This window comes from Chrysemys picta, chromosome 10 (assembly GCF_011386835.1).
Source record: "Chrysemys picta bellii isolate R12L10 chromosome 10, ASM1138683v2, whole genome shotgun sequence".
In the NCBI taxonomy this organism is placed as follows: Eukaryota; Metazoa; Chordata; order Testudines; family Emydidae; genus Chrysemys; species Chrysemys picta.
In genome coordinates, this window is record NC_088800.1 from 73,404,988 (window position 1) to 73,549,166 (window position 144,179).

General features: G+C 41.3%; 2 protein-coding genes across 3 annotated transcripts; one reads left to right on the forward strand and one right to left on the reverse strand.

Moving 5' to 3' along the window:
* Positions 1 to 17,418: 17,418 nt before the first annotated feature.
* BRI3 (brain protein I3) lies at positions 17,419 to 69,560 on the forward strand. 2 transcript variants are annotated; one of them, XM_005304682.5, is made up of 3 exons: positions 17,419 to 17,897; positions 22,938 to 23,046; positions 45,046 to 46,373. In XM_005304682.5, the coding sequence occupies exons 1-3, from the start codon at positions 17,729 to 17,731 to the stop codon at positions 45,176 to 45,178; spliced, it is 411 nt and encodes a 136-aa protein (XP_005304739.1). In that variant the 5' UTR covers positions 17,419 to 17,728; the 3' UTR covers positions 45,179 to 46,373. The 2 variants fall into 2 exon arrangements, with proteins under 2 accessions (XP_005304739.1, XP_042709117.2); XM_042853183.2 differs by lacking the exon at positions 45,046 to 46,373 and adding an exon at positions 69,343 to 69,560 and having other exon boundaries at positions 17,482 to 17,897.
* Positions 49,361 to 115,760, reverse strand: BAIAP2L1 (BAR/IMD domain containing adaptor protein 2 like 1). Its single transcript, XM_005304683.5, has 14 exons — positions 115,372 to 115,760; positions 103,109 to 103,184; positions 93,595 to 93,681; positions 72,037 to 72,098; positions 71,868 to 71,939; positions 71,263 to 71,400; positions 68,736 to 68,888; positions 68,005 to 68,172; positions 67,112 to 67,229; positions 63,131 to 63,338; positions 62,703 to 62,780; positions 61,830 to 62,007; positions 51,324 to 51,364; positions 49,361 to 50,249 (listed from the first exon to the last, which is right to left on the reverse strand). Exons 1-14 carry the CDS (start codon positions 115,420 to 115,422, stop codon positions 50,174 to 50,176), a joined length of 1,506 nt encoding a protein of 501 aa, XP_005304740.1. The 5' UTR covers positions 115,423 to 115,760; the 3' UTR covers positions 49,361 to 50,173.
* Between the last annotated feature and the right edge of the window lie 28,419 nt (positions 115,761 to 144,179).

A 144,179-nucleotide genomic window follows, 5' to 3' on the forward strand; every position in this document is an offset into this window, starting at 1 on the left:
CCTCATCTTCATGCCCATCATTCCCGATGCATGCTGTGCCAGTAAATCCCATTGTGATACAGCGTTGGTGAAGTGTCACGAGACCCTCCCCTGCCCAAGGGGATTTGGGGATCTCTGTGGGGTGAGGTCTGGGATTGCCCAGCATGCTGTGATATCCATACTAATGTCTATTCTGTTCAGGGCCTCATCAGCGTAGTGTCAGAGCACCTTCCAGTAATTTATTGAGTGATGTGACTAAAGCACATTGGAAATGTGGGCATCAGTCCCGCTACCTCTCACGTGTTAAGCAAGTGCTCTACCATTGAGCTAGCTCCCCAACACATCCCTTAGCAGTATTAGCTTGAGGTGGCTATCCACCATTAGATGTTGGTCATCTGCATAGGTTGTCTGACTCAGTCAAATATGTATCAGGCAGAGGAAGATCTTTGCAACAACAACAAACAATTGCCTCTGAAATGCGCTAGATTGAACAGAGGAATTTTAATTTGAATTAAAGCCTTGAGACCCCCCCTGCCTCACAGCTGAAGCCCAGAACCCTGAATGGGGTGGGTGGGGGTTCCAAGAAATACTCAATGAGAATTTAAGGCAGTATGATGAGACTGCCTCCAATGACATGTAGCTGATCTGCAATAGCTCCAACGGCTGGTGATGGGATACTAGATGGGGAGGGCTCTGTATTACTACAGATTCTTTCCCAGGTGTCTGGCTGGTGGGTCTTGCCCACATGCTCAGGGTCTAACTGATGGCCATATTTGGGATCGGGAAGGAATTTCCCCCCACGTCAGATTGGCAGAGACCCTGGTGGTTTTTTGCCTTCCTCTGGAGCATGGGGCATGGATCACTTGCAGATTTAAACTATTGTAAATGGTGAATTCTCTGTAAGTTGACATCTTTAAATCATTTGAGGACTTCAGTAACTCAGTCAGAGTTTATGGGTCTATAACTGGAGTGGGTGGGTGAAGTTTTGTGGCTTGCAATGTGCAGGAATTCAGACTAGATGATCATGATGGTCCTGTCTGACCTTAAAGTCTCTGAGGAGCCAGAGCATGGATTAGGACCCCATTGTACTAGCCGCTATACAAACACAGAACAAAAAGACCCTGTCCCCAAGGAACTTACAATCTAAGTATAAGAAAAGAGACAACAGATAGATACAGGCAGATAAGGAAATACAAGGAAACAATTAAACAATGTTGGTGATAGGCAGTGGTCACAGCACTCCAGGAGCCTAACTGTTGTCAATTTTTTTGTAGGGATCATGGAAAAGAAGAATTATGAGGAGGGGTTTGAAAGTGGAGAATGAGGTAGCTTTGCATGAGGGGCAGCAAATACTGAACTAATACTGCACTTGATCTTACGTCCTAATTGTAAAGTGGTACGCCTGCTTTGAGAAAGTAACGAGCTTCCTCTCTTGCAATGAGAAGCAGTGTCAGGTCAAAAATGAAAACTCAGGGAGCCTAATTGTGATTTATTATGTGCCATCAGTGTGCTTGGCCCTGTACAAAACACAGGGGAAGAAAATCCCTGCTTCAAGGAGCTTGCAGTTTATATTGAAAAGACGATGCAGTTGATATGGGATGATTGGGGGCTCAATCCTGCAAAGTGCAGGAGGTGAAGATGCTCAGCACCTCCAAGATCAATCCTTAGATGACAATTGGATCACAGACCATTGCAGGGAACTGTTCTTTTAAATAGTCACGTCTTTCTTTGGGGGATTAACGTTGAAAGGTTTTGTAAGTGACTTGTTCCGAAGAGAGGGTAAGTAAAGAGATTAGCAGTGAAGACATCGTTAGTCTCTTTTCTTTCTCCAGTTTTTATTCTTTCTAGCAAGACGAGAACAAGCAGGTACTAACAGGACAGACAAATAAACAATGGATTTCCGCCTCATGCTTTGATGTCCTTGACAGTAGGTAATGTTTCTGCACGTTTATATGGCCAGAAGCCATGCTACCTTGGGTTGTCCATTCACAGGGGAAGCAGAGACGATCCTGGACAGTAATTTGGGTAATGGGTAACCTGACTGGAAAATTCAAGGGGCTGAAGGAAGGGGTGCTGATGATTCAGTACTGTACTGTGTTTACTGCATTTCTCAGTCACTACAGAAGCAATGAGAGAGCATAATGTTAGGGGCTTTGTGTTGCTGGCAGTGCACAGTGGCAGGACCGTCCCTAGGGGGACGTGGAGCCCGGGGCGGAAGTGACGAATATGTCACTTCTGGGACTGACCCATCATTTCCAAGACTGACTGCACCCGGCACCGGCCAATCACACGGGCCATAGTGCGGGGCCCGGAGTGGTCGCCCCTATTTACCGTACCCAAGGGACAGCTCTGCACAGTGGTGCCATCCTTTGGACAAGATGTAAAACCACTATTCTGACCACTTGGTGGTTCTTAAAATCCCATAACACTTTTCATGAGAGTTGGGGAAAGTTGTACTGAACAAATTCCATTTTGAGTAATTCCATTCTTCTTTCATGCATTCCCATGAAGTTTAAATTGGATACAGGATGCTTCATTTCCTGTCCTAAACTATAGCGTACTGTTGCTTTGTGCTGTCAGACAGCTGCTGCGTTTCACTTAGTGAGACAGACAGTAGAGCCCAGTCACGTAATGCACCACATGCCCTGACAATGGCCATGTCTCTGAGCAATGCAAAGGAGAGAAAACAAATAAGTATGGTCTTTCTTCAGTGGTGGATAGGCCTTGAATTGGCCCTCTGCACAGTGGTGAATTTCTGCCTTGATACAGAAGTTCCAAACATGGGGTAACAAGAAGGAAGCCACAAAGATGTCAGTAGACTCAGGATACAAACGATTGTTTAGGCAGGAGGTTAGATAGGACTGCCGGCAGTGGAGTGGAACTAAAGGAAATTAGATCAGATCTGTAGGCAAGATGGAGCGGTACAGAGTCTTGAGAGGAAGGATGAGAACTTGGAACTAGCTGTCGTATTTAAGAGGAGACCAGTGGAGGAACCCACCCAAGGAAGGGACAGGGTCAGAACAGTCAAGCATATTTTTCTCTCACCTACACCTGTCTTCAATGGAGGTACTTCTGTGGGCCAGGGAGGCCAGAACTTAAAACCGCAGTACCAAAGAAAGAGGATTGTGAAACCCTTAACTTAAGGGGGCTGAGTTTGCAAGGCAGGGAGGCTGGGACTTAAAGCCACAGTCCCAAGAGGGATTGGGAAGCCCTAAACCTGAGGGGTGAGCAGAAAGGGGACTGAATGGCACTGAATAAATTATACCCCCAAGAGAGGGGGAATATTGTTTCAAAGACCTTGGCTGTGACTAGATTATTCTGGGGAAATGCAGGGGGGAAACTGAGGCAATGTGCCTTCAAGGCCACTCCAGGCCATGAGGGGATGATGTAGGATGCCACCAGTCTATATTGCGGAGGTTTAAATCTGGAAGGGTGGTATATGGCTACAATATTACCAACTAGTGGCCCAAATGAAGAGAGCACCTGGTTTCAGTCCAGTTCTGGGGGGATAACTGTCACTGAACACCAGCACAGTTATCACTAACTGTCACCCTTGCTGGCAGTCAGAGCAAAGAGACCAAGGATGGAATAGGTCTGGAAAAGCTTTTGGCCCAGAGTGGTGGACGGACATTTGGAGGCTACTAACTCATGCTCTACCAGTCCTATGGAAAATAGAGAACTGTGCAGTCCCAGGGTGAAATCCTGGCCCTGCTGAAGTCAATGGCAAAACTCCCATTGACTTCGGTGGGCCAGGATGTCACCCAAGTCTGTTTTCTGGCACATCTCGTGAGTGATAAATACACACCCACACACAGCACCCAACATAGTTTTGTTGTTTGTCCTCTCCTTTCTTTGTTTTATGCTGTCCTCGCTACTGAACATATCTTTCACATCTACTTATGACCCGCTAGAGTCCAGTTTTGTTTCATTTTAGTGTCAGTGGGATATCTCTTGTATAAAGCTGTTTTCTTGCAAAAGGTCCAATCCTGCTTTGTCCGTGGCAGGACTGGTCCCTAATGCACCATTTATATCTCTCTCTACCTGTCATAGTTCATGCCAGTTGTATGTGCATTTAATATATAATTCAAACTATTAATTTTAAAGAGAGTGTTTAGAAGTACTTTATAAATTGCTTTAGGAATATTTCTATGGAGGGCAAGGCAATTTAATAGTTTGAACTTCTAAAGGTGTCTAGTTTTCTTTCCAGATTGTAGAAGATCCAAAGGACAAGTGCAGGCTGGAATGCTGGCATAAGAGCCTAGAATTCAATTAAAAATACTATGCCTTTCAGGAACCAGATAGTCAGATACAGAATTATAGCTAGCTTCTGTGACTGACAACCTTGCAAACCTTCTTCTCATATTGTATGGACTGTACTTACTGTGAATCGTTATTACCCTCTGTGAAATGTAGCTGCTGAAAAAGGGATCTGAGCTGCAACATTTATAAATCGTATCCAGGATTGAAAATTGATTTACAGACAGCATCTGGGACTGAAAGCCATTCTCATAGAAACTGTTTTCTGTTCAACTATTATTATAAATGAAGAAAACAGAAACAGTGAAGTGAAGAAACAGATTGACAGAGCCAGAAGGGTACCCAGAAGTCACCTACTACAGGACAGGCCCAACAAAGAAAGTAACAGAACGCCACTAGCCATCACCATTAGCCCCCAACTAAAACCTCTCCAGTGCATCATCAAGGATCTACAACCTATCCTAAAGGACGATCCCTTACAGACTTGGGAGACAGGCCAGTCCTCGCTTACAGACAGTCCCCCAACCTGAAGCAAATACTCACCAGCAACTACACACCACACAACAAAAACACTAACCCAGGAACTAATCCCTGCAACAGACCCCGTTGCCAACTGTGTCTGCATATCTATTCAAGGGACACCATCATAGGACCTAACCACACCAGCCAGGGCTCGTTCACCTGCACATCTACCAATGTGATATATGCCATCATGTGCCAGCAATGCCCCTCTGCCATGTACATTGGCCAGACTTGACAGTCTCTACGCAAAAGAATAAATGGACACAAATCAGACATCAAGAATTGTAACATTCAAAAACCAGTAGGAGAGCACTTCAATCTCCCTGGACACTCAATAACACTTAAAAGTGGCAATTCTTCAACAACAAAACCTTCAGAAACAGACTTCAATGAGAAACTGCAGAACTGGAATTAATTTACAAACTGGACACCATCAAATTAGGCCTGAATAAAGACTGGGAGTGGATGGGTCACTACAAAAAGTAATTTTCCCTCTACTGATACTCACACCTTCTTATCAACTGTTGGAAATGGCCAACGTCCACCTTGATTACATTGGCCTTGTTAGCACTACAAAAATAATTTTCCCTCTCTTGATATTCACCCCTTCTTGTCAGCTGTTGAGAATGGGTCACTTCCACCTTAATTGAATTGGTCTCGTTAGCACTGACACCCCACTTGGTAAGGCAACTCCCATCTATTCATGTGCTGTGTATGTATATATATACTGCTTACTGTATTTTTCACTCTATGCATCTGATGAAGTGGGTTTTAACTCACGAAAGCTTATGCCCAAATAAATTTGTTAGTCTCTAAGGTGCAGGGCCGGCTCCAGGCACCAGCCCACCAAGCTTGTGCTTGGGGCGGCACCTGGAGGGGGGCGGTGCGGCGCTCCGGCCCCCAGGGGGAGTAGGGTGACCAGATGTCCTGATTTTATAGGGACAGTCCTGATTTTGGGGTCTTTTTCTTATATAGGCTCCTATTACCCCCCATCCCCTGTCCCGATTTTTCACACTTGCTGTCTGGTCACCCTAGGGGAGAGCGGGGCCACGGCCGGGCTCGCCGCCCTCCCCCCGGCGCTCTGTCCGCCCTCCCCCCCGGTGCCCTCCCCCCGGCCGCCGGGGGGAGAGCGGCGAGCCCTGGCTGGGGCTCGCCGCCCTCTCGCTGCCCTGTCCCCTGCGCTCTGGCCGCCGGGGGGAGAGCGGAGCCCCGGCCGGGGCTCGCCGCCCTCCTCCCAGGGCTCCGGCCACCCTCTCCCCCCGTGCCCTCCCCCCGGCCGCCGGGGGGGAGAGCGGAGCCCCAGCCGGGGCTCGCCGCCCTCCCCCCGGGGCTCCGGCTGCCCCCCCCATGGGGGGGGGGCGGAGCGGCCGGCGGCTTTTTTGCCTGGGGCGGCAAAAAAGCCAGAGCCGGCCCTGCTAAGGTGCCACAAGGACTCCTCATTGTTATTATTATAAAGGCACTATCAATAGCAACTGAGGCCAACAACTGATTTATGGACATACTCGGAGTTATAAATCATAAACCATATATCACGTTGTCTTTATGATACTGAAGTTTATTCTGAGGTTCCAGAACAATTTTTAATCCAGCAGTTTTAACCCAAGTTTTATTATTTCTCTCTGTATCAGATTTTTAAGGACTAAGTAATTTTGCTGAATTTTCAATGCATCAGTCTTTGAGATGACTTATTATCAAGTTTCAAATTTATTTGGATTATTGTTTACAAAAAGGGTACAAAAGGAGCTTCTCCACAATTGAATATTGGTACGTATGACCCATTGAGAGATCAGTTCAGATACTTGTACATGTGCCTAGTACTTCAATTAACTATGTATTATGTGGACTTAAATATGTAAACCCCGTTCTGATCTCACTTATACTGGTGTAAAACAACTCCATGGAGTTACACTGGTATAAAGAGATCAGAATTAGCCATAAAAAGAGCAGTTTTGGTCAGTGCCCAACAACATCTGCTGCTTAATACAGAACAAGAAAAACCGTAAATATCTAGTGGATATACAAACTGGAAAATAGAGGAAATGAAGTGTTTACAAAGACAGTAAAGATGATCTGGGGGTAGAGATAACTATTTATTTGAAGGGATTTTTTGCTTTGCTCACACTGTTTCTTATTTATGTGCTGCGCATACTCACTACATGGTTTTCAAATACCAAAAGCTTTGCTAAGTGTCATTTCTATTGTAATTTGTATGTACCTATCACAGTCACTAGACACACTTACAGAATTGAAAGGACACTGTGAGGGCAATTCATTTGTAGAATGAAGCTTTTATGAAACCTAAGACCATTACAGAAAAATGTCTGCACCAAATATAAAACAATTCCAGTGGCAAGTGTTTTAAGAGCAAAGCAAATAAATAAACATTCCCCTGAAGGCCTGCAACCCAAATGCTTGCAACAAACTAAGGCAGGAAAGTGAAAATGACTATAAACAGAGGTGGAACTGACTAGTTTAGTATCATTGTCCAGCAGGAGAGAAATGCAAAAAGTAAGTGGCATGAACAATGACCAGTAAATAAGGGATGAGATTTTTCTGAGACTCTTAAGTGATTCGGATGCTTGAGCCTCCAAATACCTTAGGTGTCTTTGAAAGTCCCGGTTTAGATGTACAAATTCTTTCAAATTGGAAAACATTAGGTGTCATTTCTGTACCATCTAAGGACTCCCCTGCATCAAGGAATCCTCAGCTATCTGAATCAATCAGCCTTACAATCTGTTTGCACTGCCAAAGTGTTGAAAAGGGTCATAGAAGGGGTCAGTATCTGGATGAATCCTGAGGCATATTATTTATAAACTCCTTTATAACTGTCCCCCTGTAAAAGTGGGGAATCTCCTCTTTTCTTCCATGGGTAACTGGAAAAGATCAGTCTAGCAATGCAATACAACAGCTCCGGAGAAAGTGGTTCGCAGGACTGAAAACAAAACTGAAAGCTAACAAGTCACAGGCTGGCAGGAAGTGATTTCATCCAAAGGCTCTGAAATGTTTGCCTTCTATGGTATTAAGAAAAAATACAGAGAGAGAGTCCAAGAGCAATTAGAGAGGGAGGCTGAGAGGAGATGACTCACCTTCAGGTCTTTGTTGAAAGCTCGATTTTCCTATCATGCCAGGCTTTAGGGAAAGCTAGATTCTAGAAAAGGCCTAGCAATGGTGCGGGAAGAAATGGGTTTGGACCATTTTCATTCTTTGTGATGCACAAAGAAGGCCTGAAAGGTTTTTTTTAATGAATTGGGGTTTTGGCTTGTTTGTTCCTGAAGAAATGTCAAGTCTTTTCTTACTACTTTTTGCTAGGAGACTCCTTGGAGGATAAGAGAAATGGGGTGGGACGTTTCTCAGTGATCAGTTGAAACTATGTGTATCTTTAAAAAAAGGGAGAGTTTTTCTCCTAAGTATTTGTTAGGAGTTTGAGATATATCGGTGTATACAAAAACAAACATATAAAGCATAGGGTGAGGCGGTGTTCTTTTTATTCACACTGAGTAATGCCTTACTGCACAAGGAGTCTTATCAACTTTAATGAGATTACTCATGCTGTACGGTTCTGTTTGCTGTGAGCAAGGGGGTCACAATATGCCCCAAGTAATCGAAATAAAATTTCTTCCCCTTTGTATTTGCTCACATTTCCATCTCTTGTCATTTCATAGAATCATAGAATATCAGGGTTGGAAGGGAGGTCATCTAGTCCAACCCCCTACTCAAAGCGGGACCAATCCCCAACTAAATCATCCAAGCCAGGGCTTTGTCAAGCCTGACCTTAAAAACCTCTAAGGAAGGAGATTCCACCACCTCCCTAGGTACCCCATTCCAGTGCTTTACCACCCTCCTAGTGAAAAAGTTTTTCCTAATATCCAACCTAAACCTCCCCCACTGCAACTTGAGACCATTACTCCTTGTTTTGTCATCTAGTACCACTGAGAACAGTCTAGATCCATTCTCTTTGGAACCCCCTTTCAGGTAGTTGAAAGCAGCTATCAAATCCCCCCTCATTCTTCTCTTCTGCAGATTAAAAATCCCAGTTCCCTCAGCCTCTCCTCATAAGTCATGTGCTCCAGCCCCCTAATCATTTTTGTTGCCCTCCACTGGACTCTTTCCAATTTTTCTACATCCTTCGTGTAGTGTGGGGCCCAAAACTGGACACAATACTCCAGATGAGGCCTCACCAGTGCCGAATAAAGGGGAATGATCACATCCCTCGATTTGCTGGCAATGCTCCTACTTATACAGCCCAAAATGCTGTTAGCTTTCTTGGCAACAATGACACACTGTTGACTCATATCTAGCTTCTTGTCCACTGTAACCCCTAGATCCTTTTCTGCAGAACTGCTGCCTAGCCATTTGGTCCCTAGTCTGTAGTAGTGCATGTGAGTCTTCTGTCCTGCACTTGTCCTTGTTGAACTTCATCAAATTTATTTTGGCTCAATCCTCTAATTTGTCTAGGTCCCTCTGTATCCTAGCCGTACCCTCCAGCGTTATCTACTCCTCCTCCCAGTTTAGTGTCATCTGCAAACTTGCTGAGGGTGCAATCCACGCCATCCTCCGGATCATTAATGAAGATACTGAACAAAACCAGCCCCAGGACCGACCCTTGGAGCACTCCGCTTGATACCGGCTGCCATCTAGACATGGAGCCATTGATCACTACTCGTTGAGCCCTATGATCTAGCCAGCTTTCTATCCACCTCATAGTCCATTCATCCAGCCCATACTTTGTGATGTTATTTGTGATGTCATGATCCCATTTGTTCTCCAGTCACCCAGAGAGTCCAATAAAATAGGATAGACAAGAGCTGGCGTGTGTAATAGGATAAAAAATCAGGAAAGAGACTTACAAACAAAAAACATTTTCAAGCCTTCTCTATGCATGTTAGTGACACAGTAAAGAGAGGTGTAAATTCAATTATTTTTAATTGCAAGCCACTTTCAAGCTGAACTGGAAAACTCATTGTAAACCTGAATTGGGCAGAATCCATCTGCCTTGCTCTCATACTCTAGTTGCGGTGGGGGGTGTCAGGGTCTGGTGTGTGCATGAAATGCTTTAGGGAGAAGACCGCATATAGCAGAGCCTTCCAGTTTGGATCATCACTCAGGAGACGCAAGGAGTGTCTGGCTGACTCCCTTAGGACTAAATTCTGATCCCATGGGAGTCAGTTTAGCTCCTGGTGGAAAAAGGTGCATATGAACAAGGGAACAGTGCTACAGAAAATGTTGGCCAAAAATGGGCACAGAAAAGTCATTCCCTCTCCCCTTTGCAGTTTACTTTTGCCTTGCTAGGCTTAGAGCTCCTCTTGTTTGTTTCATCTACGCGAGGCTTCGTATGTCAGACCCTCTGGCCATATCCACTATTTCCTGCAGGACTGATTGCCTGTAAAGCTTGTGTTCCTGAAAGATAAACTTCCCTGCCCTTGGGTAAAAATATGAACAGTACAACTGTCCTCTGTTTTAAACTGATCCTTTAGAGATTTTGTGGGGATTCATTCATATTGCAAAGTGCTATATAAAGATGAAGTATTATTTATATCCTCGAGTGTCATTCCTTGAGGTCTGTCGGAGGCTGTGGAACTGCTACACTTGTACAGTGTGCAGTATTGCCCAAGAAGCTCACATGCTAAGTCTGTGGCAGAGTTTCCTCTTGCTTGTTTTAAATTAGAAGTTCTAACTCCTAGATCAGTCCAACTCTCATTAAAGTCAGTGGAGAGACTCCCATTGTCTTCAATGGGAATGGGATGGTGCCCTTGTGGAGTAAAAGTTCACGGAGCATTCTCGTGGTTTCAAAATCCAAGACTGTAAGAAAAACAATGTCTCCAGACACGATCACATCCACATGATGCTAGTGTGCAGTATTGCCCAAGAAGCTCACATGCTAAGCTAACTTCAGGGAGCTGAAGTTTCCTAGCCTTTGCTCATGGAGGGGGATTGTTATTTAACTGTCTTCCTTCCTGACACCTGTCTTGCTGTTGCCCCTGCTCTTCAGAGCTACCAAGTCTCACTCACTTGGGAAGGTGACTCAGGCCTCATCTAGTCTGGAGATTTGCCCTGATTTTAGCTAGCGTGGGGCCGGATGTCGCTGTCAGCACTAATGTTCCCTCCGTGGGCAGGTGGAGGGAGGACCTTGGATGTCGCTCTCAGCACTAATGTTCCCTCCATGGGCAGGTGGAGGGAGGACCTTGGAAAGTTGAGAGTAACCCATAGTGTAGAAAGGCCTGGCCAATATTTGCACAGGAGAAGCTTACCCCAGTAGAAGTAATGGTGGTGCCTGTCTACACTAGGGATTGCAGGAACACTAATGGCTGTAATTGGGGGAAATCCCTCGCCAAGGCTTGAATCACATGGGGTTCACTTTAAGGCAGTTTTTAAAGTTTCTCCCTCATGATGGACTTTGCTAGGTGCCTTTCACAATTAAGACATGTAAAATCTTCTTCATCATGTGCTGGGAATCTTTCTCATGTAAATTTTCCAGGTTGAGGCAGAGCCCCTCTTGCAATTTAACAGTTCCAAGGAAAATGATTTCACTGAGGATGAAAATCTTGCAAGCACTATCTAGTTAGTTTCACTTCCCTCTTGTGTCTTTTCCCAGCCCTCCTCAGTTTCAATTCTTTAGAAGGGAGTCTTCTCCCTGCCATGTGACATTCATTTTAAGGAAGTGCCCTTGTTTCTGATGAGAAAGGATTGTGCTGTGTTCCTGTTTTAACGAGGCTTTAAAGTCTCACATAGCACGTACACACATACACACGAGCAAAATCCTTCATCACCCAGAGCAGGAAGGAGCCTGTAAACGTTGCTGCAGAATCACTGCTGAATTCCTCCTAATGAGTGAGGCTTGCAGGTCTGGAGCAAGAGAGGAAAAAAAGGCAGGCAGACCTGCATGCCTCCCTCCCCTGGTCTTAGACTGGAATTCAGGATATCTGGCCTCCATTACCAGGTGTGTCAAAGGTTTCCTGTTTGATTTTGCACAAGTCACTTAATCTCTTCGCTTTTTAGTTTTCCCAGCAATAAAATGGGATAATCCTTCCCTACCTCACAGGAGTGTTGTGAGGATAGGTCCTTAAATGTTTGGGAGCACTTAGCTACTGCAGTGATGGGAGCCATCTAGGTATCTGGACTGATGGAACATTCCCAGATGTGTATCTAATAGAAATTGATAGTGATTGATACATCAGGGGGTGGGGAGGGACAACAGTCAAGAACTCAGATTTCAAAAATAACTACTAGTAGTCAAAGCACCAAGAAATCACTGATTCAGATTACTATACTGGGGAAAGCAAGCAACTCCGTATTTGCTTCCCCCCTACTTTCCTTATTCTCTTCCAGCAGCTCACAGATTTTCATAGCTTTTAAGGCTAGAAAGGACCATTAGATCATCTAGTCTGACCTCCTATGTATCCCAGGCTATTAAATTTCACTCGGTTACTAATAATTGGGCTCAGTACAGGCGTGTTTGTCTAAAGCAGATCTTCCAAAAAAGGCATCCATTCTTGATCTGAAGACATCAAGAGCCAGAGAGTCCATCACTTCCCTTTGTACTTCGTTCCAGTGGTTAATCACTCTCACTGTTAAAAAATTGTGTCTAACTTGATTTTTGTCTGGCTTCAGCTTCTAGCTATTTGTTCTTGTTTTGCTTTTCTCTGTTAGATTAAAGAAGTGAACCTTTTAGTGCCCACAAAAACAACAAGGAGTCTGGTGGCACCTTAAAGACTAACAGATTTATTTGGGCATAAGCTTTCGTGAGTAAAAACCTCACTTCTTCGGATGCATCCGAAGAAGTGAGGTTTTTACTCACGAAAGCTTATGCCCAAATAAATCTGTTAGTCTTTAAGGTGCTGTGACGGGTTGGATCACAGAAACCCCCTTGGGAGCTGCCACCAGACGTGCCAAGACTACCCCTGCTTCTGTTTTCCCTGCCAGCTCAGGACTCCAGCACCCTGTCTTGCTGAGCCAGACACTCCTGTTTGGCTCCACACACAGACCCAGGGTCTGAATCACTTGTCCCAAAGCTGCAAGTTTACCTGAAAACAGCTCGCAGTAGTGCGCTTGTCTTTAGCACTCAGATGCCCAACTCCCAATGGGGTCTAAACCCAAATAAATCCGTTTTGCCCTGCATAAAGCTTATGCAGGGCAAACTCATAAATTGTTCGCCCTCTATAACACTGATAGAGAGATATGCACAGTTGTTTGCTCCCCCAGGTATTAATACATACTCTGAGTAAATTACTAAATAGAAAGTGATTTTATTAAATACAGACAGTAGGATTTAAGTGGTTCAAAGTAGTAACAGACAGAACCAAGTAAGTCACCGAGCAAAATAAAATAAAATGCGCAAATCTATGCCTAATCAAACTAAATACAGATAATCTCACCCTCAGAGATGTTTCAGTAAGTTTTTCTCAGACTGGACACCTTCCAGGCCTGGGCACAATTCTTTCCCCTGGTACAGCTCTTGTTCCAGCTCAGGTGGTAGCTAGGGGATTCTTCATGATGGCTTCTCCCTTTCTCTGTTCTCTTCCCCCCCTTTATATATCTTTTGCATAAGGCGGGAACTCTTTGTCTCTCTGGGTTTCCACCCCCCCTCACTGGAAAAGCACCAGGTTAAAGATGGATTCCAGTTCAGGTGACATGATCACATGTCACTGCAAGACTTCATTACTCACTTGCCAGCACACACATATACAGGAAGACTCACAGGTAAATACAGCCATCTGCAGACAATGGGAGTCATCAAGATTCCAAACCATCATTAATGGTCCACACTTTACACAATTACAATAGGCCCTCAGAGTTACATTTTATATTTCTAGTTTTAGATACAAGAGTGGTACATTTATACAAATCAGATGATCACACTCAGTAGATTATAAGCTTTGTAATGATACCTTACAAGAGACCTTTTGCATGAGGCATATCCCAGTTACTTACATTCACTTATTACCGTATTTTCTCTAAAACTATCTCAGTTACATTATATTGACTTATTATCAAGTTTTTATAAAACCATATAGACTGCACAACGTCACACCCTCCTCCTGAACTTACTGCCAGAGACTTGGACACTGACCATGGCGGAGGCAGTATACCTAAAATTCATTTTTGGGCTCCCCTATGGGGCAGACACTCCTGTGTCCCCCAAAAGGGAAAGAGACGCTGACCCAGCTGTAGGCTCACAGCTTCCAGCTATGAGGGACCTTTCGCTGGCCAGCAAAATCCCCCCCCTTTCACTCAGGTTGGGTTTGCTTCCAGCTAGAGTCCTTGGGGTTTGTTCCCACCGCAGCAGTCGCCAGGACCCCAACTTCCAGCTCCAGGATACATGTCTCTGTGCACCTCTTCCACTCCATTACAGCCAGGTCATGCTTCTGGGTCTTAATTGCTTTGTCTCTTAAGTCCAGGCTGGTGGGCAGCCTTTTCTTTTTCCAGGTCAGGCTTTCCCCAGGCAAATTGTACATCAATTTCCATTTGTCTTCCCTTGAGACCATCACTTGATGAGCTGGGATACCACAGAGAACACCCTCCTGCCAGAACAGGCACCCCTCCACTCCTGTCTTGCTAAATTAGACACCCCAGTCAGCTTCAGCACAGACAGAGGTTGGGCCACACCCATCTGCAGTTCACTGAAACTGAGATGCACTCAGCTCAGGGGCTTCTTAGTTAACAGAGACATTCCCAGCGCCCATTGTTCAGTCTTTCTGGGCAATTTGCAACTTGTGTAGTTTTAACTTCTTTTGATCTTCATTCTTACTTATTTTGCTTCCTTTTCTGTCCCTACTTCCCTTTCCCGAAATAAGCAAACAGAAAATAACAAACCAGTAACCACTTTGTCTGTTTTCCAGCCACCACACTTAAAACTCACTTAAAATCACTACCAGTATCTCAAAGCAATCAGCTGTGCACAGACCCTGCTCGACTACGCCACTGTGACGGGTTGAATCACAGAAACCCCCTTGGGAGCTGCCACCAGATGTGCAAAGACTACCCCTGCTTCTGTTTTCCCTGCCAGCTCAGGACTCCAGCACCCTGTCTTGCTGAGCCAGACACTCCTGTTTGGCTCCACACACAGACCCAGGGTCTGAATCTCCTGTCCCAAAGCTGCAAGTTTACCTGAAAACAGCTCGCAGTAGCGTGCTTGTCTTTAGCACTCAGATGCCCAACTCCCAATGGGGTCTAAACCCAGATAAATCCGTTTTACCCTGTATAAAGCTTATACAGGGCAAACTCATAAATTGTTCGCCCTCTATAACACTGATAGAGAGATATGCACAGTTGTTTGCTCCCCCAGGTATTAATACATACTCTGAGTAAATTACTAAATAGAAAGTGATTTTATTAAATACAGACAGTAGGATTTAAGTGGTTCAAAGTAGTAACAGACAGAACCAAGTAAGTCACCGAGCAAAATAAAATAAAATGCGCAAATCTATGCCTAATCAAACTAAATACAGATAATCTCACCCTCAGAGATGTTTCAGTAAGTTTTTCTCAGACTGGACACCTTCCAGGCCTGGGCACAATTCTTTCCCCTGGTACAGCTCTTGTTCCAGCTCAGGTGGTAGCTAGGGGATTCTTCATGATGGCTTCTCCCTTTCTCTGTTCTCTTCCCCCCCTTTATATATCTTTTGCATAAGGCGGGAACTCTTTGTCTCTCTGGGTTTCCACCCCCCCTCACTGGAAAAGCACCAGGTTAAAGATGGATTCCAGTTCAGGTGACATGATCACATGTCACTGCAAGACTTCATTACTCACTTGCCAGCACACACATATACAGGAAGACTCACAGGTAAATACAGCCATCTGCAGACAATGGGAGTCATCAAGATTCCAAACCATCATTAATGGTCCACACTTTACACAATTACAATAGGCCCTCAGAGTTACATTTTATATTTCTAGTTTTAGATACAAGAGTGGTACATTTATACAAATCAGATGATCACACTCAGTAGATTATAAGCTTTGTAATGATACCTTACAAGAGACCTTTTGCATGAGGCATATCCCAGTTACTTACATTCACTTATTACCGTATTTTCTCTAAAACTATCTCAGTTACATTATATTGACTTATTATCAAGTTTTTATAAAACCATATAGACTGCACAACGTCACAGGTGCCACCAGACTCCTTGTTGTTTTTGTAGATACAGACTAACATGGCTACCCCCTGATACTTTTAGTACCCAGTATTTTCTCTCTGTGAAGGTAATCAAATCACCTCACAGTCTTCTTTTTGATAAACTAAACAGATCGAACTCTTTAATTCTCACTGTAAGGCCTTTATCTCCGGTCCTCAAATCATTTTTTGGCTCTTTTCTATACCCTCTAGAGAATCTAGATTTGTCAACATCCTTTTAAAAATATGGACACCAGAACTTGACACAGTATTCCGGTATTGGTCTCACCAATCCCAAATACCGAGGTAAAATTATCTCCTACATCTCACTACTCATTTCCTTTTAGATCTTATGTCTTTTCTTCACTTACAGAGTTTTTCCTTAGAACAAATTTGCTATAACTGTTCATCTTTAGAAAATGTTTCCATTAATTCCCTATGCCCACAAATCTCTTTTTTTCTTTCTGGACTGCTATGGCACTACTCCCAAAGCATTAATTTAAGTATGTGCATAAGTCTTTGGAGGATGAGGGCCTTATTTCATTTCTGATTTGGTTTTGAAATCTGTACAGACCGATACTTATGCCTGCTTGGAGTCCAGCTGAAGTGATTAGAGTTCCGCATAAGTCTGTCCAAGTGGATCCAATTACATTTGCAGGATGGGGGAGGGTAGGTGGTCTTTGTCCTCACTCCCTTCCATTCCAATTCCCTGAGTCTTCTTGATTTAAAGAAACTTGAGCCTGGGTCCTGCTCTCCCTCCAGCTCAGAGTGAGATGAGAACCGTGGCTCGGATCAACTGGATAAGGAATATAAAGTGATGGTTTTCATTCTTCATTATGTTTTGGCAGATTCAGGCTGTCAGTTTGCAACGGGGGCAGGATCTCAGCTGGGGTTTGTTTGAGATTTTTTTAAATGGTATCTCAGCAAATCACACACACAAAATCCTACATCACCATAAAAACAAAACAAAAAAACCCCAAACCAAACCCCTCAGCTTTGAAGAAGACTCCACAGCCTCACAGTCTCCCTTCCCCAGGGGTTAGCTGTCAGTCTGTAGTGTTTGGTTGGTGTGTTTTTCTTACGGGATGAGGATTCATTGCTGGATGTGCTATTTTATTTCATGGCCTGTGTGCTCTTAAACCTGGCGCCAGGTGCCTGAGAGATTGGAACAAAGGCCACTCCCTTCAGCCTGACAGTTCTCCGGGGGACAGGGACTGTGTCCCCCAATTTGTCCCTACAGCACCGAGCACCGGCAATAGAAGGCATAATATTGATATCTGCCCAATGAACGAAGCACCCCACGTTACAAAATCCGCGAGCTGCTTTGTCTCCGACCCACCCGGACTGACTGACACGACGCTGAGCCCACAGGTCTCCATGCAAACGCGCCCGGGCTCCTGCCCCTCAGGCGGCTGCGCCCCGGCTCCCCGCTGCTGAGGACCCAGCTGGGCCGCACGCGCGCGGCGGCCCGGGGCTGAACAGGTGGGTGCCGCGCGCGGGGCGCGGGCGCGGGCGGCTCCTTTAAGGGCGGGTTTCCTGCGGCGGCCGGAGAGTCACCGCGGATCGCTGGGGGGAGCCGCGTCACGTGAGCTCAGTCTTGTGACTGGCCCGAGCGCTGGGAGCCGCCGCGGCAGCGGGCACGTTGCTGCTGCTGTCTGCCTGGCTGGGGGCGCCTGGGCTCCGTTCCTCCCGCGGATGCGCTGGGTGCGGGGGCGGCTGGCTTGGCGGAGAGCCCCTCTCTAGCGGCGCGCTCCCCCCCTCCGGCCGGGGGGCGGCTCAGGGAAAGTTGGGCGCCGTTTCCTCTCCCCGCGGGGTCTCTGCGCTGCTCCCCCCGGGGGCCCCTCGCCGCGTCCCAGCATGGATAACAAGCCTCTTCTGCAGGAGCGGCCCCCCGCCTACACCCCGGCCTCGCAGGGGGGCAACTACGGACAGAGCAACTATGGGGCCATCCCCCCTCCGCAGCCGGGCTTCCAGCCGCCTCCGCCCTACCCCTACCCCAGCGCTGCCGCTGCTGCTGCCCCTGCAGGTGGGTCGCTGGCCGGGCCGGGGGGCGAGGCCCGGAGCCGTGTGTTTGTGCAAAGGGCCCTGTTTGAAGTTTTAAGCGGCGTGCCCCTGGCTCTGGTCCGGGAGAGGTGGGGATGTGAGACGCAAAACAAACTTTGCAGAACTCTGCGAGGTGCCGTGTACAAGCCCCTCCGTGGGCTTGGTGTGTAGCTCTAATCCGGCGGGGTGGGGGTGTGTAGGGGGGTCTTTCTGGCGGCTGTTGCACTGTGTGAGTGAAAAACTAGCGGGGAAATGTGTTACTAAAGCCTTGCGAGCAAATAAATCCTCCCTCTTCCCTTCCTCCCACCGCCAATGAAATCAATCATTATAAGCCCGGGAATTGCTGTGCTCCAGAAGCCAAGGCAACTCTATAGAAGGCATTCTCTCGTTTGCTGGACTTGCAAGTCGAACAAACTCTTGTGTTAAAGTCGAGTTAAATATCCTACATGGCCATGCCAGTAGAAGGGCTGTGATGATCTGGTTGCTAGAGACACTAGATCTCTTAGAAAAAGTTTTGTGGCCTGTTAAACCAAAACCTAGCTGCTGGTGTATGAAGCCATGGCATTGGGCTGTCGCAGGAGAAATTCACAGTCGCTTTGCTAAACAGTTGTGTGCCACTTCCCTGTAAAAACCGTATGTTACTTTGCCCTCAGTGGCTTGGTTAATACTCAAGCTGGAGTAGAAAACAAGTTAGTCAGGAGTGCCAGATGTTCGAAAAGCTCCTCCCTTTCTTCCCACTTAAGACTGCTTGTAAGGTACAATGTGTGTCCTTTTTATCTACCTAGCTGTATTTGTGTTCTGCTGTCACTAACTACTGAGATACTGTACTGCCATTATTTTGAAGGGGGATGGAATTATCAGGACTTCATACAAAGATGCACACATTAGCACTTGGTGTTTGACTTCCTCTTCCCAAAGCTACAATTTACCATGCACACATTCCCCCTGTTCCTCTGATTAAATGTGGTGTTTTCTAATGTAAATTCACTGTTAGCTGCTGAAATCTCTCTGGAACTGAGTGTAACCCTTTCTGTTGACTATGAAATTAGTATGACTTGGATCTAGTTAAAGAAACAAAACTAGACTATTGGCAATTTCTCAGTGGAAATTCCTCTCCTCCTCTTCCTCCCCCCCCCCCCCCAACATTTGAAGAAAAACTAGTGCATCAAGTAGTACTTAACCCCAGATCCTGTAAAGACTCAGGCATATACCATATTTCATGCATTGTGAGTAGCCCTATTCAGTGGGACTATTCACAGTGCATAAAGTTAAGCATGTGCCTTTAGGCTTGGGACCATAGATATTTGATTACCATTTACTCAGTAAGTCAGAGCACACTTTCCCACAAAAACCCCAAGAATTATTTTTGACTTTTTCTTTACTAGTACACTTAATGGGTTTCCTGTGATTCCTTAAATTAAAGGAATTTATTCATTAAGAAACTCCCCCAAAACATCACAACTTGGATGATGTAAGGAGCCTGATGTCATAATAGCCCAGGTTTCAGAGTAGCAGCTGTGTTAGTCTGTATCCGCAAAAAGAACGGTAGTACTTGTGGCACCTTAGAGACTAACAAATTTATTAGAGCATAAGCTTTTGTGGGCTACAGTCCACTTCTTCGGATGCATAGAATGGAACATATATATATACACACACACACACAGAGAGAGCATGAACAGGTGAGAGCTGTCTTACCAACTCTGAGAGGCCAATTAAGTAAGCGCTACCAGCACTCCCAGCTATCTTCGAGACACCACTGACTTCCTGAGGAAACCTCAATCCATCGGTGATCTTCCAGAAAACACCATCCTGGCCACTATGGACGTAGAAGCCCTCTACACCAATATTCCACACAAAGATGGACTACAGGCTATCAGGAACAGTATCCCCGATAATGTCACAGCTAACCTGGTGGCTGAACTTTGTGACTTTGTCCTCACCCACAACTATTTCACATTTGGGGACAATATATACCTTCAAGTCAGCGGCACTGCTAAAGGTACCCGCATGGCCCCACAGTATGCCAACATTTTTTATGGCTGACTTAGGGAACGAGAGCTAAGGAAGCGTTGTTCTAACGCCCCTACTCTACTTGCGCTACATTGATGACCTCTTCATCATCTGGACCCATGGAAAAGAAGCCCTTGAGGAATTCCACCGTGATTTCAATAATTTCCATCCCACCATCAACCTCAGCCTAGATCAATCCACACAAGCAGTCCATTTCCTGGACACTACTGTGCTAATAAGCGATGGTCACATAAATACCACCCTATGCCGGAAACCGACTGACCGCTACACTTACCTACATGCCTCCAGCTTCCATCCAGGACACACCACACGATCCATTGTCTACAGCCAAGCTCTAAGATATAACCGCATTTGCTCCAATCCCTCAGACAGAGACAAGCACCTACAAGATCTCTATCAAGCATTCTTAAAACTACAATACCCACCCGCTGAAGTGAAAAAACAGATTGACAGAGCCAGAAGAGTACCCAGAAGTCACCTCCTACAAGACAGGCCCAACAAAGAAAATAACAGAACACCACTAGCTGTCACCTTCAGCCCCCAACTAAAACCTCTCCAGCGCATCATCAAAGATCTACAACCTATCCTGAAAGATGATCCCTCACTCTCACAGATCTTGGGAGACAGACCTGTCCTTTCTTACAGACAATCCCCCAACCTAAAGCAAATACTCACCAGCAACCACACATCACTGACCCAGGAACCTATCCTTGTAACAAAGCCCGATGCCAACTCTGGCCACATGTCTAGTCAAGTGACATCATCATAGGACCTAATCACATCAGCCATACCATCAGGGGCTCATTCACCTGCACATATACCAATGTGATATATGCCATCATGTGCCAGCAATGCCCCTCTGCCATGTACATTGGCCAAACCGGACAGTCTCTACGCAAAAGAATTAATGGACACCAATCTGACATCAGGAATCATAATATTCGAAAACCAGTGGGAGAACACTTTTAACCTGTCTGGCCATTCAATGACAGACCTGCGGGTGGCTATCTTACAACAGAAAAACTTCAAAAACAGACTCCAACGAGAGACTGCTGAGCTGGAATTGATATGCAAACTAGACACAGTCAATTTAGGATTAAATAAGGACTGGGAATGGCTGAGCCATTACAAACATTGAATCTATCTCCCCTTGTAAGTATTCTCACATTTCTTATCTAACTGTCTGTACTGGGCTATCTTGATTATCACTTCAAAAGCTTTTTTTTTTTTTTTTTTTTTTTTTTTTCACTTAATTGGCCTCTCAGAGTTGGTAAGACGACTCCCACCTGTTCATGCTCTGTGTGTGTGTGTGTGTGTGTGTGTGTGTGTGTGTGTATATTTCCTCAAAATATGTTCCATTCTATGCATCCGAAGAAGTGGGCTATAGCCCACGAAAGCTTATGCTCTAATAAATATAATAGCTCAGTTTCTCTATTTGGCAGGATATGTCATTGCGTAGTCTCTTGCTAAACAACAAACTTGTAGTTGCATTTCTGAGACTTATGTAATAATGATTTGCAAAATAGTTTGCTTTCTAAATACAGTTGTTAGAACACGCACAAGCTTGCTGGCCAGGTTGGGTCTTCCAAGCAATTTCATTTCTCAGTTTTCAAGAGGTCTCATCCATTTCTTTACCTCTACCTCTTTCTCTCCACTCCTGCTATTGTATATTAGTCACAGTTTAACTAATGTGGAAGTTTTCAGGCTGGCAGCCAGAGAAACACTGCATCCTGTCTCCACCAGTTTGGATGCCTAAAACTGAAAATTGTGACCTTTTGTTCAGTTAAACTGTTTTTTCATCCTCTTCTCCAGTAACATTAAAACACAATCTTTGAAGTTAATTATTAGCCTTATGTGCATTTTAGACTGTGAAATTGTATTAAATATTCAGGCCTATGAAACAGTTTTGCAAGGACATGTTAATTAGTAGGGCTGGCTCCAGCTTTTTTGCCGCCCCAAACAGCGAAGGGGGGGGGAACCAACAACCGAGATCAGCGGCACTTCGGCGGCTGCTCTACCGCGCTGCTTCATCCTTCGGTGGCAATTCGGCGGCCGGTCCTTCTCTCCGAGAGGGACTGAGGGACTTGCCGCCAAAGACCTGGACGTGCCGCCCCCTTCCATGGGCCGCCCCAAGCACCAGCTTGCTGCGCTGGTGCCTGGAGCCAGCCCTGCTCATTAGCATGTCCCCTTCAGAAGGATTTGTTCCAACTCTACCTCTGATTCAGGTTCTTGTATGTGTCCTCCCAAGTCCTGAGGAATACACCTTTGGGGCCACAGTCTTGTCACATACAATGAATTTTTTTTTAAGAGTCTTAATTCAGCTTACAGTTCTGTTGCTTTGTTTGTTAAGCAGATTTAGGGCCATATCTAGAAACTTCTGCCTACGTAGCTATGTTGGGTGGGAGGGGAGAGAAGAGATGCTGTGCTGGTATTAACCCTTAGTGTATGGATGGTAAAACCAGCAAAATGGTGCTTTTGCTTATATTCATCTCTACGCCGATATAACGCGACCCGCTATAACACGAATTCGGATATAACACAGTAAAGCAGCGCTCTTGGGGCGGGGCTGCGCGCTCCGGCAGATCGAAGCAAGTTCAGTATAACGCAGTTTCACCTATAACACAGTAAGATTTTTTTTTTTTTTTTTTGGCTCCTGAAGACAGCGTTATATTGAGGTAGAGGTGTAGTTTGGTTTTTTTGGGGAGGGGGTTAGTGGCTGGAATAAGTTAGAAAGCACAGTTTTGCTGGTATAAGAGATGTACACACCAAGAACTCATTGCTGGTATAGTATACCTATAGAACTATAATGGCAAAGTGCTTCTACTGTAGAATTGATCCTATGATATCCAGTGTCTTTCTGTTGTGGAAAATGAAATCTACCTTTCCAAGTTACCATTGTCTAAGGAATCATTGTGTCCTTTATCTGTTTTAAAAACAAACAAAAAAAACCCTGCCTTATGACTAGAGGTTCACTTGCATTTCTTTGTTCTAGGATATGCTGCACCACCACCGCAACATAACTATCCCAACATGTATACCATCATTCAACAGCCAGCTACCGCCACCTCCGTTGTAGTGGTTGGAGGTTGCCCTGCCTGCAGGTACAGTTCTCTCCAGTTATTTTTCAGCTTTTAATATAAATTACAGATCTCTGGTCTTGAAACCACAGACATCTTGGTTTTAAATATCAAAATGAAATTAGTTGAATATTTTATATATAAAGTAATGGTGGGATGTGCTCACTCATCCCATTCAACCATAACCAAACACAGAAAGTATCATTCCAGTGTTATGACCAGAGTCCCTTTTGTCACCTACCATTGCCATAGAAAGGACTCCTACCTACACAATACCCACGTTTGGGATCCTAGTCAGCTTTGTTGATTTTCCTTCTCTAGGTTGATGAAGAAAACCTGGGATTTTTTCCTTCCCTTGTACTTACTTAAACTATGGCTGAAGTAGTGGGCGGTGCTCTCTTGGCAGGGGTGGTTTCTTGTTTGTATTGGTACAATATTGATGATTCTAGGAGTGTGGAAGTCTGCTTACTGCGGAAGAGTTGGCAGATAACAGCAAGGTGTTATCCCAAGATAGAACATAGGAATCAGAAAAAACTAATTGCAAGTTCCTCCATTAATTAATAAGACAAAACTCTTTTTTTTATTTAAATCATTATTAAAGCACTGTTACTCACTGAAGAGAAGTTAGGATGCTCTAAAGAAAAGGATAGAGAATACTGGACATATGCCACCATATAAATTAATTATGCTTCCTCTCCTGGACTACTGCGTTCAATTCTGGTCAGCCCAGCTCCAAAAGAATACACGAGAGAGCATATTCACAAGAGGTGATGAGCTCAGATCATTTCTGAGGTTAATCCTGGGCTTTCTTTATGATCTATCTTAACACTTGCAATTGTGGGGTGCTGAGCTCCTTCAATTTCCACTGAAGTGCCTGAGAGTTGTACTTACAGGATCTTGCCCAGGAGCAGCACCTTGCAGGATTGAGCCTTTATTCAGAGATCTGTGCTTAGGAGACGGACCCACCAGAATAGCACAAGTGGTATCAAGCACAGTTGTGCTAGAGTAATGTTCTGAAGAGTCTCAACACAGTAATAAGATGATATGAATGAAGCATCCTATGGCCTTTGTGGAATGGAATTGTACTGTGGGGAATCAGAGCCTGCCTTCTGAGTCTGACCTCTTCCTAGAAAGGTGGGTCCAAAAGATGGAGGCTCTTAAAATGCTGTGTAATTGCTGATGCTGTTGAACTACATCAGTTTATGCTGAAATTGTAGGAGCTAGATAAATTCGAGCTAGATATTAGATGCACATTGTTAACAGTGAAGGTAACTAACCATTGGACTGCTTAGTTGGGGACGTGGTGGATTCTCCATCACTTGAAGCTGTTAAATCAAGATGGGAGGTCTTTCTAAAAAATGTTCTAACTTAGCCAGAAAATAGAGCTTGATAGAGGAATTACTAAGGCTAGGTCTACACTACCGGCGGGGGGGGAGGGTGTCGACCTAAGATATGCAACTTTAGCTACGCTATTCACGTAGCTGAAGTTGCGTATCTTAGGTCGACTTACCTGGCTGTGAGGACGGCAGCGAGTCGACCGTGGCTGCGCCGCCGTCGACTCCGCTTCCACCTCTTGCCGCGGTGGATTTCCGAAGTTGACAGCAGAGCCATCAGGGATCGATTTTTATCGCGTCTTCACTAGACGCGATAAGTCGATCCTCCATAGATCGATTGCTACCCGCCGATCCGGTGGGTAGTGAAGACGTGCCCTAAGTGACATTCTATGTCCTTTTCTATATAGGAAGTCAGACAAGAATGATCATAATGGTCTCCTCTTGTCTTAAAACCTCTGAATCTGAAAGGGAATTTAACGTGAAAATAGTGAATCTTCTGCACTAGACTAAACATCAGTGGCCTCTTACAGGTTTTTATGTAATTCTTGTTTCTCTTTCTGTTAGTAACTCCCTCAGCATGGTATGGAGGATTTCTTGGAAGCTTCAGATCTGAAAATGTAACCTTTAGTGCAAAATCCCTTTCTAGGCAGTGAAACTTACTTGAACACCATCCTTGTGCTGAGCATTGCTCAGGCTTTTGGAAGAGTTCACTGTTCGGTCCAGACGTGTAGTATGCTGGATGGTGGTGCAGATTTGATAAGATGAAGACTGAGCCTTGCAGAAATCAGTGTTAAGTCTTTGCTTAAATAGAGTCTCTCTTCATCAGAGAGGCATGGAGGCACTTTAGGACACATCTGATGCTCTGCATGCTTCTTTTCCACTGTCTGATTATTCTCTACAGAGGATAGGAGCAAGAAATTTTAGCTTTGTCTCCTCTGAGGTAGGATTCTGAGTCCCTTTCCCTCTAGATTAAAATCTACTGCTTCTGCCTTAACTCCTCAGGCTCTGTTTCAGCCTACAAAAAGTGACTGGGTTGGGAGGGAGAATATATTTACTTCAAGATGCAATGATTACTCTACAGGGCCCTTTTTAGCTTCTGCAAGATGCATACTCAGTTGTAGGAAGTGAACCCTTGGGACCAGTACCTGTATCCACAGATAGGCTGATGCCAAATCAGCACCTTCCTGGACTTTTTTAATGAAGTGCTTGAACTGCTATAGTGTACCTGGCATCAGAAGTGGTAAAAGCTGTGTAAATGTCTGAATGGGCAATAGAATACAAAAACTTGAATACTCCTGCTTTGACTAGCTGTGGGATTGATAGTCTTGTATTGGGATCTCTCCTCAGAAAAGAGAACTGGGGTTGTGTGCAGGGAGAAGGAATGGAAGCTCAATCCATTCTGGGAAGCATGGGGTATCAAGGAACTCCCACCATGAGACATAAAGGTTGCTGTCTTGTCTGAATCATCTGTGCCTCTAACTAACTTGGAAGAAAAGCTTTTAATCCTTGATTTTTCAAGGACTGTGCAGCAATGTTATTTCTAGGCCTGAAAAATTTATTTGCAGAGATGTTGTCTAAGCCAGTTATCAACTTTTCCAGACTACTATACCCCTTCCAGGAGGCTGATTTGTCTTGCATACCCCAAATTTCACGTCACTTAAACTACTAGCTTACAAAACAAGACCTAAAAATACAGAAGTGTCACAGCACGCTTGCTTTCTCATTTTTACCATATAATTATAAAATTGTGACGCGCCCCCCCCCCCCCCCCTCAGGTTGAGAAACACTGATATAGCATATAGAGCAGTATAAACAAGTCATTGTATGAAATTTTAGTTTGTACGGACTTGACTAGTGCTTTTTATGTAGCCTGTTGTAAAACTAGGCAAATACCTAGATGAGTTGACATACCCCCTGGAAGACCTTGTGTACTCCCAGGGGTATGCATACCCCTTTTTGAGAACCACTGGTCTAAGCTGATATGTCTTGGTCTTTCCTTGGTCCTTGAAAATGTTTGTCCCAGTTGCATCTTTTCAGTATCCTAAAGATGGCATAAATCAACAACAACCAAGTACTGTAGCATATGATGGATTGGAGAAAGAACCACAAGATCATGATGCTAAAATGAACATTGCTGTAATACCCTTGGCTGTATTGTTTGACTGAGAATTAGTCAGACTCTAGACAGGAGAAACTGCCACTGATTTTGTTACATTTAGTACTTTTAGATTTATTTTTCCCCTGCAATAGCTGGGAAGCTGAGTTTAAAACTGGTGTTATAGGAGTGTGAATGTGCTCTGATTAATCCAGTAATCTAGTTAGGATGTGGCTTTGGATATTTCACACACTTTTGATAGTGACTTTGTTCGGAAATCTCATAGTGGGCACACTTATCTTTGTGGGGTTTCATAGATACTGAACTGTGTATTGTGATACACTTGTTACACTGACTCTGCGTGTACTAGCACTACAAATTGGGTTATTGAGGCTCTAGAGACTAGCTTTAAATACCCTCATTTTGCAAATTTAAGACCCACATTTATGCATTTTAGCTGATTGTAACTTGTCTGAATTGGAGGGGATGTTGTATCCAATGTGTGTGTACATATATTACACTGTATAGGATGTGGGTAACTAATATAAAATGGTTTAAGGCAATTTTTTAAAATAAACCAGAAGTTGTATATATCATACAATATTTTTTACACACACTTACTTACTTTATGGTGGTTTAAAAAAAAAAAATCCAAACCCCACAAAGCCAGCTTTCCTTTCATGACACCTTAAGTCATGTTGCCAGGAAGGTCCTGCCATGTTAAGAGGTAGACAAAATAATTAATGTTTGCGGATTTGTCTTGCTTGCAGCTGTGGGGGAACATAATTTTATGGTGAGGGTTCTCACCATCCTGAGATGAATTAGCACCTTCAGGTATAGCTGTGGGATATAAATTTTTCATCGCGGTGTGGGTGTATATGTGTAAATGCTGCTTATCCAAACAAACAAGAGTTGCCCCTACCCAGAACACTTGCACTGTCAGAGGCCAGACTACTTCAGTGAGATCAGATACATACAGTACTTGTCTGCCATCTGGATATATTTTGAGATAGTATTTCTACTTATTGCCACAAGTCTTACTATCCTGAGTGATTATCATGGCATGGTAAGGTTAGCTGCAGGAAGGAAGGACTGTAGGCTGAAATTGTGAAACGTGTATCTAAAACTAGGCACCTCTCAATAAAAATGCCCAGATCTTAGAGGTGATTAATATGAGCAGTGCACCCAATTGGCCATAATGTGGGTGTAGTGTGTTTGGTTGGGTTGGTTGGTTTTAAGAGTAAATCAGAAATACTGCCACCTTGTGATGGGGATACAGATACTATTCCCAAACAGTGAGGTAACTCTTGTGTTTCACTGCTTGCCTTGGCGTGGTAAGTCATTCATTCCTTAATCAGGTCTTCAGCAGGATGCAGTGCTTGTGAAGCAATGTAGAACCAGCAGCTGCTAAGCACTGACACTGCAGTGCTTATACACACGTTTCCTAATGCGCATGATGGTAGTGCCTAGAGATCACCTTCCCATTGTGCTAGGCACTGGGTAGGCATAACTGTCCCTCCCCACCACAACCCCGATATCTAGAACTTTCATGAATACTGAGGAGAGTGTGTCATTCTTGGGAATCTGTTGTCAATCAAATTACTTACTGCTTGCAAATGAAATGTTCAAGAGGTACTGTCAATCTAGTCTTGCCTTTAAACCATTTTATATCTCCAAGAACAGCTTGAACCATTAAAGCTGCAAACTTTACAAATCTAGCTTCTTGCCATGCAGTCGCTCATTTGCCCTAAGAAATGCCTGTCTACGGTGCTCCTTGGACAGTGTGCTTCCCAGCATGGGTAGGCAAACAAGCAGTAGCTCCGTTTTGAACTAGCGCACAAAACATAGCAGCGTGGCAGTGGCGGCTTGGGCTAGCTGCCAGATCACAAACCACCCGATCCCCTGGGTGTATGCTCAAGCAGCTAGCCTGGGCTGCCACCCCCGCTCCTGCGATCACACTGCAGTTTTTAGCACACTACCTCTGCTTGAGCTAGTGGCTGTCTACTTGAAGGTGGAGGTACCTTCCCAGCTGCAGTATAGACATACCCTTAAACACTCTTCAGTGTCTCTACTTTCTTAGTGATGCAGTGTTTGGGTGGGACAAACTGCAAGGGGATATTTATTTCTTTTTAAAACAAATGTTAAGAAAACTAATGCAAGTGATTTTTCTTGGCCTAGTGTTTGCAAATGGTTGATTTTTAAAATCTGGGCCAGTAGGGGATTCCCTTGATGGCTTAGAGCTGGTGCTGCCAGCTGTAAACTGCCACCTTGTACTCCTGGGTACAGTGACCGTGAAAGATGTGCGGCTAGAGTACTACTGTCTGTGGTAATCACTGCCCAGTGAAATGGCAATTTGGGAGTTGTTGCAATTGGGCAAATATTTGTGCAGCTTTGAGGACTGTTTTAGGATTGGGTGATGGGGTAAAGTGGTATTAAAACCATATTAATCCTCTTCTCTGCCCCCCGACTCCTTGGCCTGTCTAGACTTGGCTGGACTGAAGGCTATTGTCCCTTAGGTTTTGGCTTACATTTGTTGCCCCTTTCACCCAAGTGCCTCCTTCCTGAGAGAGTGAATACCAAAATTGTACAAAATGGCATCTGATTGTGAATAAACTCAAGATTCCAGGCTTTTCTGCATGTTAACATCAGAAAGGACCCACTTTTGTGGCAAATCTAAGGAAACTATATGAATGAAGATTGTAAATGGGGGGGGGGGGGGGGGGGCCCTCTTTTCCCCAGCAAAAATGTATTCATTTATATTTAACACAGACATGCAAAAAAGTGAAAATAGCTATTAAGTAGAAAAATGGGAGAAGATTTATGCTCCTATTTTACTATGAGTCCTTTGCTCCATTTTGTGGCAAACGTGAATTTCATGAATGTGGTGATTATGTTGACGCTGGCAATGATCAACATGTTGTTGCACCTTGTAGGAAGTGAAGTCCCTTTGGAATTCTGAGATTGATGCTATAACCAGGAACCCAGTAGGAATAGGAGCTGGTGACAGAGGTTGCTGCAAAAACAAGACCCAAATGTGACTGAAAACTAAGTAAAAACAACAAGGAGTCTGTTGGCCCCTTAAAGACTAACAGATTTATTTGGGCATAAGCTTTCGTGGGTAAAAACCTCACTTCTTCAGATGCATCGAGTAAAAGTTACAGATGCAGGCATTATATACTGACCCCCTGATACTTGAAAACTAAGTAGCTCACTGTACCATATTGCACGGCATGCAGTGAAAATGTGCTGTGTTGTGTACACAAATTGCAGAGACAGAATTAATCCCTGTTAAGGGTTAGTAGTGGTGCTCTACTGTAGTTTGGTGGCTGGAGAGGTTAGGACAAGGAACGCACTAAAGTGTTATGTAAGCGCAAGTATAAAAAACAACAAAAATAAACACCTTGATATGGCAAATCTAGCAGTTGCCACAAATCTGTCATTTGGAGTTGTTGGTCATGACAAAGTTGTCCACCTGGATATTTAAAGTTTTTCTCAATCCTGTAAGAAAACTGCACTTGACTCATGACACTGGTAGAATCAAGCCTTCTTTCTGGGTGTAGAAAAGAATACAAAGGGGATGGTAATGCTCAGCAGGTTCACAAGACAGCTGAGCACAGATATTTCAGAATTTCCTGCTAGGATATTCATCCTCCTGGGACTGACTAGTTTGAGAGAAATAAATTTAAACAATTAGATCGCTTGCTAATAAAAAAGATTTTCAGACATCTGTCTTGTTAATTGCATGAGCGCATCACTTAATAGGCTTTTATAAAAATGCTTCAGTATTTTAGGTCCCAGCCTGTAGTGTGGATGAATTCTTCCTCTGTTCAGCCTGAGCTGATGGAGAAGTTGCTGCAATAATACATTATTTGTCCAGGTGTCTAATTGGTACAGTGTGCACAGGATTTACCAGTGGGGTAATGGGAGCTTGTGGTAAGGAAGAAAAGGGCTTTTCACCCACTGGACACTCCTGTAAATCTGGCTCAGGACAAAAGTGACCAAAGATCATCCAAGTTTGATGGCTGTACACAGGCTATGTGAAATGAATAGCTAAATCTCAGGCCTGTTCCTACCAGGCAGGTGTCCGCCTTGCAAAGATTGTCCTGGCCAATTGGCCCACTTATTGGCAGTCTGTGATGAGGCCAAGAAGTTAAACAGGCCACCTCTATAATGTCAGTCCCCACCCCTATCTAGAAGGGGGCTCAGCTGTGTCGTGGTTGTGATAACTTTTTCAGTACTCAGGATATTCCCTAAAGTCTGGGGAAGCCTAGGTAGCATTATCTGTTACAAACTCTGATATTTTGACTGGTAAAATATTCAGCCTAAAAGTGCCAACTGTGTGTTAAATTGTAGTAACTTTTGTGTACTTGGTATCTTTGATCGCTGCAGATCTGGCTCCTACAATGTGTTTAAGATGTTAATGTTCTGAGACTTTTCTTTCAAGCTAACATTTATCAAAAGGTTAATCATTCTCCTCAACAAGCCTTTGAACCTAAATTACTTCTCAGAACTGAATGAGCAGCTGTAGTGTAGCTTAAATGGGAGTCTCTGCTGTAGTATAAATAAACCTCCCCTTTTTATTTTTAGACCCTAGGAGTGGTGTCATTTTTTAAACCACATTAAAGCTGCTTATGCTGTAGGACAAAAATTACTTTCGGCTAGATTAATAAATCTTCACATTGAGTACAGTAACTCCCTGTAGTTTTTTATCTAAGATGAAGAGTAATTTACATAAGGAACAGACTAAAATATTGGTGATCTGTGACTCCTTTTAAAAGTAGCTTCCCCTTCTAAATGTAGTAACAGGCTAAGAAAAGACACTATTTGCCTAGGCATGTTCCATCTATGATTAGGAGATTACATGAACTAATGAATGCCACATCAAGTGTCCATGTAGTCAGGATATCACTACAGATAAGTTTCTGTTGTGGAAATTGATCCTGAAATGACAATCATGTTATGAGGAAGTCCCCCCCCCCAGCATGGTACGCTCCAGTATTTTCCCCATGTGGTAAAGTGCCGCTTGCAACTGGTTTAATTTATAATCCATGTTTCTCCTTTGTCCCTGGCACTTATGTTTTACTCTCTCACTGACTGGTTTGTCCCTGTGTCTGATGCCTGGCATGGATCGATGAACATTTCATTACTGGTAAAAGGTTGTACTAGGCATTTTGCACTGCCAAAAAATGTTCTCCAAATAACTTTCATGTAGGGGAGAAGGGAGCTCAAAACAACTTCTACTTACTGCATCAAGGACATCTGCTTAGTAGCAGAATTAGACCATAGGAGCTGATTCTTAAGAAGGTTAATTGTAATAGCTTAGGCTGCAGCCATCAACTGAGTTTGTAGCTGTTTAGGGCTGACCAGAAATACCCTGATTGGTCCTGCTTATGTATTGGTTTAATCGTAGTGTCTATTTATAAGGGAATAAGCAGCCTAATTCTGAGCTAGCCTTAAAAAATAAAGGTAATGGCCCATGGGTCACAGAGGAGGTGCGTGAGTGAGGGGGAGAGAGGGAGAATAAATTAGCAAAGTGTAGGGATAAAGGAAACTGAGGTTTCCTGTAGTGAAACAGGAAATGCATATATACAGGATGGGGACAGTGACTGTATGTGAATGCAAAAGATGGCATTAGTGTCATGCTAAGAATGCAGAGTCAGGAAATGCAAGAACCTTAAACATAGTGTGTATTAGATGCTTAAATTGTATAAATTTGAAAAAGTAATTTTATTTATTGACTCCTATAATGAAGCTTGACACTTGGTTCTCCAGAGGATTCATGCTTGTCCCCTAAAATTGAAGCACCCTAATTCAACAGTCTCTCTAGAAAATGTAGGGGTATATCATCATATTGCCATAAAGTTAGTGAGAGTGTGTGTGTGTGGGGGAAAAAGTTGCAGTTAACTGGGGTGGGAGAAGATTGAAATAGTGAACAGTAGTCTGACTTCCAGAAGTCCTGAGTTGGCTGCTGTTGATTTCAGGGTTGGGGAGTGCTTAATACTTCTATAAATCTGGTCAGATCCATGTGTAAGTACACATGTCTCAAACTTCAAGCACCTAGGCTTGAAGTTTATGGCCCTCTATTTCTGTGTTCCCTCTTTCCCCTTCCCTGTAACCAAGCTTTGCCCAAATAGCTATGGGATGCCTTTCTTAATACTTGACACATTAGCTGACTTTCCTCCCAAAAGATGTTCCTTCCAGCCTTGTGTATATGACAATTATGACACTCTTTACTGATTGTAATTAAGGAACTGGAACGGAATCGGATTACAGTGGGAGTTAAAGGGGACTGGACCCAGGGCAAAGATGTCATAGTGAAAGGGCTAACGTTGTACACAGACCTTTCCTCCTGTTACGTTTCAGGAGATGGATACTAAAACTCCACATCTCCTTCCAAGAAACATGCTGTGGACTTCCTAATCCCTAGTCGTAGCCCATTAAGCAATAAGTACATACAGTTTCTCTCAGTTGTCATGTCTCATAGACACTGTTTCTTAAAGCTGACTGCTGATGGCTGTGCTAGTGTAGACCTGATATTGGCATTTTAACTACAGCACTCCAACCTGCTCACAGCCAGTCTGGCCAACACTCAGTTAAAATGTCAGTGTCTTGTCTATAGTAATGCTCTTGCTTGGGACTACAGTGGTGGGAAATCTTAAGTCTCGTATAGACAAGGTCCTTTATTTTATTTTTTTAATTAAAAACATCTGCTGCGAAGTGCAGGAGGCTGCATTTTGCTGCTGTTGAGTAACACCCTCTGTGACTTCAATTAGGCTGCAGCAGGCCAGTTCTATAGCACTGTGCAAGTGCAGCAATTGTATTTGTTAATTACTCTATTTTAAACTTCCTGCTTACAATAAAAGGGCCTAGTCTATGTTCCTCTTACTGTCTTCTCTTCTCCCCCCCCCCCCCCCCCCAAATCTTGGACAAAAGCACAAGGTCCAAATGGTTCTTTAGAGTGACTTCTTAGAGATGTCTGGTGTCCACCTGGAATGCACTTTGGGTGCAGATTTGCACCAGATTCTTTTGTCCAGCAGCGTCTGTTGGGGTTGTGCCTGTGTCCTAAGTATCTTCATATCCTCCCTCTTCTTCCTGCCCCCTGATGGAAGGAAGGGTGGCGAACAGGCCCAATCATCCCTCAGTTCATAGGTGCCAACTCCGTGGGTGCTCCGGGGCTGGAGTACCCACAGGGAAAAATTGGTGGGTGGTTAGCACCCGCCGGCAGCTCCATTGCCGCCCTCCCCTCCCCGCGCCCCAGCTTGCCTCCGTCTCCTCCCCTGGGTGCACCGCGTGCCTGCTTTTTCCCCCTGGCTCCCAGCGCTTGCGCCACGAAACAGCTGAAACATGGCGTGCTTGGGGAAGAGGTGGGGCTGGGGCGGGGATTTGGGGAAGGGGTCCAATAGGGGCAGAGAGGGGGTGGAGTTGGGGCGGGGACTTTGGGGAACGGGTTGGAATGGGGGCGGGGTGGGGAAAGGGTGGAGTTGGGGCGGGGCTGGGGGTGGGAGGGTGTGAGCACCCACCGGTACTGGGGAAAGTTGGCGCCTATGCCTCAGTTCCTCTGGGATTCTGTATTGGCAAAGGAGTCTGACTCGGTAGTAGTGAGGAAGAAGGCTGGGTAGTGGAATCCATGTGGATGACCTTATCTCTAAGAGCCACACTAGCTCTAAGGGAAGCAACTGTACTTTCTTCTTCCAATGATTGTCCACGTGGATTCCGCTCTTGCTGATTTAACAAGCAGTTGTCTGTTTGCTGGAGGTAGATAGTAGGAGTTCTAATTTACACAATGACTGCAGGACAGCCTTAGCAAAATGGCCATCTGATCTAGAAGCCTCCACCGAAGAACAATGTCTTGTAAGTGTATGGACTGAGCTCCACAAGCTGTCCTCCTAATTTCAGAAATCGGGATATTCTCAAACAGACAACAGAGGCTGCCTGAGCTCTGATGAATGAGCTTTAACATGGCGAGGTGGCTCTAACTTGGCTAGCTCATAACGTTCTTTTGATGATCTCAGAGAGCATATTGCCTGACCTTTAACCCTATCAGCAAAGACCACAAACAGAGGCTCTAGGTGGCTCCTGAATGATTGTCCTGTTGATGATGTAGTAAGGGCACTGTCCTATTACCTTAACTGTATGAAGTTTAGCTTCCCCTGGAGTTGGGTGAGGCTTGGGGAAGAAAACTGGGAGATGGAAAATATTGGTTCATATGGAACTCGGAAACAACTTGGGGCAATAACTTGGATCAGGCCTGACCGTGACCCACTCCTTATGAAACACCGTATAAGGGGAGCACTCTACCTCTTTCTTCCCCCTCTTCTTCCCCCCCCCCCCCCCCCCCCGGGGTCTGAATCTTGAACCTTCCAGCTGCTGTAATGGCTACTAAAAAGGCAGCCTTCATTAATGGGTGGGATAGGGAACAAGTTGCTAAGGGCTCAAAGGGACCTTCAACCCTGTTAACGCTGTACTGAGGTTCCAAAACTGGAAAGGGGGTGGGGAAGGGAGAGACATGAATGAGTCCCTTAAAGAATTTAGCCACAGTAGGGTGAAAACCTAGTGTGGCCTGGGATAGGTGAGTAATGTGCAGATATCGCTGCTAGATACTCTGTGGAACTAATAAAGCCTAGATTGTTGCATAGTCCAGTATTACTGCAATTGGTGTTAAGAGCGACAGATGGTGCTGAGATGTCCAAATAGAAAACTGTTTTCTTTCAGCTTTGTAAGTCAGTCTAGTAGTCGAGGCTTTCCTGCTTTAGAGCAGAATGTTCTGAACTTCAGCTGAACAGCTTCTTTTGGTAGACGGCAGCCAGCCAGCATCCAGGCTGTCAGATGCAACAATGCTGAGGCTGGGTCTAGGATCTGACTGTTCTTTGAGATTGTTGGGCAGAGTAGGCAAAGTGATCGGGGGCTGTGTTGAGAGTTTAGCAGCCAGGGATTGCCAAGGAGTCAGAGCTTGGAAGCCCACGCTTGCTGGAGTCCTTGGCTCACTGGGACAGGAGGGAGGATTGAGCCTTAGCTATGTCTTTCTTCTTAGCACCCAAGCAAGCTTTCATGCAGTGCTTCTGAGTCTGCTTGGAAACAGAGGGGTTGACAGAGCAATGGTCAGGGATTTGCTCTTCCCCTGAACAAAAAAGCACACAGCATGTCCATTGAGGGGCATGTTTTAAATCTAGCTTCTGCTACTCTGGGGTAAGGGCTGGGGCAGGATTCTAAACCTACTAACGAACTATGGAAAATTATAAAAAAAGGAGAAAAATTAAAGCCCAACCGAAAAATTAAATTGCTGACACGGAGGGCAGGCCTACACTTAAAGGCTGCAGCAGTACAGCTATAGGGCATTAGTGAAGCCACTACCTATGCTGACAGGAGGATTTCTGTTGGCATAGGTACTCCACCTCCACGAGAGGCAGTAGCTATGTTGAGGGGAGAAGCTCTCTTGTCGACATAGTGCTGCCTACCCTGGGGGGGTGAGGTCGGTATAACTACGTTGTGGATTTTTCACACCCCTGAGTGACTTAGCTATACAGATGTAAGTTTGCAGTGCAGACCTGGCCTGAGTTGTAGAGAAGCAGGCAGATGCTGCAATGGCTTGGTCTCATTGCTATGGGCAGTAAGAAGGAACTGAGGGATGGTTGCACCTGCACTGCGCTTTGTGCCCTTGGTTTGGGGCAGCCAGGCACTGAGGGTGTAGGTTAGCCCCACCAGATGCTGCAGGCTAAAAGATTGCACCATATGCACCAAGAGTGGAATCTGTGTGGGCTACCACTTGTGGGACCATCTTTCCTTCTCACACTGTTCCCAGGGCGGAATTGCACTTAGGGGCGTGATGCTAGGAATGCCCCAAATAATTACTGCCAGCATTATCTCTGCTGTGGAAATTTTTTTACTGTGGCTGAGTCAGTCAGCTCCTATGTCATGAGTGCTTTCCAGGTGCTGATGTTGAATAACTTAAATGTTCTTGACATTTTGCCATTTAGGCACACTATGCTGCGTAACACCTAAAATGCCCCCGGGTTGTAATGCAGTTTGCGGTGGTGACGTGAGGGGGAACTAACTGCTTTTTCCTAAGCTACTCAAGAAACTAAACTTCAGTAGACACTGTAGGCAACAGAAGAATTGCCTGTGGACTCTGCATATTTTTTTTTTTTTTTTTTTTTTAGCTTTCCCCCCCCCCCCCTTCATTCCATTAGTTTAACTTGTACAATAGGTGCTTGTGATTGCCCTTTATCATTAGTGAAACCACACAGTTCAGCACCGGCTCCTTGCCTGTCAAAGAACGCTTTGACGCTACATTAAGGCTACTCCTTTTGGCTTTCTTTGTGCAGGGGAGTCCAAGAGGACACGCCTTGTTACTTCAAGTAAGTGCAGTTGCTAAATTTAGGGTATAATTTCAACCTATTTAGTGAAACTGACCAATTTACTGTTTCTAAATCTGAAAGTACAAGGCTCTCTGGCTGAGATTTTCAGAAATGATGTCATTTTTTTTGGATGCTCGGAGAGAACACTCTATATTAAAGCCAGGCACTAGAACTGAAAATCCTCTTATTCTCATTCTCTCTGCTGCTGACATCAGTAGAAAACTAGCTATAGAAATAAAAGCACTAAACCAAAGCCAGACGATAAACCAAAAAAGCACATCCAGTGTTGGAGAAAGTGCAACTGTAATGTGCCCACCCCAGGGACGATGCATCTGGGCTGGGTGGAAAACAGTAGCGGAAAGGTCCCAGGCAGTTCTATGACAAGTTGATAATGGGGGATAAGAACAGGAAGCACATTCTGAGCATCTGGATGTTTCTAATAGGTCAGCAGCAGAAACCGTTGTTGTTACAGTCATAGTTTAATCCATACATCTGAGACTTATTCCTGTAATTTGTGAAGCCTGCACATGGGCCTCTAAGGCCTTGGCTACACTTGCGAGTTACAGCGCAATAAAGCATCCCCAGGCGCCCTAGCTCGTTCCCCGTCCACACTGGCCAGGCACGTAGAGCGCTCTGACTCCGCAGCTACAGCGCTGCTGGTACTCCACCTCAGCGAGTGGAATAACGTTTGCTGCACCCCTGCTGGAGTGCCGCGGTGCCAGTGTGAACGAGGTGTTGCGTTACTGCGCTGTGATCAGTCTCTGGAAATGTCCCATAATCCCCTTAAGTCAAGTGGCCACTCTTGTCAGTGTTGTGAAACGGCTGCAGGAATGTGGAAATGCCCTTTCAAAGCTCCATTTTGGAGAAGTCGGCTCAGCTCCAAGAAAAGCAAACATTTACTGTTTGCTTTGAGTGAGTGAGAGCGAGGCGGGGAAGAGGGGGGGGTCTGAACTTACAAGACAGCATGCTGACACCCCAAAAACCTATTCTCTCAGCACCCCAAAAACCTATTCTCTCTCCCCACACATACACACTCTCTATCTCTCTCCCCCCTTTGAAAAGCACGTTGCAGTCACTTACATGCCGGGAGAGCTGCCCATAATGCACTGCTCCCAATGCCGCTGCAAGTGCTGCAAATGTGGCCACACCAGTGTGCTTGAAGCTGTCTGTGTGGACAGACTGCAGCGCTTTCCCTACTGCTCTCTCCGAAGGCGGCTTTAACTCACAGCGCTCTACATCAGCAAGTGTAGCCATGCCCTAAGATAATAGCCCTGTGTGCATTTGAGCTTTTTAATCCGCATCTCCCAAGCTGAAGTGTTGGTGATGAAGGACCTAATTGATTGCACATGCAAAACTATGAATCTTTTCTTCCTTGGTAATGCATCTCTTTCTGTTTCTCTGTGTGTGTGTGTGTGTGTGTGTGTGTGTGTGTCATGTCCCACAATGGTGGTAAAGCTGTATGCCAGCATTCATACCTCTTATTTTGTTTGTGGTCCGAACCCTAAGTGATCAAAGTCAATAGTCATTTGCATGTGACTTGTAATCCTCTTCTTTCTGTAGTGTATGTGTTCTTCCACATCCTCTTCCTAGAGCAGAGATGTGACCATTTCAGGGAGTGTGCAGGCAGTTACAGGAACCAGACATACCAAAAGCTTTACAGTAGCATGAAGCAATAGCTTATTTGAATGTGGCTGGCTTGATTGCTGACTGTACTAGCAGCATGGGCTACTTGCAGGATCATGTTGCTGTTGGGCTGAGGAGATTGCTGTGTGCTCCTGGATGCTCTTTCAGGGCCCAGCGAAAGATCTGATCTGTGTTATGTACTGGAGGGAGAAAGGACTTCTTTCTAGCTTGACTTTTTAGTCAAGAAGTGACGTTTGAAATCTGCCTCTCTTCATTGTACACTTACCTGGCTATTTCTGGCCTGGCTAGATAATACTAATTACGTTCCTTAGTAAAGTGCTCAGGGATGGATGGATAAGTTCCAAATATCATTTGTCCCCATGTTAAAGAGAAACGGAAGCACAGCGCCTGTGTCCAAGGTCACATTGAGTGAGTAGCAGATCTGGAAATGGAAACCAGATTTCCTGGAGGCAGGGCAGCATTCATGAGGCTGACTCCTACCAAAGAGCTCTAGTAGAGACTATTCCATAGTATGCTTCAGGGGCAACGGGAGGCTTTGGTGTCTGGCAGTATAGATCTGAATGTTACCAGCCATGAAGGGAAATGGATGTTTTTTTTGCATGGTGTGGCCTGGGCATCCTTGATTGCTTTCAGAGCTTCCAATTATATGATTGGGTCAAACTGTGACAAGGAGGACCATCTTTATTAAACTCTGCTTTGTCTAGTGGGGATTCCATATGGATGAGCTTTCACAGTGAGATGATGCACAGAGATTGGAGGTTGGACATAGGCAAGCTGAATTAAGTGGTTCCTAATGTGACTTAGAGTATTCTGTTTTCCTTCAGAGGTAATAAAGGCTTGTGAGAGCTCCTTCAGCCTGGCTGTCTATGTATGACTTGTGCTCTAGTTTCCAGTCTTCATACTTAATCTCTGTGTCTGATCTATGGGGTGCATCTGGGAGTGGGTTAGCACGCCACTGGATTGCAAAGCTCTAGTGGTTGTAGTGTTTAGACTGTCTAGTGTGATGTGATGCAAGCTCACTTGGCCTCTGAGCTTTTGGGGATGGGGATTCTGGTTGGTCTAGTTTCCAAATTGGAGCAATGAACTCTGAATTTCTGTTGTAAAAGTTGGTTGCCTGTCTGGGACAGGGGACAGATACTTGCTCTTCTCCCACTCCCAGCAGTCTAGGACCAGTATGAAGATGAATTGCAGCTGTGTGAATGGGGCTGGAGCAGGGGCGGGCAAATGTTTTTGCCCAAGGATCACATCTGGGTATGGCAGGCCATGAATGCTCATGAAATTGGGGGTTGGGGTGTGGGAGGAGGTGAGGGCTGTGGCTGGTGGTGCCGACTCTGGGGTGGGGCCAGAAACGACGAGTTGACAGTATGAGAGGGGGGACATGCTGCTGCTTCCGGGAGCTGCACGAAGCCACGGTACACGCAGAGCAGAGCAAGCCCCCAACTCCGCTCCCTGGCTGGAGTGCCGGAGTGGGGCAAACCCACTGGCGGAAGCCCGAGGGCCAGGTTAAAACATCCGACGGGCCAGATGCGGGCTGTAATTTGCCTACCTCGGGCTGGAGACTACTTGGACTAACCCCATGGTTTGTGTAGTGGGTATGAGGGCTTGAGCCTGTAGTATTAATTAACCAAACAAGTGTTCAGTTTTCTAGGATGATAAAGTTCTAGGTTTAATAGAATACTTTAAATTATGACTGGAAGAGCCATTAGGTGGCTGTACAACATGGTGGATTAATGCTTCACCTTTGTCTGAAGATTCTGAATTGATTATCTCTTTCCTTTTTGCATCTGAAGCTGGAGGAATATGCTAGTATGGTGTAGCTGACCTTCAGGCTTAAGGTGTGCTAGGATGGGCCAAAGGAAGACTAAGAATACCCAGTAACAACCCAATCCCTATTTTTCCCCTTTGGAATTTTTGCTGCAGTTTGGAAAAGTGTAAATGTATTGGAAGGAAGCTTGGGCACTAATTCCTCTTTGTGCCATTGGGAAATCTTCCCCTAAAGGAATTAAGTACAATACAACTGTTACCTTAAGAAAAATGACTTCAGTACTGCTTTTAACTGTGATATCCTCTTGTCATTTGACTTTTCACCAGGCTGGAAGATCACATGTCTTAAATGGCAAATCTAGATTTGTTTTGGTTTTATGCACAAAACAAATCTAGAAAAACATCCTTGTCAATCAGCTGACTACTTAAGATCTAAATACTGAAACCTCATGTGGTCATGTGCAACTTACTAAGAATATTTTCACGAGGACTGAATTGCAAGGACTGTAGGATACGAAGAGTGGCAAGGTTGAAAAAATTCAATAAAAATTGCAATAAAGTGCATGTGTCCCGTGGCAGGATCAATTAAAAATAACTTTGATTTTAAAATTTGAAAAACATTTTTAAATTAGAATTGCACATTGCTAAATTGGATGTCGAATACTCATTTCTTTAGTTTGCTGTGAGGTGGGAGGGTCCCAGACTTCAGGCTGCAGTCCAAGCCAGAACATCTACACTGCAGTTAAACAGGCTTGAGCCCGAGTCAGCTGGCACAGGCCAGCTGTGGGTTTTTAATTGCAGTGTAGACATTCCTAAGGGCACATCTGCATAGTGACAGTCATGAAAGTTAAAGCAAATCACTTAAGCCTCCTTGATAATCCCACTTTTCAGTACCTAACAGGGGTTCAGGAGCCCAATTCTATGCCAGTAGTTTTGCATATTTTATCCTGTGTGTATTTGGAAAAAAGTTCACAATAACTAATATTGAATGTTTAACTTTTCATTAACACTGAAGCAACTTGCCTTTGACAAAAGTACAATTTGTACCTGATACTCTAAATATACATATGTCTAACTAAGCAGGTAAATAGTCCAATTTGAAATCAATGGAACTATCCCTGTGAGTAAAGTTAAATATCTGCCTGAGGCCTCAATGGGTGGGTAGTAAAGTTAAGAATGTGTACAATAAGTGTTTATAGTGTCAGAACTTTTAACTTGCTACATTTTTGTTTTATGTATAATAGTCTGGTAAATTAAAATAAGGTTCTACTACTGGTACTGGCATTTAAAAAAAATATATAATGTAGATTAAAATGTATAATGAACTAAAGTTGCGATAACACTTTCAAATTAACTTTACAAAGCCTCAACTTGATTTAAAATTTAAAACCTTGATTTAAAAAAAAATCATTTTTAAATCACTTCACTGTGTTGCATAATATGCTAAGCTGTGATGTGTTTAATGCTTTATTTACATATGTGAACCTTAAACCTCCCTAAAACAGAGAGGGAAAGAGCATCTAAGCTTTCTGATACTGTGCAATTTCATTTTGTTTGGGAAGACCTTTTTAGGGATGACAGCTGGACTGCTCACACTGGCCTGATAATTTTGCATAAATTATCATCTTGGATGTTGTTGGTTTTTATAGCTGATTACATAGGGTGGTGGACACTGGTGTCTTGTTAGCTATTAAAGTAACAGTTTAAAGCCAAACTATAATGAAACTGAACAAATAAACACCTGGCACAAGCTGCTTAAAAATCAACATGTTACAGCAGAATTATTTTGATAGTATCTGCTCTAAAGGAATTGTGCACTGTGTCACATGCTGCTTTTTAATAATGCCCCTGATTATGCAAAGATTTGCACATGGGCATAACTTTAGGCCCCACTACTCATGTGTATGTAAGTCTTTGCTGGACTGGGGCCTATACTTGTTTCTCATTTTAGTTTCCCTGCATTTATGATTGTACCTGAGCAACAACTTGAACTCTTCTCTAGTATAACTGTTACACTTTCTCTGGCTGTCTTATGGCAATGTCTAATCCACATCTTTTTAAATTAATTCAGTTTGCTTAAGAGTCTGGTATGCAGGCAAGCTTCCCACCCCGCTAATGTCATTTACCTTGAATTAGCCCTCATGGATCAATTGCACTACTCTTCTTTGGGGAGGATAGATGGTTGTCTGGCTAAGATACTGGACTGGGACTGGGTAGATGGAGGCCCAATTCTATGGCTCTGCCATGAACTTACTGTTTTGACCTGGAGCAAGTTACTTAAGGGGAGATTTTTCAAAGGTACAAATGGCGGTTAAGAACATAATTACCATTTTGTGACTGAAAAATCTCCCTCTTAATCTCTGCCTCAGTTCCCGATCTGTAAAATGGAGATATCCACCTTCTTCCACCCCTTGTCTGTGTATTCTGAGCCCTCTGGGCGGAACTCAATGTGCGTACAGGGCCTGCCACAATGAGGCCCCCCAGAGTAGTACATTCCTGACCAACACATGGGTAAATTCTAATCTTGCTTCTGAGGTACTGTTGAGTAAATGGAAAACATGTAATAAGTACACCCTATCCTGGAAATCATTTGCCTGCTGCAATACCTGTGAATTTTTTTCAGCTATTGATGGTTAGGTTGAGGGATAGATGACAATACTGGACTCTAACAAAATACAAATGTATGGATTTGATTGCCTCCATGCTGTTTGTCACTTACTCTAAGCTCTCTAGAGGAAGATTTATGCCCCTTTGTATAGTTCCTAGCACTGTAGGGCCCTGATCAGGTTGGATGTTTGAGAGATGCTCTAGTAGTTTTAAAAGGAGTTATTTTGGGGGAGTTCTAGGGCCTGTTATATACCGATCAGACTAGAAGATCAGTGGTCCCTTCTGGCCTTGGAGTCCGGGAGTCTGTGGTTAGTCTATGGGCTCTACTGCAATATAAATATTTAATCACACACAAACTACATTCAAAGAGTATTAAGGTTGCAAAGTCAAGCCCTCATAAATTAGGAAATGTCAGAACTGAGACTGCCTGTGCAAACTTAATCTGATCTCTTTGTGCTCCTGCATTATAATAGATTTGTTAATTAGATGACCTACTGTTATTTATTTATTTATTTTCTACCCCACAGGACCCCTGCTTCATTCAGTGCACAGGATGGACATTGTTGACCTAATGAGCAGCTAGTCAATATTTTTTCCCCCTCGTTCAGTGGATGGCCCCATGCCTTGCTTACTGCACTCGATTCAAACTTCTTCAGAAGACCGAATTATTAATTTCCTCATGGATTTTTTTCCATGGTGCTCACCACTGTTATCTGAGTACTTCATGAACTTTTTTTCACAAATGTCTGTTAGACAAGGGGGTTTTAATCCCCATTTTATAGAAAATCTTTCTGTGCCTCAGTTTCCTAAGGTCAAACATTTCCAGTAATTTTGGGTGAGACACCTAGAACGTGATTCTCTTCCCCTCCCCCCCCCGAGCAGATGTGTCCTGTGCACTGAAGGAGGCTGGGGTCCTGTGGAAAAGTGTGGTGTAATTAGACTATTACAGTGTATGCTGATAGGAAGCCCAAATTTACAGTTACACAAACAACCTTAATGCTGACATTTCCTAACTTTAAGTGCTTGATTTTTTCCCTCCCCCCGCCAACTACATTCAACTCCCTAGCTCTGAAGCAAACTGGAAAAAACCAAATTCCATTGTATTGCACCATATTGACACACATGGTTCATCATCAGGGTTGGAAGCTTTAGATCCACTTCACAGACCTCTGCCAATTGAGCAAATGGAGTAACTGATAACAGTAGTAGGTTATCATCTCTTTGTGGAACAGCCCTGGAGTGGGATAAGATACTTTGCCAGTGGCTTTTACAGATATTTGGTAAAACATTGGTTTTTTACCAACAGCAGAGGAATGGTAAGACTTAAGAATCTTGGCTTCCATATGGAGTATGTTGTAGTAGGCATAGACTTTTCTGTCCATTTCCCCCCAAACTTGACCCCTTTTGACCTGTCCCATCTTTTCCCTGCCTCTGGCTCCTTGTCCCAGTGTCCTTGCTCAGCCAGTCCAGTTCTCCCCCTGCATCCATGCTCCTTATCTGTATTCTTCTCCCAGTTCACCCTGTTTTCCTTCTTGGCTCTCAATTCCACTCTCCTCTCCTTGGCTCTAAGCCCTGTCAGTTCTAGTCTCCCCCAAGTTCCTTGTCCTAATCTTCTTCTATGTCCTCCCACCCCGGTCTGGCACTTGCAGGCATCCTAAAGGACAAGGAAACAGCTGCTTAGGCCTAGACTGAAGCATGCCCAGCGTGGACAGAATATTTGGAGACTGTAGCTGCAAAGTTTCTACTAAGCGTGTGCAAACTGCAGGGTTTTTGTTCTCCTCTCCCTCCTCTCCCCCCCCCCCCCCCCCAGGGTTGATAACCCGGGCAAAATTGGGCAGATTTTGAAGAGGCTGGCAACAGGCACATCCCTAGCACAAAGGCAACCCAGTGCCAAATGTCAGGTCCCTGCTCCAAAACATGAGAATGCTATAGCTTCTCAAAGAAAAGGTCCTCCAGAATTTAACATGGGGAAAACTTTTTTTCCTTAGTCTTGTTCTCAGGAACAGCTGAACCATTTTGGCTGAAATTTCCCAGAACAATTCGACCTCAAGCAGACACCTGGCATGTAAAATTTCAACCCAGAGAGTTAATTTTGGCAAATTTTATAAGCAACTGAAAACACTTACTATGAACTGTGGGAAAACTTGAACAGGAAGAGCTGCCAGCCTTGCCTACAGTGTCAGCAGGCATTTTGTGACTTAACTCTTTTTCTTTCCTCCTACAGAGTTGGTGTATTGGAGGACACCTTCACCTGTCTTGGTGTCTTGTGTGCCATCGTATTCTTTCCAATTGGAATTCTGTTTTGTCTTGCTCTGAGGCAACGAAGATGTCCTAACTGTGGGGCAACTTTTGGTTAAGGGATCAACCTGAACAGGCTTATAGAGGCCACATCTATTGTAGTACTTGTTTCTAATGTAAATGTCATGTACAATCATTTTATCTGATTATGCTTCAGACCTGTTTTGTAAAGTGTGATGAAATTATAGTCTTGCATGTGATAAACTTAATCAGTTTTATGAGCATGTGCATTGCAAAACACGAAAACCCATCTTGTTTCCATGTTTAATGGCATCTTTAAACTTAAATAAAACTGCTTCTCTTTTTGCAATCTTCACAATTTGTGGCAAGACTGAATCTTGTATCAAAATATTCTTTCATGTCAGCTGGTTCTGTGTATGCACACTTTCACCATGTACCTTGTTTAACTTTTTTTTTAATCACTTAATGTCCTCGGTGTTAATAGGCAGATTAAAAACCATAAACTTTGTATGCATACAATCATACTAACTGCAGTGTTGTGACATTCCAGAGGTTTAAAGTAAGAAATCTAAAAGTAGCGATTCTAACCATAGAAGTGATCTATTGTTATGGAGAATATTGGGGCAGGTTGGGACTGAGGACCAGTGCTGGTCAACATTTTTTCAAATTTTGAAGGGAGTTGAGGGAAAGACTAATTCTCATGTCAACTTCTTGCATTTTTTGACCAACTATAGAGCTGGTCCAAACTTCTTGAAGTCTCAAATCATGTTTTTTTAATTTTTGTTTTGACTAGCTCTGACTATATATGCTCCACAGGATACAGCAGTACTAGAAACTTATTTCAGGAAGTTAAGATATGTAGAGAGACACTAACATGCACAAGTTGGAAAATTCTGGGGAAGTTCAAGACACCATAAAATATGCTGTTGTACTTCCTCACTTCAAAGACCTGAAGTCTCTTAGAATACTTTCTTTTTTCTACTTCTTGTAAACAAAATCTGTTAGACACGAGTAACAGAATGGATATTCACAAATATTGAGGTAGAGATAATACAGCAGTAAATGGATTCATTAAGTATGGTATGAAACTAATGGCACTGATTTTTAGAAATACATAACCTAACCTGTCAAAAAGCTTATCTGGCATGATCTGACCTATTTTAATCTCTGAAAAATGGTTGTTTGTAACTTGATATTGGCTCAATCTTGCAATTTTCATTGGCTTGCTAAGCAAGACTGGCAGTTGGACTGAAATAGCTGGGGCAATAAATGTAAGGTAACAAAGTGGAAAAAGCATCAGGTCTTATTTAATAACCTCATTGATATGACTGAAGAAATAAAAATTCTCAGTGCTTGATCCAAAGCCCTTGAAGTCCAATGGAAATGCTCCGACTGATTTCAAGAGTCGCCTGAAGTTCAGTGGGGAGGAGGAACGACAAATAATATCAAGGAAACAAGACAGATTAGAAACATGAGTGCAAAGTAACAAATCAGATTAAATTTTAGCTTGCATTTTTCTTTTTTAGAAGAATAATCAAACAATGGGAAGATACCTAGGTCTGACACCTGCTTTTTGCTACAATATTAAGTAGCATTGCAATTTTTGGCTGCAGAGGCAAATAGTGGAGTCTTACTATTAAATTGTGAGTTCCTCATAGCTAAACATGCAGGTCAGGAGGAGTAATAAAATCAGAGCCAGAGACTCATTTTAATCTTTCCTGAATGTCAGATGTACTTTGGCTAAGAAATGGGGGGAAGAATTACAACTATAAAAAATAAACACATTAAGAATTACTACTAGAGGTACTGCTACTTATAGAATGAGGTAGCATGTAGAGTAATGGGCTAAGATTAAACTTCCCTCAACAGTTTGACAGACATCTTTCAGGTGTAGGTAGAGGACACAGCTACTCTGGACACAAAGCTATTGGGCTCTCTCCTCACCCAGCAAAGAACTATCGCTTACACCAAAATCTTCTAGGCCCTTGTCTCAGGGCACAAATTTATTTGACACAAAACTCAAAGTAACTTATAACAAAGCTATTTCTCTGACCAAACCAGGCTGTAGGGCCTCTGAGGCTTTCCCCTTGCACCTCTCTGCCATGGAAAAAGGAGGATTCACCTTTTGCTTTAAACCTCTGCTGAATCATGTGACAGGCAGGCAGCCCTTAACCCTTTCCTGGTTTTCTTCCTGTTAGACACTGAACACCAGACTTCACAATATTCTAAGTAACTACAGAAAAATCTTGCATTAGTGGGAAAGGAGTTAATGGACCAGATTTTAATAGGAGGCTTCTACAGTGATGTATTTTCCAAGGCAGAAGCGCTAATGTCGGAGTGTACTTCATCAAGCTGACTATCTGATTGAGCAACTAAAGCTACCCCTACTGTGTTGCACTTGATAAAAATGTAAGCTATTTTAAAAGTGTAGTGGCTATTCAGTACTGTATTTTATTTGGTGCCTGAAATCCATAATCCCTGCAGGCAGTGCATTCTCTTGCTTATTAACATACAGTCATTGTTCAGGCCCATGAAATACACTGTTGCATCCATAACTTTTTAAGACCACCAACTGAGTATTAAAACAGATCAATGAAGCTTACTTCCATTAAGTTGTTTGCTTTTTCTTATATAATTTAACCATTTCTGAGAAATGGACACATGGAATAGACATGTTCAATATTTACAAAACTATACTTTTTATAAAGTACTCTGTACTCCACAAATTCCAAAGTGTTTCACAATTAACTAGAGTGTGGTGGCAATGATTATGCAAGCTCTAACTGTTAATGCTAGCAGAGGGCCTTTACCAATACTCAGAGGTAGAGTGAGAGCATTGGTCAGGACATCCACGTTAGCCCCTTCTTTTTGAAAAATTACAGATGATGTAACTACCTACAGACAGACACCAGAGATGATGCAGGGCCACCTTTGTACAAAAATACATTGTCAATGTTCGGCAAGAGCTTGATTCTGCAACCTTCTAGGTCACAAGTGAGGGTCAGAGATAAAAGGATAAGGCTGCTGATTAACAAAGCTTTAAAATGTTCATGTGGGCCAATGGTTTTTCAAGTGCTATGACATAAGTGGATTATCGTATGGTTAGGGAGTCAGACTATGGTCTAATATTGCAGAATTTGGTACAGCACAGCAGCTTTACCTCTGCTGAAATATTTGCGTATTGGCTATGATCAGACAGGGCAGTTTCTGGTGTTTGTTTTACCTTTCTGCCAGTTTCCCTCAGACTTTTCAAATAATTACTTATTGTTTCAAAGTTAGACAGCTTTTTATACAAATCTCTTTCCAGATCACTGTACCAGACCTTTTCAAAGTAGAGCGAATATCCATGAGGACAAATCCATCATCTTACATTTGTATAGCGCTTTTAATGCTGAAGGATTGCAAAGCACTTTACAAACTAGATATAAGAATTACTTTACCTAACTCTGAAATTTTAGCTATTTACAGCCTACAGAAACAATACATACCAATTTCTCAAAGGGAGTGATGAAACATGGTATCCAAGTGATCCTACATTCCTCTTGCAGTAACACAAAGCAAAATGTAATACTCAAGTTAGAATTGGACCAGTACCCTGGTGCAGATTTCCCTACTCTTGCAAAACATACAATGGGATTTTAATGACCAAAAGTAGTCAAATCTGTGTTTTACATATCTGGGAAATGGCACCTTGACAGTACTGTGCTGCTTAGAACTGTGGTGGATCACTGGGTCAACAGAGTTAGAGTGAAACAAACCATTCAGTAGGTGGCTACTGGCCTTTCAGCACCAGGGTTTTTCCTTGGTCATTACTTACCGGAAATGAGAAGGCCCAACTCTGCCTCTTTTAGGAGATTAGACTCTGGGGCAGTAGGGTGATAGGCACAGGTGAGGATTTAGGGGCTCAAAGTATCAGTATCACCATGATTAGAACTCAGTTTTCTGTGGTCAGACCACCAAGCCTGTAACATTGCTATTAAATATAACAATATAATACCCCTTTAAATACAATGTTCAGAACAATCCTGCAGTGGCAGGGGGATGGACAAGATAACTGAATTTCTGTGACTTAAAGGGGCACTGTTTACTTAGCTATAGGCAACACAATGTTTACTTATATTACTACCATCACTTAGGTTTATTACAAAAAATTAAAAAATCCAATTTACTTTTCACATTTCTCTAATTATGGACAAAAGTAAGTTGTCAGTTTCTGAGTGCTGCAATCTTTGGGATACACAGGGGGAAAGGTTGTTTAAAGACAACTGTTTGCACTGGAATTTGAAGAAAAATTATGGCAAAATTGTTTAATTTTTTTTTTATAAAACAAGTTTTTGACAAATTTCAGTAGACATGGTCCTCTTAAGGATAGTACTGTATTGCAAATGGGTGTCCCCCCACACACTTTAAATAGTTATTTCATTAGAACAATAATACTCCTTTTTCAGAGTAGAACATTACTGAACTAAAAGTCAGACTTTGTATAATTTTAATAGCTTTATGCTGACACTTCAGATCAAATAATTTGCATTTTAACATCAAGCAAAGCATACTACATTTGTCTAGCTCTTAGAGGATAAATATTTATTTATAACCTAAGGCATCTATCTTAAACAAAACAATGCAATACATAATCATTTTATACAGTCAAACTTCTACTCTTAGTATTAAGGCAACAGTTGCATTGTTCCTTTTATTAAAAAAAATCAGTTTTTTTTCTTTTATATATCTACTAAACAATACATGCAGACTTAAGCACAAACTTATCCATGGTATTTTCCATACAACAGAGAGAGAGCATTTTGATAAAATATTAAGTATGCAGGTAACTACAGTATTCAAACTTCCCCCATACTTTCACAACTGTCTTTCTTCCTAAAAAAAGCATGTAGTGTAAAATCAAGCCAAAATTCTCAAACATTTTAACCCAGAGCAATTACCTCATTTAGAAAGCAGATGGATTGTTAAAATCAGAAATCCACTCCAATATTCTCCTACTGTACACTAATTACATTTAAATAAACAGCCTTTGTAAATCATATTCCTGAACATAGTGTTTACAGGGAGTAAAAATATTTTCATGAATATTATATTCATCGAATTATTGGTGCTGATCTGTCATTTGTTACTGTTGGTCGGAGTTTCACAGTGGTAAAAGGATTTTCTCCGCTGTGAAAAGAAATAAAAAATTACTACAGTGTGAGGGCAAGACAAGGTATATGAGTAGCATGACTAAAAAGTAACTCTCATAAGCTACCATTCAGTAAAACACTTAAGTACGTACTTTTTGTGCTTATGTGCTTTACTGAATAAGGATGGATTTAAGTATATGCCTTGAGTACTTCGTTGAATGGAGGCCATCGTCTGCATGCACTTATTTCAGGGAGTTATTTGGATTTTGTTCCCAGGTTGAATTTTTAGTACACAAATTTCTATCTATTCAAAATACACAAAGAATTAAATGCTGCGGTAAAACTGTACTGTGCAACAATTTAAGACTAAAATTTACATTTCCTTCTCTGCACTGACCCTTACGTGAAGAATAAAATGAGTGTTTCAACTACAAGATACTTTGCAATTACTTTTTAACTTAACTAGAATGAAAAAAATTTTATGGGTTCAGTTTGAGGGCTCTTAACAGAGCAAAGCCTTTTTCATCCGTGTAGCCCAAGGAGCTTTCATTTTCCATATCTGGGACTTCCTTAAAACTGGTTGAAACAGGAGTGATGTTCTCATTGCTTTTTCTTTCCAATCCTTTGTTTTCTGTTTGACCCCAAACTAAGAGCCTGACCCTGCTGCCTTTCATATAATGGGAAAAATCCCACTGACTTCATTGGGGCTAATTTCCCTTATTTTGCCACAGAAGGGACCCACTATGCTTGGCGGGGGGTATACGGCTACACTACCATTAAAAACCTGTGGCTGGCCTGTGCCAGCTGATGCAGGCTCGTGCTGAGGGGCTGTTTAATGGCGGTGTAGATGTTCAGACTTGTGCAGGAGCCTGGGCTATAGTTCCCTGGACCCCACAGTGTTTTTAATTGCAGTGTAGACATGCCCTAAGAGTCTTCATAGGGGATCATCAGCCTGCTCCTAAGTGAAAGCCTGGTTTGTAATGTGTGCCTTGCTTTTTTACTGCTGCCCAGTAGGGGAAACTGCAAAATGGACACCTATTTTCCTTTTAAGATAACGACCAACTACTACTACATTAGCCTGTTATTTTAACATACGCTAAACAAAACATACCTTAGGAAAGGTGGTTTTATAATGCCATTTATAACAGGTTTCTGCAAAGGAAAGAAAGGCTGTTATCACTGTTATACAGGTTATCACATCAATTCTGAAAATTGTTTAGAAAGATAAGCTACCTGCTTGCAGGTGTTTGATAGTCAAGAATAAATTTATATTTATTTAAATTATGTATTCCCAACATTCACTATTCCACATTATTTGGCTGCACAATGAAATACTCAGCCAATAGGAAGGGACAATAGCAGTTCAAATGCAGAGGATACAGAGAAGAAAAACCAGTAAGACCAATGCTTGAATATCAAACGTAGAAATTTAAATAAAAAAATCAAATACATGGAGACCCACCGAGATCTTCACTGTAAAATACTACCCTTCTATTGTTTTCAAATGTAAGGTCTGCATGGGTTACCTGCATGTAACTGCTAGTTGAGCATATAGATCAAATCAGGAGTTATAAAAACACATGGGAACAAAAACATTAACCAAATAAGTAAAAGAAGATTCTAAAATAGGCTGGGAGAAATCTACTGATCTGACAGGTTAAGAATCCCAAGATGTTATATCTATCTATCGTAGCATATTACAATTCATTCCTCTAAATTTATGAGCCTCATTACTTGCAGCAGTCATTAACATAACACACAACTTGTAAAATGCTAGTGATTACAATAAGACACCAATGCATTAATGGCTGGTCTGGACTTGCTCAGTTGTAAGAATGCAAATACATATTTTAGATGTTATTTCTATGAACAGGATATAATCAATATATCTGCTTGATGCATTGTGAAATCATGTAAAAAGTAAAGACACCCAATTTAATTGCAGGTTTGAAATTAAAAACAGTAGGGCACCGATTCTGATCTGTTTTATACTGGTTGCACTCTAGCTGCATTTACTTCAGTGTAGCTACTGCAGAGTTGCAATGGATTGAGTTCAGAATCAGACCCTTCCATTACTCTTTTGCACTGAAAAAAATATCATTTTTACATGCATCTGTGCTTTCTCCACTATCTGTAGTAGTGTGATACAATAAAAAGGAAAGGATGTGAATAGCCATATCTTTACCATTTCATTACTATTAACGGTCACATATTTAAATATGAGACAAAAATATTACTGTCTGGCTAAAATTAATATCTGGTACTGTACATTACTTTTCCTCCTGAAATACATATTCAATTGTGAAGTTCAGATAATTACCCAAAAGATGGCAGTGTTGCACTGCCATAATGTTGTTATAATAGTCAGTTTTACAGCTGAGATAAGGAAAGCTATCGTAGCAGTGACATTTCAGACACATATCTGAAATGTTTTCTTGAGGCCATTAAACTAGTTCCCCTTTATACTGCCTATTAGGGAGAAAAATTATACTAAATCAACCGTATAAGTCAATGCATAAATCAGTTCAATAAATGTACACCGCAAAATAAACAATCATATTGCTTCTAACAGTTGTCAACCGAAGAACGAAACAGCAGTTCAAAGATGATGAAAAACTGCAGTTGCTAAAATGAAAAATTACTGTTTTATATTTGAACACACACACTTGAATAAAATTATAGGAATACATGATTGTCAACCAGTAAATGAGTCCTCATTTGGTTTACACTAAGCATTTCCTTTGCATGGGTATTCTAGGTGTTTAATTTTTTAAGTATACAACTGTTAGAAAGAAAATTGGATTGGTAAACAAGGGTTTACCTTTGTTTTTATGTACATTAAACAATTGTATCAATATAGTTAAATCTAGATGTGTGGTTTCTAATTTCACCAGTATGGGTGAAAAGATATTTAGGGATCCATACTCATTTAGGCCCCAATTCAGCAAGGTACTTAAGCATGTGACTAACTTTATGTGCATGAACAGTCCCATTGAAGTCAATGAGATTGCTCACACCCTTAAAGTGTTTAAATACCTTGGTGTATCATAGCCTGAATCATGGGTTGCTTGTTATTAAACAAACACGCCTCCCTCCCATCAAAATGAAGTATTTTTAAAATCTGGGCTGCTATACTAATCCTTTTAAATGTAATTGTTCTGTAAGGAACCTTTCTGCCACATGAAGTGAAATATCAGAAGGGTAGCTGTGTTAGTCTGTATCCACAAAAACAACGAGGAGTCCGGTGGCACCTTAAAGACTAACAGATTTATTTGGGCATAAACTTTCGTGGGTAAAAATCCCAGTTCTTCAGATGCATGGAGTGAAAATTACAGATGCAGGCATAAATATACTGACACAGGAAGAGAAGGGAGTTACCTGACAAGTGGAGAACCACTGTTGACAGGGCCAATTCAATCAGGGTGGATGTGGTCCACTCCCAATAATTGATGAGGAGGTGTCAATACCAACAGAGGGAAAATTGCTTTTGTAGTGAGCTAGCCACTCCCAGTCCCTAGTCAAACCCAAATTAATGGTGTTAAATTTGCAAATGAATTGTAGCTCTGCAGTTTCTCTTTGAAGTCTGTTTTTCAAGTTTTTTTGTTGAAGTATGGCTACTTTAAAATCTGTTATAGAATGTCCAGGGAGATTGAAGTGTTCTCCTACTGGCTTTTGTATGTTACCATTCCTGATGTCTGATTTGTGTCCATTTATTCTTTTATGTAGACTGTCCGGTTTGTCCAATGTACATGGCAGAGGGGCACTGTTGGCAGATGATGGCATATATCACATTAGTAGATGTGCAGGTGAATGAGCCCCTGATGGTGTGACTCATGTGGTTGGATCCAGGGGCGGCTCCAGGCACCAGCGCACCAAGCGCGTGCCTGGGGTGGCAAGCCGTGGGGGGCGGCCTGCCGGTCGCCGTGAGGGCGGCAGTCAGGTGGCCTTCGGCGGCGTGCCTACAGGAGGTCCGCCGGTCCCGCGGCTTCGGTGGCAGGTACGCTGAAGGCGCGGGACCGGCGGACCTCCCGCAGGCGTGCCGCTGAAAGCCGCCTGACTGCCGTGCTTGGGGCAGCAAAATACATAGAGATGCCCCTGGTTAGGTCCTCTGATGGTGTCGCTAGAGTAGATTTGGGGACAGAGCAGGCAATGGGGTTTGTTACAGGGATTGGTTCCTGGGTTAGTGTTTCTGTGGTGTGGTGTGTAGTTGCTTGTGAGTATTTGCTTCAGGTTGGGGGGTTGTCTGTAAGTGAGGACTGACCTGTCTCCCAAGGTCTGTGTGAGTGAGAGTTTTCATGAAGTGAAAGTAACTTTCATTGCCTCAGCTTTAAACCAAGAACACAGAAGCAAAACCCCAATACCTAAACCACTCAGCTATCCACTCTTTGTAAGTCAAAATACTTAAGTGAGTTAAATTGTGCTTCAGTATAAATTGCATTCTGTTGTATATTGTTCCATTTGAACACTAACTGAATAGTGCAGAATATTCTAGATCAGCCTGGTGTTACATGGAGGGAGGGACAGGCAGTAAGTAAGTAACTCTACATTGTGCTCCCCTTTTCCCTGAATACGCACAAGCTCCTCAGCGTGAGCTCCACTTGGTCTGAGTTTTGTGGGTTCTTTTAGGGGAAGGAGTTGGAGTAGGCAAGGGGCGTAGAGGAGGCATGACTCTCCACAGCTGGCTTCCCTTCTGATGTAAGTGGCAGTGATTTCTCTCTACAACTTCTATCCCTTCTGGAGTGGAAAAGGTCAGGGGCAGCAAGTGGGCATTGCAGAAATGTTGCTGTCAGGCCTTAGGGGCACCCCAGGCAGAAGTGATGAAGATCACATCCTCAGGAGCTGTGGAACTCATTTTTCCCTATGTACATTTTGTATCCACAGAGCTTGCCCGTAGTGCCCCTCTCTCCTTTCTAAGAGGCTATAAACCCATCTTTTCCTCTGAGGGAACATGTAGCTCTAACTACCCAAGGGGAACACGCCAGAATTTTACAGGTGATTTTGCTCTTCCTCTGGGTTTTTCCATGCAATGACAGCACAGGAGCCACTATCATTATGTTTATTAATTTTAAAAAATCACCTAAAATGAATAGTCTCTAAAAGTCACCAGAGGTAAATTAACCACATGAAAAACTACACAGCACAATTCTGCTGAGACAACTTAACTGATGCAATAATTTAACAGAACTACAGTAAGTCACCTCTTTCCCTGTCACATGGCAAAGAACTCACTGTACTGCTTGCTTAGCAACTTCCACTGTGCTAATAAATCTTTAAAACTATTGCAAATGTGATCATAGTCAAAGGACATGTTGATCTAGTAGGACTCACCAGTTAGCCACAGAATAAATGAACCAATATATAATTCTGACATTATATAATTGTTAAGGCTCATTTATTCTTCATCCAAAAATGAAAACGCCAAATGTTTCATAATGTAGGTGCTTCGTTCACAGAATTATTTTGGAAGTTCCTAGATACTTTGTCAAATCTTTTTTTAAAACTTTTCCAGTATTTTTTTTTGTTAAACACAATACTGTACTATATTTGCTTTTTTTCGTCTCTGGTGCTTCCTGATTGCACACTTCCAGTTCCAAATGAGGTGTGTGGTTGATTGATCAATTCATAACTCTGAGGTTCTATTGTAGTTGATTTACAAATTCACCCAAAGCTAGAATATAAATCTTATTTTTTTTGAAATCCGTTTTATGGAGTTTAAGAAGTTTTATTCTCACAGGAGCAAGCTATCCTAGAAACCCTACAAGGTAGTGAGGTCATACAGTTCTATGCAACAGAACTCATTACTTATCATTGTAAGTAAGTAAAACCACTTTTTGAAGTATGGCTTCAAAAGTAGCTTAGAAAATGGTTTGCTCAGAAAATGGTTTGCTCAGAGCACTCAATGAACAATCTGGAAGTACTCTTTTAGTAAGAAGGCGTCAAGTATGTATGGGCTATAGAATTTATGAATGACTTTTCTTCCTTGAAATATATAGCAGCTAGTCACATCTTCTGTTCCAAATAAAGAAAACATCTGGCAGGTCAGCAACAACCAGCAGTGCAAGTATGCCAGTATGCTCCGGTATGCCATACCAGCAAGCTATTTATAGCCGGTACAGAGTACCGGAAAGACACAGCAGCAACCCTGCCGGAGAAGAGGGCTGGAGGTGGGGCTAGAGGTTCTGCTCCTTTCCCCGCTGGGAGGGTCAGCACTGGGGAAAGAAACAGAACGTCAGCAGCTCCTCCAATGGCTGTACCGCCCGCCCCTAGCCTCGCCCTCCCAGCACTGTCTTCTTGTGGGGCTGCTGTTAAGTCTGTAGTATACAGACGGAGACACAGCTCCGTGGAAGGGCTGGGGGTTCTTCTCCTTTCCCCGGTGCAGCAGGAGGAGGGCAGAGCCCCCACTCCAAGTTAACATGGGATGGATCATGGGGACGGGATGGGGAGAGCGTGGGGGCCCTGGGCTGGGGCGGTGAGGAGTCACATGGAGGGTCACATGCCCCCCTTAGTTGGTGGCCTCCCCCCACCTCCGGTACTGGCAAGAAATTGATTTTATTTGCACCACTGGCAACAACAGCTGTTTACCACATCTAATAATAAATCCAAAAGCAAACAAAGTAATAGCAAAACTGTCTACAGAGTTTAACAACAAATGTAGTGTGGCTATTGGAAGAACATTTACATGTACAATATTAGGAGTTGTAGTCATGCTCAAGTATATAAATTGTTATTACACCCATTGAAGCAGTGGCGTTGGAACAATTTATAGTGGGTGTGCTGAAAGCCATTGAAGGAAACTATACCCTGTATATGATGGAAACCACTTCAAGCCAAGGGGTGCTCCTGCACCCCCAGCACGCCTGCACTGAAAGAATGGTCATGCATCCCAAAAAAGCAACGTTCATCCCTAAAGGAATATGTAAGCCAGGAGGAAGGAGAAGTAATGCTTTGATTTTTTTTTTTTTTTTTAAAAACCAACTAATTCTGTTTCCAAGTCTGAAAATATTTTTGAAACGTAAACATTAAGATTACACTTAAATGCCTTGTCAGAAGTGACATATAAGCAAACAGATAATGTGTTCAATTACTGGTTTCTATTTAAGGCTGTAGTTCTGGTGGATATACCAGGATCTGTCCCCTATTTTATATTCACATAACAAATTAACATTTTAAAAATAATAAATACATAGGTAGGAGAGTCATACACAAGTGGGTATATGTCACATTTTAAAGTATTTTATATATAGGTTTTAAAATCCCCTTTTATTAATTGCATATCATAGGCCAGTATTTTAATGTCAAGATCAGTTTCAGTATGTGTATTGTAATGTGGTACCATTTAAATTCCCCCCCCCCCTTATAAATCCATAAATACCATAAGAAGGTGCTTATTCTAAGCTCTAGGCATCTTTAATACATAAAACACAAACCATATCAGAAAAACAAAACCAGCAGCAAATGCCACCATGTACTAGCAATAATCAGTTAGCCCTTTAACAGCAATGAAAAAAAATCCCTACTATCAAAAAAGCACTATTTTAGACCAAAGATTCCGCTGCTGCTACCGTGACTACGCTTCTATCTTGATGAGAGCTAGCGCAAGTATGCATACGCAACCGGGGGAATCACTCCCCAGCTCGTAGCATAGCCTTTGCGAGAGTCAGACATTTACTTTTCATGGGAGGTATTGAATTATTTATCAAACATTATCATTTGGCAGGGAATCTTTGAGTTTCTGCATCTGCAAGTGATATATATTTTGGCTTGTGTCTACAAGTAATTCTTCTTGTACATGTATGAATATTCTTGTAGAACTCCTAAGCAAGACAACGGAGGATCAAAGGGAAGCTCACTGCATTGGAAACTATGTGTAGTAAGAGAGGACATTTCCAGGAGACCGGGCTAGCTGAACTTCTGGCAAATTTTCAGATTCTTTAAAGGAATCAGCCATATACTGTAGGTCATGTGGTTTATTTTAAAAAATTATGCCAATCCAAATTTTGATGTTATGACAATTAATTCTTCAAAGAAATATTGTTTCGTCCTCAAGGAGAATTCAGATAATTTTTTTCCCTTCTGGGCATGTCAAACTTCATTATTTCATATGTAAATACTCCCTCCTTTTCCCCCACACTATTTTATTATTTTATTTTTAAAGGAAATAACCCAACTTTCAGATACATCATCATAACTTGTATTTATAACTGGTTAATGTGTTTAATGTAAATCTTTTTGCCTGAGTTCAAATCTTCAAAATAATACTATAATAATGTGATGTTTGGGATAATATTTACTTATTGTTTATTAAAAATAGCATTTACTAGTTCATAAATTTCCAGAAATATTGCTCATTCTCTACATTTTTGAGATACACATGGACCGAGAACCACAAATACACATATGGAGACACAAATATATAGGCTAATCTATTTTGTCTAATCTAAAAAAGTGCCTACCACCATTGTATCTAGGCACTTGCACATATCTAATTATATTAATACATTAATTAAAAAAGGAGAGAGAGAGAGAGAGAGACCTCTTTGATAAAGACTATAGTTTTCTGATGCCACCTAAAAGTCACTGCTCTCAAGTACTATCATATACATATTATTGATCATTAACTGAATATTTTAATATTAATCAAAAAGATGTAACAAACTTTCAGTTTCTGCTTTTCACTTTCCCAGCAAGATGTTCTGAGACTTATACTGTAGCAATGTGAAATATAGGAGATTTACAAGGGCATTCTCATTTCTACTATATGTGCCAGCAGATCACTTAGCAAGCACAAACATGACAGTTTACAGTGCTAATTAAATGTACTGTAGTTATAAAATATTTAATTCAGTCATACTAGCTTTCTGTTTATTTCTGGTGCAGTAACTAAATGTGAATTCTGTTTAGTTATTCATTCACGACAGAATGGTATGCAATATGGAATTTAAAGACACTCACTATGGAATTATACACTATTAAAATTTGACATCTTACTGTGGCACTGCATCTCAGTTTTAGCAGAGCTTCAACTACTGCCTTACAGACTGTTATATTAAAGCAGTAGTTGAAGCTCTGCTAAAACTGAGATGCATGTATTTTGCTTCAGGAATTTTGGGAAACAATCTGAGCAGAATCATTTATCAGAGTTAGGTATACACTCAGCAATCAACATGCATCGTTTGTATTCAGATTTAATGGCTAAACTACCAGGCTTACAAATGAATAGGTAAAAAATGCAGTCCATTCAGTCGTGCGTGTTTGCAGGATATGGGACTTAATGTGTGTGTCTAAATACTCCCCCTGGCCCGTGTAGGATTATTTTATAGACTATGAGCTATATTCTGCCATCAGTTATATCCACACAATACCATTTACTTATATGGGGTTGTACAGATCTTTCTGAAGGCAAAATGTAGCTCATTACTCTCAATTGCTTGGACTATTATAATTTTAAAATGACGTAAGTGATGGGTTTTCCATCATCTTCCTTGAGATTTTATTCAAGGGTTTGATATCTTCCAGTGCTGGGAAGTTTTCTCAACATTCGGCCTAAATTTCACTTCCAAAAAATCATAATATTATTCCTACTTATGCTCCTAAACAATTCCTCTCCCTTCTTAATGTTAGCTTAAAGACATGAAATGGAAAAAATGTGGTGTTTCCTAAAAAGGCCTGATCCAGTGTCACCAGAACTCAATAGAAAGCCTCTAACTGACTTCAGTGGCCATTGGATCAGGCTGCCAAGGACACATATTAACTTTGGCATTGTTATTTTAGGCCTGTCTGCTATTGATTAGCAATTAAATAATGAGTCAATTTTTAATAAAAACAACGCGAAGTCTGGTAGCACCTTAAAGACTAACACATTTATTTGGGCATAAGCTTTCGTGGGTAAAAAAACCCACTTCTTCAGATGCATCTTCGGTTGCATCTGAAGAAGTGGGTTTTTACCCATGAAAGCTTATGCTCTAATAAATCTGTTAGTCTTTAAGATGCCACCAGACACCTCGTTGTTTTTGTGGATACAGACTAACACGGCCACCCCTCTGATACCTGACACCATGCAAGGCACTCAGTTTTTAATGTTTATTACATGGTTATTTTTGAATGTATTAAAAACAATGGGTTTGTCTGTCTATGTCTAATCTATCTATCCTATGTACACATGCTAAGAAGCATCTCCACTTTCTGAACTGAAATAACAACACAGAAGTGTTTACATTAAATGCTTATTTTTTTTTAGTAAGAATCTTAATAAAGAGTAACCAATTTGATAAAATGACAGGGATTCATGAGAAAGAGAAAGTGGGTATGTCTGTTTTAGAGAAAAGTAGACAAACTTGTAAATGTAGATTAGAGGAGGTACTATATAACAATAGTGAGAAGTAAACATTATTTCATGTGGTTAAAGGTAGTTTAATAAATAGTAGCCTGAGCTTCCAAAGGAAAAAGTTTAAATTAGACATCAGGAAAAATAATTCTTACAGTGGGGACAGTTTGGCAAAAAAAAATATTTTGTCGAGAGCAATTGCTGAGACTTTGACATTAGGGGTGTGTGATGGGGGCAGAAGTTGTTAATGTAAGCTGTGGGCTCAATCAGCCTCCCCTGGCTACACCTGCAGTGTGTGTATGGGGGGTGGGGGTGGGATGGGGATTAAAAAGGCTGAACCAGGCAGGTCTCTGGCTCTCTCAACAAGAGAAGCCTGGCTGGAGTCAGGGAGCTGAGTGGGACTGCTGGCAGAGACAGAGCCTCCGTGAAGGAAGGTAGGGCTGCACCTGGGAGTCCAAGGCTCTTGGGAAGGAAAGTGGAAGGAAGGAAGTCTGCCCAGGATTCTTGGTACTGGTGAAGAGGCCTGCAGGGAGCAGGAAGACTCCTGCTGTGGTGGGGATTGCCCTGTCAAGGGAGTGGAGCAAACTCTCCTGCAGCAGAACCAGTTGGGTGACAGAAAGTTCTAAGAAGCTCTGCAGTGAGCCTGTGGAAGAGGTTTGGAGAGGGAGAAGTTGATACACTTTGATCCTGGGAAGAGGCTATGGCAAAGGCTCTCGACAGGGGAAGAAGATAGGAAGTGGTCCAGGGATGGAGCAAGGGGTCTGTGTAGTCAAGCCTTGACTATTTATTAAAAGGCACAGGACTGGAACCCGAGGGAGGGAGGAAGGGAATGGGACTGTTGTCCCCACTATTGGCCTACTGAAGAAGGTGCACAGAAGAGGACTACTGAAACTTCTGGATATCAGTGGTAAGGGCTAGTGAGTCCAGGGTTGGACTGAAGGCCCAGCGTAAGGCCAATGGACTATTATTTGTTAGACTATTGGTTTATCCCAGAAGGAGTAGAACTGTCTGTGACCTGGCTGGAGGGCTGAGTTGCAAGAAGTACCCCACCATGGGACTGCAATGGCTGTCAGCAGGGAGCACTAAAGGAGGAGTGCTTGCTACACCATGCCCAGACACAAAGCGGGTTTGCTGATTGATGAGGCACATGCATACATGGTCTTCAAAAGCGAACAAGATAAAACACTACACAGAGCCTGTGAGGAGTTCAGTCAGATGGCCAGACAAATGATAAGGATGGAAAAGAACAGTTGGACCCATATAACTTATTAAATGTAATGCAATTTTACTCACAGGAGTTGTGCTTTCTGGTCTGGTCACAGGTGCTTTAACAGTAGTACCTTTGGAAGAATCTACTCTCATATCTGAAGTTGTGCCTGTTTGCAAAGTTCCCAGATAATCTGGTGGGGGGAGGACAACACCACCTTTATCTGCTAGATTTATAGAACTGATACTTCTGATTGGTGCAGCGCTAAAAGGGGGGAAAAAAGCACATAGTAGCTTAATTAAAACAACAACTAATACTGGTTTGGGCCCCAGTCCAGCAAAGAACATAAAAACATGTGCCTAGCTTTTAATACACGAGTCATCCCATTGACTTCCGTGGGTCTACTTGCGCTTAAAATATGGGTCTTTGGTGAAAGAAGATGGTATGTAATCAAGGCATATGAGAAAGAACATATAATGTTAGAAAATATTTATAGTATAGATCACATTACTGAACCATAAAACACTAGAAGAAATTAATTTTAAGAAGAAAAAAAAGTTTATTAGAAAATGTGAACACCTCGACTGAATGTGGTGGGTCTTTGTCTAGTGAGCAGAAAAAGGCAGAAGAGACTCATTTAATGGTTCCTACTGCATTTAGATTATGAGAGAGGGGAAAGGGGGATGGATTTAACTGAGTGGAGCCCAGGGGGAAAACAGGAAGTGACCAGAGTAGACCAACCCATCATGTGCACTGGGGAGGATAGGGTGGGGAAGACAGGAGGATTTACACTGAGTGCATTCTGGAAGGATTTCTCTCTCTTTCATCAGTCACCGGCAAGCAGCACCTCTGGGAACAGAGTAGGACTGGGTAATCGGCTGTGTGCATTGCTGGGACAAAGAGTTACTCTCCCATTTAAAGATCTTTAAACATTTCAACAAACCGCATAACAACATTACCTTCGCACTGGAACATGTACTGTTTCATCACTTGGCTCTTCCAGTAGCTTTGTGTATGATGATGGAAACCATCCTTTTCTGTAAAAAGGGAAAAAATGGACAACCTGATATATTTGAGTATTTATACTTTTAAATTGATGGCACTGTATGGAAGAGCAGGCTCAACAAGGCTAGATGAAGATTTAGCTTTTATGCCTGGCTTTTGGTGATATTGTTTTCTGGGGATTTTGTATATATACTTATTTTTGTATGACAAATTTGCCTCCACAGTAACACTTTCCTGGTTGCTGAACACTTCCCTCAGAATTCCCAATCAATGACAGTGAGCAGGGAAGCAAAAAACTACTTGCCAATTTAAATAGACAAAATAGAATAAGATGTATTTGTCCCTCTGTTGCGGGAATCAGGTAATACATTGATTGACTTACACTTTAGTCATGTCATGTTCCCCATAAAGCCAGCCATCCTTTTCTTCAGCTATAAGAAGTGTGATGACATCTCCCTGTGCAAAGCTAAGTAATGTCTTGTTAGTTCCAGCCGTATGTGGAAAGATAGTTTTTACTTTCTGCCTTTTCATTATGTTCAGTCCTGTGGCAACAGAAGTTGAACGTGATAAACTGGCATCATCTGAATTACCTGTTAAAAAAATCAGTGTAACAATAACCACAGGGTAACAGAGTGAAACAGGTACCTAAAAAGAGAAAAATACAACAGCAGCACTAAAATTTTCCACCAAACAGCTCATCCAAACTATCTATTGTCCTGGCTCACTGGTTTCCAGTTACAGTAAAATCTTCACAACTGCCATTTGCAAATAATTAACATTACCACAATATTCCTTCTGCTAAGTATAGGAAATACTATGGCTAGTGCAATAACTTTAAATTAGTAAATGTAAAACATGTACAGAATTTAATGACCACGACTGGTTTCCTTTAGTGACTGGATGTTGCTAAAGTACACATTGAGGAGAAACCTTACGTGCTACCATTTCCGGTTCCAGAAGACTTTAACTGTGTTCAGAAACTAAAGGCCTATAAAATCTGATTTTTCAGATGTAACAAGAACTCAGTGAAAAGTGCAGATGTTTGACACCACTGAAAAACCAGGCCATTAATGTGACTACAGGGATGTCTCAAATCTTTGTCAATGACATAAGTACTACACATAATACAGTAACTCGTCACTTAAAGTCGTCCTGGTTCACGTTGTTTCGTTGTTACGGTGCTGATCAATTAGGGAACATGCTCGTTTAAAGTTGTGTAATGCTCCCTTCTAACATCGTTTGGCAGCCACCTGTTTTGTCTACTGCTTGCAGGAAGAGCAGTCCCTTGCAGCTAGCTGGTGGGGGCTTGGAACCAGGGTGGACCGGCAGCCCCCATATCAGCTCCCCGCTCCCCTAAGTTCCCTGTACAGCAGCTGCCTGGAGTTCAGCTTTGTCCCTCCCCACACTGCCATGTGCTGCTCCTGCCCTCTGCCTTGGAGCTGCTCCCAGAGACTCCTGCTTGCTGTGCCGGGGAGGAGGGAAGGAAGAGGGGGGCTAATGTCAGGGTGTCCCCCTCCCCCCTGCTCCTGCACCCCACTTACCCCATCTTCCATAGAGCAGGGCTCAGGACGGAGGGAGCTTGCAGCAGCTGTGGTCTCAGCAAGCTGATCTAATTAACAAGGCAGTGTACTTAAGGGAAATGCGCATATCTCCCTCATTCCTGCTGCCTTGCAGAGTGAGAGAGTTAACCCTTGAGGATTCAGCCAATTGCTAGTTCATCATTTAGCAGTCAGGGAAATATCCCACCCTCTGACTCCTCCACCTCAACCAAGCTTCACAATCATCATCAGTGTGTACCAATATTAAACTGTTTGTTTAAAACTTATACTTTGTGTGTGTGTGTGTGTGTGTATATATATATATATATATATATATATATATATATATATATATATATAGAGAGAGAGAGAGAGAGAGAGAGAGAGAGAGAGTCGTTTGTCTGGTGAAAAAAATTTCCCTGGAATCTAACCCCCTCATTTACATTAATTCTTATGGGGAAATTGGATTCGCTTAATATCGTTTCGCTTAAAGTCACATTTTTCAGGAACATAACTACAACGTTAAGTGAGGAGTTACTGTAAATGGTTTGTGTGTGTTTGAGCAGGAGAGCCAAGCATTATTTTGATTATCTTGGAGAATTTTGTGCATTCCTTAACTCATGATCTTGCCCTAGGTTTTTTCTTCTAACAAGCAGAATATAATCTGGAGGTAATGTTTTAACACCAGTACAACATATCCTAATTTTAATGGCATTTCCCAAATCTTAATGGGATTTTCCATTTGAGCAGTGAGAAACAATGAAATAGTAGACCTATTTTCCCTCACACTTGTTTTTCAAAACTACTTTTGGCATTCTTTTTAAACAATGCAATATTTGTTCATTTTTACTACTTGGATGCACTGAAATAATCACTTTGATTAAGAGAGAACAAGCTAAATCAGAATGCTAGCAATTTCCATTTGGCTTTACAAAATGGCACACCAATGTGCCAAGAATGCAAAGTGATAGTCATGTGGCTGATCAAATAGTGTATTTCACAAGTAGGATATTAAAACTTATTACACTTTCATCAGAGAATCTCAAGAGTTTTACAGGCATTAAATAAATGTGGTCCAGCACTGCACTACTATTTTTCACCATTTTATAGTTGGGGAAGTTAGGCAAAGAGAGGTTAAAGGTGGGATTTACAAAGACTATTAGCTGAAATCTACTCCCACTGAAGTGAAACATTAGGTGCTTTTGAAAATCCCACTTTGAGTCTTGCTCACAATTAATCAGGAAGTAATTGGCAGAGATTGATAGAGCCCTGCAAATCTGCAGATATCCGCTTTATAGTAGGGTTACCATATTTCAACAATCAAAAAAGAGGACGGGAGGAGCCCCGCCCTAGCCCCGCCCCCATCCTGCCCTAGCCCCGCCCCTTCCACTCCCTCCCACTTCCTGCCCCCTCAGAACTCCCAACCCTCCCCCGCACTCCTTGTCCCCTGACTGCCCCCTTCTGGGACCCCTGCCCCTAACTGCCCCCCAGGACTCCACCCCCTACCTAAGCCTCCCTGCTCCTTGTCCCCTGACTGCCCCCTTCTGGGACCCCTGCCCCTAACTGCCCCCCAGGACTCCACCCCCTACCTAAGCCTCCCTGCTCCTTGTCCCCTGACTGCCCCCTCCTGAGACCTTCCCCACATCCTAACTGGCCCCCTAGGACCCTACCCCTACCCGTACCCTGATTGCCCCAACCCTTATCCACACCCCCACCCCCTGACAGCCCCCCCCAGAACTCCTGACCCATCTAAACCCCTCTGCTCCCTGTCCCCTGACTGCCCCCTCCTGGAACCCCTGCTCCTAACTGCCCTCCAGAACCCCACCCCCTACCTAAGCCTCCCTGTGCCTTGTCCCCTAACTGCCCCCTCCTGAAACCCCCCCCACCTGTACTCTGACTGCCCAAAACCTTACACCCCCAACCCCCAGACAGCCCCCCCACCGAACTCCTGACCCATCCAACCCTGCCCCTGCTCCCTGTCTCTTGACTACCCCCTCCAGAACCTCCCTGCCGCTTCTCTGACCCCCTGGTCCCCTTATTGTGCTGCAGAGCAGCGTGCTCAGCAGCGGAGGAGGGGAGCAGGGTCGGAGCTCCAGACTGCTGGAGGCCCGAGGCGAACGGCTGGCTGGCGATCTGCGAATGCAGGGAGTGGGGGGAGGGAGGGAGAGAGAGGAGGGGAGTGGTCTCAAGTTGCAGAGGAGAGGAGGGGGAAGTGAAGGAAGGGCTCTGGCTGCCGGAGCCCATGCGAGTGGCACGATCCGGCCGGCTGCCCTGTAAGCCGCGCGCGCTCTGCATGGGGGGGAAATCCGGACATTTACAAATTCCCCCCGGACGCTATTTTTAACTCAAAAAAGCCGGACATGTCCGGGGGAATCCAGACGAATGGTAACCCTATTTATAGCCACAGATATCTGCATCCAGACCATGTTTGTGGATCATGGATCGGATGTGGATACAAATTTTGTATCTGCGCATGGCTCTAGAGATTACAACAGAATCTAGATCTCTTGACTTGGGCTTTTACCACAAAACATTCTTCCTCCTTCAGTATTTTAATTTTTCTTATTAGACAGCTACCTACTGCAATATCTTTTTACTAAGAATATCACTAACATTTTGGAAAGACCATTTTTCCTTCCCCTAGTATTTTCCTGCTGGAACTCCAAAGATATATCATATAGTGACTACTTTGATAGCCAAGACAGCTACACTAATTTTTGATACATAGCACAGTATGTCATTTGTATTTATTGTATATCAGTAGCAAGATGAAAGTGAAGCCCATTTTCTACATTAAAATAACATTTCAACAAGTAAAAACTCACCTGCTGAATTATTTAATCTTTCCGAAGGCACCTTTGGAACTGCTGGTGGATTGTTAAACATGTCAACTAAAGGACTAGTAAATGCTCTAACTGTAGGAGCAGGGGGCACTCTTCCAACCTAAAGACACAAAGTTTTATTAAGATAATGTTATCATAGTAACAAAATGACAGGGACCTCTTAGATTACTTGCAGCACTGAATTCTAAAAGGTAATAACCAAATATTCTTAAATTAGACAAGCTTAAAATTGTGGAAGGTCCCTAGCTGCCCAACTTCTTTGATGAAAAAAAAAAAACTTGGAGGAGTCCTCTGCCACTGGACCCACAGGGTGCAAGGACCTTCCCCACAGAACCAGTTGCAGGAGTGGGGCCTAGTTTCTAACATAACTATTCCATTCAGTTACATTCTGGTTGTTATATAGTTCATCAGATATATAATCACTATTATCTTTTCAATCATTTGAAAATAGTAAGTTAGGTTTCTTTTTAATTCAGAAAAAATACTCTCTTGAAGTAAATTATAGTACACTTCGGTGCCCTCTGTTTCGAGTATATTTCAGTATATTAGGACCATTGTATGCTACCAATTTACTTGAGTTTCATTCAGAAACTCAAATGTTTCCAAAAATGATTTCCCCTACAAATGGGGGTCTGAACATGAGAGCCTATGGCTTCTTTTTCCTGGCAACCCAGAATTCACAGGAGTCAATGGGGCTTTGTGTAGATACAAGAATCTACCTGATGCATCTATTTACTGGACTGAGGCTCCAGTTTGTAACTCATTCCAGAATCATAATTCAGGTTATTTATTATGGCTTTTGAGTCCAAATGTTTTTGTACATGAAGAGATCAGGGAAGTCAATCCAACCTTGAGAACTTGTAACCAATACATACCATACTATTTCTCTCTGTCACTGGTGAAGGTTGTGGAGTTCCTGAGATTGGAGTGGAACCAGGCGTCTTCATATCTTCTATCATATTCATAACTTTTTCTGGCACTTTTGTGGCATCACTACACATTTCCTGCCATCCAGGCAACTTGGAGTTAAGTAAATCTGCACACTGTAACCAATAAAAAAGTTACATAATATGTATCTTTTTTTTTTTTTTTTTGGTTAAACCAACATTTGGATTGTAAAGGGGAATATTCTGCCTTTAATTACATCAGTCCAAACTCAGTGATGTGTATAGGGTTGTACAAATGTCAGGGACAACAGAATTTAGCCTAATATAAATACTCTTGCTAGGGAGTCTTTACATACAAATTTAAAGTAATGCTATGTGATAGAAATAACTGCTCTACTGTAAGACTGAGATATTAGAATATTTATTTTGTCAATCCATAGATATTTGAATAATATTTGGTTTCCTGTCATAATTTATTACTACAAGAAGTAATGGATTACTAACTGAAAATACTGCATTGAAAACATTTTTCTATTAAATAAATACAATTTTCATGAGCTACATAATGCATTTTATATTATCTTTATCATTTATGGACCTCAACATACACTAAGGAGATGAGTTTTGCCTCACCTCATTAGGCCTATCAGTTTTATCTCACCTGATTAAGCCCTATGAGTGTTTGCATTCATGCCACCTAGATTTCCAGCCACACTGACCTGTTTATGATAGAAGTGCATGTGCTGAGTTAAACTGCAGTGCTTGTCAACCAGAAAACAGAATCTTCTTTTTTCTTCAAGTAGAGCTTCTCTGCAACCTTCAGCAATAAATCTTTGAATATCACTTTGTCGAGAACTCACAGTTTCCAAATACTAAATAATAATAATTAATAAATTAATAATGAATTATGCACAGGCTACTCATGAGCTTGACTTTTCTTACACAACCCTACTTATCTAAGCATATCTTGTTCCTTTCTGGAATTATTTTAAGAAATCTATTAATCTAAATTCCTTTATGTAAAGGAACATGAAGCTTTTGCTTTAAACCTCTCTTTTACATTTCAGATAATTATTTATCCTTACTATGCCCACCAAAGTAGACAAAACTGACTGTTTGCCAGTAATCATCCACATATTAGAAGACAAAAACAAAATCCATACAGTGCAGCAGCAAAGGGAAAGAACTTCTAGCCTCCACACAGAACTGAAATAAATCATAAGATTATTTCAGACTAGCAGAAAGTGAGCAGAACAAATCAACTCGTGTATTTTCTTTAAACTTCAGATGTTATTATCTACTATCTGTCTTTTTTTTATCCCATAGGTCCTGTCTCTGGGCTCCCAACACTATAGTCCATCAGTGTTTCACAAATATTAACAAACTTATCCTCACAAAACCACCGTGAAGTATGGAACTATCACTACCTCAATTTATGGCTGGGGAACTGAGTCACCGAGAGATTGAGACCTGACCAAGGTCATCAAGGAAGTCTATGGGAGAGGAGGGAATTAAATTTTGATCTTCTGAATCCCAGTTTAGTACCTTAACCACAAGACAATCCTTCCTCTACTGAACTTAGGTTATTATACAAATAACTAGAAACAGCAGCTAAACATTATGTTCAATATTCTTGGCTAAAATGTCAACTATTTTATAAAGAAAAAACATTGAAAATAGAAGATAAAGAAAAAAATTAAAAGAATAAGTAACATGAAATGAAGACTGAAGGAAGGAAGTGCAAAGAAAACTGCAAATAAACAAGTATTTGTGTATATCTGATACATACAAAACATTGACATTAAAATTTGTACCATTATTTGAAGCAACAGCACAATCTACCTGTTTACTTTCACAATGTTACTATTTTTTATTTTGCATCAAAATGGCAAGGCTTTTTATAGGATCACTAGGACAGGTAATACTAAGTGATAATATAATATGTTTAGCGTAACACCTTTCAGAATGAAGGTTTCCAAAGCACTTCAAAAACTTCAACTGATAGACCAACTACACACAGGTCTAACTTCACCCACTATTGTTACTAAAGGCAACTGTTATATGTACACAGAGGAGTTAAGACCAATCTTTTACAAAGATTACCTGGTGATCTTTAATTAACACAAATAGTCAGTCCTAAGTTTTACGTCTCCCCTTGAAGATGGCAACACAATGTCCCCCAATAGCATACTGGAACCTCCTGCACCTACTCTGCCACTTGCTGATACCACCTGTGCCACTAGGAACTTGTGTAAAGGGGGTGGGGGTTGGAGATAGAATGGCAGAGAGGGAGTTTGTCAGTGGAAGGAAGGGGAGGGGTGTGTGATGAAGTGAGGCTTCACTAGTCCTGATTCTCTACTGGTAGATGGTCTTCTGCCAACAGCATCACTTAAAAGCTGTCCCCCTGCAGCTTTATGTTATACCAAGACCAGGCGGAACATAAGAACGGCCATATTGGGTCAGATCAAAAGTTGATCTAGCCCAGTATCCTGTCTTCCAACAGTGGCCAATGCCAGATGCCCCAGAGGGAATGAACAGAACAGGTGATCACCAAGTGATCCATCCTGTCACCCATTCACAGCTTCTGGAACAGAATCAGGGAACTGTGACTGGCCCTCTGTCAACCCTCTGCCCACCCTCCCCGGCCCCTCATTGTGTCTGAACTTGCTTGGGCACAGTTAAGAATTCAAGCTTGTATGTACTGGAATACATAATAAGTCGCAATTAATTGTGGCCACAAGTAATAGTATTCAGATGTCCTACTATTTGATGTTGATTATAAATCCAGTAGTCAGAAATCCACATGCCATTACTACAACCCATAATTAATTGCTAGTACACAAATAGAAGCTACATTAAAAACAAAATCCAGGGCTTGATCCTACAAAGAGTAATGCAATCAATGGGACTCCATGTAAGGAGTATAGGATTGGACCCTAAACCTTAATGTCAGTTTTTTTTATTACATATGCTAGTAATCTTCTTAACCCAAAATAACTTGGGAAAAATCAAACGCAACAATAACTGCTTTGAAGTTCTTCTGTCTAACTGTTGCCAAATAACTAATATAGGAATTATTCTATATGATAATTAAATATATTACAGGCATAGAAATCAAGGTCAGTTTGCTCTGAAGTGCATTCAGGAGAACTTGAACTAACAGCTGTAAGTTTTCTATTATTGACCAGTTTCCCTAAACTGGATAGAAGAGAAAAGCCAATAAGTAAGAGGAGCGAGTACACTAACCTCAAATTCTTTATTCTCATATTTCATTGCGTTTCTTCCACCTTGACTTTTCCTTTTGATTTTTTTCAGCTCAGCCTGAGATTTTTCCAATGAATCTAACTTGCTTCTGTGTTCTGTTTGGTATCGCTTTAAAGTTGCCTGCAATCAAAGCATTGAAGTATCTTGCAGTGCATGCAACAATACAACTATCAGAGCACTAATGCAGGCAGCTAAGAAATCCACTGTATTGATATGATGGATTAACATTAAAGCTACAAATGTGTCAATTATTTTTCTTCATGTTGGAGAATCTAGTTCAAAACAAAATTCCATTGTTAATTCACTCTCAGGTTTTTCATTTACAATTAAAATAAATGAAAAATATTACAGATTTTTTTTTAAATTTCGGATTTAGATAATATTCTCTAATATATAGTTGTACATTACAGAATAACTTCTAAAATAAACCAAAGAAGTTGAAAACATCCCTCAGTAGTTAAAGATCAAATTCTATGTATGCTCCTTTTGTAAATTATCATTTTAAAAAGGCACAAATTGCTATGTCTACGCACAATGCAAATAAATATATGATCTTTCTTTTCTGATATTTAATTCAGTGTACTTACATTCATATATTTTACATCCAGTTCCGTTTTCTTCTCCAGTTCAGATATAATCTCTTTATGAAATTTTTTGAACTTTAAAAGTAAGCAAGTGATAATAGGGTTATTTAAAATTAAAGTAAAACTGTTTTTTTTTATTTCAAAAAGGTTAGATAGAGTAAAAAATACTTACACTTTCCTCGAGGCTGTCATTAAGTATCTTGTTTGTGCTTGAAATATCTATAAGGACATGTCCTGTGGATAAATAAACACCCATTTTTCTTGTTTCTTTACAGATGTTTGAAGTTGTCAACACACAGTAGAAGCAGGATGATACTTTTATAATTAACAGTATAAAGTAAACTAAGAATTTAAGCAGGGCACCTTCTTGCAATGGTTAATCATAGCAATCTTATCCTGAACAAAATAATTTTATCTGGCCCCAGTTTTACTAAGCAGCTTACACACATGACTTTTATAATCAATAATCTATTATCTATGTGAAAGCAATACTGAACCTGTCTCCATGTTTTCTTGCCTACCCCACTATATGCATGGATCTCCCTCCTTGGACTAGTCAGCAAAGCCACTGTCCTTTCTTCCTTCCTCCTTTAGACAAACTTCTATAACTGCTGTAACTACATGAAATCAGCCAACCAGGGCAAAATCCACAAAGGCTTTGAAGAGAAAACAATCCCTCCCCAAACAAAAACAACCCCCTCCCACAACAACACCTCAAACAAAACAAATCTTTCTCCCCACACTACATTTAAGGGATCTGGAACCATCAAGCTGGGGACATAGCTAGCCTATGTAACTGTGTGAACATATTGTTTATACCCTTATCTCCCTATCCTCCCTTCATTATTGTTTGCCATGCTCAATTTACGTCTGTCTTAAATGAGGCTGAAGTAGAAACCATGTCTTTTGGGGTTGTAAAGCACCTCGTACACAGAGCACAATGGAACCTGCGCTAAATAATGTAAAATATGGCGTGTACAATCTTTTCAAGGAGAAAGATGTGCATCTCCCCCTATTTCTTGGGCTGCCCATGTCTGCCCCATCCCAGCCAGTCTCCATCCCCTGCAGGGATTGCTTCATGGGTTTTGGCAAAAGGAGAGAGAAGAATGCTATGGAGACAGCTGAGCTCCAGTCCTTCTGGAAGGAAAGATATCTCCAGTTGGAGGATCCCCTTTGTGCCCAGATCTTGTGGGTGGGAGAGCTGGGTTATTGTTAAGAGGATTTTCATGTATCCGTTTTTCTGGGTCATTAAATCTACCTGACAGAATGCTGTGATTGTTTCTTTGGGTGTTCTCTGTTTGTAGTTAATACAGTGTGCAGGGGTAAATACCATGTGAGGTGAGAGTTGCTATAGTAACTGGTTATTTATATGCAATAACAAAAGTAAATACCGTGCAGTTACATAAAAACACTTGTCTGGTAAGTAGACGGCATGAGCAAGTGAGCCTGTTATTTTAGGACTTCAGGAGTGGATGCACTCTCCTGTAGTATTCCTGTTAACAGAACTCCATCATCACAAAGATATTGTAAATGTTAGATTGGTAATCCCAAACAAAAAACTAGATTAAACCGGAGAAAGCCTGTAGACATCTATCAGTAACTTAAAGGGAAAAGAATATTGCTAAAAGAAACTTAAAAACAAGAAATTCAAATTTAAGGTTACAATTAAAACTAAAACTAAATGTTTGAAAACATATAAATGATGGGGGTGGGGAAAAAAGAACTGACAGTACATTTACTTTAAAGGGCATTTAAACTTGCCTGTGCAAACTTCTTTTAAGAACTTACTTCCACTCTCTCTGACAGCATGTGAATTTGCTGCCACAGCAACACACTTAGCTAATGGCTGGCGGCATTGTAAAGATTAATGCAGTAGACCCTGGAGCTCCAAGTACTGACAGCTATCCAACAACATTGGGTGCTGGCTCACTCTCTCATCACCCTTTTACACTCCCTTCCTTTGGGTTTCCCCTCCCACCACAGTGTAAATGCTTAGTAAAACAACCCATTCACCTGGTGCGTCAAGAATGGAAAACCTGACGTGTGAATGTTGTTTTTCTTGTCTGAAACAGCACTCAGGCTGACTGTAAGCCCTCAGTTTTAGGGTCTGAATACTTAGAAACACATTTTTTTCACCCTTATTACAACATGTATCTTGCCAAAATGTATCTTGAAATAAAAAATATTTAAAAAATTACATGTTATTTTAAAAGTTTGCACTGGTTTAGTTTACAAATTTATTTTCTTCATATTTGTATTGGTTACAACATATACAAGTAAATTTTTAAATTAATATTTTTAAAGATTAGTGACCATCTGTTGCATAACATTTTTTCCTCCTTTAAGCAAATTCAACCAAAGCGAATCCTTGTATTCTTCACTGCCGATATAAAACCAGTTTCATCCTAAAATCCCCTCATTGCTACCAGTAATCCAGCAGCACTCATATGTACTAGCTGACCCATTTCATTTCCTGTTTCATGTTTTGAGTCAACATTTCGAGCAGAAACCCATAGTAAGTGCACTGAGATCTAATAAGATGTAAATTATAGGCCAAAATCTACCTCTGGTATAAATCTGGAGTACCTCCACTGACTTCAGAATTTGGCCCTGTGTTGTTAAAGGGCACTTTAAAAAGAATTTTGCATACTTTTAGATTATCATCAATATAGATTAAAATAATTTGAAAGTCAATGGGAATTAGGTTCCTAAGTGCCTAAGCAACTTTTGATGACTTAGGCACTGCAATGTTGAGCAAAGCAGCACCTTTAAAAATCTAGGATTTATGGATATTTACATGGGGAAAAAATATGGACTCTAACTGCTCACATGTAGTTGCCCCATTTTCTTAGTACTGCAGGTGAAAATTGGTAAAGTTAAAAGCAATTATATTTACTGAACACGTGCCGAGTGCTCCACAGGAGACAGAGGAAGACATAATCCCTACCTCAAAAAATGTACAACAGTACCTTTTACCAGAGTATCTCAAACTGTTTCACAAAAAGGAAACAATCTTTTCCCCATTTTATAGGTGGGGGAACTGAATCACCAAATGTAGTTGTACTCTGAAAACTGACAAGTCAGAATGGCACTACCATGCTAATTTGTGAATCATATGTGCTTGATGTACAATTACTTCTGATAACTCATCTTGGCCTTTGAGAATCAAGCTGGCCTCTTTCCATCTCATTCCCTTAGTAACACCTGTGCAATCCCATTCCCATCACATAGGTTTACAGAAGTGCAGTGAATTGGAACTCAGTAAACAATTCTCTTGATGAAACACAAAATGGAATAGAATCCCATTAACTTAATCTTAGCTGTGTTGGTTCTGCAAAGCTAACATGAAAAACACTTATTTATTTCAGTAAAGCAAATAGATATGACTCTATGCACAAAAAGAAAAAAAATCTGAATCATTTGTACTTAGTTTTCAGAGTAAACCTGCACTTTAAAGAAACTTTCTTAGAAGAGACAGATGGAGCCTCACTTTCAGAGCCTATGGATGAACACACTCCTCTTTAGGGCTGGTCTACACACTGTTTTTGTACCATTAAACAAACTGATTTAGTTAAAATGCAATCCCCTGGTGTGGTCTCACATATTTAATATTTGATTTAAAAATTTGTATATGATATTAGCTTATGTTAATTGTTCTTAATATGAGAATTAGTTCAATCGAAAGACAAAAATAGAACATTTTTAATGCTAAAGAGCCTACCTATAAACAAATACTCATATTATGCAAACTATGTAAACCACTTGAACATGCTTTGAAAATGTCCAATGGCTACACCAGAATTAATGAACACATTATGTATGTCACTTACTGAGGAGAACACAAGTATTATTTCTATTAAAGGCAGATTGTTCTGGAAACACTTCAAGACCACATCAGTAATATTTTCCAGTATGTTGGGAGTGGTCTTCAAGTACCTAAATTATTTCACTCATCCATCTCCTGTTGTCTCATCCATGGCAGTTTTAGTTCCTTAAATATGAAGCACCTCAACACTTTCATTTCATTAGGCATGTAAAGAAGAGGCTGAGTCTAAGTCATAGGCTACAATGGGAGACAACAAAGTTGACAAGTATTTTTAGGTCCAATTTATATTAGGATGGGTCCGTTCTATAGATTACTCTATGTCCAAGTGGAAGAATTTTATGGTGAAAGAAAGCTTGAACGTAAAGTCCTTTGAAGCCATTAGTCCCCCAAAATGTGGATAGGATAATAGGGTGCATCAAAGAAATATAACTAAATAAACAAATGTATTATTAACTGTGTTAAGTTTGTCTCCCTTTCAAAGGAAAGATTTATTGCATGAAGATGGTGTGACCAAAAGGACCCCTGTATTCAACAGCAGAGCATTGCAAAGCGCCCAAGGTTATAGGGTGGTTGGTGACACACCCCTCATTGGTCTGGACTGCACCCCAGAATGTGACAGAGCGTTCAGTGCACAAGAACCATTCTTTGAAAGAGGCTAAGAGGTTGAATTTAACCACGATGGAGTTTAACATGGACGCAGGGCCGGCTCCAGACACCAGCCGAGCAAGCTGGTGCTTGGGGCGGCAGCTTGTAGGAGGCGGCATTCTGCCCAATCCTAGGGCGGCACAGCCACTTTTTTTTTTTGTTCCACTCTGGCCGCCCTGTAGGGGGCAGCGGCGTGGAGGACGGGAGCGCCCTGCAGCTAGCCCAGCAGGGCAGTCCTCGTCCTTCCCTCCCCACTGACCGGAGTTGTGCGGAGCCCTTCCAGCAGGGGGCACGGTGGGAGGGGCTGCGTGGCAGTGCCCTGCTGAAGCCCTGGCCGCACCCCTTCTCTCTCTCACCCCGCTCCCTCCCCCTCCTCCTGCTAGCCGGGGCACATCTGCAGGGCAGGGAGTTCCCCTGCACCCTGGCTCCGGCCGTGCTGCAGGTTTGGTTTTTTTTTTTGCTTTGCTGTTCTGGCCGCCGCGGGGTTTTTTTTTTTTTGCTTGGGGCGGCCAGAAAGCCAGAGCCCGCCCTGCATGGACAAATAAAATGAAAAAGAAAAATAAAGCAGCATGAAAAACTGTTTGCAGAAAGACTAACTGCATTTAGCGCCTAATAGAACTGGCCCTAGTGTGACTTTAATTAAAAAGAAATAAAGAATATTTGTGGAATTAACTTCAAGTGTGCATATGAATCAGTAAGACTAGGTCAAGCCTGCCCTTCTGGCATTAATGCACTTGAGATAACAAGTGAAGAGTAGCCAATCAGTATTTCATGTTATAAAACAGCACTGACGTATGAACATTCAGTGCTATTCTATAAAGGTGACCGCGGAGGGTAAGAAAAAAAATGTGAAACCCATATGAAAGGTGGTGGTGGTGAAGAGATATTATCAATACAGCATAGAGACTATATCTGAAGACCAATATGAATATTGGATCAAATTCCAAAAAGTATCACCTTCAGTAGATAGTCCTATTGTTTGGATAGTTGGACTCTAACCTGTGCAGAGGTTAAAAAAAATTGGAAACCCCAGACTAAAGAATCCGAGGATGGCCATGTTAGTCTGTATCCACAAAAACAACAAGGAATCCGGTGGCACCTTAAAGACTAACAGATTTATTTGGGCATAAGCTTTCGTGGGTAAAAACCCCACTTCTTAGAATTTCACATCAAACTACTTTACAAAAAGGTTACAATTAGGTCAGGTTTGGCTTAAAAACATAGGTTTTGTAAAAATAAGTTTTCACAAAGACTAAGTCATGGCAATGTTTCTATTGGTCTTAAACAACCAACCAAAAATTTTCCAATGAGAACAATTTAAACCCTGCAAAAAACAAAAATCAGTAGTTGAAACCCATATTACGCTACATCTTGCTAATGTATTAAATGATATGAGATGGACTAGAATCTATTAAAAAAGTGACATTGACCAGTCTGCTCTCACTTTGCAAGTGGAGAGAAATGTAAAAATTAAATTAGACTCTGATCTTGCAAAGACTTACCCACACACTTAACTCACTGCAAGTAGTTCTACTGAAGTCAATGGAACTACTCACAGTGTATAAAGTTAAGCATGTTTGTAAATTTTCACACAATCTGAGCATTAGATTTTTAAAACTGCTTTCAGTTTTAGTGCTTGAAGTTGTTATATTTGTTTTTCAAAAATATTTACATTTGAACCTGGCAGCGTCCTTTGAAATCAAATAGCAGCACATAGTAAAGTTACTTTCCAAATAAAGCAATCAAAAGAAATAGCTCTTATGTTCAAGAGGCAGACAAAAGTGTCTATTTATAAGAAAAAGCTAATCTGCGGAGGTGCTTGAGGTAAGTACAACTGAGACAAATACTGAAAGTGCATTACAAGGTTGCTGGTTAAAAAGACATTTTAGTGTCCAATGCATCTTTAAAAGTTGTATTCAATAATGGAATAAAAATTAGTTTAATTTTCCAAAAAGTAGAAGTGCCAGTAAGCAACTGGAATTAAGAATCAAAGTCCTTAATCCTAGAACTGGATCCACAACTATAATTCCATTAGCGTTGCCAACCCTCCAGGATTGCCCGGGAGTCTCCAGGAATTAAAGATTAATCTTTAATTAAAGATTATGTCATGTGATGAAATCTCCAGGAATACATCCAACCAAAATTCCATGTGGCCAAGGGGAGACCCATTGAACCAATGGACTACATGTTAACAGACCCTACTGCAGAATGAGAGCCATAGTTTAGCTTATAATGATGCCGGTCACAAGGGGGATGGCCCCTTATGGGGAAATGGGTCCTAGTTCCCCCCGGTGACAACCTATTTGCTTCCACAGGTGGAGGAAATGAATTGAATCGTGTGACATATGGTCATGTGACAAAGCCAGGCATCTAGGGGTTAGAAAAAGAGAGACCTGAGGCTGTGGATGATCAAAAGTGAGACAGGCAGAGAGCTGGAACAGAGAAGTGACCCCTTGTGAGGGGGGCTGGTCCAGGCACAACCCAGTTGGAAACTGGTGCAAAGAAAGCGCCAGGGAGCAGCCAGGCTCCTGCAGAGATGCTGAAAAACCAAGAGAGCACCTGAAGAGCAGCAGAGGAGGTTGCCCCCGGACCTCTTCGAACCACAGAGAGTTGGAAAAGCAGGCAAAGGCTGAGGGAAGAATTCCAGGTAGAAGTGCCTAGGAATGGCTGCTTGAATTATTTTGGGACTTTGAGAATGGTCTGAATTGTTTTGAACTTTAATAAATCAGACCCCCAAGAAGGAAAGTACTTACTACACTTGTGAAAGCTTTTTGTGAGCTATTGATGAATCCAAGAGAGCAGAGTAAGGGAGGTTGCTGCAGAGCCATGGGATTGAGGCAGGGGGGGCACTCTAGAAATTACCAACCCTCTTACAGTGCCATTTTCATAATCAACAACAAAAAAGTTCTCATTTTCAGGAATTTCCCTTTAAGTCTTTAATTTTGGCAAAATTACAATAAATTAAAATGGAGTCAAATACAGAAGCCTTACTATCCTTTTCATTCAATGCAAACTGGTATAAAAATCCTATCCTATTGTATCACAGATTGTCTGATTTGTTTGCAGTTGAACACATAATACAAGTAGGTGGGTTTTGGTTTTTTAAAGAATGCTGCAGCAATTATTGGTTTAAAATATAAATAACCTCAAAATCCTGACAGCATCTTTTTAACTGTAGAAGTGCTTTGTATTGAGCTGGTTCACAAATACTTTTCTCAAAATTTGCTCAAGTTACATTACCCACCATGTTTCAAGTAAGTATTTCCAAACTGAATTTAAGAAGTTATTAAAACTCAGACAATTTTTGAATTATTTTAATCAGCTGTGGGTTGCTTTAGTAAGGTAATATAACTATTTCATTACAAATAAAATCCAAAATGTTTTAAATATTTGGAAATCTCATTGTATTTGATTCAGAAGACAAGATCCACAACCTTCTTAACTCCATGAGGCCCTGGAAGATGCCTAGGACTAAGCATATTGGCTCAATGTCCAGACAAAGCTACAGTACCAAACAGCAAGTTAAGCAGAATTGTAACAGCTACTGTCACTAATTTTGTGGGTAGGGTTCCAGTGTTACTAGGAGGCTGCTATTCTCTTCTCTCTCCGCAGAGCTTAATTCTTGATTCAGGTGAGTAAAAGGCTGATCCTCCACATTAGACCCCTCCCCCCGCCAATAAATTCTTCTAGCAAAAGGGAGGAGTAACCCATTCGCTCATGCACGGATACACCCCTTTTCATATGCCTGATTTGACCAAACTCTCAATATCTTTAACGAAAACAGAAGTACAACTGTTTTTACAATTTTTTTTTTGGCTGTCTTGAGGAATTTGCACACTTCTAAGGGTAGGTCTACACTGCAATTAACAACCCACAGCTGGCTCATGCCAGTTGGCTCAGGCTCATGGGGCCAACGGGCTGTTTAATTGAGGTGTAGACATTTAGGCTTGAGCTCCAGCCTCAGCTCTGGGACCCTCCCACCGCGCAGGATCCTAGAGCCTGAATGTCTATACCACAGTTAAACAGCCCCTTGGCCAGAGCCCTGCAAGCCTGATGCAGCTGACATAGGCCAGCCAGGAGTGTCTAATGGCAGTGTAGACCTACCTTAAAAGACTGAAGGGGACTAGACGAAGGGTATGTCTTCACTGCAAAATTGACTTATCTACTCTCTAGTTACTTCTCTTGAGGTAGCCTAGCTTGAGTGAGAATGGCCACACAGGAAAATAACACTGGAGTTGCTGTGTCCTCACACACACCACACAGGTATGATTGACTATACTGATTCTAACCACTACTCTAGCAATTAGACTTCACATTGCTCTAAGAGTTATGAATGCAGCCAAGGATTCCTGATACCCCAAATTCTTCCGCTGTTTCTCAAATTGTTGCGACACACACTTTGCCAGTGGGCTACACATCTACTCTAAAGCCTGATCCCAACAGGGGACCACAACCTACTTCTGCTATCAGTTACTCCTGTAGTTAAAGTGGAAGTGGCTGTAGATTTGAAGGCCCTGTGTACAAGCCCTGATGATGACCATGTGAGGGGGTGGGGGGAGAGGGAAACAATATGTCATGACCGAGTATCCTAACGTATCTGCCTAAAAGGGCAGAATTAAAGTTGCATAACTAACCTTAATTCTGGCCTTTTTTTTTAGTTCTGAGTGCTTTGACTTTGCAACTTTAATGTTCTCTTAACATTTAAAGGTATGTGTACACAGCTGCTGGGAGCAAGTCCTGCAGCCTAGGTTGACAAGCTTTTGTTTGCAGGGTTTATGCTAGCATAACACCAACAGACCCCGGTCATCGGCATTGAACCTGGGATCTCTGGAGCTTAGTACATGAGCCTCTACCGCAGGGGTCGGCAACCTCTGGCACATGGCTCGCCAGGGTAAGCACCCTGGCGGGCTGGGCCAGTTTGTTTATCTGCTGTGTCCGCAGGTTCGCCTGATCGCGGCTCCCACTGACCGCGGATCGCTGCTCCAGGCCAATGGGGGCTGCGGGAAGCGGTGCAGGCCGAGGGATGTGCTGGCCGCGGCTTCCCACCGCCCGCATTGGCCTGGGACGGTGAACCGCGGCTGGTGGGAGCCACGATCGGCCCAACCCTCCGGACGCGGTAAGTAAACAAACTGGCCCGGCCCGCCAGGGTGCTTACCCTGGTGAGCCGCGTGCCAGAGGTTGCCGACCCCTGCTCTACCACCTGAGCTAAAAGCTAACTGGTTGTTACCTTAGGCTGTAGAGCAGACTCATTAATCTCTTTCTCTCTCTCTTTATGTAGTCTTGGTGCCACTAGATGGGGCAGAACACCACATCCAGGAAGTGTGTGGGTTACACTAGCATGCTAAAAACAACAATGTAAATATTCTGACTCAGGCTGTGACGCATAGGGAGGAATGTGGGGTTCAGAGTCCAAGTTCCAGCTGGAGCCTGAACATCAAAACTACCTCTGCAAAGCTATTTCTAACACACTAGCCTGAGATCTGCTAACATGAGTCCCTCAACCTGGGCTGCGAGACTCACTCCCAGCAGCTGTGTGGACATACTCTAAATGGCCCAAGGAATTGCTCGTGACTTACCACCTGGGGAAGCTTATAGGTGCTTAATACTGCTACATGTAACTAATAAAATTCAGTTGGTACTAAATGGCATAGATCACTCAGAATACTTTACATAAATTACAGATGAAAATTAATGCTGAAGAAAGGGCTGAATGTTCATTTTATGGATTATTCTAACTTCATTAGGCCTGACATACTAAGTCGTTTAAATAAAGAAACTGAAAGTTCTTACCTAACATGCTTTACACGCAAAATAATCATGATAAACTGCTTACAAATAGTCACTCCCACACAACTACTAGCAAGAGAAATAAAATATTTATAGTGAAGACTTTACTAAACTTTCCATTTAGCCAAGTTAGGAACACTGTCCCAAAACCAATCTTACTATTTTTAAATATCAGTAAAAGATATTTGTTAACGTACAACACTCTGAAAAGGAAATGTGTTTTTATTTCCTTCTGTCAACATTTTCTGTTAACTCTACTTTATGCCACTATTTCTCGATAGACTTTCCACTGAGAAAGGACAGCAGGACCAGGCCTATAGTAGGTTCCACAGTATGTCTTTTAAAAAAAAATCAGAAGTTTTAGACTAAAATATTTTTATCTAATGTTAATCAACCAGATGTAAATGAACATTAAACTTCATCTTGTTTTAAACAATTGTTAAGGTTGCATTAATTAATTTTAATGTTAAAAAGAAAAACAAAGCAGGTGCACTATAAATAATGGATGAAAAAAGGCAAACTTGCTTTTTCCACCTGTCACACCATTGCTAATAACTTTAAAGACTGCTGCAGGCATATTTTCGTTCAAAGTGTACAGGAAATGGTTTACATTAATACATGTATATAAAAGACTGACATTTTAAAAGGCCCTGAGAACATTATATGTAATGGCTTTGCATGTCTGAGCTCTAATCTTGTTGAGCAAATAATTGGTTTTAATCATTACACAAATCAGGCACAATAGAAAAAGTTACAACACAACTATAGGCCTGAACTTGCCTGTATGAAGCCCTGCTGTTCTTTAGGCAGATAGTAAAGGAACACCATACAGCTGAGTTGGTCTTTGCTCTTGCAATAAGATCAGCATAGGCAAAGCACACCTAATAGCAGGAAATGAAGGTTTCCTGTGCTTAAAAAAATAAATAAATAAAACAGTGGTACCTATAAGCTATACTGTGGTTCTGTTCTGGGTGGTCTGGTCCAATTTTAATATTGGAGCTCTCTGCATATCTTATCAGTTTCTCAGTCCCGGCATTAACAGAAACATCTAACTCTAAAATGAAGAAATTAATGAAACACAAATAATATTGTAAAATTTAATGTCAATTGGTAGAGTCCTAAAGAAGTTGCCTTCTCTTAGTAATGGCCCATATCCACAATTTCTTGATTAGATCATATATTCCTCAGGCAAGAACTGTCTATATTTTGTGTCCTGTATAGTCCTTAAAATACGGTCAACTCTTTATTAATAAAACATGTGAACAATCACATTACATATATTCAGTGGCCTTCTCCAGGGCTGGTGTTAGGTTTGCCCACCCTTCAGGATTGTCCTGGAGTCTCCAGGAATTAAAGATTACTCTTTAATTAAAGATTATGTAATGTAATGAAACCTCCAGGAATACATCCAACCAAAATTGGCAACCCTAGTTGGTGTCACCAGGTCTCCTATTTTTACCCTATTACTCTCCCCTGCAAGAGAACTTCAATAGCACACAAATATAACTAATATAATGAAAGCTCAAATGCCATTCTATATGCATATGCAGTCAGCTGCTTACTCTCTTGTGCATTAGCAGAATAATGCTGGAAGGAAACACATACTACCAGATGTGGCCAACTATTCACATATGTACAGATCTGTGGGAGTGATTATGATTGGCAGGGAGTAGACTCCTGCATGACACTCAATACCCCAATCTAAATATCTGACCACAGCCCATTTGGACAAGCCTCACAGTTCAAAGAGCTGCCAGAGGGAACACAGCTAAATAGCGCACACACAGAAGCCACAGTGTGAAAACCTGCATCTAAGTATGCTAGACATGGGTACTGGCCAGTTAGTGTGTTATACGTATACGCAAGCAAGGAACGCACCAAAGCTTAGTGTGGATCCTATGGTTTAGATGCCAATCAAACAAGATGCCTACAAGACTAACATACATAACACAATTATCCAGCACAGCCAGACATGCTACAAGATAGCACCCCTTCATAGTGTCTTTGCTGTTACCCATAAATCATGCCCAAGGCATCAGATTAATACACACCATTGCAAGTGTGTTGAGGGTTTTTTTTGTTTTTTACCTTCAGGGTGTCTTCACACATATGGTTACAGATGCATTGTACTGTGCTCTGTACAGTCAGGATTCATACATGGGTGTGTGTACAGTAGCAGGTGCTTGTACGTGGTGTGTGGGTGTATAAAAAGTAATGGGTGAGAAAGGGGTGAATATGCTAACTAGTACGGCCTAAGAAATCTGCGTATCTTTAAATTAATCACCCTGACACAAAACACAGGACAGTATACTGTGAGGCTACTCGTTATCCCCACAGCTCTCTCTCACTGGGGCCAGGAAAGCCCACTTTAGAGTGTGGGTGGTAGGGGCTCTTAAGAAGTTGTTCAAGCTAGCACATTTTCCCAGTTATCTTTGTTTAACATTATAGAATAAACTCTTTAGCAGTCCATCACATGCCTTTTCATATTGAATAGCAGTGCCAATTTCTTTCTGTTTTCTCTGCTATTAATACTCTCTTCCCCAACCTCAGTGTCCCTGGAGTTGGTCTCAATGGGCTGTCTTGAAGAACACAGTCTATCCCTTGCCTTTTAGCTTTTTCTCATGGCTGTAGGAGTTACCAACATTATAAAAATCAAGTTTTATAATGGAAGTCTTAAAACTGAAGTTAAAACAATGCAGCTGTGTATGGAACAAACATCATTCTCCTGTAACCTGAGAAGAACCAGCTGCAGTAGCAGAAGCTTCTAAGCATGTGCAGCCCTTGAAGTGCCCTCCCTACACTATCACTTGGTGCCCATATTGCAGAACTTCTTGTGCTTTGTGTTTTTAGGAAGGGAAGGATTACATAATCTGAAAGAAGAAGAGGGGTACTCTGGGTTTAAATTAGTGGTGGTTTGTCCTGCTTCACTGTGTAGTGTCTGGTGATCTGTGGATGTTAGCATCAGCCCTCATGTTCTAGGCTATTTCCTAGATTCCAGTGCTAACTGCACTGTATGATTAGCTGATTATGGTTGGATGGTTGGTGACTATTCACTGGATGTTTTCTATTACTTGTGAACTCTTCCTGCTAGCAATGATTGTATGCAACAGGGGGATCATGCATTTCTCCTGATTCCTGTTCATTATTTGGTTGGAACATTCCTAGGCTGTCTATGAAGCAATTTTGAAGGAAACTTCTGAACATCTGAGAAATTGGCTGCTAGGATATTTGAACAGTAGGTTCCTTGGGCCATCATCAGAGGATATACATGGGCACCATCTGCAGGCTCTTTTTGGGTGTGCTACCTTTACTTGACAGAAATGTACACAGCTGCCTCTCTGTCTAAAGAGAAACATTCCAGTTCTGTGGTGGCATATAATGTCGGGACCTGTTAAGATTCTTACAAAGCACATGCCTCATGTGAGCAATGCAAAGCTTCAGCTCCTCTAGACAGCTAATCTTCAACTACTTTCTCTCAACCCTGTTCATGGATTTAATTTAAGCACATAAATCTGGTTAGTTGCTGAAATACAATCTGTCTGATTTTTTTCAGAGTTCCTGAATATGCACAGCTCCCACTACATGCTCAGCATCTCTAAAACTCAGGGCAATGATTAGGTGACTAAATATGGACTTATTTGCTTGAGTTTAAAGATCCAGGTTTGAAAATTCTGCATGTAACCCCCTATGGCTATGCAAACTAAAGGAGGAAGGAAAAGGCTCCAAGTAAAAAAACCTTTTTGCCAGAATTAGTGTATTTTTTAGTGTAAGTACAAGATGAAGAGCTTATCCTTCAGAAACAGAGGTCAGCCACACAATGATGATGAGGCGGGATATCTAGATGGTATATGGACACATACTTGTCTGGATGAAGTATACTATATATATAGATATAGATATAGATATAGTTTGGCCAAAAATCTGACATTTGAGTCAAATAATCATATAGGAATTAAAAAAGTCTCTAGAAAACCCAATTATTTATTCTCCATAATATGCCACTTATATCAACATATTTTTCTTTATAAAGAAAATAATTATCCATAGCACAGTTTATTTTTTGAAAAAACAGAGAACCAACATATTACAAATATTGGGTGACTCATATTGATGAGTCACCAATAAGTAATTTATTGACAATTATTTATCACAATTTAATACAAAATAACACGGTTTTTGGACTTTAAGCTGAGTGTAAATGTATAAACCCAGTTGGTTTAACAACGTAGTAAAAAAAAAACAAACAACATTTTAGAACTTGCTGTACAACCACTTTGAAACTCCAGTTTCAAACACTTTCTGACAGTAAAGCTTATTCTTTCAGACCCACTTTGCATCTTGTTTTCAAGATAGCTTTCCGTGTACTTAATTTTTTTTTAATTAAGAAAAACGTTAGTGGCTTCTTCTAATTCAAGTTAAATTTAAACTGGAGTGTTCCTTAGTCTCAATTTTACTATATAGGACCAGCTCTTTTTAAAAAGGATTAGTAACTCTTGCTACAGCAGCAGGTAGACTTTTGATTTTTCCAGAAATTTCAATTGGTTGAGGTGGTTCAGTTTTTGTTGGCATCACTCCATTTGCCTGTCTATCCACAACTCATTTTATTTCAAATAGTAAAATGCTTGTCACTATACAACAAGACAGCCCTGTGCTGGCAAGGAGATGAGGGCAGATAACCTATAGGCTTTTCTTTAGAGTCATTGAGCTAAAAGGGCACTCCGTGTTTAGCTTTCTAAGGCAGGTGAAATAGGATTCCAGTTCAAAGGGTCTAATTATATCCTGGCGTAATGAGGCACAACTCCAGTAAAATCAATGAAGAAGCACCTACTTAAGCCAGGGTTGAATTTGGCCGAAATTGTGTAAGCAAACTGTTCTTTTTCTGCTTGGCTTTCTTAGTAACGAGTGATACCTAAGCAGTATTCTGGTAGGTGCGGCGGTAGCTAGCTCTCCAGCTTTTTAGGTTAGAGTTCAAATAACTGTCTTGCTTATTACTCAGGAAAGGAAAAAAGTAGTCCTCTGTATGATGGAAATAATGGCAAGATAACATTTTGGGTAAATGGTTCAAGAAGCTATTGCCCTCCATTAAAAGTGTAAGGTGGGAATTTTTCAAAGATAAACTTCATACTTTGTTTTACCTAAGGATACCCCCTTAAGTAAAAAAAAAAAAATGACAAAACTTATTTTCTAGTTTGTGCTGTTTCTAAAATTGTTCGATAGGAATTGCTTCGTTACATGCACAAGATTCCTTGTAAGTAAAGTTCCTGATTGCTATAAGTGATGAGGCAGAACAAAGCCTATTCGAACTGACAGTTACGTATTGGGATTTTCAATTACCTGGATTTCACAAAGAAGTGTCCAACTCTCACTCTTTTTTTTTTTTTTTTTAAACTATCCTATTAAAAATATCATTGCTTCAATTTCAACTGCAAATTATTGTAATAGTTATTATTATTATTGCTTCTATTTCAACTGCAAATTATTGCAAGCCAGAGGATCAAATAGTTCTATTTTTTTTAAAAATCTCACTTGAATCAAACTAAGCGTCACTCTAAATATAAAAGCAACATATCTTTCCATCAATTTTCATACAAAACTCTCATTGGCTCAATGGGGGTTCTATTCATGTAACAATGGAAGATTATGGCGCAAAATGCGAGCAGCCAAACTCTGAGGGAACTACAACTTGGAGATTGTAGTAGGCCAAGAAGTCTGAGGAATGTTCATTTAAATCATAAGTGTAAACAAGTATATAATTTAATAAAGTTCCAGAATCGTTTATTGCTTCTTATAGTACTTTGCACAATTACCCCCAGGAAACAGAATTATCAAACATAAGATATGCAAAGAGTTAGTTTTTTAGTAAAATATTAAATACATGTCCCTCAGTATATACACACACTTACCACTAATACAAGTTACTATATAAAACTGTCAATTCCAGACAATATTCTTTATTTAACCAGCCCAAATATTTACTATACCAAGCTTGAACTACAATACTGAAGTACTTGGTTTTAAAAAACTAAAATGCAGCACAGTTGTGTAAGGGATAATTTCATGGTTTGACAAGAGACCTGTCAGAGAAACAGTTGTCATGTTTCAGGAACATACAATTAGGAATGAATGAACAGAAGGTTGTATAGTTCGTGCTCTTTTTTTCCCCTTTTTTTTTTAAATACAGATTTCAATTCTCTCTAAGTGTTCTCTAGTAAATACTTGTAAAGTCACAGTTTGAAGACTTCATGTGACTTTTTTTTTTTAATTCAACATTATTTTCAAAAGTTGGTTCCTTTCTTCATCTTACAGTATACCTTGAGGTATACTGGATATAGGTCCAAATTCAGGTTAAATTTGCAAGAACTGCAGGATCTGGTCCCTAGTGATCGCCTTTAAGGCCTTGGTAATTAAACTGTAAAGTAAGATGGGCAGTGCATAGTATTGTGTTGTTTCACTTCAATTGTTCTGAAACAAATGAATGTGAGAGCTTCATATTGACTTGAGGAGTGCTGAGATATTCAGTATGAAGCCTCTATATACCTTCTGTCCAGCTTTTCCCCGGATTCTGTATTGTTTTGTTGTCTGACCCCAAGAAAACAGCTGTTTTTCCCCCTCCAAATTTGATTTCACTTACATTCTGTCTTTTGTTCTCATTTTCCTGTGTATTTCGTTCTCATTTCTCTGTGTATTTTGTCCTCCCTTAAGTTGCTCTTTTCTTCTCTGAATTTTCTGTAGTTTTGGTTATACCTGGAGTGTCTCTAAATTTCTTTACTGTATACCCTTTACTGTAAATCCAGTCTTCTGCATCATTCCAGGGAGCCTAATATTTTTCAGCTCAATGTGCAGTAGTGGTCAAAAAGATTAACAGAATTTACGAACTATTGGAAAAGGGACAGATAATAAGACAGCAAATATCATAATACCATTATGTAAATCCATAGTCCACCCACACCTTAAATAGAGTATCCAGTTCTGGTTGCCCCATATCAAAGAGGTTATAGCAGAACTAGAAAAGCCCATTTTATAACAATTTAAAACATTATCTGAAAGGCTTATCTGCCAATGCTTGAGTTTAGAATTCTATTTTATTCTTACATCATCTGATGACATTACTATCCCTTCAAGTGCTAGGTGATGCCATTGCGACAGAAAAAAAGCAAAACCATCTCCTCCCCCATCCCTTCTATGGCAAAATTCCTCTGGAAGTAAACAAACTTCCATTTATTAAGACTTGGTAGTAGGACCAGGACTGATTCTTTATGACATGGGAACTTAAAAACATCCTTTTATGTTCAAATACAAAATTTCAGTAATTTTGGCCAAGATTTTAAGTACACCTCTACCCCGATATAACGTGATCCGATATAACACAAATTCAGTTATAACGCGGTAAAGCAGTGCCCCGGGGGGGCAGGGCTGCGCACTCCGGTAGATCAAAGCAAGTTCGATATAACGCGGATTCACCTATAACGCAGTAAGATTTTTTGGCTCCCAAGGACAGCGTTATATCGGGGTAGAGGTGTAGTAACTAATTCGGGGTGTTTCAGTATTTGGGTGCTCCACTGAAGACATTTTTATAAGTTTCTGATATTTTTGTTTAGAAAGCCCTGAGCACCTACCCTCTGAAAATCTGGCCCCTTTAAGGTGCCAAGTTGGGCTTCTGTACAGAGGCACCTAAAACCAAAATTTTAGAAGTGACTAAAGTGATTTTTATCCTATCTATTGGTGGTGAATTAGACATATTTTGATAAATGGTATTTATGTTAAGGACCAGCTCAAACAGAAATAAATGGGAATTTTGCCATTCTCTAAGTAGACAGAGAAGGCCCTACAGTATTTCCTTTAACACATGAAAGTAAAATGTGCTGAATACCTCTCAAGCTGACATTTGGATATAGACAGCACATGCTGATAAAGTTACTGGAATTTTTTCCTTTACCTTTGCAGGTCACCTTTAGAACAGCTTTATTTGTTTGTTTAATAAAACATGCCAGTTCACCTCTAATCAAGTGAAACAAATTCTGATAAACCAGTTCACAAACAGACATGCACATTACCAAACCACAACACAATTAGTCACAATTGGCTTTCCTTGCCCATGGAAGACAACAAAAGTTGCATGGTAGAGGTCCTGCAGGAATAGAATAGAGTGTATTGGCAAATCTGTGAGGAAGCTCACAAGAGGCCCAGTTCTTCTCTGTATTACATCAGTGTAAGCCACAACTAAAATTGTGGAGTTGCACAATTTTTTTTACACAAGGGTAGATTACAGCCGAATTTTATATTTGATTCCACTCAGCACTGATGTTCTCATATTTGCAATTACTGAAGAATGTGTCACAGTTAAAGGCTAAGTTTCTATGTGGCTTTAAGCTAAGTTGCCACATCACATGAGACCAGCTTAAATGACTTTAAAAAAGTATACTCCTTTGTCTCCGAAAGGGTTGAGTGCTGTTTACAGGGCTTTTTAATAACGTGAGAACTATTTTTTTCAGACTTCTAAAAAGTATTACAGTGCTTCTTCCAATGTTCTGACCTTTTGTATTTCTACAACATGTACTTTATCAGACTTTTTTCCAGTTTGACTTCTATCTTCTCAATGAAAATAAAGATGTTTTTGTATACCAAAAGACTCAGTATAAAGTGTTTGTGTGCAATGTTCGGGGTTTGAATCCGGTGATGATGAGAATGAACTTCTTAAACCCTACTTACAAGACACACCTTTCATAATTACTTGGGGGGAATATGCTATTAGTCCAATGATTAACCTAATTTCAGTGTCAATAAGGAGCACTCAAAACTCAGATCTTTTGTAGACTCTCCTCCACTAAAGAAAGGACTACCAATACATTTTGTAGTTAGCCTTAGAATACCTAGCAATGACATTTTTAAAAAGAGGAAAAGCCATTTGAAGTTTTGTAAAGAGGTACACTTTGTGTGCCTTCTAATCAGTTCTTTAAAAGGAATAAAGTTAGCAAAGGCATAACTAAAGTTTTTTTTATTAGCTACTGTCTTTTATATGCATTTTTACACAATTAATAGCTTTTTAAAAAATTCTTGTGGTTTTGTACTATAGCACAGAAACTACAATAACTAGACTTGCTGTAAATGACTTACAAAGCAAATAAAGAAAATGACTATATCATGAACTGTTTGCTTTTTACTGTTTGCTGTTCTACCACTCCCTCAGTTTGAACATACAATGTGAAAAGTCACACAACGGTGGCTTCAGAACAAGTCATTAAAATGTGAGCAAGCACAAAGAAACCAATATTCACTTCTCAAGAACAGCTTAACTCTTACCATCTTTGGCCACAGAAATATTACAAAAAAATTCAGTTCCTCTCACCAGTTGGATCCTTGTACTATCAGTTCCCTGTTTGTCTTCTATATATAGAACTTTAGGGAAGGAGACTCTTATTACAGCATAGTTTAAAAAAATAGACAATCAATTCTGTCAATAGTTTTCTGTATTTAAGTATGTTGAAGTATCATAGTGCTTCTCTCTTACAACCTACATTCTCTGGCTTAATTCTGCAATGAAGTCATAATCCTTTGTTGGAAACAAACAATTGTCATAGAAATATTTGTGGTGATATATTCGTAGAATTAGTATTATGACTTCACTGCTAGCAGAACAAGAACACTGATAGGGTGTTTGGAATTTTAGCTCAAATGGCAGGGACTCTTATGAAACTTACAATAATGTAAAAGTAAGTATACTACCACAGATTTTAATATTTCCTGGAGTTTTATGTCTCTTTCAAAGACTGAACTTCAAAAAGAATATTCTTACTATCTTTATAAGATTATGGAAGAAAGCTTAAAGTAGGGTTTACATTTTCAAATATATGGTGCTCAGATGACTATCAAACCTTGTTCTTAAAGTATCATGTGCTAACACACTGACCCCAATGTTCTGTTATCCAAAATCCAACATTCATATCTAAAATGAAATTAATTTTTTCCCCATTGCTATGTAACAGAGTACTACAAACTTTGAAAAATAAATTTATGCACAACTATAGGTACACAAGACCAGAAAGAACTATGTTAAATTTATAAAAACATCATCTTATCTTTGGAGTATAAAATTTAACACCTCTTAAACAAATATCATTTGCTAAGGTACTAAGTAAAGAATAGTGCATCTAAAAATTAAATACAATTCTCAAGTTTAGGTAGTCCCTTCCTTCTACCCATTATATATAATAAGATTAATGTATTGTGGCTTCAACCCGTTAGTTAGTCTTGATTTCCCTTATAAAATAAGTGAATACTCTTGGGAATTTTCTTCACTTTTTTTTTTAATTTAATTTTTTCTTACTGGCAATCTTTGTCCCTCATCTCTGATTCATTTCCTCCTGCTTTTGAACATTTGTTAGTTGCTCCTGTATAAGATATCTAGTCAGATAACAGCGTGACCTAGCCCAGAAACAGACTTGGGAGGAACACTGCAGTCTAAAACAATTTTTGGGTGAATGATCAGGTGACTCATAGGGAATTAGTGTATCACAGCATAGTAAAATTCTGGGATTTGTTCAGCACTCTGATGTAATAAAAATCAGAAGGTCCTACAAAAGTTTTCCTGATTAGTCTGAGATCAACTCTTTCAGGGGTGTGTATGCCTGCAAAAAGCAAGTGTGAAGAACTAAGGAAAGTAGTTTTTGTTTTTTTATTTAAACTCATCATAACCAAGGAGGGAGGTAACCTGAGTTGGCAAAAAATTTAAGTGCACTTCCTGCAAACAGTTATACTGAATTTAGCAACACAGAAAAGTGTTCAGCTTATGAAATTTGAAATGGGACTGTGTGAAGACATTGAGGTGGATGGGCATTTCTCCTAGGACTGAAACTACCTGACACTGGTACAATCTAGTGCAGCAGTTTTTAAACTGTGGGTTGCGACCACATCTTAATGGGTCGCCAAGGCTGGCTTAGACTTGCTGAGGTCCGGGGCCCAGAGATGAAGCTCATGTTACAGGCCCCCTTGCCTGGGGCAGAAGCCCTTGGGCTTCAGTTTTGGCGCCATCTGAAGCAGTGGGGCTCAGGCTTTGGCACCCCCAACCCCGAGCAGTGGGGCTTGGGACTGCTCAGGCTTCGGTCCCCCCTCTTAGGGTTGTGTAGTAATTTTTGTTGTCAGAAGGGGGTCGCAGTGCAATGAAGTTTGAGAACCCCTGATCTAATGCATTCCAAAGATATATTTTGCTCTTCAGAAGTATTTTTGTGAGCCCATCTGATAAGGCTCTGGGAGGGGTAATTTAGCAGTATCAAGGTGAAGGATCCTAGGCAGAGCAGTCACCCTAACTCTCCCTTCAGTAAGAGGCTTTTACAAGCTCCCTCACCCCAGCAACTCCTTCCAGTGCCTCACTGTCCCTTTTCTGTTAAAATCTAATTAGTTCAGTGAGCCCCCAGCTGGGGAGGCAAAGTATCCTAAACTGTAATTTAATGAAATGTGATATACAGATTTACTTACCCAATTCTTTAGAAACTGGAGATGCAGTTGCTATTTCTCCAATCTTTGCAACACCATCATAATATGCTCTTCCAGCCAGTATCATAGCTATAGGGAAAACAACAAGAGTACTCAGCTTGTGTTGCATTTAAAAAATTGAGTACATTATGAACTACCATCCACCAGGAAAAGGTAAATGATATTTTCACAATGCCTACCTGGGGTTCAAATGGGGTGCACAAACTTGGTTCTTTAACTTTTGGGAATTATTCTAGGGATTCGGAGTCCAGTCCAGGGCCTGTTGATGTCAATGTAAAGATTCTGACTTCAACACAGGCGGGATCAGCCCCCAATAATAGTAAATGACTCACATCTATTAATACGATATAGAATTCCCGAAAAGCATATTATATGTGTTTTTTTTAAATGACATAATACATATAACCAAAAAGCACATGTCCTTTCTGTCTTACTTTAGATTCATATGCACTGACAACTCATAGTGTGGTGCAATACTTTGAAGAGGACACAACTGGTCTTCTAGGAACAAATTCTGTCCACCCTCCCTCTCCGTGGCTGCAGAAGTTCCCAGATGCAGTGAAGATCTGCTATGAAAGCTTTAGGGAAATCTATAAGAAAGCTACAGTGCTAGAATGTTGAGGAAAGGCTGATAGATCTGCTGTTGTGTGTTTCCAACAGGCAGTGATCCCCTGTGAAGTGGCATCACAACAGTGACCAGGCGCATGGAAGGATTACTTCTCTTACCCTCACAGAACCTCCCTATAACTAATAGGAATGGAGAATAGAACACAGTTACCTTAAACAGAAAGTTATGATGTGAATTATTCCAGACACCTAAATCGCTATGACAGAGTAGCAAAATCAATACTGTTGATTCCCAAAAAACAGATGACAGTAAAAGCAAGGCACTCTTCTTAAAAGAACTAATTCCATATAATTTAAATCAGTGCCAAAAGAGAGGTATATAATTGCCCTATGATAAGTGAGCATGAATTACAAGCTACCAGTGGAAAATGTTTACCATTTCACTGCTAGTCAGTATGTCTGAAGCATCCAGCTAATAATGTGTTTATCAAGGGTAGCTGAATGAACCAAACCATCCATCCTAAACATCTTATTAATTTGAAGGGAGGTTCCATAGATACAATTCCACACATTTTTAATACACAAATAATGAAGCACCATCAAATACTCTTTTGTAATTTGTGCTCAGAGGACTTTCTTCAACCAGTTCTCTAAGTAGGATTTTTATGGAAAACCATTGTTATACATATGAACTATTGTAAAATCACATCAAGATTATTGTTCTATTAACAGGCAATAAATACAATGGCACCCTTAACTTCCAACAGTACTGACTACAATATTAATGACAAGTGTAGTTCTTATATTCCCCAGGATACAATCTGGAATGTTGGACAGCTGTGTCCCTTCAGTTCTCCAACCTGGGGTACTTTTTACACTGCTTTGCAGTGAGAGCAACCATTCCTGGCTTGCTCACACAGCCTCCAACATGTAAATTACCCCCAGGTATACTGCAATAGTGCTTCAGCCAGCCAGCCACCCTTGAATTATACTGCAGAGTGACATCAGCAAATTCACAGTCCCAGACTTCCCCCAGAAATGTGTATCTTGTACTGCCCAGATCTTTCTTTCTCAATACAAGCTCATATAAAGTCCATTATTTCATTAACAGAAAATGTTATCCATAAATATTATCTCAAATGAAGTTTCCCAAACACTTCAATCCAAACACACACTAGTTTAGATAAAACAAATTTAACTATAGAAAGAAAGATTTTAAGTGATTACAAGTAATGAGGCATAAAAGTCCAAATTGGTTACAAAGAAATAAAGGTAAAACACAAACTAATACTTAACAAGTTAAATAGGGCTACCATATGTCCGGATTTCCCCGGACATGTCCGGCTTTTCAATCTATAAATAGCCGTCCGGGCGGGATTTCTAAAAATCTAAAAATGTCCGGGATTTCCCCCCAGTTGGCTATATATAGATCGAAAAGCGGCGCTGCTTGGCAGCCAAAGCCCCTTCTCGGTTCCCCCCATCCCCTGCAGCCTTAGCACACCCCGGGCCCCGCAGCTGTCTTACCCCTCCTCCCGTCCCCTGAACACTCCGCCCCCTGCTCCTCTCCCTCCCCTGCTTCCCGCGAATCAGATCTTCGCGGGAAGTCTGAAAAGAAGCAGGGGCAGGCGGGCAGCAGCAGGTAAGCTGGGGTGGGGGGACGTGAGGAGGAGGGCTCCGGGGAGGCGCAATGCGGCCCAGTCCGGCCCCGGCCGGCCCCAGCGGCTCCGGCCCGGCCCGGTTCAGGCCCCGGGGCACCGGCCCCAGTTCCAGCCGAGTGCGCCGGCCCCGACCCCAGCGGCTCTGGCCCAGCTCGGGCCCCAGGGCGGCCGGCCCAGCCCCAGCCGAGCACCTCCGACCGAGCAGCGCTGGCTGAGCACCCCCGGCCCCAGCGGCTCCAGCCCGGCCCGGCTCGGGCCCCGGGGCACCGGCCCCAGTTCCGGCCGAGCGGTGCCGGCTGAGCACCCCTGGCCCTGGCCAAGCACCTCCGGCCTGGCCTCAAACCCCGCGACTCCGGCCGGAGCGCAGCCTGATTCCTGGGCTCTTGTTAAAGCCGGCCCTGGTCGGCGGATAGGGAGTGGGGGGTTGGATGGGTCGGGAGTTCGGGGGGGCTGTCAGGGGGGCAGGGGTGTGGAGAGGGGTTGGGACAGTCAGGGACAGTGAGCAGGGGGGTTTAGATGGGTCAGAGGTTCTGGGGGGGCTGTCAGGGGGGCAGGGGTGTGGAGAGGGGTCGAGGCAGGCAGGGAGCAGAGGGGGTGGGACGGGTCAGGAGTTCTGGGGGTCCTGTCAGTGGGCAGGGAGCAGTTGGAGAGGCCATGGGAGTCCTCGGGGTCTGTCTGGGGGCGGGGGTGTGAATATGGGGTGGGGTTGTGGATAAGGGTCGTGGCAGTCAGGGGACAGGTAGGGTCCTAGGGGGGCAGTTAGTGGCATGGGTCCCAGGAGGGGGCAGTCAGGGGACAAGGAACAGGGGGGAGTTGGGGGTTCTGAGGGGGGCAGTCAGGGGGTGGGAGGGAGTGATTTGGGGCGGGGCAGGGGCGGGGCTAGAGCAGGGCTCCTCCCCCCATGTCCTCTTTTTTGACTGTGCAAATATGGTAACCCTAACTTAAATTAATTCAAAGCCGAAGTCTCTCTCTCTCTCTCTCTCTCTCTCTCCCTCCCTCTCTCTCACCCCATGTTCTTTTGCAGGCTTCCTGGTTGGATGCTTTCCAGCCAGGACCCATCCCCCAGTCCAATGCTCCTTTCCTTGTCCTTCAGGCATTGTGGATGTCATGGGCAGAGAGGTGATTTGGGGCCTCTGTTCCTCATTTTTTATATCTTTTTCTCCTCTTTGATAATCCTCTCCAGCTGGGGTTCAGGAAAAGCAGATCTGGGGAAATGTGAACTTCCAGCCGTTCCATTGCCAAGATGTAAATTTCTTGCTCACAACCTTCTTCCTGCCAGAGTGTCTGCTTAACAAGGTGCCAGTCCATTTGATTATGCTGACATTCCATTTGGTTATGCTGATTATGCCAAGGCTCAGTTTGCATTTTGTCTCTAAGGAACTGGTTTGTGCCTGCTTTTCTAGACTTGGAACATGTCTCAGCAATATCATACAGTAGAATCTTATAACTTTACATACAACGTTGTCACTATTTTACCAGGACAATCACGTTCAGCAGATTGAGTTTTCAAATGATACCTCACAAGGCATACTTTGTACAAAATTTATCATCATCTTGTAAAAAGGATGAACATAAGGGTGCAGACTGTCACAACAGTCTGCTAGACCTTTATGTTTTACTCTTCTTAATTTTTCTGTAGCACATGGACAGGTACTCATGGAGATTAATATATTACAAATATTAACCTGCACTCATCACATACTTCCAGCTCATATAATGTCACTAAGCATTTAGAAAATGTCTGAGGATTCTCTATGGCAAGAATAATAATTAGGTTACCAAATATAGTTCTAGAAATATAATGCCACTGATGTTTTTCATTTTAACTGGTAAGGCATTCTGGAGTCTTTAAATTATATGACTTGAAAATCTTTCAAGAACTTAATCTTTCAGATTAAGGAGATTTATGCTAGCTAGAGTTGGAATGCTAGATAATCAGATTTGGCATTATCATCTTTATTTTCAACTGGAGACACTAACACTCCTGAGACAATAAGTAAGCTGCCTGAATGACCATACAGCATAATATCTATCAATATTTCAAGTTAATATTTCCACTTCCTTGGACAGATCTGAGGAAGATTTGTATGAGTATTGTCTGCGTACAATTTGTTAATCAAGGATTTTGTCATTCAGAGAATTAGTTTCAGTCTCCCAAAACAATACCTACATCTATCTGTGTTTAGAGCTTATTTTACTCATGAACACACATAAACTAGTTTGAGCCAAGGTTTACTTGAAACTAGACTGAGACTATCAACTCATATCATACAGGTTACCCAACAGCTATCGGCTGCTAATTAGGTCCTTTTTTAAAAACAGGAAACGCTACAAATCTATGGTATCCTATGGAAGAATATGTGTTGAGTGATAGCCTGTTTGAACATCTATGTGATTACAACACTGTCCCATTACTGACTCTAGATGTCACAATGACTTTCTTTTTCTTTCTTTGTTCTATTTTCATATGTAAATTCTCCTACATAGGAATATGACGATTCAGGAGGTCCCTACCAGTCCCAAGTCCAGTCCCCTGCTATTGCAGGCAACTTGATCACATAATCCTGTTCACAAACTTATCATGCTTCATTTTAAAACTAACCAGTTTGTTTGCCCCACCAGTCCTATTAGAAGCCTGTTCAAGAACCTCACTTCTCTGATAAAATCTTTTTTCCAATTTCCGGTCTAACTAAATTTATTCATGGCTGGATCTTACACATGTTCTTGTGCCGTCATTATCCTTTAGCTTAATTAGATCTTCTCCTACCTTGATTTTTACCCCCATTATGTATTTATAAAGAGCAATCATATCCCCTCACCCTTCATTTGCTAGTCTAAACAAGGCAAGCTCTTTGAAAACTCCTCTCCTGCGCAACTTGCTGTGGGAAATTTAGATTCCCAGGACAAAGCATATCAGGATGTAACAGCAACCTGAAAGTGAGCATATACTATAAATTCTTCCAGGCTTGCAGTACTTACGGTGCAGTAAAGCTGGACTCAAACCATTTCAATTCAGCTAGAGGGCTGTTATTGATATTTAGTAAGTTCTGTCAATTAACATTTCTCACCTTTTCTTGGTCAGTGAATTCACAACTCCAAAACAAACTGCATTCTCATGTTTGACGTGATCACACTTGTTAGGCACAAGCATTACAGAAATTTAAAAGGCAAAGCTGGAAAACTTTCATTGCTGTAAGACACAAGGACTAACCTAATGTACAAGAAAGAAATCCTGTTCTCTGAGAAGACGTGACAACGTTTTAACTGTCTTGATTTTAAGACAATGTTTGGCCAATTTTTATTGCATATTGGCTGGATACAACATAACTGAGTTCAGGTTTTTCAGGAAACATTAAGCATAATTATATATTAAAGTCACAGTGGTTTCGATTATTTCCTGTTAATGATTTCCATGTTAATATGTGCATTTGATTTAAATGGTAGGGCCAGTTTTGCTGGATTGAACACTGAAGCAGCAAGATTCAAACTGGAGAAGGGCTAGCAGCGAACAGCAGTTTACACATGTAGTAGTTTATAACATACAAATCTGATTCCCTGCATCTTCAGGGCATCTGCATCAGATTTTTCTGTCATGAGCTTAAGAAGTAATGGCAAGAATTGGTCAAATATTCTTGCAAGTGGAAATGATGCATATGCTTTGAGTAGTAGTTGGTTTTTGAAGGAGGCAGAAAGTCTTCTTCCTTTTATCTTTTTGTTGTAGTAAGCTTTTCATTCCCCAAGTACAATCCAAGCAGGCCATCTCCTCTGACCTCAGAATACTCTTGTTGGGGACACCAGGGAGAAGACACAGAGCAGTGAGCCAGCCAGCCAATTATAGTTTTACTGCCAAAGGTAGGGTTGCCAATTTTGGTTGGACGTATTCCTGGAGATTTCATAACATCACATCACATGATCTTTAATTAAAGATTAATCTTTAATTCCTGGATACTCCAGGACAATCCTGGAGGGATGGCAACCCTAGCTAAAAGTGAGGTCATTGCCTATCCCATAGTACATCAAGTGGTTCTTACATTGGCTAGTTGTCCTTGAGCCAAGCCCCAAAGGGGTTACAGGATCCCCTTCAGTTCCTGGTCTCACTCCCCTACACTACAACTCAATTTTTTGATGGGTAATGCCCATTACTTTCCAACTCTTGATGGAGTTGATCAGTACTCTTCACAGTCTGGGTCTGAGCCAATTTTCTTGCCCCATTACCAGTATCTTTATTTATGGCTTTCCAGGTAAGCAAAGCTATCCTGAAGGCTAGATTTGCGTCAACCAGACACATTGCAACCTGTGCTAAAGCTCTGACCAGCTATAGATTCAACTTCTTTTCACCACATGGACTAGTGAGGCACTGGATCGGGGTGGGCAATCTTTTTGGCCTGAGGACTGCATCGGGTTTCGTAAATTGTATGGCGGGCCGGTTAGGGGAGGGGGTCGTGGCCCAGCCCCCACCTCCTATCTGCCCTCCCCCCCAGGACTCCTGCCTCATCCAACCCCCTCTGTTCCCTGACAGCCCCCCCGGGACCCCTACCCCATCCACAAACCCCCGCTCCCTGTCCCCTGACCGCCCCCGAACCCCCGCTGCTCCATCCAACCCCTCCTCTCATTCCTGACGGCCCCCCCGGGACCCCTGCCCCATCTCCCTGTCCCCTGACTGCCCCCCAGAACCCCTGCCCCTGACTGCCCCCTGCTGCCCCATCCAACCCCCTCTCTCCTTCCTGACTGCCCTCCCCGGGACCCCTGCCCTCATTCAACCCCTCCCAGTTCTCCCCCCGACCGCCCCAACCCCTACCCACACCCCTGCCCCCTGACCACCACCCCGAACTCCCCTGCCCTCTATCCAACCACCCCTACTCTGTGCCCCCCTTACCGCGCTGCCTGGAGCACCGGTGGCTGGCGGCGCTACAGCCGCGTTGCCCGGCTGGAGCCGGGCCATGCCGCCACCGCCACCACGCAGCACAGAGACTGGGTCAGGCCGGGCTCTGCAGCTGCGCTGCCCCAGGAGCTCGCAGCCCAGAGCATTGCGCCGGGGGTGGAGTGAGTGAGCTGAGGCTGCGGGGGAGAGAGAACAGCGGGGGAGGGGCCAGTGTTAGCCTCCCAGGACAGGAGCTCGGGGGCTAGGCAGGACGGTCCTGGGGGCCGAATGTGGCCCGCGGGCCGTAGTTTGCCCACCTCTGCACTGGATCATCTATCATCCTGAGGGCGTGGGCTACTGAAGTAGCCTGAGGCAAAAGCTTCCCTCTTCTTGCATGAAAATGAGAAACTTCTCACTATGTTCCAGGTCCCTGCAGTGTCTCACTCCTTTCTAAGCCATCTTTCACAGGGGTTTAGTATTCAAACTTTCTGAATAGATGCTGCCAAATTAGCCTCACCTACTGGACTATAGGATACAGAAGTCCAAGAGATCAGTACGGTGCTCTGATCTAAATCCAATATTCTCTCAGGCTGGAAGCCACAATTCTATTTTCGAGCAATAACTTTTAAAATTTCTCCACCACTTTCACCAGATATGATTGAATGATTTGGAGCAGACTGAGTATGTGAGCAGGAGTTTGCCTTTTGTTAAATTATATCCCAATATATGCAATCTAAATTATTTAATGGTCCTTTTTAAAAGTAAGATTTTTCTATGCTTGTATAGCTGGGTTGTTTTTAATGGGAAAACATACTATATAATCTCTTCACCTGTTTAATGACTGGTAACTTGTAATATAGAAAAGAAAGGGAGATTCATGTAACCCCACGGTATCTACCAAAACGGCAATGAAGCGTTCTGTGTGTCGGAGTTAAAGTTTTACTGTTTGTCCGTTTAATTCTGATTTATGTGAGAAGTCATGATACATTTTAGTGCTTGGGAACAGAATATTTACTCCTTGTTACAGTTTACATAAAACAACAATTATATCAGATCTCTATTGTTGGCTCCCATAATGTGCTAGTTGCTCATCAGCTGTTGTAATTAAACATTCATTCGTATTAAATTGAGCATACATACAAGACCTGGTACATCAATCTGCTCTTAAGAGCACATTTTCTGGTACACAGAACATAACAGCAATGTATTTCTCCCGTGCTGCTGTACAGACCAGGTACATTTTATACCACTGTTACAAACACATATTTTGTTAAAAGGGACACTAGAAGAATTTGGCAGCAATAAGAGGTTTGAACTGCATTTTCAAAGTGTTAGTGAGCAATACATAATGAATCAAAATAGCAAGTATGAAACCTTTTCAAAATGTTTAAGTATTGTTGTCATATATGGTACTGCCTTCATTCTGTAAACTGCATAACCGATATAAAGCATCAGTTAATTGAATCTAAACAGACATTTTTGTAATAAGTCAATTTTCCTCGTATTTGTCTCCATCATGCTGTAATTTACTGTTTTGCAAAATATGCACTGGAGTTTGAGAGTGAAGAGATATCCCAGTGGCTCTTTGGTTGAAGATAAATACATTACCCTTGACACGTTCATGAAGTCTAGGACTGTGACAAAGGAGAATGACAAGCAATAGACACCTTCAGCCCCTTGAATCAGGTCATATTATTTAGGGGGTCCACATCTCTCTAATATCAAATTGTTCCATAGGTCCACGTAAAAGAAGGGGTCCCTCTAAGCAAACTCTGGGGGTCTAGAGCCCACTCTTGTAAATCAATTCTTATACAAATAGTCCCACTAAAGTCGATGGGTATATGTCACATGAGAAAAAGTTTGAGACTGCGTCCGAGGACACTAATTCACTTATTTCAATTTTAACTAGATTTAAAAAGTGACACTGTCTAATTTTTTTTAAATCTAGTCCAATCCTGCAAACCTTACTCATGCAAGTAGTCCCACTGAACTCATGGGGCTATTTGCATGGGTAATGAATACTTACGTGAGTAAGAGTTGGCAGGAACAGGTCGTTTTACCATGCATTTCTAAAGACACTTAAGATATTAAAACATCTAATTTTTTTAACCTTGATATTATTTTTACATTTCCACTAAGATCGGACAATGAAAATTGATTAGTCAGTTTCACTTTATTTTTCATGCAGTAGCACTATGGTAAAATGTTCGGGATGCAAACACTGCAGCTAAAATCTTATTTTCACTGATTTAAAGAAAAATACAAAACCTAAAATTAATAGAAATTATGATTTAATATGCAAAATTGAATTTAAACGTATATATAGCTTCTAATATCTTAAAACAGCATATGCATTTAAAATAAAAAGTTATTAAATTTACAATTGAATTTAAAAATTAGGAAGACTTACCATTAACAGCTTTTTCATAATTTTTCCCCAGGTTTATTACATTCCGTAGCCCAGGATTGAACTGTTCCATAACATTCTGATGATCAGAAAAAAAAAACCACATTATAACAAAGAAAACTCAGTGCACGCAATAAGTACATGAAAAAGCTGATTTGAGTCGCCACAGCATAAGCCAGCACTTGTCTACATTGCAATTAAAAACCTGTGGCTGGCCCGTTTCAGCTGACTTGAGCTTGTGGGACTTGGGTTAGCGGGCTGTTCAACTGCAGTGTAGACATTCAGGCTTGGGCTGGAGTCCGAACTCTGGGACTCAGAGAGAAGAGCGTCACAGAATTTGGGCGCCAGCCAGAGCCTGAACATCTACACTGCAATTAAATAGCATCCCTGGCCCTGTGAGCCCAAGACAGCTGATGCAGGCCAGTTGTGGGTTTTTAATTGCAGTGTAGACATACAGGATTTTAATCTCAGATGCAAGGCACATATTAAAAATCTGCTATTATGGATGTTTGACCTCCACAGTGAATTTTTTTTGGATGCTGGGCATTCAAGATTAGGATATCAGTGCAAAATTAACCTCTGGTCTAAGCAGTGCAACACTTCCAATTTCAGTGGATTTGTGCTCACTTAAAACAGAGATGAATCTGACCTTTTCTCTAACCTTGGTAAGAGTGCTCATACAATCAAGACTAAAGTTTACACAGATCCTTCTTTAATGAGGGAGAGAGGGAGAAGCAGGAGAGAAGGGAAATCCCTTTTCTCCACTACTACCTAAATAATTTAAGACAAAGAAAGACTACTGGCTACTATTCAGAATTTGGATATTCCTTCAAAAAGAAAAAATACTTTTGAGTTTTCTGACTAGACAGGTGACTTGGAGATGACTTAACACCTTCCAATCAAAAACAATACAGCGATGGCCCTACTGAAAGCTTTTTTGTTTTGTTTTTTTGGTGAGTCACAGCATGGCATTTTGAAAGAGTAGTTCACACATTCAATTTGAAAGCTCAATGTATTGTATGGTGTCAGCCCAATTTGAGCGATAATACTTCCACCAAAAAGTAAAATGAGAATTACTGGCTACCTTCAACGCAAAACAAAAACAACAAAAAAACGACTACAGCTGCTTTTGAATGTTGTTACAATTATTTTGGCTGGAGCAACTAAGACTAGAAATCCAAAAACACATAGTATGGCTGCCTTCATAACCACCAAATTCTAACAATAGGTGAAGTGGCAGAGATTGTGAAACTGTCATTCACAATTCAGGAAAATAGCTGCATTGGTCCAATTTAGAAAAAAGTAACCATTCATTGAGATCCAGTTTTAAACACTCCAAATTTTAGAAATGCCTCCCCTGTCGAAAAGTGGAAGGGGAACAACAGCATTTTCCTTCAAACCAAGATATTCAAAAGTGCCCATTGATTTTTCGGTGCCAAAAGCTGAGACATATTGAAGAGGCCTGATTTTTCAGAACATCCATCCTTGGAAAATCTGGCCCTTTAAAGGTGTCTCAAATTGGGTAATAAAATGGATGCACCCAATATTACTAATTACTTTTGAAAAAGTTGGGTCTGGTGTTTAGCTACTTGGTAGGTTGCTTGAACGGTAGTCCAATGGATTTATGTGGTTGTGGTTTAACTGTAATTCAGATAGTTACCCCATTTATGTTTGAAAAGAAAAGGTAAAGAAGGAAAAGAGGAGTGGGTTGATCTTGCATTCCTTACTCATGCTAAACTTCCACTGATGTAAACAAGACTTATGCCTGAGCAAACAACACAGGACTGGCTATATTTATCATATTACTGGTCATTTTAAGCTAAGTAGTTTCAATATTATGACTCTGTTTTCCCCTTGTATGTCAAATACAATTCCCCATACATGTACTTTTAAAGGAATTTCCTCTTGATATCCACAAATACTGAGCAATTAATCTTCACAATATATACTTTTATTTGAATATATATACACACACACACACACACACCCCCCTCTACCTCGATATAACACGAATTCTGATACAACGCGGTAAAGCAGTGCTCCGGGGGGGGCGGGGGGGGGCTGCGCACTCTGGCGAATCAAAGCAAGTTCGATATAACGCGGTTTCACCTATAACGCGGTAAAATTTTTTGGCTCCTGAGGACAGCATTATATTGAGGTATATATAAGCGGCGCGGGCCGAGGGATGTGCTGGCCACGACTTCCCACCACCCCCATTGGCCCGGGACGGCGAACCGCGGCCAGTGGGGGCCGTGATCGGCCAAACCTGCCACGTCAGCAGGTAAATAAACTGGCCCGGCCCACTAGGGTGCCGAACGTTGCCGACCCCTGATATATTTAAAATGCTAATTTTTGTGAATCACTGAGATTTTGCAATGTTTATAATTTCAAATTACCTCAAGCATTCTACAAGCACTTATTATGCCAAAGCAATGCTATAACTCAAATATCACATGTGAAGGAAAATGAAATGGAGAGAAATATAAAAATTATATTGTATTAGTTCTGCACTATCAATTTTAAATTGAACAGTTTTAAAAATCTCCCATCTTTTTCAGATTTTTTCTCTCTGTGATGGCTTGTATAGGAAACCCAGCAGCTGGAATGGGGAGGGGGGTTTCTTATACTCGCAACAAATACATTCTATTAATGATCTGTTTTGACATCAACTTATACATATGTTACTGAAAATTGTTCTGCAAGTCCATTATTTTTTGTTTAAAAGCAACCTTTCCATTTTCTGACATATTTTTGTAGTGTTACATCAAATACAAAAAGAATAGAGACTTTTACAAAAATAAGTGTTACAGGTTCTGAGAGAACCTAGAAAAAAAGACCTACTAATAAACTCTGAAATCTGCCAAGAAAATCTACAAATCCGAAAGTGCTACATTACAAACCACTAGAAACAAACAAGGATCATTACATATCTGAAAACTCACATAGTAATTGAACAAAGGAGTCTGACCTGAAACACTGGCATCTTTTAGATGTTAGTCAAATAAGTGTACTTTGAAACTCAAGGTGTTCAAAATAAATACCTTCTGTTTAACAAAAAGAACAGACAACAATGAAAAAGTTTTAATCTTTTGCGTGCTGTACTGGTAATATACTGGCAAATGTATGTCTATTTAGTATATGCATAGACCAAGAGAATGTGATAAGAACATTCTAAAATTTAAAAAAATTTGGGAAGAAAAAAAACAAAAACAAAATGGTCTCTTAAGGCTATTCAGACACCATAAAGAAAAAAAGAAGACTTTTTTACAAAGCATCAATCCACAATGAAATCTAGTTAATTTATAAAGTAAAGAATGAGTTAAAATTGGTCTCAAGTACCACCTCACTGTGTTTTTATGGTCCTATTTTCCTTTTTCTAAAAAAAAAACCCATGCAGAGAACAGAAGAAACTAGATGACTGCACATGTGAAACAATTAAAGTGATTGATACATGCAATGATGTTAAACTGGAGAGAGAGAGAAAAAAACATTTCCCCTATATTGTTTTGTTATAATCTTGAGTGTTTCTTGTAACTGCGAGTAGATTATTTTCAAACTCACTCTTTTATACATTTAGTAGTCACAGATTCTACTAATAACATTTAAAATATATATGACTGTTTATATTTTGTTGGAATGAGAAAATTATAGGGTTTAGATACTGCAGTGCTTACTCATGCACAGCTCTCACTGAAGGCACACTGTAATAAGGCATCCTAAGGACGTGTATACAAATGTATAGCAGTGACTAATGTCATACTAAAGCCCTGTCAGACAAGTCTGTTTTGTAATAGTAAAAGAATTATAGCATGTTTCTGTTTACCCACTTGAAAGCATTTTTCTTACAGAATTAGACTCCATCCATCAGTAATTCACCATGTTGACATCAGAACCAACAAGACTTAAATGGATATCTTCTGAACTTTTCCCTCTCTAGTAATGCAATATTTTATTTAACAAAGATGCACACATGTACACACATACACGAGCCACTGAATACATTTATTTTTCTCTTTAACATACCGACTTGGCCCAGGTACTCTCATTGCTAGGAAAACATAGCAAGGAAATGTTGATTATCCCCAATGCCTCACTCTGAGTGGGCAATGTAACCGCTTCCCTCCGGCAAGCGGTTGCTAGACACATGATCATGAAACCTACTTTTAGTACTGATAAAGTTCCCAGTTATTGCCACAACTCTGACCTTCCACTTCTGTGTAATGGTATTAAAAAGTTTGTGGCCTGCAACCGCAGTGCCATTAGTCCTTATACTTCTTTGATAACTTTCAATTTGGCTTTCAAACTGGGTAGACAAAGACTGTACTAGCTTCATTGTTCATCTCTTCCTAGAAACAGACAGAAGTCCGAGGCCATAGTATTTTTTTCCCCATCCATAAGTAGATTTCAGTACCATTGACCATTAGATTTTGTTGACTCTCTGCAGACACTGGCAAGTATAGACAAGATTATGATAGAAGAGTAAGTCCACTTAAGTATAGAGTGTTCTCAAGAAGAGTTCCGCTATATCACCCTTTCTGCTCATGGTATATATGAGGCTATGGGGAAAGCCTGAGAATTTGGCCTGCATTAATGAAAGACACAACTCGTGGATCTTTTCTCTAATAGACCCAGATGTGGTTGGAAGCCTTTGCACTGCCACAGCAGTTGACTGTTAGCAGAAGTGCCCCAGCCAGTCTCTAGATTTTAATGTTTGAGGGATGAGACAGGACATTCCCAATGGAAGGTCCTATGCTCTGGAATTTGCTTGTTTGATTCAATGCATTGGCCATAGTTAATTGACATTCATGGAACAGTGCAAAGCTCATCTATTTTCCTCACGCTTTTGTCGAAGGGGATGGTTGGTGGGAATGTTCAGCATTACTTTGAGGGTTTGGGGGGAAGGAAACAAAGTCCACTTAAGTTTGTTATCTGACAGCAAATTATGCATTTTATTTTTAAAATGTCCTACTCCAAGATTATTAAACTCCACCCTTCAGACAATCTCAAAAAAAAAGGCAACTGAATTTATTAAACAGGGTTTTCTTCTGTTCAGCAGTAGAGAAAAGCAGGATGAATCCTATCATTTTATGAAAACCTCAAGACAAGCAAAAGTCTGATCTGTTTATGCAACTTGATTTGTAAAGTAATGACACTTCTTGCCCCATCCCCAAAAAGTCCCACAAAAATGCAGAATATTTTTCAAAAAGAAAATGGCTTTATCTTGGAGTTATCTTTGAAGTTGATGGGAGCTGCAGGTGCTCAGCATTTTTCAGGGTCAGGCCCAAATTTTCTGACAAGTATTAGTATTTTACACAATGCTGAGATATTTCATATTTTTAAAAAGTGATTGCTTTATTTTTGTTGAACTCTAGAAGTAGCAGAAAAGTCACCCAGGGATAAAACACTGGATTTAAAAAATAATTGGCAGAACATGCTTTTTTTTAAAATAACATCCCAGTGTTTTATAATTTCTGCTATTTATAATTTATTGAAAGAAACAATAACCCAAGAAAACTTTTACTAATATGAATTATTTGTATTACAACAGTGTGTCTAGAGGTCCCAGCTGAACCAGGAACCCATTGTTTGAAGCATTATACAAACACACAAAAAGAAATGGTCCCTGCCTTGAAGAGCATCATCCAAATAGACAAGACCACACAATACCTTAGGGCTTGTCTTCAAGTACTGTGCCACTGTAGTGCTTTAGTGAAGACACTACTATGCCGATGGGAACACTTCTCTTGTTGGTATAGTTAATCCACCTCTGTGAGGGGCAGTAGCTATGTCGATGGGAGAAGCTCTCCTGTTGGCACAATGCTGTCTAGACCAGGGGTTAGGTCAGTATAACTACGTCGCTCGGGGTATGGATTTTTCACACCCCTGAGCAACGTAGTTATATCAATATGTTTGTAGTGTAGATGTGGCCTTAGTTTTCACCAGCAGGAGTGTAAATTCTAATGTACACCAGCGTGTCACGAACTAACTGGCTTATGTGGACCCTCTGGCATGCACTAAAAGTCCCCCAATGAAATGGGACTACATTTCACATGCAAACAGTACTACATTAATGCGCACTATAGATCTTTTAGTACTTGCTCCATGGGACAGTGAGTGTGCAACACGCGCAAAGGATGGGAAAGGAAACAAATGAAGTGACAAAACCCAAGTCTCCTACGTGTTAGTGCAGTGTCTTATGCTCTGGTACCACAGTGCCTCTTATCTATTCATAAAAATAGATAACTAGAAGAGAACAATAGGCATATAATCAGCTCATACAGCTTTCTGATCTTTAGGATGAATGGAAATTAAGAGGAGACACCTATTCAAAACAGACATCAGGAAACGTCTTTTTATGCAAAGTACAATAAAAAGGCAAAATGACCTGCCATGAAAGAGTTTGAGAGAAATATACTGTGGTCATTCATTAAACAATTATATGGAGTTGTACTAGAGTCCACTGCTGGGCACCTTCAACTCCTATTGAAGTTAATGGGAGTTGAATGTGCTTAGCACTCTCCAGAATTAAAAAGGAACCAACCTTGCATTTCCACATGTTCTCTCTCTCTGTAATATAAAACAAACACACACACACGTATTCCTCAATTCCTGCTACTATTATAAACAGTTTTAACCTTCAAAACAAATGAGACCCATTGTAGGAGTTCTTTCCTGTAAATGCTCAGCTTTGCTTTTTATTTTGAGATATACCTATGCAAAACAATAGCTCAGCAGGTATGAACACAGCTAAACAATACCAAGAGTCCCTGTAGCTTCAGGTTTACATCCTGCTGACACTTTAACCAAAAAAACTGATAGATTACTAAATATACAGCATGTGTGTTTGTGTATAAACCTTACTAGTCATATTATTACAGTGTTAGATATTCAGTCATAGCAAGACTGAGCCATACTTAGTAGTTATTAATTAAAATTTTATATTGGACTGATTACATGTGCTATTTCATATTTAAAATAACTGCAAATTACATTTAGAAGAATCCTTTAATATAACAATTTTATGTTTGGAAATCCCCTTGAGATTTCTTTAATTGACTCAAATAGGAGTCAGATATAAACATACATAGAACAAATCGTATTGTACTGTGCTTAAAACTTTTTTTTTTTTGCATGATCATACTACGTCTCTGTAACAAATAAAATTAGGGCCTCATTCTCCCCCTCCTCATTAAGAGTCACATCCTGTTCCATTGAAGGCAATGGGAGCTTTACCACTGATGTCAATGGGTGCAGAGGCAGAGTCAAGTCCTAAACCCATTTTATACTGGTGTAATTCCACGGCAATCAACAGAATTACAGAGATGTAAAACAAGATTAACAAAGTGGAAAAAATTAAGATCCAAGTGTTTTCAAACCAGGTGAGATCTTATGACTGATTATCAGTCAGCTTGCCAAACATTTACTATTTAAAGGAGAAACACATTAAAGCGTCATCCACCAGTATGTTTCAAATATAAATTCTCTTTCAAGAGGTTATGAACATGTGACCCAGGATGAAATCTAGGTCCAAATGAAGCATTAAGTTGGCACAACTCTATTGTGGTCAATACAGAATCGTATTTTACACTTAGGTGGAATTTAGCTCTTGGCACTCCAGATCTCAACCCGGTAGTGTCTTTTACATTTTTAAACAAATTTTTAAAATAAATTTACTTTAGGTTTCAGTAGTACAAGACAATTGTTTTGATTAAACAAATTTAAGGTTCTTAAATTGATTTTAATTTGTTTTTAAAATGAATGTGGCAGGCAGTCCATAATCTAATCACTGGTCAGGGCCGGCTCCAGCATTTTTGCCGCCCCAAGCAGCGAAAAAGAAAAAAATGCCATGATCGGCCCCACTTTGGCGGTAGCCACTTCATTCTTCGGCAGCAATTCGGCAGCAGGTCCTTCCCTCCGAGAGGGACTGAGGGACATCCCTTTCCATTGGCCACCCCAAGCACCTGCTTGCTACGCTGGTGCCTGGAGCTGGCCCTGCCACCGGTCCCTTTTTCTTTTAAAGGAATTTAAAATAACTATTGTCAAGATTCTTAACTATGCATATATAATTACATATTTACATAAGAGACCATTATTGTCTACCACGAAAGTATTATTTAATAATTCCATACATTACCAGAAGAACCTAACACTTCCTGGAGTAAACAGGATATTTTAAAAACTGTCTAAATATGCACTTAGAATGATTGCTAGGTTATATACAGTTTAAAATCTAGGCTTAATAACAAACACCATTGAACTATAAGAGCTATCACCCCATCAAGAGTTCTGGAAGCCTCATAAGCCACAAGAGCATAGCACGAGTGTCTTGTGCAGTCACTAGAACATAGAAATGGAATTATAGCTTTCTAATTCAATGCTTTCTTGGTTATCATTTTGCATAGTATGCAATCAGATGATTCACTGGCAGTTTTTTTCTATACTGCTGCTAGCATGAAGTCACATTGGCTGTAGTGGCCTTCCAACAAGTAAATGGCCTAGCAGTCAACCTGGGGTCACAAAATATTTACTCTCACTGCAGAGCCTCCTGATTCATAGGTGCAACATCACTCCAGTAAATTATTAGGGTTGTGTGCTATGAGGAAGGTTGTGGCTGCCTTTAAATTATGATCTTCCACACCGTCAAGTTTCATCCTGCATGTGCCATTGTATCATATACTCAAAAGCTATGTAATACCTAAAGAATAAGAGGGTAAGATTAAGTGTCAGTCTTAACTCTGAAATTCTTTGCTTTTGTTGACTTGTGGCTTTAGGGTGGTGGCTGTAATAACAATGTTGATTAGTTTTGGGATGTTCACTTTTTCTTTTTATATTGCTAAATTAACACACAAATGATACCCCAAAGAAACATGAATTTACAGTCTACCTTGTCGACTCATCTTTTAGCTAATCTGATTATTTGTGTAAATATGTGTAAAAACTTCATACAGAGTGAGTAAATATGTATTTAAAGGGCATCTGATAGCATGGATAGTACTATTAATACATTACAAGGGAGGCAAGGTGGGAAACAGACAAGCAAGAGAACCTTTAATTTCCTTTTCCAATATCTTTCAGTTCCCCTTCAAGCTATGATTTTTTTAAGGATGAAAGCCTATCACTGGTCCTGCAAGTCCTATGTCCCACCATTTCTCAGTTCCTGTAATCCTGTCACAATCCAGCATTTGTAACATTACAATTAACTTTCAGAGCTTCCTCCTGCAAACTTACTCAAGAAAATGATCCTATTAGCAATAGGCATACTTGTGTGAGTAAAGGGTTTGCTGATTTAGGGCCTTTATTGGTAACTGTGATGTCACAAATATTAGAGATTATGTAAAAGACATGACAAGATAGAGTGTAGAGGAGGGAGCTTTTATTTATACATAAAGAACCTGATCTTCCTTCCAATAAAGTCAATGGTAATTTTGCCCAAATTTGGTATTTTTAAGCCCCCTAGTCATAGGTGCTGGAATAGGGGTTTTGGGGGATCCGGTAGCCCCCCTCCCCTGCCTGGCTTGAAGTGGTTTCCATCATAAACAGGGTTTACAGTTTGGTACAATGGGTCCCAGCACCCCCACTATACAAATTGTTCCAGCACTCCTGCCCCTAGTGATCAAACAAAACACAACATGATGCCAACACAACTGGACTAATTGCAAGAATAAAAGGTTGTAGGATAGAGTGAGAGTAACAAAACAAATTGGGGAGTGAGAGTAAGAAAACAAATTCTGTTACAGAAACAGTTGGAGAGATTATAAACAGTCAATTTTTAAAATTTTGTTTTATGGAAACATACCTTGACAATGTCATTATTACTTATTATTATTATGTATTCTCTTGTATGAAAAAAGACTAGAAATCCTTCATTTGGGCTCAAAACTGCAAATGCACATATGTAACTTGATTCACAATTGTTTTTTGCAAGTCTGAGCACTTTGTCTGATAAAAGATAGTATGCAAAACTAAGATTATGGGTCAAATACTGCACTCATCTCTCAGCCAAAACTCTGATTTTAAAGAGAGTTTTTCATGCGTAAGGATTACAGGATTTGACTTAGTAGGATTAAATTCAGTGTGTTTAAATAGAGACACATGCAGAAATTGTAAGTATAAAGACTTTTAATATAGATAGTTGTTGAGTTTGGAGAAGACCGAGTTTCAAAATAAGTATGTACAGGTAATGTAGAGAAACAAAACATTCTGCAACTAGCAAAACACAGGTGTGTGTGATTTTTTTTTTAATTATTAGAATTGGACTGTCACTCATAGTTCATATACTTCTACATGAGGCTCATTTGTGGTTGTGTGTACATATTTTCACAAAATGGATTTCGTATCCTATAGATGTTGATTTATTACAAGCTTTAGCTTATGATGTAAGTTAAAATTTAAAAAACTTTTTAAAGAAAAATTTCACACCCCATACATGAACTTACACATAACTAATCAGCATCCAGACGTACAGTTAAGTATGTCCCCATTTATGAAATCAGATCCACAAAGGTGGACTCCTCTGCTGATTTGTAGCCTGGCTGGGGCTCAGGATCACCGCATGAGTGGACCCATGTGAATCCGATTGCCAGACTGGGGCCCATGCCAATAACTTTACTCAAGTGCTTAAACATTTTTAGGCTCCAGCCCGGAGTGAGAATCACTGTTCATAAAACACCAGCAGTAAAATACCCTATTATCAAAATGGGCTATATGAATTACTGGTCATTTAAAGTTATTGATTCTGCAAAAGAAAAAATAAATCTTGAACTCTTTAGGGCAAAAGAGCTTTGACGCATTGTGGATTATATTACAATAGAGTGTTATGTGCATAAGCATACATATAAACAGACTTGCCATAAATTGGGTTAACAGTTGTCATATTGGGGTATGTATATCCCACAACCATTAACTTTTCATGGATTTATCACACACAAAAACAAAAGCAAAACCCAAAACAATGCAAGAGTCATAAGCTTAGTTGAAAAAAGTGAACACTCATGGCACAAAATATTTTAATTAATGCTCTACTGTTTTCCATGTGAAACTACAAGCAGTTAAACTAATATCCTTAATGATACCATAAAAGTTTTTTGAATTTTTTTTGTTTTATTTAACCCTCCTCCCCCCCCATACACACACACACATTCTTCTGTAGTGGGGCATGTGTAAACATATCCTGGAGAAAACTTGCTTAGTAGCAGCCTGATCAAGGTAAAAGACCCTGACAGTTTAGGAGTAGTATATAGAGGGCTATATTATCATTATCCTGGGTACGCTGAGTTCTCCTATATTGTTTAGAAAGGAAGAATAATGCAAGTATGCTATACATCAGTGGCTCTCAACCTTTCCAGACTACTGTACCCCTTTCAGGAGTCTGACTTGTCTTGTGTATAGTGTACCTCTAAGTTTCACTTCACTTGAAAAATCGCTTACTTTGTCATTTTTACTATAGAATTATAAAATAAATTGATTGGAATATAAATATTGTACTCGCAATTCAGTGTATAGTATATAGTGCAGTATAAACCCATCATTGTCTGTATGCAATTTTAGTTTGTACTGACTCTACTAGTGCTTTTTATGTAGTCTGTTGTAAAGCTAGGCAAATATCTAGATTGAGTGGATGTATCCCCTGGAAGACTTCTACAGTACCCTAGGGGTAAGTGTACCCCTGATTGAGAACCAGTCAGCTTTATATTGAGGTGTGTTTCTGAAGAGTGACCTTTACTGTGCCAGCTGCCCTCTCCCCCGAGGTAGGAGAGGTACCTGTGTGCCCACGCAGGGGTGCCCCAGCTGCCCTCCCCCCCGAGGGAGGAGGGGTGCGTGCGTGCCCACTCATGGGTGCCCCAGCTGCCCTCTCCCCCGAGGGAGGAGGGGTACCTGTGTGCCCATGCAGGGGTGCCCCAGCTGCCCTCTCCGCCGAGGGAGGAGGGGTGCGTGTGTGCCCACGCAGGGGTGCCCCAGCTGCCTTCTCCCCCGAGGGAGGAGGGGTACCTGTGTGCCCATGCAGGGGTGCCCCAGCTGCCCTCTCCGCCGAGGGAGGAGGGGTGCGTGTGTGCCCACGCAGGGGTGCCCCAGCTGCCCTCCCCCCCGAGGGGTACCTGTGTGCCCATGCAGGGGTGCCCCAGCTGCCCTCTCCCCCGAGGGAGGAGGGGTGCGTGTGTGCCCACCCAGGGGTGCCCCAGCTGCCCGAGGAGGGGATTGCCCCTTGGACTGGGTTATGTCGCTGACTCCCTGAGCGCCCCCTTTCGCCGCGGCCCGGCCCTACTCACCTTGTAGGTGCTCTCTGTCAGCTTGTTCACCTCTTCGGGATCCCGAGACATCGTGGCCCCGGACACGGCGGCAGCGCCTCAGGCAGGAGAGACGGGACGGCGGCGGCAGCGGCGGCTCCGGAGAATCCGGCAGAGAGGCCGAGGGGGCCGGCGGGAAAAAACTTTCTCCTCGGGGAGCTGCTCCGCTGCCCCTCACTCGGAGCCCCGCTCTCCGCCCGGCCGCCGCCCCAGAAAAGTCCCGGCAGAGACGGCTCCGCTGCCACCTTCGCCCAAACTGTCAAACTTGTGGAACCAGCCAGCCCAGCCCGGCGGCGCTCCCGGGGCGGAGCCTGCGAGGTGGGGCCGTCTGACGCGGCAGGGCCCGCTGGCCAGGCGGGGCGAGGCCTCCCGGGAGCGGGGATGGGTAGGGCAGGCGGCTCCACTCTCTTACCTGAGCAGCCGCCCATCCCCTCCCCTCCCCTCATGCTCGGCCCCGGGGAACTTCGAGCTGCTCTATGGCGCGGTGACAGGGTGTCGTGTGACAAGGCAAAGGCGCCCCAGGGCACGACATGGCACCACCACAGCGAAGGGCTACGAACAGCTCTGCCAGGCGAGCTCCCCTCGGGGCACACAACACGTCACGTATCAGGGGGTAGCCGTGTTAGTCTGTAGCTACAAAAACAACAAGGAGTCTGGTGGCACCTTAAAGACTAACAGATTTATTTGGGCATAAGCTTTCGTGGGAAGTGAGGTTTTTACCCACGAAAGCTTATGCCCAAATAAACATGTCAAGGCCACTCAGAGGTGGTGCCATGGGCCTTCTGGCTGGGTGTGGCTATGTGCCCCGTCGCTGCAGTATTTGAGTACCTCAGGAAGGTTAGTGGACTTATCCTCACAGCACTTAGGAGGTAGGGAAGGGTTATACCACCCTCCCCCACCTGTGGTATTGAGGCACAAAGAGAGTGAGTTGCTTGCCCCATAGTCACCCAGGCCTGGCTTTAAACCCAGATCTCCTGAGTCCCAGTCCCGTGCCTTACCAACAGACCCCCCCCCACCCCCATGTCCCTGAGACCTGAGTTAAGTTTAGGGCTGTGCAAAGACTGCAGTGGTACATAATACCCTCCTCCATCCATAGCTAAGGAAAAGGGCTCAGGAGTGGCAGCAATAAAGGGAGCTTTTTCAAAACAAAGGAGATGAAAGGGGTGAGAGGGTTGGGGGTTTATTGCAGAAGCTTTCTGCAGAGTGGATGGGATTAAGACACTGGCATCCACTTTAGGCACATTTCTTCTTTAAATAGCTACGCCTCACTCTCCACAATGAGGTTATTCGAGGGCTAACTTGAGCAAAGAAGGTTTGGAACAGTCTACAAATATTTACAGTGTGTAAACATCAAGGATGGAGAAGAATATTAGAATCATAAAAAGTAATTGGAAGTTGTGAGATGAAATTCAGATTAGGGTAGCACCAGGAAAATCTTCCTGATAGAGCAATGTAAACTCCCTCACAAGAGAAGTGACATAAACCCCATAGCCTTGGACATTTAAAACTATGAATTTTGGTGGGGCTCATTGGTCTCAAGAGTGATTTTCATGTCCCTGAAACTTGCTCCGACCCTTCTATAGTAGTCTAGACTGCAGACTCAGTCTCATTCCAAGCCTCTCTTCCTAAAAATGACTTTCTAAAAATGATGTTCCGAATTAGAGTTTGTTTTCAAGCTTAACAGCTTGTTTTAATTAAGAAAAACGTGTTAATTTCCCCCCACCTCTCTCTCTTTAAATGTTGGGCTTCCCCATCCCGTATTGTCTCCTTGTTTTTCGTGCCACCTTGTTGCTGTGGTGAGATCACAAGAGGCAAACAACAAGAATTGGACTTAGAACAGAAAGGCAAATGGACTCTGATGTGGGAGGAGACTGTTATCAGGTTTCAGGAGTTGTAAAACAAATTGTTCTCAAGGTGTTTATGCCTTTAATTCTTTAATTCTTCCTGCTCGGAAACAGTGAGCTGTGAGAGCATTATCATGAATACAGCTAACATGGCATGCACAGAAGCAGGTTTATGGGGCATTTCCCACCCTTCCAAGCAAAGTCTTCTCAAGCCTCTGGAATTTATTGTATTGATAGCATTTCTGGAACATATAGTTTACAGTACTGTCCTGATAACTGTTCTTAATAATTTTGGGTCCAATTCTGTAACCTTTACTCACACTGAGTGGTACAAGCAGTATGTATAAGAAGTTCAATTAAAGTAACCTAATGGGGCTATTTGTGTGAATAAGGGTGACGAATCAGACCATTTATTTCTATACCTTTTTATAACATCTTTCAGCCTGCTGGGTTTCAAAATGCTTTGCAACTGGAGAACCACATTCTATCTAACTGCTCCATGGGTGTTCAAAGCAGGTGCACGGATGAAAGGGTGCAGAGAAGCCCCCCACCTTGCATCCTGGCACAGCCGCCAGGGGGTGCAAGTCACCGCAAAGGAGATGGAAATGAGTCCATGGTTCCCTTTCCTCATATTGCATCAGCCATTGGAACTGGTACGTATGTGGGAGGAAATATGCTGTACCCCTAAAAGAGTGTAGCAGTGATTCCACTATCCTTGTACACTGTGGAGCTCCAGGAGGCTCTCTACAGTCAAAGTGAGTCTGTACCTAATTAGAATCATAGCATGAGAGAGCCCTGATATATGAATTAGCTGTACATGTAGGTCCTGATTCTCATTTACATTTAAGGCCCCTTTACACCACTCTGGCAGAATCTGGCTCACAGGGTTTACTTCACGTACTACTCAAGTGCAACCACTTTTAGGTTACAGCTACACTCCAGCAGCAGATATGATTTGCAGGTCATGTAGATATACCCATACTAGCTGTAATTTAGCCAGCTTGCTAAAAATAGAAGTGAGGATGGGCAGGTGTGGGCTTCAGCATTGGTTGCACAAGTGAGCAAATACCAGGGGGATCAAGCAAGCAGACTTCTGCAGCCCTTGCTGAAGCCCAAACTCATGTCTATTTTTAGCAAGATAGCAGATTACAGCTAGCAAAAGTACATCTAGCTGCAAATCACAGCTAGGGCTGCAGTGTAGATGTACCCTTAGGGTGATAGACAGCAATAACATACAGCCACACAACAAAACAGCTTAAGGCATGAAGTATAGAATACCATGTCCAACCCCACCCTCCCCCCCAAAACCTTGTAGGAGGGATTTAGATTGGTTGTATTATAATAATAACATTACTTTATTTATATATGTTTACATTCAGTATAGGCTTTTAAAATTTTATGATTCTCAGCACAACCTCATTAAATTCACTGGAGGATGAAGAAGGCATTGCTATCTAGGACCAGAGCGATCAATTCTGGAAAGGCTTCCCTTGTGATCCTTGTGCTTACCCTCAACATTCACCAGTAGGTTGCATTGTTGTCCACTGATAAAAATGTCTGCATGTAACAGAGAATAAAGGGATGGTTTTGGGCAGCTGCATCCAAACTTCAGATGTTTATATGCGTACTCCTAAAAGATCCCTTTGCATTTTAAAAAGCTGTAAAATTTTTCAAGGTTTTATTGAAGACCATCTTTCTCATTTTCTTCCGTCAGCATGGACAGTACTCTATTTTTAGCTTCTCTAGTCTCCAGATAACATATTTTTGCACTTGAATTTATAGTAACAGAAGGTGCAAAATTTTACTTATTTTCTTTATTAAATAGTTCAGAAATATAAAACACAAAACAGAAGGAGGTAAATAAAGATTTAAATGCATAAGCAAATCAAATTGCAGGGTGAACAGGTCAAAAAGGATCAAATACATTTTAAAGATAAGGAATGCCACAAAGGGAATTGTAGATGGCAAGGGAGAATCCTTTAATTGGGGAAAACAATGTTATTAATGAAAGAATGAAAATAAATGAAACAGACAAAAATAGAAAATATACTGAAAGTTAAATTTCGCATGTCTGGCTTTTACTTCAAAGATAGAAACACTAAAAATGTTTCCTCCAATGTCTTGGAATCTTTGTCAAAGGCATAGTAATTTACAGAATCAATATGTTTAAATGTAACATTCTTACTGGAAAAAAAACATTTGTGTACATTTTGACATTAGATGTTAAAATAAAAATGGCAAATGTGGAAAAATATTTTCTATTTCTTTTATGGAATTTTGTTTTTCATGGTGGTGAATATTATTACTTCAGATCTAGTTAACATTATTTGTATATGCAGCATTTGGAAAAGTTTACAATATACCTCTTGTTCTGTTATATATCTACTTCCCTGCATAATAAATGGTAGTATTGTTCAGATTTAGTTTACCATAATTGTGTTTTAGCAAACAACATAAAAACCCTTACTTGAAATGTGGAATTATGGTCTAATTGCGTATTTACAAATTCCCAAACATTGCTGGGTCAGAAAGTCCCACATTCACACAGAAGGCTCCTGATAGAAATAACAGTATCAGCTGAACTTGACAGCAAAGTTTTATTATAGTACAAAATTCTGTATTTTGATCTTTTATTATAAAGATATAGAGATATAGAGCCTTTGATCTCATACTGGTTTTACATCATTTGTAACTCCATTGACTTAATTGGGTTATTCCTGATTTGAACTAGAGTGAGTGAGATCAGAATTGGTGAAATAAGTCTCCTTCAGCAAGTTACTTAAGCATGCTCTTAAATTTAAGCACCTGAGTAGTCCCATGGGATTTAAAATTAGACATGTGCTTAAGTGTTTTTGCCAAATCAAGTAGAATGCTCATTGCATTGCAGGTGTGAGCTCTTAACGACTAAATTTTGCTTTGTGCTCTGTTGCCTATGTACAAATATCAAAATGCATCATGCTGTTTTGAACATTCTGTCCCATATCTTTGTTTATTTAGGGTAGTGGTTCTCAACCTGGAGTACACATACCCCTGGGAGTACACAGAGGTCTTCTGGGGGGTACATCAACTCATCGAGATATTTGCCTAATTTTACAAGAGGCTATATAAAAAGCACTAGTAAAGCCAGTACAAACTAAAATGTCACACAGATAATGACTTGTTTATACTACTCTATATACTATACACTGAAATGTAAGTACAATATTTATTATATTTTATAATTATATGTGGTAAAAATGAGAAAGTAAGCAATTTTTCAATAAGAGTGCGCTGTAACACTTTTGTATTTTTATGTCTGATTTTGTAAGCAAGTAGTTTTTAAGTGAGGTGAAACTTGAAAGTACGCAAGACAAATCAGATTCCTGAAAGGGGTACAGTTGTCTAGAAAGGTTGAGAGCCACTGATTTAGGGAACATTTTTCAAAAGTGGCCTCTGATTTTGGGTGCTGCAATTTTTGATCTCTCAACTCCACACACATCTTGGGTCTAATTTTTAGATGTTTGGAGCACACATGACTCTCATTGACTTTGAGTTATGGGTATTAAGCCATTTTGAAACTCAGGCCCGAGGAAAGGTGTCACCTAGAAAAAGATGACACCCAAAATCAGAAGACTTTTTGAAAACTTTGTTTTGTTGAAATGCAGTATTCAGAATCTGTGTGTTATGTCATTAATATACTTGTAACTGTATAGTAAAACATATTGTAACATCAGAGGTATTAGCAGGTAAGAAGCTACTCCTCATTGTCTTAAAAATCCAACAAAGTTTAATGCAGGTGGAGCTCTAACACAGGTGTCTGCATACTCTAGAGATGAGGACAGGTGGCATCACTAACCAAAAGAACACTTCATTTCAATCTTGTACTTTCAGCCTCTTTTTAAAATTACACCCACCTGCAGCACAGCTAAGGGAGGAGGGGAAGCCCATCACATTATTTGAAAGATATCTAAGAGACATTATTTTATTTTGTTTGAATGAAGTCTCCTCCATAATGTTACTAATCTCTGATGAATGCAAACTATGGTCCAGAATCTCTGGTGGGTTCAATGTGGGCAAAGAGTACACCCACACAGATCCAACTGTAGAATTGGGAACAAAGGACTGAACCAAAATGAATTGGGATGTTCATTCCCCGCACAAGGCCAATCCCTCTTTGCATTATTTTAAATAAATTTAGAGAAGTTCCCATGGAAATTGTAAATTTGAACAGACTTGCTACTGAAATACTGTATCCACAGAACAGGTATAGCTTGAGCAGCAATTGTGAAAGCTTCGTTGAGAATTTGTCATCTTGTCACCGTTTTTTAATTGTAAGGGGGAAGTGTTAGAATTCATGTCTATTGGGAAAAAAAATAGAATTTATCCTATTAAGCAAATATATGGAATTCCTAAAAATTAATTAAATTGAATACTTACGTTTTTTTAAAATGTCCTACATGTCATTGACAAACAAATATACCTTTAAAAACTATTTAAGCATATTGTGAGCCATTCATTTCAGCTCATCATTAAATCTTCAACATGTGTTTTACACAGATAAATACAACTGTTAGTAATTACACAAATTACTGTTAAGCAGTAATGGCATATGCATGGTAGAGCCAGCTGTGGCTTATTTCATTCCCTATGGTCATTAGCAGGCATTTAGCTTAATTAAGAAAAAATGTACACAGCACTTTAATTTGTAATATGAAGTGATATTCAAAGTCTACAACCAGAATAACATTTTCCAATCTAGAATTTAAAGGGACTCTCTCAACTTCATTGTTTTAAATATTGACTTTTTTAAAAAAAAGTTCTCTTTCCAACCTTTTGAACTATATATTTTAAATTAAAAAAAATCTTTAAAAGGTTTTCTCCACCTCTGTTCATGCTTACAAGGATCATTTCAGGTAGTTTCTTCTCTACTGGCTGTACAGGGAAACAATGAAACTTACTATGTTCAAACTGCTGTTAAATGAAAAGTAAATACACTTTTTGTAGGACTCACTGAGCATAATGAGTCTGATTCTACTCTCACATTAGTTGTATACTTTAGTTCAGAGGAGTTACTCCATTTTTAAACTGATAACAAGTATGGGCAAAATTAGCCCCCATACGTCCCCTGATGTCATTCCCATGAGCAGGATTTTCATGGTGAGTGGAACATGGGGCAGTCTAACTGACTTATGGCTCAATCCTGCGAGATGTTGAGCAACATGGCCCTGATCCAGCACAGCATTTAAACACAGGCTTAATGTTAAGCATATAAGTAGTCTCATTGGCTTCTTGGGAAAAGGAGAATTTCAAGCAGCTGCAGAATGCTTTTTATAATCACAGGTGATAGGGCTACTTCTTCCCACATACCCTTTAAATGGGGACATGCTGTCATGACTTTGTAGCCTAGAAAGCTACATTTTTGTTCAGGTAAGACTCTTTGGGCTATTTTTAGTCAGTTTTTGGACACCTGTGTTGTTGATACCTTAGTGGTCTCCAGTAGCAAATTACTATGGCAATATAAAGAGGAATGATAACCTATTGATTTCGACATTGTGATATCTTTTTTTCAGATTGGAAATATGTGTTATCCTGAACATTGAGGGTGAGTTTTTCTCTAAGAGATATTTTTTGTACTTGCACAAGACACCTCAAGTTATTTAATTTCCCCATGATTGAGGCACTTTGACAGGGCAAACTGGTGGCTGTTGCCAATAGCACCATAGATCCTGAGCAGATCTGCTTGTAACTGAAAGTCTTAATTTTCCAGACATGTTAAACCAGTACCTTATACAAGCACTGGTTTCTTATCAATAGATGGATAGATTTTTGCGTCCTTTATTTTATCAGCTGTAACCACTAGATGGCAAGCATGCTATACATAATAGAACCAAATATGATTTTTATATAATGCTTAAAGTGCTTTACAAATTAACACGGTAGATACTGGTAGTAAGCAAATGGAGCAGCCATTATGTTGCTCACACACAGCCTTGAACTTTTTTCCTTGAGAGACAAAACATTGTTAGGATGCTGATATCACTTGTGTCTAAAAAGTGCCTTGGGATTTTTAACTTTCCCCTGGAGGTTAACCTTGGATAGCGAGTCCAAGTCCTGCTTACGGACTTGACCTTCCAGACTTCTAGTCTACTGACATTGTGAATGCTGCCGTATAAGCCATGCCAATAACATACTATTTAGAATAAGTATATATTCATTCTTCCCTTTTGTAATCTATCAAATGGAGGATTAGCTATCCAACAACATGTTCTTTGTTCCAAAGGGATAAACTGTTGTTGCCTGAAGGAAAATGTAGAGTATTATAGCTAAAGGCAGGATACACATTATGCTGCTCTTACTACTTCTAACTGTTTGGCTATTAAATTAGAGTTATTATTATTATTTTATTAATTGTTTGAAATGTAGTATGTTATAGGCCTCAATTAGGGATTGATTCCCCTATTATTCTAAGCACTGTACACACACACACACACACACACACACACACAGAGAAAAGACAGTGCCTTGTAGATAGCTTAAAAGGACTCGACATACATTTGGGCTCTGTTAATCTTAACTCTTATTTTAAAGTGGTATCAAATAAACAATGAATATCAGGGTATTTGTTGTAGCATTTTCTGTTTATAAAAGTAGCAACGCTTGTAAATCCTTTTTTTGGGGAGGCAGGGGGGTATTCAAATACTTTTCACAGTAAAAGTATCCCTTGGTTTCACTTCAATAACAAAGCCTCCAAGGAACCATTCAATGTCACTTTTTGCAATCAGTGGGTCCGAAATGAGCCCTGTCCGAAGTGTGGACAGTAGTTTGAGTTTTAAAGTTCATTCAGAAAAGCCATGTGAAAAGATAAAAGCAAGGACTATCCTCATCCGAAAACTTGCAGGCACAACATAGGATGCTGCTGCGCACGCACTTTGAACAGCTACACTAGCACTGGTATACTCGACTGCTGAATATTGCACTCCAGTCTGGGCACGCATCTCAGATACCAAATCTCTGGACACGCAGCTTAATGTCACAATTGGAATCATAACTGGAACATTAAACTCAATACCCATTCAGTGGCTGTCCACTCTAGCACATATACCCCCACTCAGTATTTGGAGGAAGACACACAGATCATGAGTACAACTGAACCATGGCCAAACTGAACTTACATGAATTCATGAGGCCCTTCAGAATCTTTCAAAGACATGCTTGAAATCTCGCAAGTCTTTTTAGGGGTTGGGCTATAGCTCTTAAAGCATTCTCATTCAATCCTGAGGTAAGAAAATTATTTCCTGAGGGAAGGAATTCTGGGATAATGCTGATGTCCCAAACAAACACCAGATTACTGACCCTACAAAAGAATGCACAGGCTTCGGCATATACCAGAAACATCAGAATGTAAGAACATAAGAAGGGCCATACTGGGTCAGACCAAAGATGCATCTAGCCCAGTATCCTGTCTTCCAACAGTGGCCAATGCCAGGTGCCCCAAACCATTTCAGAACATTGCATGGCAGACGCTGTCATCTCTTATACCTCTGGCAGATGAAAGACAATGCATGTGACTGTGGACATCAGTGACAAACTATGAACCACATTGTAAATTGGTGCCCCCCTTTGATCGTTCGCCAGTGGCATCTCAGATTTACACCAAGCCGCTTCTGAAGCTACTCACTGGCTCATTAATCTGGACTTGGTTATTTGAACATTGCTAATCACCTCTCTCGCCCAGTGGTGCAGTCCTAAATCTGAAGGTACCAGAATGCCACTAAAATATAACTAACACGGACTAACACGGCTACTCCTCTGATACTAAAATATAAATTTTTCTTCAACAAGAATTATGTGGTAGAAGCATGAGGGCTGGAGCCAGGCTCTCAGGGCAGCTTCCTGTCTGCCCTGGGCTATAAATCTGGGGCTGGAGCCCCGCTCTTCCAGTCCCGCTCTGGCTCTTAGAAACACTACTGTTTCCCCAAGCTGCTGGCATGGTGCTGGGCCAGCCAGGGTCCGCCGACTCTGTGAAAGTTTGTATCCCCAGCCAGAGGAACCCTGGAGTGGGGACATGGGAGCCTCAGCCCCACAGACAGCACAGCTAAGTGGAGCCTGCTCAGGACCAATACTGGGGCCCAGTGCTTTGCAGCCTTTAGTGAGAGGGATCCCAAGGTGCCTTAGGCGTGCAAACCCCTCGGTAGTGGGGCCAACTCAACAGGATGTGGTTACCCAGAGGGTTTGGCCACAGCCTGCAGGGAGATGCTGCAGGTCCAGCTCTTCTAGGAACCCTCTCCTCTGTGCCAAGAGAAGGGGCTGAACAAAGTAGCAGTAACGGCTATGGAGCATGCGGTGGAGCATCCAGGTCCCTCTGGAGCCCACCGGGCTATCCCCAGGCACTGCCCAAACAAATTACATATCATAACCTAGAATAGCATATGTATAGTCTATCCAGTGTTCATATAATATATTATATTATGATATGTATTTTGTTTGGGCAGTGCCCACTAAATCTTTAAACCCTCTTTAAATGTTTTAAAAGTACATTTAGCAACTTTGAAATCTCCATTAACATTTATGGGAGTTCAAAAGGGAAATATAAAACGAATTCTGATAAATATCTACGAATACAAGGTAGAAATTCCAGTGACTAGATGGATTTAGCATCTACTCTGCAAGTATGTTTAGTGTTAAAATGCTCTGGACCAAATTTTGCCATCAGTGTTCAGGCAACAGTTCCCATTGCCTTAACTGGGGCAACATATGTGCATCAAAATACAGGTTTTGGCCTTGTGTAAAAAAGTGAATTCTTTAGCTCTTGGTGAATTTTTAGGCTACACTCTGCCCTCTGCTACATCCTTGCAACCTCATTGAAGTCAGTGGCAATAACTGAGGGCAGAATTTAACCCTTAATTTTTAATAGGACTTATTCTGTATATTAACCATTAACTATCACTTTTCAAACATGAACTAATTAATCATCACAACACCCTCTTCTGTGATGTGAATAAGTATTACTTTAAAAAGACCATTTAAGTTGGAAAGACAAGCATCCAAAAGTTAGCAAATGCCAGAATGAAGGTCAACCATACAACTTTACTTTGTTTCCCTTGGCCATGTATATTATGATACAGTTTGTAATTACATGACCCATGTCACAGGCCCCCCAGGACTGCACACTGTAGCCACGGAAAAGTGTTCTTGAGCAAGGTCATCCCTGGGTTTTAGTGGTACCAGGATCTGGGTGGATAACTTCCATCCTATGCTTCCTGAAGGTGAATGTGGCTTTTCTGTCTATGAGAAGTCCCTGTCAAAACTTCACCTGATTTTTATCTACTGTATCAAACAATAAGGCTACTTAAATAAGAACTGGCTCAAATTTGACTAGGGAGAACACAATGATCCCACACGATCTGTACATTTTTTCTTTTCGTATTCCTTAAATCCTGCTCAGATGCTACCACTTGCTTCTGATTTATATAGAAATGTTTTAGAAACAGCAGATGGACCCTTGGTAAGCCCCAGACAGAACAGCCCAAAAGGCTTTTTCTAAGAACATATTTTGTTGTTGAGCTCTGCTAGCCAGGTTCTTGTTGCATTACACAATACCCAGTGAAGCTACTTACAGAAAATGTTATGATCTCCTTCTGCATGGGGAAAGCAGTGGAACAGGTTTCTACACCCTGTAAACAATACACTGAAACTTGTTTTGCTTCAGTCTTCAGAGGACAGCAGATAGCCAGTTCCCACATTTATCTTTTGTTTCTGTTATTTCTCTCTTAACACAAAATGTTGGAGAGTAAGAAACATGAAGTGTTAGAGCTAATACTGCTCTCAGTTACATCACTGCTAATCAGGAACAATTCCACTTAAATCACTTTGAGTTCCTTCGGATTTACAGCAGCATTACTGAAAAAATTTGGGCCTAGTGCACCATGTTTTTTTGCTTTTCCCTTTGAAACTGATCAGCTCTCTGAAGAATACTGTGGTCAAGCCTATTGACTTTCTAAGGAATCAGAAGAGAATGAAGATTACTCTTGTAAATCCTAGGAGCCGAATTCTTCCCTTGCATAATTTAACTGAAATCGTGAGAGTTACACCATGGATGAAATTGTCCCTCTGTGTTTTGAGGAGACCCAACTTGCTGTTTTCCCGTGTTGTCCATATAGAGACAATGATCGATATTACCATTTTAGTTCAAGGGATGGCTTAGAGGGCTGTTCAAAATAATTAGACACCCTGGAACCCTATGTTCAAGTCCAGTTTTTGGATCCAACTGCAGGAGACATGTTGACTTCCATGCAGTTTACTAGGTCTCTGATCCAAAGCTCATTGAAGCGAATAGGAAGACATCAATGGGCTTTGGAATAGACCCCATATGTGAATCTTCTGGATGATACTATAAATACTGAAACTCTTTTACATATACTGTATAAGATTCATATCATCCACCAGCATCCATAATGGTGGATTTTCGCTTAAGTATCATTATACATGAAAGTCAGGGCTGTTCTGTACATTCAAGGGGAACTCAGTGAGTGCCTTATTCTTTTAATTTGTCTTGAGCTTTCAGTAACATCAAAAGCTATTTGAAGGGAAAACAAGTCTCCAGAACTCTCTGCTACACTAATGGAATAGTATTCAGAGAACATCAATTGACATATATGTTCTCCTCCACGCATTCTGAAATGTCAACAGGCAGGTATTGAACATTCCACATTTTCATTATCTACTGAACATCAATCAGTTGAGTATACTGTATGGATAGATGGGATGTTTTTGTGAAGTTATTTTCCATTAGCATCAAGCAAGGTACATGTTTTTCCAGCTTAGATCATACATAAAGTCATAGGAATTGTTCCCTGCCCACGTCATTACTATTATAGTGCTACCTAGCAACTAAAAGTAAAAAAGCATCTTACAGGGAAGAGTTGGGCCTGAGCTGCTAAATTCGGGTTTGAATTTGGATCTGAATTTTCCCAGAGTTCAGGGTTGTTTGGATCTGAAATTTTTGGTTTCAGAGTCATCTCTTCTCACATTATTTTGCTAACAGAGCCAACTACAAATTGTGGGTACTCTGTATACAACGTTCACAGAATAAAGGGACACTCAAAACAGAGGATGGTGAAAATGGAACAAAGTGTTACCATATTTATCCACTGAATATAAAAATGAAGGTCCAGGGCTTCCCCTTGCTGGGAAGACAAACAGAGGGAGTGAAAATGTAATGTCCCCAATGTAGAGAGTTTCTTCTGATCAACCTACTGGAGGGCACCCTCTCCCTGCAAAATTAACACCTCCTAAAATTTGTGACTCCTCCAAAATCATTTTCACTTCTTTTCTGGGATTGCAGTGATCTTGCAGAAATGTAACATGACCTGAATAACTCACATTCCAATTATACATGATAATCCAGATTCAAAAACCGAGCACATCATTGTGTAGCTCTTACTTTTCTTAAAGTGTGTGAAAATTTGTGTTTCAAGCTGCATGAACAGCAGAATAGGGCAGTTAGGTCTCCAAGATGCTTAACACACCTATGGTACGTACAATGGAGTGAAACAAGCCTGGGGTGGCATCTTTCCCACTACTGGCTCTTGTTTTTATTTACTTAAGTCAGGCTCTTAGGGTACTAGTCTCATTTTGATGCCTGCAGATTTATTCATATAACTCCCCATGCATCAACATGAGAATAAAATACGTGCACTCTAGAGAAAATAATTAAATGAATCACTAAAGCATAAATTGCTCAAGTTAAAATGTTTAAATATTCCATTTGATGCAGCTATATATGACAATGTAATTTTCATCAGCCCAAAATAAGGATTCAGAATCCTCTTAGTCAGGCTGCTCCGATTTTCATCGCCATTAAGAGGAATTGCACTGAAGAGAAGATACCAATGTAGTATTAATGCTACTGTCTGGGATGCTGCAACGTCCACTAGGTTTCTGAACATGCCCATGTAGTTGAGAGAAGGTGTTATCCTTATAAAATTACAAATAGTTACCCTGGTCAGTGAAGTAGCACATTGTAGCATGCAGACCTTTCTGTAGAAATTGTACTACCTTTTTATAAGGTATCTGCGGTAGGATAGGAACTTTAAATTATTGGCTGACCAGGTACCAGAGCAAAAAGTTACTGAGAGATGTAGCTATGACAACCCAGCATAAGTACACTAGTTGGCAAAGAAGGAGATGAGCTAATAGCCAAGTACAAGCGGTTGTGAAGCAATTCATACACTTTTCATATTCTATATGAATTTTACAGCTATTGTGGGACTGAAAACTGTTTTTCTTTCCTCTAACACAGTGATTCTCAAACTGTGGGTCGGGACCCCAAAGTGGGTCATGGCTCCATTTTAATGGGGTCGCCAGGGTTGGCATTAGACTTGCTAGGGCCTGGGGCCAAAGCCCCACTGCTGGGGGCCAAAGCCGAAGCCCTTGGGCTTCAGCCCTGGCTGGCAGGGCTCAGGTTACAGGCCCCCTGCCTGGGGCTGAATCTCTTGGGCTTTGGCTTCCCCTCCCTCCCCCCTGAGTGGCAGGACTCTGGCAGGCTCAGGCTTCGGTCCCCACTCCTGGGGTCATGTAGTAATTTTTGTTGTCAGAAGGTGGTCGCGGTGCAATGAAGTTTGAGAACCCCTGCTCTAACAGAAGGAACCAGCATGAGAATGAGCCAGAGGCATATGGCATTGTGGTACCTACCTCTTCAGACAAATATGCCTCTTTATGCCCCTTCCTCCTACTTCTCAAAAACTTAATGGTGACATTTGGAAAATATGCCCCTTAACCTCTCTGTGCCTAAATTTAACCATGTAAAAATGGGTACAGTAATATTTATTACCTAGCAGGCTGGGTGCTGTGAAGTTCATTAATTAATATATGTGAAATGCTTTGTTATCCTCTAATAAAAGGTGCTATGTAAGAGTAAAAGATTATTCTGATACCAAGAAATGCAGAGAAAACTGGGACTCCTTTCTTAAGCTTACAACTTCGTACTGAAGATGATTTTCGAAGCATCAGTTTGAATCTGAGTCACAACCTTAATATGATTTAAATAAATACATTTTTTCTATTTATAATAGAATAAGTCAAAGGATTCTGGGGTCCCCATTGTCCTAATATTCAAAGTCCTCCCTGGAACTGGCCATGACTGAGAGATCACAAACTATGATCAAAACCTACGGTGACAGTTGTGTCCAACTGGAATTGCAACACTGTCCACAAAAGCAGGGAGACCGAGAGCTGGATCAGGACCTAAATGCAAAACTTATCTCTTTGAATTAACTTTCCTTTATGAACACAACCAAAACATAAAATACACACAAATCATGTATCTTACTACTGCTAACTGGGAAGGAAAGGAGAGAGAGATTGTTATATCTTTCTAATTGTTAGGAGGCATTCACATGGTTGTGGGAGTCAGAGAAAAATGTAGATACATTACAAAGAAAATGTTACTGAGTTAACATAATGTTTATATCCATTCTGACAAGCTGGATTTTTATGGTTTGGCTCACAGAGGAAAATGATAAATAGATTAAGCTACAGCACATTGTTGATTCACACTTCCTCTTATACCAAGTCTCTATATAATAGAGATTTTGAACAGATTCTACACTCCTTCAGTTTCACAGCTAGAATCAATTTAGCAGATCCGCACAAAGTGTGAGAAACTAATAAGCTTTTTTCATCTTTAAAGTAGCTTTTGCGTCATTCTGTCCATTTCCCACCCAAAAAAATTTCTCACCTTGATGCAGACGATGGGCTTTAGGTTAGAGAAATCTAATGTTAATTAACATTTGTGGTCATGGTGAGTTGTGCAAATGTAACTTTAGTACTGAAGAAAATTGATATGCCAACATTGATCTAAAATACAGAAGATAAAGGCCTATTTGAAGGATATCTTTTCCTTCAGAAAGAGGAAATCCCTTGATTTTACCTAGAAGCAAAATAAATGGACCTTTTGGCACCCAGAAAGATAATCTTTATTTTTAAGAGTATAATAATTGAAATAACAATGGACATAATTTGAACAGAAATTGAGAAAGGTATTTCAATAGTTGTTGTAGGTTGGTAATATTTTCATATAACTAAAGATGTGTTGTAATAATAAAAAGTGGTGATAGGAATTATTTCCCAGCCCTTTTCCAAGATGAAAACAATAAACAGATTACACTCCATCTAACTGTGAGGCACTTTGACTTATGCACATACTTAATACAATGGTCCTCTGGATGTGTTCAGGAGAATACCTGCACGGAACTTATTGCAGAATCAGGGCCAGGCCAGTGGTAGAGAGTCAAGCTCTAGACCACATTATCTCCTACTCTTCACATTATTTAAGTTTAGTTTTTATTTTCTCATTTTTTTACAGGGGAAAAAATGTAATAAGATCTTTAAAATTTCTAAAACAAGTATTTCTTTAATCTGAAAAAAATATTCCAAGACTAACAACATCTTTTGTTTAGTAACTTATTTATTCTTGCAGGCATAGTCTTTTTATTGCTGTGGTTGTATTCCAGGATTAGACGGATGGAGCATAGTGTGAATTCAGTGCAGTAGTCAGTTGAGGGCAGCCATAAAGTCAGCACAATACAAGGACACAGATGGCTACTTAAAGTATGGGCAAAGGCCCGGTGTGATATAAAAGGGTACAATCCAGATTAATGATCAGCTGTGTCACCTCTGCCCTCTTATCTGGGATGGCCTTTACAATTCTTTCCTGCTGTAGCCTCCAACCAGACTGCTCACAAACAACTTCTAGCATGCAAGTCACTCCCAGCTATGTCTGTGTGTGTGCTGCAGCCAGCCAGCCACACCTTGGCTCTTACCAGCTTTGGTTATACGGCAGGTTGATCCCAATACACTCCCACTCTTAGATTTTCTCCCCAGAAATAAATGTCCGGTACTGCCCAACCCTTTCCTGGATAGTACAAGTTTATATGAAGTCTGTTATTTCTTTAATACAAATTATATGCACACAACTTTCCACCACATATGGAGTGTCCCAAACACTTCAATTTAAACACACCAGGTTAGATAAAACAATAAAACAAGTTTATTAACTAAAAAGTGAGAGATTTTAAGTGAGTACAAGTAATGATGCATAAAAGTCAGAAATAGTTACAAGAAAATAAAGTTAAAACACCATTAGTGTCTAACTTAACAAACTATATTATATTCAAGCAAATTTTCTTACCATCTGCTTTCTGCAGTCTCACTGACCAAACCCTCTAGGTCAGGACCTCTTCTCCCAGAATCCAAAGAAGGTTTCCTCTGTTGCTTCAGGTGCATAGCATCGATAGGCAGGGAGAGAGACATGGGGTGCCTTGGGGCGTTCGTCCTTCCTTTCAATAGTGTCAACACCCTTTTTGAAAAATATCTCCAGATGGGTACCAGCACACAAAAAATCTATGTGGAAGGATGTTCCCTGCTTCTGTTTTCTCACCTGTTTGAGCTTCCTTTGTCTTCTCTTCCTGCTTGATGACTGTTTACTGCTTAAATGCAAATTAAGCAGCGCACACATTCCTTTGTTTAGGACAGACCTGTTTGCCAGCCTCAGTTTCAAACATGTTTTAAGAACACCATACAGTGGAATCTTATAACTTTATCAGGGAGATACTGATCATCAAATTATGAGTTTTCAAAAGATACTTTACAAGGCATACTTTGTACAAAGATTATTACAGTAGTGTGCAGGGTGTGAATACAGGGGTATCTGTCACACTCAGATCCTGCAAACACTTACATACGTGTTCAGCTTTACTACCAACTATTTAAGGTAGTAAATTTAGGCACATATATATATGTTCGCAGGATTTGGGACAAAGTGCAAAGTTCAGACCAACAATGAGAGGCAGCAACTCAAAGTGTAAGCAGCACAAGAAAAATAAAGAATAAATGAAGTGTGCAGTAGATAGTAACAAGAATATGTATAATATGTTTATTTCCACTGTAAATGTTTATTTGTATGATTATTTTCTTGCTCTGCTTCTTCAGGTCTCCTACTTGCTCTCACCATTGCACTTTGTTTATTCTATAAGCAGCCACTTGTGTGAATATGTATTATTATTACTCCGGTTGTGTGAATTAAGCAGGGCTAGATTTGGGAAGGAGTTTACAAACTGAACCTACAAGTTGATGGGGTGGAATTGGAAATGAGCACACCCTTGGAGATTTAAGTTTGGTTGGCTTGAAAGTCAAAGGGAAACCTCTCCTTCCTCACATTAAGGCTAAGGACCCCCTTCCAACCTTGGATAACACAAGGGAAGCTGGCTTTGAACTGAGTCAACAACCTCAGGCCATGTTTACCAGTCTTCCTCTAGAATGGGCTGAACTTTAGAAATCATCTCAACCTTGAAGAACCCTGGTCTTAGTTTAAGTGGGTATGAAGTTCAGTGTGAATATTTTATCCAGCTCCAGTTACTGGATATCAGGAATTTAAGAATATAACTTTTAGCATAGAGCAGAACTATACAAGTTCTCTTTTTTACATATTCTAATTACATAACACTAGATAGCTTATATAGCATCTGTCAACCTGATATCCTGATGAATCATTTTCTAAACAGGTTCCTGTAATGTTTATGGGTTTTTGCTGGGTTAATGCTTTTCACTATTGTTGAGAGATTATTACCTATTCTGTGGGGCATATTTGTCTAGGAAAACGGTATTTTGTATTACCATAGCTATTGGAAGATTCAGTAAACATGTTTTAAAACGTGCTCCCTGCGTACAGAAGAGATGATTTAATGCTTCATTATTTTTTATAAATACTGAAATGTATATTCTTCCTTTGATAAGATGCAAAGGTTCTGCACCACAACCAGCATGTAGGTAGATAACTCCCTACTAATCCAGTCTGTTTCCCACACATGAACATGCAGGCCTATCTGGACATCTTTCTAGGACTCCTGATTGAATGAAAAGAGCCCCCACCTGTGTACAATTATTAGAGAATGGTGTGATCTGAATCAGGAAGCTTTATAAAGGAGTTTCCGCTGCAGTCAATAGATGGTAGTTGTACCCCCCTCCCCATCCCCAAAAAAGAAGAAAATAAATCTGCTCTGATTTGTAGCTCTGTTGACCTTCATGCATGAGGCTAAAAGAAGAATTTAGTCCCATGTGAGATGAAATACCTAAATGAATGATTTATCTGAGAATTATTTTTTTGTATTTCAATTAATACTCTATTATCCTGCAGTCCCTTGGCTACACTTACCCGCTAGTTCGGCGGCTGGCAATCGAACTTCTGGGTTCGACTTATCGCGTCTAGTCTGGACGCGATAAGTCGAACCCGGAAGTGCTCGCCGTCGACTGCGGTACTCCAGCTCGGCGAGAGGAGTACCGCGGAGTCGACGGGGGAGCCTGCCTGCCGAGTGTGGACCAAGGTAAGTTCGAACTAAGGTACTTCGACTTCAGCTACGTTATTCACGTAGCTGAAGTTGCGTACCTTAGTTCGAATTAGGGGGGTAGTGTAGACCAAGCCTAAGAAACATCTCAAAACAAAAATGTGCCTGCTGACCAAAAGAATGTCTTGAAAAGGAAGTAAAAATCTATTATATCAATATAGCTGCTCTCCAGTCTAGTGCTATTATAGCTACTGGTGAGACTCATCTACTGTAGATTATTATAATTCTCTCTTTCAGATGAGAAACTGTTATCCAGAGTCATTGCAATTTGTGGGATAACTTGGCTTATCATCCATTTATTCATATTAACTTAGAAACACTGCAATAGTGACAATGGAATTGGTAAAATAATTCTTTGTGCCTCCACAGTGCCTTTTATCCAATGATATTAAAGTTCTTAATGAAAATCTTAGTCTCACAATGCTTTTATTAGATAGGAAAATATTATATTGTTTTTCATATAGGTATACTGAGAAACAGAGAGCGAGTAAGCAACTTATGCAACAAGCTGGTGCTAAGGCATGAATGGAACCTGTAAGTCCTGACTCCTTGTCCTATGCGCTAACCACTGGAAACACTATTGTGTACTTTGTTATGGTAGAAGGTCTGACTCACCAAAGGAAATACTAGTATGATATTATGTAGGTTAGGAAAAAGTGCGTATTTTTCAAAAGTTACTATTTTTCTGCCATGAATTAGTGTAATTTCTTTCTCTATTATCCTGCAGTCCCTTTTTGTTTTTCTCAAACCCTCTAACTACTGGCAGAATAAATGAGCATGTTATATATAGTGTTATTCAAAGCTTGCGTCTGAACTGCTAATACTTTTATCCTGCCCAAGCTGATAGTCTTTCAACAAGATTTTTTACAGTATGGTATAATATGTTTATTGGTTCTGGCTCTGCAAATGAGTAGTTGTTCTTGAAGTTTAAGGCTCTGTAGCAGCACTATTAATGTTCATTAGAGTTAAAGTGCTTATCAATAATCACAGTGACAACTACAACAGTGATATCCTCTTAGAGATTTTTTCATAATGATACAACTTGTTTTCTAGCTTGTAGCACTTTTGGAAATCCTAAGGAAAATGTATCATTTATTAGGTCATTTTAAAACATGTTAATTAAAAGTGGCAATAGAGGCCAAATTCTGCTTTCACTTAAACAGTGTAATTCCAGAGTAGCTTCACTGGAATGGAAATTTAGAATTTAAGGTCAGAAGGGAACACCAGATTATCTAGTGTGACCTGAATATCACAGGCAACCAACACCACCCGACATCTGCACACTAAACACAATAACTGAAATTAGACCAAGTTATTTCAGCCCTCAGGAGACAAAACTATTATGTGCCACAGACAGATAACAGGAAGAACTTAGGGGACCAAAGAATTTATTAATTGAAATATGTGTCTTTGCCTTATAGTTTTTTGGTTGCTTATATAACAACCCCACCATAGGTTTTCATCAGTGATTGAATTTATAACATTCAGCATGAAAAACTGAAACTTAAAGGAGTAACTCCATTCAGAGAGAGATATTACCCATTATGTAGATCAGCCACTAGAGGGGGACATAACACATTTAGGCTCTGATGCTGACAACACCTATGCATGTTCTTAACTTTGTGCACTGTGAATAGTCCTACTGACTTCCCCACAACCAATATGCAGGGAGTTAATTCCCTACTTATCCTTTCAATTTCATTGGGGCTACTCTCAGTGTGTAAAGTTGAGCATATGAGTAGGTCTTTGGGGGATCTACTCCTTAGCCAGTGTGGTACCCTAAGACACAAATATAATTCTCCTACACTGCATGTAATATTTGTTTTGACAAGCATGAATCACAATTTGTACAGAATTACATTTGTGGTTCTTGGCTTATTGCAGGTAGAAAGAGAAGGAGAGTTTAGTCACTAATTTTATTTACTTAGAGCTGGTATGAAACAGTTGAAAAATTTCAGGACAATGTTTCCCTTTTTTTGATTAATTCTAATTTTACTAAAGACCCAGAATTGTTGACAGTCCATATTTTCTTACATAAGCACTAAAAGACACATTTTAAATACATATTTTAGTTGGAGGCAACTTGAAGGGAAAAAAGTAAGAACTTAAAATGCATGGCCTGGGGGTACTCACAACAAAAATTTTGGTGGCCTCAGAGTGCGGCCACCAACTCTTGCTGGTGGCTGCTCTGACAAATTTTCCTAAAATACTTAATTAACTTTAGGCAAAACAAATATACATATCCAAATCATTGTAATTTATTTATGTAGGGTTTTTTTCAGACTCAATAATAAAAATAATGTATAGTTGTTTGTTGGCACTCCTGTCCCCCGCTGCCTCCTGGGCCCTGCCTCTTCCCCCTTCCACAGCCTCACAGTCCAGGCTTACCCTGCTCCTTGCCTCTTGACTACGGCGCCGGGTAAAGCTGGCATTGCTGAAGCCCAGCTGCCCTGGGCAGAAGCCCAGAGCCCCATGGCTGAAGCCCAGAGTCTGCCACCAGAGCCCCAAGGCCAAAGGGGGGGAAGAGGGTTAAACCTGCTTCAGAGCCCCTGGGTTCTGCAGGGGGGAGCTGCTGCTTTGCTCCCTCCCCCATCTCTGCCCAGGAGGCTGTAGTGTCTGCAGGACCCCCTCCCCTCCCCCTGGTGGCTGCATGAGGCTGCAGTGGCCGCATTTGAGAAACACTGGCCTAGATCATACCTCCTGCTCCCATTAAACCATCAAGAGGGGTGAAATAACCCTCATGAAGATCCTATCATAGTGACTTCTGTACCAAGAGGATGGGGGTCTTCTTCCTCCTGAAAAAGGCTACGGGGCCCACCCTAAAACCTGGCAGATTACCAGGGATTCATGAGAGCCCACAGCCATATGTGCATAAGTTGTGTGCCTCCATACTGCCTCTGGCACTGTCCCCCCTACCCGCTCTCCCAGTTCCCTGGCATCTCTGATTCAGTGGCTAGTACAATGGAGGGGACAGAGGACTCAATGGTAAAAATAATAATGTATAGTTATAGGCTGACTTATCCATTCCAGGGAATCAGCTCTCAACAGGGCTAGAGGGGGCCAATGTGTACTCCCTTCAGTCTAATCCTGATCTCTGCCCACACACTCTTCCCCCATAGCCTGTATCCCCCCCCTCTCTTGGTACGGATCTGAGAGCTGTAGAGGGCCATCTGTGGGGTCCATAGCAGGAGACAATCTACAGAGGTAGCTGATCTCCCTTTTCACGTAGGGCAGGGGAGACCAGTGTGTGGAATAGACACAGTTTCAGGGGGACAATCTGGGCCTATGGCAGCATCATGGAGATGATTACCTTACTGAAGTCACAGAAAGCATACATACCCCAGAACAAAACATCCGAAAGATTAAGGTAAATGGCATGGTAGAAGAGCTTATTCACACCAAAAAGTATCTTAAAAAAATGGAAATCCAGCCCAAGCACTTCTAACTGAATGGATTGTAAACTTTGATAAGATATTCAATGGAAATTAGGAGAGCTAACAAGAAGTTAAGAGCAAGATGTTAACAAATTATATTTGTATGCACATGAGAAGCAGAAGACCTTTAGCAGAGTTGGAAGTCCACAATCAAAGATGATAAGGAGATGGCAGAAGAGCTAAATGCCCCCTTTTCCCATCTGCTTCTCTAGAGAGGATAATAGTTACATGGGGGGGGGGGAGTTACTCTTCAGGTAGTGAGGTTGAGTCAAAAGAAGAAACTAAGTGAAGAAATTAAATTGCAATAAGTCCCCCAGAGCAGTTGGTGATTTTTGGGAGTTTTAAAGAAATGAGCCATCAAAGTACTTGAACTAACAAAAAATATATTTTATCATTAAAATTGCTACTGTACCAAAGGGCTGAAGGGGGGAGAACTTTATAGTAATCTTTTAAAAAGATAATAGTGTGATCCCAGGAATTATAGAACAGTGAGCCTTAGTTCAGTACCAGGAAAATAGTTGAGAAAACCATAAGAGATAACAAAAAGGCACCTATATGTATAATAATAACAGGGACAAATTAGCATGGTTTCTGTAAAGGTAAATCATGTCTGTTTAACCTCTAAGAATTGCTAAGAGGTTTAACAGACTAGAGGATAAAGGGGAACTGGTTGGTATACTTTATTTAGACTTTCAAAAACCTTTTGATAAAGTTCCCCACATGAAGCTATTAGGAAACTAGATAACCACTGAGTCAGTGTGAGAGTTCTGTCATGGATTCACCATTGATTAAGATATAGGAAGGAGAGAAAGAGGTCAAGAGTGGGGTGACTCCGAGCTCTGTACTGTGACTGATATGTCATTATGTTAACTATCTGGAAGAGGGGTGAATAGCAAGACATCAACATTTTTTCATGACACAAAATTATTTAGGTTAGGCATGATTAGGAAAGATTATGAGGATCTCCAGGAGAAGGTAATAGAACTAGGTAATAAAATGTCAGATTAACTTCAATTTAGACAAGTGCATGGTAATGAAAATGTAAATCACTTGTACATGCTGGATTCTAAATTAGTTGTAGGGAAAATTGCATGATACTATATTGGATTATTTGAGAAATAGTACTGTGATCATGTAATTATAGACTGTGATAAAGCATAAGCACAAAGGGGAAAAGTTTCTGTAGAATTGCATGTTCAGTCTGTTTTTTACATTTACTGACTTTTGAGCATTCACAGTTGTGATCATGCAGGCTTTTCCTGATGAGAGAACCCTACTGGACCAATGTCACCCAATGCAGTCACAAAGGTCCACCCACAAGGAAGTAGCTTGCAGGATTAGTTGGAGGGTCTTATTTTCATTTACACTAAGAATGTTTTCCAAACTTAGTGTAATTGTACATTTGACCCTGTGTGAACACTCTCCTAGTACATAACATAGCTCCTCTGGGAAATAGGTCCAAGAATGCAGTTTAAAATACATTCATAATCTTGTCTATGGAATTATATTAGCTTTTTACAAACATACTATAAACAGATCTATAAATAATGTAGATTTATGTTTACTCATATATTATACTTGTAGGTGTTTACAACTGAAGACATTTTGTGGAAGAATTTTTTTTTGCTGAAATGAACTAGTAGATAAATTAGACCTGGTTATTTTCTACCCTCAAACTGCATGCAGAATTCCCAGTAGTATATGCAGGAGTTCATGAATGGATCAAAACAGAAGAATTTGAAAATCTAACACAGATAAACATAAATAATGAAATGATATAAGCTAGTTAAAAAAACATCATACAGTTGCTTATGTATTCCCTTTGATTTCTCATTTGCAGTTGCTGGGATATAGGACTTCTCTAGGTTGTTCTCTACCTGCCATTTAATTATATGAAAATAGCCAATAAGCTTAAAAACTTAAAGCTTTGCCATTCTTGGCTGGATGACCCCTACATTTATGTCTTCCTCTTATATTCAACAAATGTAATCTACTAATATAAATACTATAGGGATGAGTACTATAGAGTTGATACAAAATAATAAACTATAAGGCAGTCACATTTAGGATTGAATGATGTTTATCCTGCAATAATTTCAGCAGTATTTGGATATCCAGATAATTTTAAAAAAATCTTTGGGTGTGAGACAATTATGCACAATTCAGCCACCACTGAACTACTCCTGTGTGATTTTTAGAAGCTGTTTTCTTGGGTAAAATCCCTGAATCCCAGAACTCCAAAGGAAAAAATGCTTTTCAACTTGTAAGCAGAGAAGGAAGATGGCGTAAAAGGATTCACACCATCAATGCCCATGGCAAATTCATTTCCCTCTTGCTGACCTGATTCATCAACAGATGACACAGGACAGCAGATGAAGCGAGGAAAAATAATAATGATGCTATTAAGTATTAAGGTACAAAAAACAGCCATAAAAGAGGAAAGACCATTGGTGTGGCTGCACTGAAAGAAGAGGTGATATACTTGAGAAAAATTACTATTACAAAATCACAATGATCACAGTTACAGAGAGGAATTCATAAAAATGTAGAGAGAGAACTTTTGTTATAAAGTATGGTGTAGAGGTGCAGAATTTTTTAAAAAAATATTCTCCTTTGAGTGATTGCGTATGTATATATTCCACAGCAGGTGTATGTGTTTCCAACGGACTCAAGTTGAAGACTTTTACCAGCAGTACCACTAGGCAGCGCATGCTTCCCTGCTGTCTTTGAGTTTTCAGGTGAGCCTTTACAATATCTCTTCAGATGATCTGAAGTCCCTCCACCAGTAAGGAAACTGCTGATGAGTCGCTTGCAGTGGAATGTATATGTACACCATCACAAAGGAGAAAAAAGCAGGACTCAGCTGTACCTTAACTGTTTTTTCCTCCAGATGTGTTGTGCACATATACATTCCATGACCCTCCCACCTTTCCTGCTACTTCAGACATTACATACAGCAGTCTGAAGGAACAGAGAGAGAGGTGGCAGACATGCTGTGATGGGGTGTACAAACCCCATACTGGTGAAGAAAGACTTAAAGAGCAACTCTGGGCCCAGAAAGCACCACCCAGCCAACCCTACTGGGCATGCTCGCAGTGGAGTCTGAGCTCAAAAGGGAGCAGCTAAGCTCAGTCAGGGTGGACGGAGCAGGGGAGCAGTTGCGTGTTGCAGGCTACTGCAGAGAAGCCGCTGAGGCACCATATGGCAGGGCCCAGGTCTCGCTGTCAAACCATCCCAGGCCTTTCAATTGCACAAGTCGAGGACAATGAGATGTGACTGTGAGAGAAAGACCCTTTGCAAGAACAGAGAGGTATCCAGGACAGCCCAGAAGTGAAACTGTGACACCAACAGAGGAACAGAAGCCGGGGTGGAAGGGGCTCAGGGAGCAGGCATAGGGGTGCCCACTTCCGTAGGCTGCATGTTTTGAATTATTGTTTCACTGGGCCCAGTGGAGAAGGGGTTCCCCTACCTCTGGCCATTGACGTTAGCGGTTAGGAAAGATGGTCATTGACTCTCGTCATTGGCCGATGCAGCAATGGGCGATTTAGCCATCGTCTCTCGATGCTGGGCGAGGAAGCCAAAGGCCCTTGCCCCTGGGCAGCATAACCCAGAGTATACTGCCAGGCAGTGCTGCCAGTACCTGAACTAACCCCCCTCCCAACGCATGACCTTGTATTCCCCCATCTGGAAGCATGAGGAGAACAAGGATTCATGTGCCACTTAGTAGTAATGCTGGCAAAAGTCTCCAACTTGAGTGCATTGGGAGCACATACACCTGCAGTGGAATGTATATATACACAACACATTTTGAAGAACAACAGTTATGATACAAGTAAGTAACAATTTTTTTAAATTTAGGAACTCTTTAATTCTAACTCAGTTTTGGCCTTGGGCAAGTAATTTAACTTCTAACTCAGTTTTACCATCTGATGTGATGGTTATTTTACTAATATATAGTGCATACCATAGCGCTTTTCATCTTAAAATCCCTATTAATAAGTGCTAGGGATAGTATGACCAACCTCAAGTGTTTGAAAATCAAGAGTTGGGTCCTCCAAAATCATGGGCTGAAAAGAAAAATTATGTGGGGTTCTTTTAATTTATTGGGGGAGGGATAGCTCAGTGGTTTGAGCATTTGCCTGTTAAACCCAGGGTTTGTGAGTTCAATCTTTGAGGGGGCCACTTAGGGAGCTGGGGCAAAATCAGTACTTGGTCCTGCTAGTGAAGGCAAGGGGCTGGATTCAATGACCTTTCAAGGTCCCTTCCAGTTCTAGGAGATAGGATATCTCCATTAATTTTAAATTTTGTTTTGTTTTCTGTCTTTTGAGCCTTTAGGTGTGATTCTCATGTAATTCCAAAACTCTTGGAGGTGGAGCTTTAAGAAAACTATAAAATATCGAGAGACTTGTATTAAAAATATGAGATGTAGCAACACTCTTAGTATTTTTAATTATTTTTAAAAAGTTAATGTTCAAAACTAAACATACTACATGTCAGATTTTTGTTCACATATTTCAAGGTCAAGCTTAAATACTAGTTAGTGTACAATGTGCAATACCCTTTGTGGCAGGGTGCATGAGTATTATTATGAGGAAACAAAGGTTAACTTCAACTGCTCTTCTCTCTCCCCTTGCACAGCTGCTTGTGGAGAAGAATTATTAATTGGTGGCTTGGGAGACAGAAATGGGAGGATACCTTTGGGAAACTTGTGATCCAAGCACAGGGTCATAGGATTTGGCAAAATAATTTCTTTAATTTAACTGTATATCAGTAAGATCTTCATCCATGGACACAACACATTCTTTCACTGAGACGCACAAAAAAGCACAAAAAGCATAAATAAGAAAACAAGTTCTGGAATCTACCTGAATCTAGACTACTACACTGGATGATGTGTGAAGTTGGTATTTGGATTTGGCTTATTTTAGAGACCAGCACAAATGGCAAAGTTTGGATCTAGGTCTGGTTCAGGCTCATCTGTATGGAAGCGACTATGCTAAGATCTGTGTTAAGCCTCTTAGGCTGGGTCTACACTACCCGCCTGAATCGGCGGGTAGAAATCGACCTCTCGGGGATCGATTTATCCCATCCCGTGGGGACGCGACAATCGATCCTCGAATCGACGTTCTTACTCCACCAGCGGAGGTGGGAGTAAGTGCCGTCGACGGGAAGCCGCAGAGGTCGATTTTGCCGCCGTCCCTACAGCGGGGTAAGTTGGCTGCGATACGTCGAATTCAGCTACGCTATTCGCGTAGCTGAATTTGCGTATCTTAAATCGACCCCACCGTGTAGTGAAGATGTAGCCTGAGCATGCCCAGTGTGATGTTTCCAAAAGTCTGAGCAGTGTCTGGCTGAGCTGAATGCTCATGCAGTTAATAAAAATGCTTTTTCTGTCCTGACTGCCTTGAGTGCTTATTATACATTACATATTTTATTTTAAGCTTGAGGTTTTCCATATGTTGGACGCTCCAGGCCCAGAATAAAGGAATTGAAAGTATGTTTTTGGATATAAGATAGAAAGGGAAGTTACTGTTCATGTTGCCAGGCCTTAAGATAACATGGGCAATATATCATATTTTCCCTTTTTAAGATAGGCAATTAAGAAATACATATTGAGGGCAATTTCAGTTTATGCCAAACTCACCTAACTTAGTTCCAGGTATCAGATATTGCACTCTTAATTCAGTTTTCTCCAAGCTCAGTTTCTAACAAAAGGGGAAATGTAGCTGCTATAACTTTTGTTATGATAGAAGTACTTATATGGCCCTATGCTGCAGACCTTACACTGAGTAGCATTTATTTACCAGAGTTTTCCCATTGGAGTTTATGGGACTACATGTGTAAGTGCTACTCTGTGTGAGTACAAGTTACAGAAGAGTACCTTCATGAATAAATCCTCATAGCACTACTGTGAGGTAGTTACATAGTGTATTACTTCAATATTACAGATGGAAAAACTGAGGCGCAGAGGTGAAGTGACTTGCCTAATGACATAGAAAGTTTGTGACAGAGCCAGGAAGTGAATTCAAATAGCCTAACTCCTGGTCCTTTGCTGTTGCCATGAAACCATCCTTCCTCTCTAGGTAAAGAATCACTTTTTATAATACTCATAGACAGTAAAATCACTGACA

Excerpts from the sequence above, each read along its gene's own strand:
- BRI3 (XM_005304682.5), top strand. The coding sequence starts at position 17,729 with ATGGATAACAAGCCTCTTCTGCAGGAGCGGCCCCCCGCCTACACCCCG. Across the intron at positions 17,898-22,937 it reads CGCTGCTGCTGCCCCTGCAG|GATATGCTGCACCACCACCG; the intron begins GTGGGTCGCTGG and ends TCTTTGTTCTAG. Across the intron at positions 23,047-45,045 it reads GGAGGTTGCCCTGCCTGCAG|AGTTGGTGTATTGGAGGACA; the intron begins GTACAGTTCTCT and ends TTCCTCCTACAG.
- BAIAP2L1 (XM_005304683.5), bottom strand. The coding sequence starts at position 115,422 with ATGTCTCGGGATCCCGAAGAGGTGAACAAGCTGACAGAGAGCACCTAC. Across the intron at positions 62,781-63,130 it reads GAACATGACATGACTAAAGT|AAAAGGATGGTTTCCATCAT; the intron begins GTAAGTCAATCA and ends CCCTTTTTACAG. Across the intron at positions 62,008-62,702 it reads GTACATGTTCCAGTGCGAAG|CGCTGCACCAATCAGAAGTA; the intron begins GTAATGTTGTTA and ends CCCCCCTTTTAG.